The sequence below is a fragment of the Equus asinus genome, chromosome 14 (genome assembly GCF_041296235.1).
Source record: "Equus asinus isolate D_3611 breed Donkey chromosome 14, EquAss-T2T_v2, whole genome shotgun sequence".
NCBI classification, from domain to species: Eukaryota; Metazoa; Chordata; class Mammalia; order Perissodactyla; family Equidae; genus Equus; species Equus asinus.
The window spans coordinates 17192211-17328131 of NC_091803.1; the positions used below are offsets into that span (position 1 = coordinate 17192211).

Genomic DNA, 135921 nt, shown 5'->3' on the forward strand with positions numbered 1-135921 from the left:
CAGGCTATCCATTCTGCAGATGAGGAAACAGAGGCCAGGAGGGCAGGTGTGCCCGGCAGTGCAGCCCTCTTCTTTGTGCCTGGATGGCATTTCTGGCCACCTCAATGTGCCACGGTGGGGTCTGTGCCTGGTCTTTCAGTGAGTCCCGGGAGAACAGATGCCCCTCAGGGCATCAGGCCCCTGGACTGACATGGAAAGAGGGTCCCAGGGAGGCATATCTCTCAGCCAGAGTCACATAGCTGGTGGAGCTGTGTGGGACAAGAGCTGGTATGACTCCCAGGGCTGCCCAGCATTGGGGAGGCCTGGGACTCCGGGCAGGGCAAAGCTGACTGTCACCCGCCCACCTACATACTGGCCAGCCTGCCCCATATCTCAGGGCCAGACAGGGGGCTGCAACATCTATTTGTCATCGCCAGGCCTTGCCCTGAAAATGTTCTGTTCCTTCCTGTCCTGCTGGGGCCCCCCTATGCAAGGTCCACTAAGCCCACCTCAAAGAGGAAAGGCAAAGGTGACCTGCCCGGCGCCTGAGGCTCAGGAGCAGGAAAGGCAGGAGGGGAGTGCATGAGGTGGGCAAGGGGCATGCAGGCCATATGGACACCCAGGAGCTGACCTGGGGAGTCAATGGGCAGCCAGCGCAGCCCCCTCTTGTGTGCTGCTCCTCGAAGGCAGAGCACATACTTGTCCACAGCTGCCACCCGACAGTCCAGGCAAGCCTGCTTGGCCCCAGGTTACTGATGACCAGGGTGAGGCCTGGAAGAGGACGGTCATCCAGGGGTGAGGCAGAGGCAGCAGCAGGAGCAGAAACCAGAGCTTTGGAACCAGGCTGCCTGGGTTTGAATCCCAGCCCTGCCACTTCCGGCTGTGTGACCTTGAGCCAGTGCATGGACTTTTTGGGGCCTCTGTTTTCTCATCTGTAAGGTTGAAAGAATATCTTTTCCATCTCAGGTTATCAGGAAGAAGGAAATAATGACAGAAAAGCTACACATTGTGCCTGGCACACAGTAGGTGTGCAGTAAATCTCAGTTCTTCCTTTCCCCTGCCCAGCTACCCCGAAGCTGAGGGAGCCCTCTCTGTCTTCCCCCGCCCCACCCCCGATCTGAGCCAAACTCCCTTCCTCGGCCCTGACCAGGGAGTGGGAATTGGGCTACAGAGGGCCTCTCCCAGCCCAATAGCTCCACACAGGTCTAAACCTGCCTTTGCCCACCATGGGGCCAGCAGCAGGGGCCAGGGAGCTAAGGAGGGCCCTAGAGACGGTGGCCGCCTGAAGGCAGTGTGAGCATCTGGGCAGGTGTGGTCCGCGGATCCTCAAAGCATGGCTCCTGGGGCTTCTGTTCCACCCAGCAGTTTGTCAAAGCTCATTATGCCGGCCACCTCAGTTTGCAAATATCACCTCCACTGTGCAGCCCACGTATAGCCAGGTGATTTCATTCACAGCACTCCAAGACCCCAGCTCTCAGCGGCCTCTTGTCCGGGCCCAGGTTGAGCCCTGGCCTGGGATAGATTGTGTCTTTAGGGGGTCTGAGGGGTGTGCAGTCAGAAGATCATCCCTCAAGAGAGGGAACATGCTGGGTGCCCCAGCTCAGAGCTCCTCGGCTGGAATCTCCCTCCTCCTCCAGAAGCTGCTCCTGCCTGGGGCTGAGGAGCTGAGCCGCCCTGGGCTGGGCCGGAGTCGCCCATCTGGATCGCAGACCTGAGATTCCCAGGCCCCTATATGAGCCTTCCCCTGGATCCGGGGGCCTGGGCAGGAGATGCGGCAGGCCAGATACTGAGACTAAGGGGGGAACCTGGGCAAGATGGAGGCCTGGGCTAGATCCCTGCCACACCTGCCACCTGATTCAGCTGACCCTGTCACATCATCCCCTTGTGAAGGACCAGAGGGACTTTGCTGGGAGTGGGCTGCCCTGTCCTCCGAAGCATCTCAGTGTCCCACTTTATTGTGTCCTTGTCTCCATGCCAGTGGCCCAGGAACAAGCCTCCCCACGTCATGGAGGGAGCCAGGCCCAGAGAAAGGAGGTAATGTGCCCAAGGTCACACAGCCAGACACAGACAAGAACCCCAAATTCCTAAACCCAGCCAAGGCCCGACCACGGCCTTCTCTCCCAGCACGGTGGCCTCAGGTGACACAGGGCTGGGGGCAGAGTGGCCAGGAGCAGAAGGAAACCCTGGTCTTCCTGGCCAGACCAGTGGGAGTCCTTCGCCACTTCTCTAGCCCCTACCTGTTGGCCAGAAGCCTGGTGACCGTGAATCCACATGGCTTCCCTGCCCTACGGAGACATCTGGCTTCTCCCTGCCCAGTCAGGGGGAGCTCTGGTCCTTGCCCCTGATCCCAGGGCCCACCTGGAAGCAGCTTCTCTGCTGGCACCCACACCTGCCCTGGGCAGGGGGCAGTGACAGGGAGGGAGGCCCTCCTCCTGCCTCCCCAGGCCCACACTCAGCTCCACGGAGGGTCCTCCAGATTGTAACACAATCTCAGCCCAGACAGTGGGACCCAGGACGCAGCAGGAACCTGTGCACCTCACCCTTTACTCCTGGAAGGCAGGGAGGATGAACTCTTGGTTTCTCGATCCTGAGCCCTCTCTGGGGTATGAGCTTGCCCCTCTCCCCCTGGCGGCTGAGCCTGAGTGAGGGGGGCAGGGACACAAGTATTCCCCAGCAGCCCAGCAGAGCCGCAGAAGTGCACGTCTCATTTGACAGGTGGGGAGGCTGAGGTCCAGGATACGGAGAGGAGACTACCACTCCCCTGGGGCCGATGCCCTCCACGCCCCTCACCTGGATTCTGCGTGGTCCGCGGGTGTGGCGGGTCCCAGACGGCGTCCGGGGCCGGGCCGCGAGGTGCTCGCGGGATGCTCGGCCGCGGAGGCTCCCACGTCTTTTCTGCACCGGCGGCAGAGTGCTCCGTGCTCTGCGCTGCGCCCGCGGACAGCTTTTAGCAGCGGGTGTGGACGCGGGCACTACCCGGCCCCCGCCCGCCCGCCGCTCGCTAGGGGTGTCCTTTGCCCCTTGATCCGGTGCCTCCGTCTCTCCTTAGCACGTGGGTGGCAGCCGCTCACCCGGCTGGCAACCTGTGGGGCAGCCATGGCCCGGGCTATGGGCCCAGGCGCCTGCCAATCCCCGTCTGGGGCGAGCTCCTGCCCGTTCACCTTTAACCCCCTCTCCCCGGGGGTTTGGTGTCTGGCTCCCAAACCTCCGGCTTGGTTCGAGAAGGGAGGAGCCACAGGTGTGGGGCCAGGCTCAGGTGGGCAGAGACAGAGCCTGGGGCAGCGTCGGCTACCTCCCTGAGCCCAGCTCCTCTTCAGCCTCATTCTAGTCCCGGGTTCCCTCTGTCTCTTGACCTCCCATCCTGCTCACTGAATCCCATTCGTTCCATGGGCGCTAGCTCCATCCGGTGTCTGCTCCTGAGCCATCTCCGGCTCTAGGCCCCCTTCCTCTCTGACTCCCCATTGCCCTCACTGAACCCCACTCCCACTCCCTAAGCAGCCCTGGCCTTCCCTTACCGAGCCCTCCCCCGCCCCCTCCACAGCCTCTACCTTCCCTGAGTTCCCATTACCTGCGGCAACCCCTCTTTCTGACCTCCTTTCTCTCCCCTGAGTCCCTGCCTCCTCCTAAGCTTGCCCCGCTCCCTAACTTCCCCCATCTGCCCTGCACTCCCAGCCTTGAGTCTGTCCCCCTCTCTGAACCCAACCACTTTCCTGAACCCCACCACTTTCCTGAACCCCCCTCCCTCCCTCCTGCCTGCTGGAGCCCACTGTTCTCCCCTCACGGGTCCTCACGTTCCTCCTGACTCCTACATTCATTCCACAAACACAGGGTAACAGCCCAGAGAGCATGGGCCAGGCCAACGGTGGCCAAGCCTCTGATTCTCAGAGTCCACAATGACACATGCAACTCCTGGGAGGCCCTGCTGAGTGGGCTCCACCTGGGAAGGGAGGACTCAGGGCCCTAGCTCACCTGCCAGCTCCAAGGGGCCGTGTGGGGTTGAGGTAGCATGGCCCTGGGGCAGAGCTCGGCCAGGAGCAGGCAGTCCAGGGTGAACAGAAGAAAGAATGGGTTGATGGTGGATGTCCCAGGTGATGAACAGTTCCTACTGGTCCCATGAGCTTCCTTCCTTCTTTCTCTTGCTGGAGGTGGGCAGCAGAGTTTGAGGGAGCCCTGCCAAAGGCAACACCCAGAGTTCCCTGCTGACAGCAGGAAGTGGAGCACAGGGGTCTGTGACAAGGGGGATTCGAGGATTGTACTGGGCACAGAAGAGGCCCTGAATTGTTCAGGATCCTGCTCACCCTCCAGCCTGAATTTACGCTGCCTAGGGTGGGCATCTTGAGAAGGCGAGCAGATGAGGACGTCCCCTACTCGGTCCAAACCCCTCATACTTGGGAGTCTTCCTGGTGGGTTAGTCTGGCCCTTCTCTGCCCACTCTTCCCTCTCCTCCATGAGCTTCATTTCACATGGTCTCTTACTGTGGGCCTCAGTCCTGCCACCTTGGACATGCACTCGTTCACAGGCAGAGCCAGGACCCAGAGAATGAGATCAAAGGCAGTGTGCATGCGCACGCACACGCACGCATGTGTGTGTGTGTGTGTGTTTGTAAGGGGAGTGGGGCATGAGCCAGGCCAGGGGCAGCCTCAGAGTATAGCCCTGGTTCTGCCACTGACTGGCTCTGCAACCAGACAAGGTACTTACTCCATCTCCCAGGGCCTCAGTTTCGTTATACATACGGTTGCCAGATTTAGCAAATAAAAATCCAAGGTGCCCAGTTAAATTTGAATTTCAGATAAACAATGAATATTTTGTAAGTATAAGTATGTCTCATGCAATGTTTGGGGCATACTTATACTAAAAGATTATGCCTAATGTTTATCTCAAATTCAAATTTAACTGGGCGTCCTAGATTTACCCTGCAGAGGCAGGGAAGTTTGGACAAGATCTTCCCTCTCCAGGGCCCCTCTGAGCTCCAGCTACACCCTGTGAAAAACCTCAGGTTGACCTGAAAGTGGTCAGGAGGTGTTTGCATCCCTTGAAGAATAAGAGGAGAGCCAGGTAAGATGGGAAGCAGGATGGAGGGGATGGCTGTGGTCATAGGACCCTCAAATAAGACAGAAGAGGCAGAGGGAAGGAGAAGTTCCTTGAAGCAAGACAATCCTGGAAGGCTTTCTGAAGGAGGAAGATTTTCATGGTTACTTTGATGCTGGGAAAGAAGGGAGGTGGGTTAGATGGTCTCTGGTGATTGCTCCCCCTCCATTAATGGAAGCTGGGGAGGACTGGGGGGGGGGGTCTCCTCATTTAAGGAAGTCTCCTGAAGATCAGTAGAAAGTATCTCCTCGTCCACATGTAGAGTCTCTAGAGTGAGAGGGCAGGGTCTCATTTCAACTTAGCAAGTCACTACCACTTCTAGCTACTGTTGGCCAAGCATTTACTACTGGCCAGGGTCCCGCCTACATCTCGTAAGCCCTCTATGGGTGAATCCCTTCAACGACCAGATGGCGTGGGCGTTTTCTCCCCATTTCACAGATGTGGAAACAGAGATGTTGAGTAATTTGTCTAAAGTTCATACAGGCGGTAGGTGGCAGAGCTGGAATTTGAGGCCAGTGTCCCGGCCCTGTACCTGCTGTATAATAGATCCTGTGTGGAGGGCTGGGACTGGAAAGATGAGACAAATGCTGTCCCTGCTCTCGGGGGACCTCTAGTCACGCAGGGGGGATGGCTGAGTCTTTAATGGCTCCGGTACTGGTCAGGCTGGGATCGGGGCTGTGACAGAGAGTACGGGAAGGAAGGACCAGAGGGGGAGGTGTGCGCTAGGCCAAAGAGTTCTTCAACAGCTTTAGGACAAGGCACTGGGGGAAGGGTGTTCCAGGCGGAGGGACATCCTGCGCAGAAGCAGAGGGCTCTGGAAATGCAGCAGCAGACTGGGGAACAGTCAGGAGTCCGGCTTGACCGGAAGGGGGTCTAGAGGTCGAGTATGAGATTGGGGAAAAGGAAAAAGAGAGAGAATCATGTAGGAACACAGACATCAGACAAAGAAACGTCGACTCCATCTGGGAGAGGCAGGGAGCCATGGAAGAATGTCAAGCAAGGGCAGGGCTGGCTGGATTGCCTGGTTCTGCAGCAAGAGGGAGACACTGCAGGGGACAGCCCAGACCCCATGAGGTGGGGGCCTCAGCCCAGGAGTGGGAGTAGGGAGGTGGATGGGGACTTGCCAGCTGGGGGGTCTGACTGTCGGTGTGATTTCTGTATGTGCTTCTCCAAAGGGCTTGAGTCTCTATCAACTCTGGATCCAGCCCCAGAACAGGACCTGGAACAGGGTAGCATGCTTGTAAATGTCAGCAGAATTGTGTGAAGAGGATTTGGGGACAGATGGGAGGTTTAGGGTCAGAAAGGGATGAGAAAGACTTTCCTGACTTGAGCCTAAGTGCCTGACAGGATGCTGACGCCCTAAATCAAATACAGGGGTACGGGGGGAGACTGGCTGTGGGCAAAGGTGGGAAATACTGCACTGAAGGTTTGCCACGGGTGATGTCAGCAGGCTGTTGTCCTTGGGATGGCAGGTAATGTCCGAGCCTCTGAGGAGGCAGATGGCGGAGCTCTGAGGCAGCTGGGGGTGTCGGGCTGCTTATCTCTTCAGCCTGGATCAACGCCTCCTGTGTGCCTCTCCCTGTGCTGTGGGAACATGATTATAATGTGGTAGGAGGGTGTCCCCTTCAGCAGAGACAAGATAGCTGAAGTCAAAGCCTTCACTTTTTACAAGGTTCAAAACAGCTACAAATAGTAGATTGTTTAGACACGTGTCTATATAATAAAACTATTTTTAACAAAACAAAGGGCCCACACATCCGTTAGAATGGCTAAAATGAACAGACTGACCATATAAAGTGTTGGTAAGGATATGGAGTAACTGGAACTCATACTTTGCTGGTGGGGATGTGAAAACTGTTTGGAAAACAGTTTGGTAGTTTCTTAAAATGTTAAGCATACAGTCACCGTCTGACCCAGCCATTTTACTCCTAGATATTTAGTCAAAAGAAATGAAAGGATACGTCCTCACAAAGACTTACATGCAAACGTTCACAGCAGATTTATTTGTAAAAGCCTCAAACTGGAAACAATCCAAACGACCACCAACAGGTGAACGGATAAACAAATTGTGGTATATCCATACAGTGAAAGACGGTACTGTGATAAAAAGGAACAAACTGCTAATAAATGCAACGGTATGGATGAATATCAAAATAACTATTCTGAGTGAAAGAAGCCAAACAAAAAAATAGCATGCACTGATGATTCCATTTATATAAAGTTCTAGAAAATGCAGTGACAGAAAGCAGACCAAGGGTTAGCTGGGGATGGGGTTGAGGGGTGTAGGAGAGACTGGAGGGAGGGATTACAAAAGACCATAAAGGAACTTGTGGGGGTGATGGACATATTATTGCCTTGATTTTGGTGGTGGTTTCACAGGTATGTACCTATGCCAAAACTCATCAAACTGTACATTTTAAATATGTGCAGTTTATTGTGCACCAAGTGTACCTCAATAAAATTATTTTTCAAAATGCAAGGGGGTGATAAACCCAAAATTCAGGAGTGTGGTTACCTTGGGTGTGGGCAGACAGGGGCACAGGCTTGGGTGGGAGCACCCGGATGCAAGATATTGGTGAGGTTCCTGTTCTGGGGTTGGGTGGTGGATTCACTGATGTTCATTATAAATTAATAAATCCACAAATAAATGAAATAAAAGCAGGCCAGCTATGGACCAGAGATGAGAGTGTATTAAAAAAATCAGGATTAATCAATTTCTGTGTACCTGAGGTCCAGATTTTATTATTTAATTAATTAATTAATTAACTAATTAATTTTTTCTGCTTTATCTCCCCAAACCTCCCCTGTACACAGTTGTATATCTTAGTTGCCGGTCCTTCTAGTTGTGGGATGTGGGACACCGCCTCAATGTGGCCTGACGAGTGGTGCCATGTCTGCGCTCAGGATCCGAACCCTGGGCCGCCACAGCGGAGCGTGTGAACTTAACCACTCGGCCACAGAGCCGGCCCCTGAGGTCCAGATTTTAAAAGGGGGGAGTATGTGTATGCTGGGATAACTGGATATCCACATGCAAAAGCGTGAAGTTGGATCCCTACCTCACACCACATACAAAAATTAAGTCAAAGAGGATCAATGACCTAAATGGAAGAGCTAAAACTATAAAACTCTTAGAAGAAAACACAAAGGTAAATCTTTGTGATCTTAAGTTAGGAATTGGTTTCTTAGAGATGATGCCAAAGCACAAGCAACAGAAGAAAAAATTGATAAATTGGACTTCATCAAAATAAAAACATTTGTGCTTCAAAGGTCACCATCAAGAAATTGAAACAACAATCTAAAGAATGAGAGAAAATTACAAACCATATGTCTGATAAAGACTAGTTTCCAGAAAATATGAAGAACTCTTACAACTCACCAATAAAAAGACATATACCGAATTGAAAAATGAGCAAAGGATCTGAATAGACATTTCTCCAAAGGAGACAGAAAGATGACCAACAGCACATGCAAAGATGCCTAACCTCATTAGTCATGACAGAAATGCAAATCGAAATCACAAGATACCACTTCACACCCACTGGGATAGTTATAATAAAAAAATTAAACAATAACAAGCGTTGGTGAAGAAATTGGAAAACCCTCATACGTTGCTAGTGCGAGTATAAGATGGTGCAGCTGCTTTGGAAAACAGTCTGGCTTTTCCTCAAAAAGGTTAAACAGAGTTATCATATGCCCTCTCATTGCTATATAACCAAGAGAAAAAAACACGTCACATAAAAACTTGTATTCGAATGTTCATAGCAGCATTATTCATAATAGCCAAAAAGTGGAAAAACCCCATGTTCATCAACTGATGAGTGGATAAACAAATTGTGGTCCATACATACAATGGAATATTATTCAGCCTTATAAAGAAAGAAATTCTGACACCTGCTACAACATGGATGAACCTTGAAGACATTAAGCTGAGTGAAATAAACCAGTCACAAAAGGACAAATACTGTATGACTCCACTTATACGAGGCCCCTAGAGTAGTCAAATTCATAGAGACAGAAATAGAACGGTGGGTGTCAGGGGCTGGGGGGAGGGGATGGGGAGTTTGTATTTAAGGGGTACAGAGTTTTAGTTTGGGAAGACGAAAAAGCTCTGGAGATGGCTGGCGTGATGGTTGCAGAACAATATGAAAGTACTTAATGTCACAGAACTGGATACTTAGAAATGATTAAAATGGTAAATTTATGTTATGTATATTTTACCACACACAAAAAAATCAAAAGGATCCATGTACCAATAAATGCTACATGAATGAGTCTTGAAAACATTACATTAAATGAAAGAATCCAGTCACAGAAGACCACATATAGGATTTCTTTCATATGGAATGTCCAGAATAGGCGAATCTATAGAGACAGAAAGCAGAATAGTGATTGCCTGGGGTTGGTGGTGGGGGTAGGGGTGGGAGTCGGGAAATGGGGAGTGACTGCTAATGGGCAGAGTTTCTTTGGGGGCCATGTAAATATTCTAAAATTGCGCCAATGGTTGCCTAACTGCGTGAATATAGCAAAACCCACTGAATTGTACAATTTAAATTGTTGAATTGTACGGCATGTGAATTATATCTCAGTAAAGCTGCGGTATTGTTTTTTAAAAGGGGGTGGCAATTGGATCCTTGGAGAAAAATGAATTTAAAGCTGAAGCAGGGAGCAGAGCCCTGAAGATGAAGTGTCCCCTTTGCACGGTCAACTTCTGGAAGTCGCTGGCAGATAGGTGCTCCATAAATTAAAACCAAGGAAGTGTTTCCAGAAGGAGAAACCCATTGCAGCTGCTGCTTTGGGGTACCGACTAGATGCCAGGCTAGACACTTCTATCATGACGTCTAATCTTTCAACTGCCCGTTTCACAGATGATGTAACTGAGGCGCAGGCAAGTACGGAATTTGCTCCTGGTCACACAGGAAGTGGCAGAGCTCAGAACGGGACCCAGGTCTGTCTGACTCCAAGGCTAAGGTTTAAAAACAAACCTTAAAAATTGTTAATTTCGGGGGCTGGCCCCGTGGCCGAGTGGTTAAGCTCGTGCGCTCCGCTGCAGGCGGCCCAGTGTTTCGTTAGTTCGAATCCTGGGCGCGGACATGGCACTGCTCATCAGACCATGCTGAGGCAGCGTCCCACATGCCACAACTAGAAGAACCCACAACGAAGAACAACGAAGAATACACAACTATGTACCGGGGGGGGCTTTGGGGAGAAAAAGGAAAAAATAAAATCTTTAAAAAAAAAAATTGTTAATTTCGTATGCAAGCTTTCAGACTTACCAAAAAGTATAGAGAATAACACAGTGCACACCTGTGTACCCCCACACAGCTGAAGAAACGGAACTATCAGTGCCGTCGGAGTCCCTGTGTCTCCTGCCTGACTGCGCCCCTCCCCTGCCAGACAGCCGTGCTCCTAACTGGTATTGAACTGGTATTTGTTGCGCGCATACTTTGACTTTGAACATATCTCTAAGCAATACGAAGTATAGTTTTGCATGATTCTAAATATATAAACAGTATTATACTGAATGTACTCTTCCGAGGCCGTCTTCTTTCACTAGTGTTGTTTGTGAGATTCATCTAAATTGACGTGTGCAGCTGTAATTTGCCCATTTCTGTTGCTATGTGGTACGCCATATTCCACTCTGAAGGTTCACCAGTTCCTCTCCATTCTCCTGGGGTTGGACATTTGGGTTGATTCCAGTTTTTTTTTCTTAATTACAAGTAGAGCTGCTGTGAACATTCCTGTTCTTGTCCAAGAGAGCGAAAATTCCTTGGAGCCCGTATTAGTTTCCTATTGCTGCTGTAACAAGTTACCAAATTAGTGCCTTAACACAACACAGATTGATTATCTTACAGTTCTGGATATCAGAAGTCCAAAACGGGTGTCACTGGGCTGAAATCAAAGTATTGGCAGGGTCACACTCCCTCCAGAGTCTCCAGTGGAGAATCCACTTCCTGGCCTTTTCCAGCTTCTAGACGCTGCCTGCGTTCTTTGGCTCGTGGCTTTTTCCTCCATCTTCAAAGCCACAACATAGCGTCTTCAAGTTTCTCTCTGACTCTCACTCTCTGCTTCCACTGTCACATCTCCTCTGACTCTGACCCTCCTGCCTCTCTCCAGGATAGTCTCCCCATTTCAAGATGCTTAACTTAATCACATCTCAAAGTCCCCTTGGACATGGAAGGTGACATACTCACAGGTTCCAAGGATTAGGCTGGGGACATCCTTGGAGGCCATTATTCTGTCCACCACAAAGGGGAACAGCTCGGGGGTGTGAGATGAGTGTCTTTGAATCACGAGTTTGTCAAACTGCTCTCCAAAGCGGATTGATTCTCTCTCTCCCACTAGCAGTACATAAGCATTCCTGTGCTTCCCATCTTTGCCAACACTTGATGTTATCTGACTTTTTAATTTTTGCCAACCTGACAGCTATGAAATATCTGGGCTCTGACTGCTGTGTGGTCAATGGTGTTGAATGAGAAAAAGAGGGGCTCTGGCAGGAAGAAGCGGGTCGCTGGCCTTGGCCAGAGCAGTGCCCTTGAAATGGTGAGGGGGTGAAGTCAGACTGAGTGCAGGAATAAGGAGGGGAGGAAATGGACACAGGGAGTGCAGAGTGTCGAGGGGATGTCTTAGTCAGCTCGGCAGCTGTAACAAAACACCACAGACCAGGTGCCTTGAAACAGCAGGTCTTGATTTCGCACAGTTCTGGGGGCTGGGAATCCCAGGGGCAAGGCGCCAGCAGATCTGGTACAGCAGGGACTGTGGGAGCCCAGAGGAGAGGGGCACACAACCCCACCTGGGGAGGTGGAGAGGGCTTCCTGGAGGTGGTGATGTTCCAGCTGAGCCTTGAAGGGGAAAACCAAATTTCAGTTATCATAAAAATGTAGAAAGCATTGCCTTCACAGTCTGTCGACAAGCCTGTCCTGCCCCACTCCATCAGTTTTGTCTCTCTTTCTCAGACATCTCCACCATGCCCAGTGTGCTCTGGCTGGATTGGCAGAGTCCTTGTTGGGCTCTTTAGCCCCCATGCCTTGGCTTATAGACTTCTGTTTGGTTTCATTATTTTCTCCTTCAATTTCAGAACTCCTACTCATCCCTCAAAACCCAGCTCAAATGTCGACCTTTCTGGGGAGACTTTCTGGTTGCCCTGGTCCCAACTCTGTCCTATCTTAGTAGTGTGATGACATAGAACAAGCTCACTCCTCACTGTTTGATTTTAAACTAGCGCTTTAATCTCTGAGTGTCTGTTTCCTGACAATGGCACTGGCCAAACCTAGTTATGAAGATAAAGCACATGGCATCTTCTTGGCCTCACATGGGAATCAAAGAGGGAGACATCGTGTGGTGACACCTGCCATTTTGTCTCATACTAAAGTAAGCTGAGTGAGAATGTGACTCTGCCTTAATCCAGGAGCTCTCTGAGGGCAGAGACAATGCCCCACAGGGCCTAGCCCCGTGCCCAGCACAGAGAGGCATCCTGTGCTCTGTGGACACCGCACAGACAGGAAGAACTGAGACTGTCATTTACCTGTAATGTCACTTTGGGGAGGTGACATCATCTCTGTGAATCTCTAAAATAACAATAACTCATGTGAGGTGTTCACTTACTACAGGTAAGGCCCTTAACATGCACACGCTCTGATCCTCAGTGTGTGTCATCACCCCATTTTATGGAAGAGGAAACTGAGGCTTGCGGAGACGAATGACTTGTCCAAGTTAGCAGAGGAGGAGCTCCTGGCGCCCAGCCAGACTCAGAAAATTGTTGGGTGAATCCGAGGGGGAAATGTGAAACAGCCCTGCAAACTGTAAAGTCCTGCCCAGGGGGCGTGGTGAATGACGGCCGGGAGAAGGGGTGCGGAGAGACGCAGCCTCGGATACCCGGCGGGCGGCGGCAGGATGAGTTTGCGGGGCAACGCGCGGGCGCGGGAGGCGCGGCGCCGGGCGGCTCGGCCGGGGTGGGCAGGGGTGCGGCCCGCCCCTCCGCGCCCCACCCGCAGCCCCGCGCCGCGGCCCCTTTAAGAGCGGGCGGGGCGCCCTCTGGCGGCGGAGCGGCGCGCGGCCGGAGCCGGAGCCGGATCCCGGAGCCGGAGCGGAGCGGAGCGGAGCCGGGGCGGAGCGGGCCGAGCGGGCCGAGCCAGCAGCCGAGCTGGGGGCGCGGGCGGGCGGCATGTACCGGGCCCGGGCGGCGCGGGCGGGGCCGGAGCCCGGCAGCCCGGGGCGCTTTGGGATCCTCAGCACCGGGCAGCTCCGGGACCTGCTTCAGGATGAGCCCAAGCTGGACCGGATCGTGCGGCTCAGCAGGAAGGTAGCGCGGGGGGCGCGGGCGGGGGGCGCGGGGGACGGGCCGCGGCCTGCCGGACCTGCCGACCGACCCAAGGGCCGCGCGGCCCGGGCCGCGAGGCCGCCGGTGGGCGCGGGAGCCTGGCACGTATGAGTGGGCCCCGCGGAGCCGCCCCCGGGGGAGGGGGCGCCCGGAGCAGACCTGGGGCGGGTGGGGCGCGGGAGACCCAAGGAGGCGCCCGCGCACCCCCGGGATGGCCGCGAGGCGTGTCCTACGGCGGATGCTCCGGGGAGGTGTGTTCCGGGGGACACGGGGTGGCTGTGTTGTGTGGGGCCCTGGCTCGCACACCCACGTCCTGTAGGGCCAGAAAGGGGAGGTGCCTTCCATAGGGAGAAGTAGGGGCCTGTTTGACACCTGGGGGGACCATTGGGGTGGGCCTCCGCATTCTGGGGGTGCAGGAGGGGGCTTTGTGTCCTCCGTTGGGGAGGGGTACTGAAAGCTGAGGTGTGTATTCCATAGGCCACCATAGGAGAAAGTTGTATATTTCACAGCAGATAGGCCCAGGCGGGTTGTCTGGGGGGGCAGAAAGGGAAAGTGTCTGTTGGAGGGCGGCAGACAGGAGGGGCATGTGCATCCTACAGGGGACAGATGGAGGGTAGTGCGTTCTCCAGGGGCAGGGAGGGGAGGCTTGACCCTCCTAGAAACACAAGGAGAAAGCGTTCTCCAGAGCAAGAAAGGAAGGGGGTCTGCTTTCTGCAAGAGAAGGCAAGCTGGGAGCAGGTGCTAGGGGATCAGGGAGGAAAAGGGGGCGTGTATTTCTTGGGGTGTGGGGATTCCGCTGGAGGGCAGAAGGAGGGGGCGTGAAGGGAAGAGAGGGCGGCTTGAGGGGTTACTATGTGGGGACAGGGTGGAGACATCACTCTGGAGAGTAAGAGCAGGGGTGGGAGTGTTTTCAGCACAAACACCTGAGGAGGAAGCAGACAAAGGCCTGGAATGAGAGGGAAGCTGCCCATGCATGGGAAATAGGACAGGAGGGAGGGGGACTCCTCAGGGACCTGAGCAGACGGAGTAATTGAAAAATTAAAAATTAACTAACATTTGTAGAGGCCTTCATAGTTTTCCTCACTCCAGTCTCACAATAACCCTATAAGGTAGGTATTTTCAGCTCACTTTGTAGAAGAGGAAACTGAGGCCCAGAGAGGGAGCTCAAGGCAAAGCCTGGTCTGGGCCTCGTGCAGTCTCTCCACCTGTTGGCTCGCCATCCTGAAGGGTGGGGTGCCTTTGGCTTGGCCCCTGGCACTGTTGCTCAGGGTGGCAGTAGGTAGACGTGGGCAGACTCCCTGAGTGGGCCTCTTGGCTCTTCTCTGCCGGCAGTTCCAGGGCCTGCAGCTGGAGCGCGAGGCATGCCTGGCCTCCAACTACGCGCTAGCCAAGGAGAACCTGGCGCTGCGGCCCCGCCTGGAGATGGGCCGGGCTGCCCTGGCCATCAAGTACCAGGAGCTTCGAGAGGTGGCCGAGAGCTGCGCAGACAAGCTGCAGCGACTGGGTGAGGGGACAGCTGGGAGAACCGCCTGGGGTGGGGGTCAGTTGGCCATATGACTGGTTGGCCTTGGGAAGTGCTAGGCTCTGAAGCGTGGGACTTGGGCAGACCTATTCCCTGGGCAAGTTTGATGGGTGCTACTCCTGGAAAACTCAGTTGGGGAAGTGAGCGGTCGGTGAGCAGAGCTGGGTTGGAGAGGCCAGAGGGGGCGCCTTGGGCAGTGGGAGAAAAGGGGGCCCGATACCCAAGGGCCTCGGGTGCTCTAGGAGACAAAGCCCCTGCTTCCTCTTTTGCACCAGCACTGGGGACAGAACCTTGGCGGGAGGTGCACAAACTGATCCCGTGGGCATTGTACAGAGGAGGAAACTGAGGCTCCAGAGGGGAAGGGAAGCACAGAACACAGGCAGGTTGAGTCAGGATTGGGCCCTGGGGCTCTGTCCTGGGCGACAGGCCCTGAGGGCAGGGGCTATTCATTGTGTCCCTCCGTGGCCCTCAGAGGACAGCATGCATCGCTGGAGCCCCCACTGCGCACTGGGCTGGCTGCAGGCTGAGCTGGAAGAAGCTGAGCAGGAGGCTGAGGTGAGGGGAGCAGTGGCTGGGCCTGGGGACAGGGAGGGAGACCCATCCTATCGTCATCCCCCTGCCTTTATTCTTACAACGCAGGCTTGAGAATGCCTCCCCCAGGAAGCCTGCCTGAGGGCCTGGCCCCAGGAGGGCCCCCTGCATTGCTGTCCAGCTGTCTGCACTGGACTGCAGGACTCACTCTCCCCACCTGTGACACCGCCCCCACCCCGGGCTCCCCTGTTAATGTCTCAGGGCAGTGAAGGATGGGTCTACAGAGGAGCTGGGACAGACTTCTCAGGGCTGGGGTGGGAGCACAGTGCTCAGTGAAGGAGGTGGGGGAGGGAGGCCCTGGCCATGGCCTTGATGAGAGACATGCAAGTCTATTTCAGGTGTGTCCCCTTCTCTGATCCTCTCATCACTGACCCAGAAGGTCTGGCAATGGTAAGGAAGTCAAAGGCTTGAGAGTAGAGGACATTTGTCCACAGTCACTCAGCAAGTCAGAGGCAGCCCTGGCTGGAACTCAGGTGCCCTGTCCCCCAGTGTGGGGTGCTCGCCATTGGAAGGGATTCAGGGTGGGAGGGAGAGAGGTCTTGGCCATGCTCCTCCCAAACTGTCCCTTCCTCCTGTCCCAGGAGCAGATGGAGCAGCTGCTGCTGGGGGAGCAGAGCTTGGAGGCCTTCCTGCCTGCCTTCCAGCGAGGCCGTGCCCTGGCCCACCTGAGGCGGACCCAGGCCGAGAAGCTGCAGGAGTTGCTGCGGCGCCGGGAGCGGTCTGCTCAGCCGGTCCCCACTGCTGCTGCGGATCCCCCCAAACCCTTCCCCGCTGCAGCCGTCCTGCCCACCGGGGCCTCCCGGGGGCCACCAGCAGTGCCCCGGAGCCTGCCCCCCTTGGACTCCCGCCCAGTGCCCCCACTGAAGGGCTCCCCCGGGTGCCCCCTTGGCCCAGCCCCTCTGCTGAGCCCACGGCCATCGCAGCCAGAGCCCCCCCACCGGTAGGATCCAGGGTAAGGCCCCCCAGTGGGGGGCCCAGACAAACTTGATGCGTGGCTCCTCCTCCTCCCCCATTGCCTGGGTGGGGGGAGGGGCAGGCCCCTCCCCTGGCCTCAGGCAGGCCCTGGCCCTGGAGGCTGAACTGGGGAGGAGGGTCACCTGGAAGATGCCCAGTGAGGGGGCCGGGGTGGGATGGGCAGGGTGTCATGCCTCTGGCACTGAAGAAACTCTGCCTTTTTTTCTCCCCGGCTGGGGCCTCTTGGTGATGGGCCAGCCCCAATGAAAGAACTTTACTCTTGGGGGCCTGGGAAGGTGCCCGCTTCCCCCAAGGGCCCTGCCTAGGGGGCCTATTGCACCCACCATTCCACTGGGCTCGCACAATGCCAAGGCCGACAGGAGTGTTTTCCATCGTGTCCTGAGCCTATCTTTCCCCCAGTTCTGGGGCCGCCGCCTAGGAGCCAGGTGGTCAGGCTCCAGCTGTGGGGCCAGGGTCACCATGGCCCTGGGGCTACTACATGCCCCACTCATGCTCCAGACCCTGGGGCAAGGTAGGCCAGGGGCTTCTGACCTGCACAGGTGAGAGTGGGCCATCCCCAGGAAAGACCATTCTGTATTTTTCTGTCCCTGTCTCCTTAGAATGGAAGCTTTTTGAGGGCAGGTCCTTGTCTTTGTATGTTCTGTCCCCAGCCCCGCCTCCCAGGGGCCGTCAATAAATGTGATGATGAGGATGATGCTGCTGCCCGCCTCCTCTCTGCTCCCTCCACCAGCCACTCTGCTGTTGCAGCCTCCACATCTCAGCTCCTGTACTTCCTCCTCCTGAGATGACCTCCCTTCCTCTCTGCCCATCCAAAGCCCAGCTGTCCTTCGGGTCCAGCACTGCTCCTGCCTCTTCCATGAAGCTTCTCTGATTACCAACCCATGGGAGTCTTTCCTAACTCTTAACTTCCCAGCACCTCTGTCCAGAAGCACATCTCCATCACTGTTCTCCAGCTGTGTCAGCTGTATGCACCTTCTTTTCCTGGGTTGCCTGTAAGCCCAATCAGGATGGTACCTGCTCCTTCTCTGGCCTGCCAAATGACCACCCCACTGAGCGACAGAGGGGGTGCTACAGGGCTGAAGGGATCTGTCTTCAGCTAGGGTAAATACTAGGTGGCCAACTTGGCCAGTGAGCGTGGGACAAGAAGTTGGGAGAGCGGGAACAAGCCCTGGATCAGCTTAGGTCAAGTCTAATGAGATGAAGTTTGGCAAGGAGGCATGGAAGATCCTGCAAATAAGAGGGGAAAGTCAGAGTGCTGTTGAAGCTCGCGTGATCTTGGTCCTTGTTAACAGGGATACAACCATCTAGAAAGAAGGAAGTACTGGGTTGGCTCTATTTTTCACTGAAGTTTTACAATGTAAGAGGGACCCCTCCAAAACAGCACCGTTGGAGTAAACGATAAGAAAGAGGATCGGGACTAATTCCCCTGAGGAAGAGTCGAGGGATCTGTTTGAGATGTGTGTAATGTTAGTCTTTGACTCTCTAAAGGCTAGAGAGGTAGAGGCAGAGGTCCTGTAGAGCTTGACTCACATCAGAGCCGAGACCAAAGGGTGGGAACCACAGGGAGCCAGATTTCAGCTCAGTGGGTGGCCGTTAAGTCAGGGCTGCCACTGGAGGTCAATGGTCCCCATTCCTAAAGACGTGCAAGCAGTGCCTGAGTGCCTGCTTGATGGGATCTTTAGAGATTTAGGCAATGGTTGGAGGGACTGGCCCGTTTGAGTCCAGACAGTCGGATTTACCCAGTAGGGTGCAGTCAGAGCACGGATAGCGCCCACTTGAGAATCTCCACCCCACACTGGCCTTGGCTCCCCTACTCCCTTCACTGCTAGCACGTGAGCTGCTGGGGGCTGAGGGACACTGGAACCACAGGGTGTCTGCCTGAGACGGTAGAAGACTGGCCCTGGAAGACCTGTCTTCTCAGTGCAGCCTGGGATAGGCTGGGCCCTTCTTGCCTTGACCTCTCATTCCTGGTCCATGCTTCTAGGGAGATTTTCGTTTGTCACCAAAAGGAGGAAAGGGGCTCAGGCTGGGCGTGTCTGAGCCTTCCTCCACTATCGTGAATTGGAGCCTAGTTCAGCCTCCCCTCCCCAGGGCAGGTAAGAAGAGAAAGGAAGGACTCAAGCAAGGGAAGGCCTGGGAGGGGAGAAGATGGGGTCCTTCAAAGGGCATTCCACACCCCTCACTTTCCTCACTGAGCTCTGACTCAGTGTTAGAGGGCGTAGGCAGTGAGGCCTCAGTGCTCAGCTCCAGCATGAAAATCACCTGAGGCAGGTGGGTACAGATACCACCGGAGTGGAGTGGGCCCAGTTATGGGCATGGGAAGGCCTTAGTGTTGGATAGTTAATTTAACCCACCTGCTTGAAGGTACATGGAATATTCTGGAGGGTTCCAGGCAGTCCGGGCTCTCTCTTGCCTGACAACTTCTAGAATTCTCTGTTTCAAGGTTCTGGGGCCCCAGGGAAAGTTCCTGGCTGTAATCCTCTCTGAGAGAGAACAAACTTGAGGGACTACATCAAGGGACCCATGAGAAAGGTCCCACCTATTACAGACCACAGGTGTTTTTACACACCAAAACCCAAAAATTGCCCAAATAACAAAACTCTCACCCCTTTTTGATAAAAACAAAGAGTTCCTGCCCCTCAACAAAGTCTGTTCTGTACACCTCCTTGTTTGGGAATCACTAGCTTCTTAGCATTTTCCTAAGCTTCCCTCCTTGTTTTCCAAATATGAAACATAACATTAAACATTAAATGTACCTTTTTGCCAATCGAGGCTTACCGAGCTAAGCAGGCCTGAACCAGTGTGGGCTCAAATCTTTACCACTGAATCGTGTGGTCACTGCAAAGCTGTGACTAAGAACTTGCCCCTGACCTCCAAAGCTAGAGAGATTCCAATGGTTTCCAAGAGACCAAGTTGGACTAGCTGAGGGTTTATCCCAATTTATACAAGGATTTTACACAAAAGATTGAGTGCAGGAATTGGTGTTACTGTACCAAGGGACCTTTGGCTTTGTCTAGGACCTTGCCACTGCCGGGGACTTCTCAAAGACTCTTCCTGTCTCACAAAGAAAGTAAGATTGACATTCTTCCTCCTTGCATAAAGTGTGAGCTCCGGTAACAACCAATGATGTAGCCTAGGCATCTGCAGACTCAAATGCCTGCGGGGGCCAGGAAGGTCACAGAGGCGTAAGGCAGTCCCTTTCCACAGAGATACACTCTCCCCCATTTTCCCGGAAATGCATGGTCCTTTTTTTGGTTTTTCCTCTTGATAGACATGGGGTACAGAGATACTTCTCTACTGTGAGCAAAATGGTGCAAGCGTGTGGAGCAAGGCCTTTTACACTCGCCCCTCAGTGGCAGTGCAGTGAACTGGGAAGCAATGTCCTATCTAAAAGGCAGATGCTGCAGCTTCTTCCAGCTGGTAATGCAGGTATGAGCGAGCTCAGTGGCGACACATTTTCTCATTTTTTGAGAGAAGTCAGAAATCTAGATTTTTATGCAAAGTCTCCCACGTTTTGAATGTTGGCTAAAGTTATTTTAAGGCACCATGCCAACCACAGCCAAACACTGTGTGTGGGCTGGTTGTGGCCTGTGAACCACGAATCTCAGTCTGTTCTTGGCCCTCCTGAAAGGCCTTCTTCTGTCAAGCAGCAGTCCCTTCCCAGGACTGAGCATGTGAACGCCAAAAGGGCAGATGCAGAATGGCAGGGCCAACTGAGCCCAGGACCCCAGGTTCCGACAGCTCTAAGAGACAGTGGTGAGACAGGTAGATCTGGAGTGACACCATGACCTCCTGACAAATGGTAAAGATGACCTCTGCACTGGCTTCTTGGGGATGAGTGTGCTGAGTGTTCTCGGTACACGCAAGTTCACGAGGTGCAGACCCAGGTCTCACTATCATCCTAACACACTAACAGAGGAACCTCAGCTGCCTTGCACAAACCCTATGGCCACCAGAGCTACAAGCCAGGGCTGAGAGCCAAGTGGCTGAGGGCAGGTAAGGCGGGCCTTCTAGGATCCTGCTCATAGGCAGGTGGCAGCCTGTGACCTCATTACAAGGCTGGGGACCTGAGAAGAGGCAAAGGCCAGGACAGAGCCCACTTTTCTTGAGCACTGAATTCAAGAGTGGACTGAAGTAACACCACCACTTACCAGCTGTCCCTCTCAGAATTGCTTCATGAGATCTGGTGACCTTCTAGGAAGCCCAAAGCTCTGAGAAATAAGCACCTCCTGCTCCCCCCATCCCCCACCATTTCCCCAAAAGGGAGTGTGGTGGCCACTCACTTGGGCTCCACTCATGGTGCCTCAGCCTCAGCTGTGGCTATGAGGACAACATATATATACATAAGGAGGCAATAATGACCAAATGGACAATCCACTGGCCTAAGAGAGACTATCCTTATTCATTGTGGCTCATGCTGGGACCATTACAGAAGACAGGGTGCACCCAGTGAATGAAATGCCAGAGTCTCGGATGGAAGCAAGAAATCCTACTCCCTCAGAACTGGAATCTGTATTTCACTCAGTAACAAAGAAAGGGCAACAGCGGGAAAAGCAGTTTGGCTCAAGAGGAATAAAAGAAAGTCCTGACCAAGTCCAAAGACAATACCACAATTCCCAAGACACGTACACCTCTGAGTCCGGTCTTGTCTGTGTCTCCCCATTTACGACCTGTGTATGCTGCTCACTCGCCTCATACTGTACTTGCCCCCATTTCCAGCCCAATGAGCACAGCCTGGGGCAGGCTGGGCCCCTCCTGTCCATCTCCATCGTAGGTCCAACCTTCTAGGGAGTTTTGTTTTAGTTTGTGACCAAAAGGAGAAAAGGGACTAAAGTTGAGCATGTCTGAGCCTTCCCGCATTCTCAGGAATTGGGGATCAGCCCCTCGAAGGCCGGGGCTAATGTCCACGGCCTGATTCAGCCTCTCTCCCCAGGGCAGGTAAGAAGCTGAGAGAGGAACGACCCAGGACAATTGTGGGTGGTGGGCGGGCAGGATGACACTACGGGAACCAGTCAGGGAGTCCTTCAAAAAGCCTCCCACACATGGGGCCACCTGGTGCCATAGCAATTAAGTTCACGTGCTCTGCTTCAGCAGCCCAGGGTTCACTGGTTTGGATCCCAGGTGCAGACCTACACACACATCATGCCATGCTGTGGTGGTGTCCCACATACAAAATACAGGAAGATGGGCAAAGATGTTAGTTCAGGAACAATCTTCCTCAGCAAAAAGAGGAAGACTGTCCCAATAAAGTTCAAACATTGTAAAAATAAATAAGTAAACAAATAAATATTAGTATAAAAGGGATTGGTAACAATACTTGTGAATGACAGCACTTTATTAAAGTGCATTTGCCTTATCTGTTTCACTGAAGAAAAAAGAAGAGGATTGGCAGTGGATATTAGCTCAGGGCTAATCTTCCTCCAAAAAAAAAAAAAGAAAGAAAGAAATGAAGTCTCTCACACATCTCCCCCTTCCATCAAGAGCCCAGACTCAGTTTAAGAAGGGTAGGAAGGAAATGGGGTCTCTCAGAATTCAGCTCTGGCCTAAAAAACCTGAGGCAGGCAGGATGGCACTGCAAGAGTAGAGTGGGCCTAATTCTAGGCCTAAAGAGAGACTTACAGTTGGATGGTTAATAAACTTTATTGACTACCCTGCTTCGAGTTGCATGGAATGTTCTGAAACGTTCCAGAAGTTTCACACAGTCTGGATGCCGACCCCCCCCACCCCCACCCCACCCCCGCCCCAGCTTCTGGAACTTTTTATCTACCTCCATGTATGTTCTGGTGCCCCAGGGAATGTTCGTGGCTGCAATCTTCACTGAGAGAAAACAAACTTGAGAGGTCTATGTCAAGCAGCCCATGAGAAAGGTCCCCAGCTATTACAGACCACTAGTACTTTTACAGACAAAATCCAAAAGAACTCCAACCCCTTTTGATAGAAACTTTCACGGAATCTTGCCCCAAGGACACTGCTATGCTCCAACTCCTTGGTTGAGAATCACTAGTTTCTGTACGTTTTACTAATCTTCACTTACTGTAGTTTGCATTTAAAAAAGAACAGACCTTTCGCCTTGTTTTCCAAATATGAAACATAATAACATTAAATGTTCTTTCTAAAAGTACATTTGCCCCTCCCCCAAGCCCAGGCTTGCTGAGCCAGCAGGTCTGAACCATCACTCCTGAACTGTATGATCACTGCAAAGACAATGACTAAGAGCTTGCCTGCAGTCTCTAAGGCCAGAGAATCGAATGGATTCCAAGCGACCAAGTTCAAATCGCTGTGGGTTTATCCCAATTTATACAAGGATTTCACACAAAAGACTAAGTGCAGGAATTGGTATTAATATACCAAAGCACCTCTGATTTTGTTTAGAACCTCGACTTTGGTCCACACCCTTGTGGTAGATCTCTTGCACAGGTTTCCTATCCCACAGCTTTACACTCAGTGCATAAACGTTTGAGCACCTACAATCTCACAGCCAACCCACACCCGAAGAACAGGGTTAAGGGAGCCTGACTACTACAGTTCCAGCCAAGCGACGACCAACTGCTTAGCACAAACGAGACAAAAAAAAAAAAAGCTTCAGCCAGCTCTCCATAAGAAACTGAGTTTCCACCACGTGCCTCCTGTCCCTCTAGCAGTCTTCTCTACTCCAAACTCCCCAAATTACCCACAGCCGCAGCAGCCGTGTTGCAAGGACTTGGCTTATGGGGCGCATGATAAGCACTGCAAGCTAAACAGGAGGCTGGGCCACATTCAGGCGACTCAAACTCTCAGTTAGTTGTTCTATTTCTGGGAGGGGATGAGTTGCACACTTAGCGATGGGGTTGGCTGGTAAAGGGATGACCAAGTGACAGGTACACTGTCCCAAGGATAAATCTGACTCTACCAGCATCATATTTTAACCACTGAGCCCATCAGAACTATGGATAATAAAGTGTGACAGACCTCAAGAGAGCAAATGATTTGCTCCTCTGCAGTCACGTGCACAGAGTAACTGCTCCAAGGTCATCCATTAGATAAGTATGGGCACAGGAAAGTCCATTGCGTACTCGATGACCTTGCTCTCCCAATCCCACATGCCACCCACAGAACGGGGAGCGGGGTCTGGGGCTGACCACAGAAGAATGGCAAGGTTCCCACATATCACATTCTTACCCTACATCAGGTCTCACCTGTAGCTTGGGGAACTCACAGAAAGACAAGGTTCGTACAACCCCAGAAATTTTCTTTTGGTAGCCAACAATTGGTCACATTGCACGTTTCAAGGTTACAGAGGAGCCCCACGGTACAAGCGTGGGGCAGGAGCAGCCAATGCTTGCTCGGGACTTTACAACAAAGCCAGAGCAAGTGTTCCAGAAGTTGTCAACCTCTGGAAGCAGGCACCCAAGGGACTCTAGAAAACCCTTCACTCTTGGGCTTTCGGGACTCTTCATCTTGGGGCCTTTTTCTTGGGCATCGAAAAGCCTCCCTTTCTGGACCGGAGTGGGAGGGATGTGCAGGTCCGCGGCTAAGCTGGGTGGGTGGGGAAGGACAGGGAGAGCAGTTCCTTCGGACCCCAGCAGAGGTAGACTATAAATGGCAAAGGGTTCGAGAAGACGGGAAAGGTCATCTTCGTGGGGCTGACCGGCTGCTCCCTGCCCTCCTCTCTCCGGTTAAAACCGAAAGCCCACGAGGATGAAGATGGCAAGGAGGAGGAAGACGAAAGCCGTGTCCCGGGTGTCGTCCCAGCGGAAGCCCTTCTTGGCCCGCTCCTCCTGCTGCCTGCGCAGGGCCTCTCGCCGGGCCCTCTGGCGCCGCTCGCGCTCCAGCTGCTCTCCGTAGTGCGCCTGGTAGAAGGCGTCAAAGTCGAACATGGTGCGGCTGGCGTCCGGCGCGGCCTGACCACGGCCGTGGGCCCGCGAGGCGGGCGGTGGGGCGCGGGGCGGGCCGGCGTCGGCGGCGGGCGTCCTGGAGGGCCGGACGCCGGGTCCGCGCAGGTCCTCGTCGCTGAGCAGGCCGCGGTCATACTTGCGGCGCAGGGTGGCGCTGCCCAGCACCACGTAGGCCTGGGAGATGCGCGTGAAGCGCTCGGCAGCCTCGGCGCTCCCCGAGTTGCGGTCCGGATGGTAGAGGAGGCACTGCCGGTAGTAGGCCGCCTTGATTTGCGCCTGTGTGGCTGTGGAGGGGACGCCGAGCAGCTCATAGAGCGCCGTGCGAGAGTAGGGGCCGTCGCCCGGGGAATAAGACCTCACTTCCAGGCGCAAGCCGAATCCCAGGTTTTGTGGCGCTCCACCGGCCTGCCACAACCTCCACATTAACAGCCGCGGGCACCTCACACCGCGCTTGGCTGCCATCTTGGATGGATAGGGCGGGCGGTGCAAGATGAACTGGCCAATGGGAAGCGCGGTGTTCGCGGCGCGTAGGCCCTGTGGCCCAATCGAGTGAAAAAGGAGGCGGGGACAGGGATGGAGCATGCGTATTACGAGGCGGTCGCGGGGCTGATGACATAAAAGCCGGGCTCCGGGAAACGCCGGTACCAATCGTGCTGCCGAGGCTCAGGAATGGCGTGTCGCGGGCGGAGACCGGAGCACGGCGGGCCCCCGGAGCTGGTGAGGCCTCTGGCCCGCGGGCACTCCTCTCTCCTTTAGGGCCTCTGCGTTCTGATTCCTCCCGCTATTCCCTTTTTCTCTTTTCCCCGCAGTTTTACGACAAGAATGAAGCCCGGAAATACGTGCGCAAGTAAGGGGAGCCTGGATGTTGCGCGGCCTCGGGGGTCGGGAACCGGCAAGTTGCCCGGATTGCGGACGTTGCTTGTAAAACACGCAGAATTTGGGGGCTGAGGGAAGGAAGGGACCCAGCTTGGTCCCGTTTTTCCCACTGGCAAAGTTAACTTTAAGTAAACCTCCGAACCCTCTGGGCCTCGGTAATCTCAGTATTTAAATGGGAGTGATTATATCTACTCTCTCTAGGTCGTTTTCAAAGTTTAATGTGACAGCGTGTTTTAAGCGTGTGGTAAAATAGGAGGCAGTGGATATGTGTAAGGGGTCAGTGCTGTTGGGGGGCAGGAAATGACATTCTTAGAATGCTTACTCTAGAATTCCTTTAGAATGTGTGCGCCTGTTTACAGTTACCTAGTTAACTCCTCATGACAGCTGTTGGTGTAGTATCTGAATTTCTGGGAGGGCACTTATTTGTATAACTACGAAGTCATTTAGCGGGTGAAGGCTAGAGCAGGGACTCCCAAGCCTACCCTTTCTGATACATTACTCTGTAGAAAATTCTGCAGATACCTCTTCTCTCCTTTCTGTTTAGAGTCCAAGACCAGGAAGAAGGTCAGCAAAAATCTCTGGCCCAATCGTCATTATGTAGCAAATGCAAAGTTTTTTCCAGCTGCAGAGCCCTGTGTTTCGCATTCTGAAAACTATTATGTGTGATTCTGTGATTCTTTCCCTTGATCCTGGGAAAGTCAGATATGCTATAGATCTGTTTGTTCAATATGGTAACCGGTAGCCATCAGCCAACCATTGAAATGTGTTTGGTTTAAATTAGTATGAAGAAAATGTAAATATTTTGTTGATCATTTCATATGTTGATGTGTTGAAATGATATTTTGAGCATATTGGGTTAAGTAAAATGTATTATTAGATATTTTGGGTTGGAGAAACGACTATTACAGTTAATTTTACGTATTTAATTTCATTCTAACTGTGGCTACTAGAGAGTCATATGTAGGGGCCGGCCGGTGGCGCAGCGGGTAAGTGCGCACGATCTGCTTCGGTGGCCCAGGGTTCACCGGTTTGGATCCCTGGTGCGGACATGGCACCGCTTGGCAAGCCATGCTATGGTAGGCGTCCCACATATAAAGTAGAGGAAGATGGGCACGGATGTTAGCTCAGGGCCAGTCTTCCTCAGCAAAAAAAGGAGGATTAGCGGCAGATGTTAGCTCAAGGCTAATCTTCCTCAGGAAAAAAAAAAGTCTCATGTGGTTTGCGTTATATTTCTCATGGACATCACTGCCTTAGATTTTCGTTCTGCGTTGTTGATCCCTATATAGCAGAGTAAATTCTTCCAGAAAACTCTTTCTTAAGTAGTACAACATCAAATCCTGATTGAGTTGAAAATACCCTATGGTTAGTCATTAGTTAATCCCTTCACATTAGCTTTGCAGCTGGTGTAGTTAGAATTTGTGTCACAAAATAACTTGTTGCTGTATTACATGGACTTCTGGGTCATTTTCAAATAGTTGTGGTTGAGTTTGGTGACTGAGTTGGGTGACCGGGAGAGTACCTCTGGGTGATTGTGCCTTTTTTCCTTTCTCTGGCTGTTTCTGCTCCGGGTGAGGTTTTAGCCTAGAACTCCTTTATCGCTCGCTTGTGTTTCTGCCTTCCCAGCTCACGGATGATTGATGTCCAGACCAAGATGGCTAGGCGAGCACTGGAGCTCCTTTATCTGCCCGAGGATCGGCCCTGTTACCTGTTGGATATTGGGTGAGAACCTGGGGCCCAGTTCTAACTGTCCAGGTAGTGGAGTGTCTTTGCTGCTCACACTGTCGAGTTCCTTTTTTATTGTCTTCCAGCTGTGGTTCTGGGCTGAGTGGAGATTATCTCTCGTATGAAGGGCACTACTGGGTGGGCATTGACATCAGCCCTGCCATGCTGGGTGAGTACGTCCTATTTAGCACTGGGGTAGACTGCCCTCATGAGTATGCAGCAGCTGTGCATCTGGTCTCTTTCCCTGAATTACTCTTCTTTGATGTAGATGCGGCTTTGGACCGAGAGATAGAGGGAGACCTGCTTCTGGGGGACATGGGCCAGGGCCTCCCCTTCAAACCAGGCTCCTTTGATGGTTGTATCAGGTAAGAGTCTTCACGTCCTGCCTTTAGTCCTTCAGGCCAGTGCTTCCCAAACCTGGCTATACAGCAGAGTCCCACAGGATACTTAAGAATATACATTCCCCAGGATTTTCAGATTTATAAGGTTAGAGCAGGGCCCCCAGATCTGTATTTTTCTGTATTTGGAAACTATCTCCTCTGATTCTCTTGCACTGCTGGCTTCAGGGTTCAGGGTTCAGGCAGCTCTGGGAGAGGTGCTTTGTCTGCTTCATGCCGGGACGGGGGAGGGGTGGAGGTCCCAGCCTCTGGGAGCCATTTTGTCGCCCCGGCAGCCATCTTGTTCCCGTCTCTCCACTCTCTGTGGTGGAGAGTGCCCCCACTGCTCCAGTCACTTCGGTGGCTTAGGAGTCCTTTCTGTGTCAATTTTGAGTTTGTACATAGAACTTTGATAACGGAGCTTAGAACACTGAAATTTCTGTCTGGAGCGTGAAGTTGTCCTTTCTCTTTGGTGAGTTGTGTTGAGTGTGGTGTGGTGTGTGGTCCATGGGGTGGAGAGAGGGCCTGGGGAGGAAGTCATAGTTAGCCCTCCCTGGAGGGACGCCTCCTCCTCTGGTCCTGGGTCAACAGTAGGTACCTGGGTAAGTAATGAAAATCTGGGTTTGCAGATTTTCCTCCAGGGTAAGGGATCAGCTTACCTCTGCAAGCGAGATTGTGGGAAACATTTCAAGGATAGCAATTGCGTTTTCGTGATGATTGGGTGAGATGTCCTAAGCTGTGGAAAACCAAAGACCAGTGATATGGTCTGTGTGTTTTAGGAGTAAATAGTCATTTTTTTTGTTTGTCTTAAAGGAGAGATGGTATGGCAAGCTTTTTTTTTTTTAACATTTGTTCTGTGTAAGACATTGCACAAGGTGCTGTGGAGTTTGGAACTAAAACAGTCCCTGTTTTTCAGACTCTCCGTGGTTGGTTGGGTGCTGTAAGATGTGGGCGAGACAGCTGAACACGAGGCCGGGTGTGGGGTGTGACTTGGGAGTTGTGGGACCCACCAGCATTGTGAGGAGAAGCAAGAGAGCACAGGAAACCCCTGAGGAGGGAGGAGGGGCTGAGGCTGGGCCTTGAAGATGGGGAGGGATCTGGAGAGTTGAGGGGGAGGGTTTCTGAGTGAAGGAAAGTGTGAGCAAAGGCACAGAAGTGGGTGGAGAAAGGAGTCTGATAGATCATAGGGATGAATGAGCAATTTCATGGAAGGTGAGATTGCATGGGGTTGGTTCCTAGAAGGCTTTTAACTCCATCCTTCGAAGTTGGGGCTTTATTCTGTGGTTGATGGGGAGTGGCAAGATCAGATCTGTGTTTTAGGAATATCATGTAAGAGGAGAAGAGAGCTAAGTTCGGTGGTTGAAGCAATCGAGACGGTAATGCGTGCTGACCCAGGAGAGTAGTGGAGGGAAGTAAAAACTGGGAGAGGCAGGCAGACAAAGCTGCGGGGTTTAGGGTTCTGTGGATGTGTGTGCGCAGCACTGAGGAGGGGCATTCCCGAAAGGAGGACATGGTAAGTAGCTGCTCGAGGTTTTCAATCCGGGGCTTATGGAGACGCTTGGCAGGTATCCTTGAAGGAGGTGAGTGAGGAGGAGAGTGAGTGAATGGCTTTGTGTAGGTACTGTAAGGCATGTTCTCTTTGATTGGAGGAAGGGAATGAAGAGGTAGGTGGCAGAGGCAGCCTTGACATGCTGAGTAATTTTAAACTTAAGATGCATGTAGAAACAAGGACTGGCTGCAAGGAAGTGAATGCTCCCCCTCTCTATACCCTGTTTGGTTCAGTGCTGTAGAATAGTGACCTGCAGTGGACCTACACAGGCCAAGAAAGAGTGGTGAGCAGGAGGGTTTCACCTGGAGATCAAGGATGTGTATGGTGTTAGAGTCTTGAAGAGGCAGGGGGAGCAGTGGGTATTGGTGCCCTTCCTGACCAGATTCCTTTCCTTTTTTAGCATTTCTGCTGTGCAGTGGCTCTGTAATGCTAACAAGACATCTGACATCCCTGCCAAGCGCCTGTACTGCTTTTTTTCTTCTCTTTATTCTGTGCTGGTGAGTATGAGATCACCTCCCCATGTGGGCTGACTGCCTGTCCCTCCCTTGCCCTGCAGGTAGAGTGATGAAGTAGAGGCATCCTATGGGAAGGCCATTCAGATGGGACCACATGGGATGGCAGGACCTTATTGTGGTTACTTTGTCCAGGTCCTCAGGCTAAACAGAAAGTTCAGTGGGCTGAGACTCCCTGATGAAATGCAGAAGACACTGATGTCAAAATCTGAGACTGATTGCAATTCCTCTGTCCACTATGCCGAATTTTTTTTGGTGAGGAAGATTGGTCCTGACCTAACAGCTGTGCCAGTCTTCCCCTGTTTTTTCTATGTGTGATGCCAACAGAATGTGGCTTGATAAGAGGTGGGTAGGTCCACGCTCTGTGAACCCTGGGCCACTGAAGCAGAGCATACGAACTTAACCTCTACGCCACTGGGCTGGCCCCCACTGTGTTGAATTTTAATCAGAAGTTGGTTTGGGGCATGGACTTTACACAGTGAGGGCAGGGGCATCATGTCCAGGCCACACAGGATGCCTTCCAGAGTGCTCACAACCCCCCCCCAACCCCCTCCCGTACTGCCCATGCTCAGATGGGGAGCAGGGTGGTTAATTACCATCAAGAGAACCTTTGTTAGCTTTACTTTTGTGTTTATAACTGCTTTCAGGTCTCTGCTCCGGTGTCCCTCCGAGAGGCCTTCCTTGAACCGAAAGTAAACTCAGCAGTCTGCGTTACTCATCATCCCTTTGTCCTAGTTTGTTTTCTCTTTGGCACTTCATCACTACTGTAAATTAGCTGCCTCCCTCGCTAAAATGGGAACTCCAAAAGCTCAGGGGCTGTCTCTCTCGTTCATGGCTGTGTCCCTGGCCCTAAGGACAGTGTTGTGCACATAATAGGAACTCAGTAACTATTAGTAAATAAGAGGTGTCTGTGTCCTGACCCGTGGGATGTTTGTAACACAGCAGTGTCTCTCTCTGCAGGTTCGTGGATCCCGAGCAGTCCTGCAGCTGTACCCTGAGAACTCAGAACAGGTGAGCCCCTTGGCTGCTGGAGGCGCAGGGAAGGGGAGGGACCTGCAGCAGGTAAACTGTCCTGCTCCTCACTCACCTCTCCTCCTGCTGCTGGAGAGTGACAGAACAAGGATCCTTATGCTGATAGGTGGGAAAAGGAGGGAGTGAGCACCCAAGAGTGGTCCCTGTGGCCCCCGAGGGCACGTTTTATGACCTAATGTCCTAAGGAAGAAGAGTGGTACCTGTAGGAGTGGGGTAGGACGTTTGTCCTCTCTTGACGGATAAGATGGTATAACAGGTGATTTCCATAACCAAATGAGTAGACAGGGCAGTGGGTGAGAGAACATTAACAGTTGTCTGTTCTCTGGAGTGTAATGTAGTAGGAATGAGGAGTGAGGGGGTGGGGTAGGAAGTACAGACTGTGAAAGACAGTGGTGAGCTGTCCCTGACCAATAACATGAATGAGTCTGCCTCTGCATAGGTGGCCATTCATTTCCTGAGATTTGAGTGGGGAAGATGGGTGCCTGGGCTAGAAAGTGAGAATTAAGGGCTTGCCTGTTCTGTAATCCCCCCAAGGGAGGTGTATGCCATGGCTGGTTCTAACCTGCAGTTTCATCTATGTGGCTTTTGGGGACTTAGAATTGGGAACAGTCAGATACAGAAAACCTTCAGTTCTCCCAAGCAAGGTCCGTCCTGGGACCAGACTGGCTTAAGGGGAATGGAGGGGAAGCTGCTGCTTCTCCAGCCTGCCTGCCTAACTCACCACCGTTCTCTCATCAGTTGGAGCTGATCACCACCCAGGCCACCAGGGCTGGCTTTACTGGAGGTGTGGTGGTGGACTACCCCAACAGTACCAAAGCAAAGAAGTGAGTACTGGGGGCCAGCATGCCGCCGTGCTGCAGGAGAGAGGATGGTGGTATGGCCTCGTAGGCCACTGATGACTCTAGGCCAGAGTGGTGCTGGTGGGTCACAGGGCCCCGACGGGCAGGAGGCTCTCCCTTTCTGGACCTGTAGATGGGAGGGAGGGGGAGGACTTGTCTCGCCCTGCAAGACTTTATTAGCCCAGCCCTCTGCACTTTCTTGTTTCAGGTTCTACCTCTGTTTGTTTTCGGGACCTTCGACCTTTGTGCCAAAGGTGAGGGACCTTGAGTTTGCAGGCCTGTGTCTTTTTGGTTCCCTTGTGGGGCTGGGCCGAGTACCTGTTGGAAGGGCTCAGGCCTTATGAGGTGGGGCAGAGGGCTTGAGAGATCTCCAGGGTGATCTAAGAGTACTTTGGTTCCTTCAGGGCCTGAACGGAAATGTGGAGGAAGAGGAGGCCGGGGAGTCCAGGTTCACGAGTGGGAGGTAACGCCTGAGGTGCAGGGAGTTGCTGCCACCAGGTTTGTCAGACATGGCAAAGCAAGTGGCGACAAGACGACTCCTCTGCTCTCTGCTTTCACGAAACCTCTCCGGTTCAGAGTTGGCAGTGACACAAGGGTGGTAACAGGACTAGGGAACCTTTTGCGACTGTACCTGCACCTGCCTTGGGCTGAGTGGTGGGGCCCTTGTGGATGTCTGGGCAGCCACACAGCCTTATCCCCTTCCTCTCTGTCGTCCGCCTTGCCATTCCTGGCGGGCTGTCCTCTGTCCGAGGCTGCCACTTCCACCAACATCCTGCACCCCCTCCCCTCTTGGCTCCCGTGGTTCTCCCTTCCCTCTCCCACATCCTTGTCTTTACTCTCCTGGGTCGTTCCCATCCAGCATCCAGATGTACTGCAAGGTTTCTGCTGTTTTTGGACAGGTCCTCCCTTAACCTCATAACAGCTCCTAGCTACCACCCTGTTTGTTGGCTTCTGTTTATAACAGAACTTCTCGTACTTGCCTGTCCTTGCTGCCTCCCCTACCATTCTCTCAGACCTCTTTGGCTCATCAGTTTGCTCTTGTCGAGGCCACCATCAACCTATCTTGCCAAATCTGTTGTTGCTTCTCATCTTTTTTCCTTCTCTGTCTTCACTGTAACTTGCCTGCTCAGTAGGAGCTGACACAGCCGATTACTCCCTAACACTTTCCTCACTTGGCCTCCTGCCCCCCTCCTGGTTTTCTCTCAGCCTTGCTGGCTGTTCCTTCTCGGTCTTACTCTGCTGGCCCGCCCTCCTCTGGGGCACTCTGGGGCCCAGCCTGGACGCTTGCTGTTTCTGCGCTGCCTTAAACACCAACTCGAGGTTCGTAACTCCAGCTTTTACATCCTTACTCTCAACCCCGCCTCTCATTTCTGAACTGCCTCCTAAGTGTCCATACCTGAACTTCCCACTGGTGTCTCCAACAAGACAGAGCTCTTGGTTTTCACCCCCAAACTTCCCATCCTTCTTACCATTCTTACCATCCTCAGTCATTCCTGTCCTCCTCACATCTACCATCCGGTCAATCCATCGGCCAGTCCTGCCACCCCCAGCCTCAATGTACATCCCGGTTCCAGCCGTTTCCCCTCTTCCGCCTGGCTGAATCCCCGCCACCCCTGCCTGGATTATTGAAAGCTGCCTCACTAGTCTCCCTGCTTCAGTCTTTGCCTCTTTCCATTTATTTCCTGTGCAGCAGCAAGACTGATCTTTTCCTTTTTATTTTTAAAAAATATAAGTCATATGTTGCCATTTCTCTGTTCAGTATCTTCAGTTGAGTTCTCCTTACCTTTTAAAATTTTCCTTAATACCTTTAACTGCTCTAAATCATATATTTGCTTAGTTGGTTGTTATTTGTATCCCCAACTAGAATGAAAATTTGGTAGGGACTGGTATTATATCCCTGACATCAGAAGAGTATCTTGTTGCTAAAACATATTCATATTTGTTGAATGAATAACTGATTACAAGGTAGTGAAGAGGGAGGTTATTCCTTAGTTCTGGCTGATAGGACTGAAAAGTCTTGAAAAATGGGCAGAGAAAGAATGAGTTTGGAAGGCCCACGGGTGGTGGAAATCATGAGTGTGTTCCTCGTGTCCACTACATATTTGTGCCATCTGACCCCTTGGCCCTCCGTGGTCATCCTCTTAGTTTCCTCAGGCCATTCCTGATGGGGATTTGGAGGCTCTTCTAGGTGTTGTCTGCTCTAAGGTGCCCACCACTTGCTCCCAGCGAGTGCTCTCCTCTCCTTCACAGAGGAAAGAGTTGTTTAACTCCCTCCATCCATCTTAGGATCCCTCTTGTCCTCAGACCGGTGTCTACAGACGACACGTCCTAACTGTAAACTGGGGTAAGTTGTGTGACCTGAGCATCCATTTCGCATCTGTCTACAAAGGGGGATCCTGCCACCCACTTGGGCAGTGTGTTGAGGAGTAGAGAGTGTGTTCGTGCAGGACTCAGCACGGTGCCGGGCACAGACCTCGTCTCCCCAGGGCTGCAGGCTCCCGCTCTTCAAGTCCTCAGGTGTGGGGAGGGCAGGGGAGGAGGCTGTTGTCTATTGGAGGGATATTCAGGGGCTTCTCATGTTACTGTCACTTCTGTCTAATCACATTCAGGTCACTTACGATATATAAATAGGTGAAGAAAAAGTGTTTAAAATCTTTACCTAATTTATCTCTGATTTTTTCCCATCCACTTTGTTTCCCCTGTGTGTTCCTGGATCCTCCCCACCCGGCCTCCACCCTGCCCTTCCTAAACTGCTCTCCTGAACGCCTCAGCCCGCCTCTCGCATTTGCTGCTGCTCAACCACCACTTCCCTCTTGGCGCCTGTGGTGTGGGGCGCTCACCATCTTCACCTGCTGCCTCTCTCTCCGCCAATGCTCTTTCCCCTTGTCCTTCTGCGGCTCACATCTTGCCCCTATTCACTGCCCCAGCTTGTGCTTCCTCAGAGACTCCTGGGGTTTAGTCCTGCATCTGCGCCCCCCAGTCGCAGCTGCCTTCTTTCTGCTTTGCACCTGTCCCGTCAGACTTCCCGCCCCTTAGCTGTAGGCCCTCTTAAGGTTCTTCCATGACCCGCTGCCTTTCTGTACCCTACAGTCTGGGTCTGTGTGTTGTTCCCTGGTTCCCCACTGCTTATTGAAGGGAGAACACATTCCTTGCTGGCGTTCTCCCCTCCGTGAACTGGCCCAGCCTGCCCTTCCCTTTCTTGGACCGCTGGCTCCAGGCACAGGGGACTGTCTTCTCTTCCCTCACCTTCCTCTTCAGTCCTTTGACACTCCCTCATTTTTGCATATTGCCTGTTGTCTAGAATGCTGCCCCCATCTTCTGCCTGTAGAAATACCAGCCAGCTTGTCTCTGTGGCCCACTTGCTTTTCCCAGACCATGTGCTGCTTCCCCGTCACTCCCTTAGCAGCTCCTGGGCCTCCCTGCCCTCGCTGTGCTTAGTGTGGGTGGTCTCTGCCACAGCCCCATCTCAGGCTAGTGAAGGGCCAGGCTGGCCTATATCCGGTGTAGAGCATCTGTGGGCCGTGCATGCAGGTGCTCAGGAAGTGGTCATTACTCCAATGGCAAGTGGCCCTGCAAGGTGTGAGTTATGCTGGAAACGGTTTGATCCCAGCTGCAGATGTGGTTTGGGGCCCAGGCACCCCCTGTTCTCAGGGCCTCCCTCCTGTGGGGCTGTGGGGGCTCCCTGTTCTCCTCAGCCAGGATTGGAGGCCCAGATCAGGCTTTGAGGATCATCGTTGGGGCTGCCGTGAGCTGGGCAGCCTTGTTTTCCTACCTCAGACATTTATGGTGGTTGGGAGCCCCTGCTTGGTCTGTACCAGGCTAGGGCCTGCAGTAGCAGCAGTGGGCATGGGGCTCTGGCTTTCCTTGCATAGTGCCAGGCTCTCATGAGCCAATCCTGGCCTGTGTTGCCCCAAAAGTAGCTTGGCCTCCTGCCTGCTCCACAGGCAGACTGTACCCATACCCAGTAAGTGGTCACGTACCACAGAGATGCCTGCGAGTGAGTGGGGCCTCCCATCTCCTGCCTTCCTGATAGCAGCTGCTGTGGCCCCAGCAGATGTTCCCAGGAAGAGGGCGGTCCAGGAGTGGGGACTTCTGTTGTAGAAGGGGCGTCAGAGGCCACCTAACTTGGAGGGAAGCTCACTGCTTTCCCTGCCTGGGTTCACGTGGGAGACAGCCAGGCTGCTCCATCCCTCGGCTCATAGCCGTGTCTCCTGCCCAGGATCCCATACCGGATTGCGCGGCGGGGAGTGGTGAGGAAGAGCCGAGAGTGGGTGCTGGAGAAGAAGGAGCGCCGCAGGCGTCAGGGCAAGTAAGTACCAGAGGGCCAGGCTGGTGGGGGCGGGGGTCTGCCACTGAGGGCTCGCCTGCATCCAGAGGGGTCCCCGGGGTTCGTTCTTTCTTCTGAGACTCTCTGTTCTGCCCGCCCCATCCTTTCTTCACCACAGGGAGGTAAGACCTGACACCCAGTACACCGGCCGCAAGCGCAAGCCCCGCTTCTGAGCAGCTGCTTGGTCCGCACACCCGCGAGCTGTGCCGTCAGCCCAGGCACTCGCCTCCACCAAGTTTTCTACATTGAACTGCCTACTTCAGCTGACAACATAGTGTTTTAGAAAAGTTCTAAAGTTCTAAAAGTTATTTTTTTCACTAAAAAATGTTCTGAGAGCATCTTATTTTGTTCTAAAAGCAATAAACCACTTTCTGTGGCACTCTGGCGTTTTCCAGCTCTGTGGTCCTAGAGAGACATACTACTTGATTCTCCAGGTACAAGTGAGGTTTAAAGAATATAATGTACAAAAGCACTCTTTGAACCTACAGGGGGCACAGGTAGATTCCTTTAATTTAGGGCTGCCTTATATATGTTATATATATAATTATATGTTTAATACATATTTTATAATAACTAAGAATATCTATTACGATACTAGGCAAAGTTGGGGAGGATGGGCAGGATGCAATGTATCTGTGATACCCATTGGCCCGAGGCTTCTGGGTTTCCCTTTGGTCTGAAGCTATTAATCCAGCCCAGTGGCCCAGGCTGACCTTTGGCCCTGAGCCATCATTAGCTGCTGGCCTCACCAGCCCAGCGCCTGGTTGCCTCAGGAGCTTGTGTCCTGTCTGATCATTAGTGGTCAGAAGGGCAGGTCCTGCACTGGATTGTGTGGGGGACTGTCTAGCAGGCTGATAAGAGAGGGGATGCAGTAAGTGGGAAGAGGGGGGTGGGTGTGGGCTGGCGGTACACAACAGGCATCAGGTGTTAAGCGGGAGCTGAGACTCAGGCTGGGGTGGAGGGGCCAGAGGGACTGGACACTGAAAGCCGAGGAGGAGAGGTTGGGATGCTGAGCCCATTTTCCCTTAGCCACACATACATTCATTCACCCCCAAGTTCTAAGGCCATGACACTGTGACAGTAAGAAACCTTGGGCAGAGGCATGGTACAGATACAAATGTTTATTCTACATAAAAACTTCACAAAATGGGCAGCTGGTTGTACCAAGACCTTTGGTGGAGGGGTGAAGGAAGGGGTAAGTCGCTGTTAAAGAAGGCAAGACGGACAGTGGTCACAGTCACTGGGCAGGAGCAAAGCTGAGGGAAGGTGGGGCACAGACGTGGCCCGTCCCCTATGGCATGCACTTGCATGCACACTCCCTGCCTGCCAACGAGGAAGAGGGGTCTTGGGGTGGGGGCACATCTCCAACTTGCAAAGCCCCAAGATGGGGAGACTGGAGGTACCCCTCCTGGCTGGCTGCTGAATACTGCATCCGAGACACCTGACACCCATGTGGCACATCAACGGGGGACAGCAAGCGCAGGACGTGATTGCAGGCCTGAAGTGACACTGACTTTCCAGAGCACAAGAGAGCAGGGATCACTGTCCCAAACATGCAACACAATGGCTTGAGGACCTGACTAAGGCCTGCTGGGGAGTGGCTGGCCCAGGCTGTGGGCTTCAGCCAGGGCAGAGGCCTGACTGGGGCACCAGCCAGCCTCTCCCAGAATGTTACCTGGAGTCAGGCGTAGCCCAGAGGGGTTGCTCCTGGTGCTGTGGGAATGTCAGGCTGAGGCATCCACAGACCTGTCGGACTCTGCCCCTAGGCAGGGGGTAGGAGCCCCAGGTGAAGGCGGGGGGCGGGGATCCTGGTCTTGACACTGCCAGAAGCCACCTGGCCACGGCACCCTGAGCCTCCCTGGCAGTGATTGGCTGTTAGAGGCTTAGAGCTGGGCTGTCTCTCAGGGCCACCCCTCCCCTAACCTGAAAAGCAGCACCATGTGGCCAGCTGGTCCCCACCCCTCAGGGGGCATGGCTTAGGGGGACAGCTGGAGAGGACAGGATGGGGCAGATGGGTTGGTCAGGAGGAGGTAAGGTTGGGGTCCAGAGAGGGCCTTGATCCCAGGAGAGGGGGGACCCCAGGCCAGAGTGGGATGATTGGGATTGTGGCAGGGGAAGGGGCCCATGGCTACCCTGGGCAGCCCTGCCTGGTAAGCGTGAGACAGCCTGGGCCAGGGCCTGAGTCTGTCCCTTGCTGACCCATCGCCACCCCGCTGGCTGTTTCCAGCCTGGCTCCCCTCTGCCTCTTCTGTACAGACGCGCACTGTTACAAAGATCATGCACATGACGGCTCAGGGCAGGGTGGGTACGGAGGGCCCTGTGGCAGAAAAAGGAGCAGGATGGAGTAGGAAGGACGGAGCTCCAAGCCACAAGGCGGCAGCAGCCAGGGGGCCTCCTCCAGGTGGACCATCCAGAGTGGAGTGGCAGGTGGGGTGCTCTCTATCCGAAAATGCCTCCAAAGGTGGAAGCAATGACAATGCCCAGGACCACACAGCAGATGATGATCATGATCTTCTTCTGTACCAGGGAGGCAGGAAGAACAGCTTCAGACAGTGCCTGGGAGGGTCTGGGGCTCAGGAAGGCTGAGCGCTCTGGGCAGAGCTTTGGGGCGTGTGGCACAAAAGGTGAGTGAAGGGGCTTGGGGCCACTGGGGAGGGGGCTATGATGAGGGGTGAAGGCTGGAGAGTCTGGGGGATTGAACTGGGGGGAAGGTGATGGCCAGAACGTGTCTGGGCAGGTGTTACAATGGGGTGCCAAAGGCCTGAGAGTCGGGTGAAGGATTTGTGATGGTCTGGGGGCTCTAATGGGTGCATGCGGGACGGAGGCTGAGGCAGAGTTGGGACCACTGACCCGGCGTGCCTTGCTCTGGTACTTGACGGCCTTCTTGGTGTCAGACACAGCCCTCTCCACGTAGTCCACCGAATGCTCCACGTTGTACTCGATCCTGTCAATCATCTCCCCCTGCAGGGCGGGGGGTACTGGAGCTCCAGAGGGCCCCCCTCAGGGTCGGGAGGGGGCTCAGGGCAGGACATCGGGAAAGCACCCTGAGGTTAGGAGAGAAAAGTGGGGTGGTGAAGAGGATAGGGTCCAGTGTCTCCCTGTGCCCCTCTGGCCAGGCACCCTGGGGAGCTCCCGCCTCTCCCCGCAGAGCAGCCATCATGGGGAGGGAACTGGCCATGCAGTCTCAGCCAAGGGCGTGGGGACCATGCAGAGAACTCAGCTGGAGCCCTGACCCCAGTGCCTGGAGCCTGACAAAGGACAGCATCAGGCAGAGGAAGGCAGGGGCAGGTGAGCTGGTGTCTGGCTATAGCTCACAAGGTGACCACAGTGAGCCCCACCACACTGTTGGGCCCAGCAGTCTGGTCCCATGCTGCCCCCAAAGGCCACTCCAACCTTGATGCTGCCCCACAGGACTCTCAGCAGTGGCGTGCCCACTCTCTCTCCAAGTCCCAAGTCCCCCGCCCTACTGGTGTCCACATCACCAAGCGCTCTCACCCGGTGGCGGCAGGAGCCTCCTTGGGGCCTCCCTGCTTCCTAACTTGGGTGACACCACTTCCACACTTAAGACCCTGTGGTCTAGAAGAGAAGCCAGACACCCAGCACCGCCCACAAGGCCCTGCCTACCTCATCTCCAACTACGCCTGTGTTCCAGCTGCATGGACCCCCTTTCTGCTCCTCAAATATGTCAGGCTCTTGCCAGTTTCAGGACCGTGGGGTTGCTGGTCCCTCTGCCCAGGCCAGCTCTTCACTCTTCCCCCGAGAAGTCTTCAGAGCCCAAAGGCCACCTCCTCAGAGAGGACTTCCCTGACCACCCTGTCCAAAACGGCCGCCGCAGGGACTCTATCATAGTGTCACTCCCAATGTGGCCCTTGGACTAGTAGCATGGGCATCCCCCTTGAGCTTGTTAGAAATGTCAATGCAAGGGCCCCCACCCTGAACTACTGACCTCCGGGAACTGGGGCCAGGAAGCTCACAAGCCCTCCAAGTGATTCTCAGGCACTTTCGAGTTTGAGAACCACTGCTCTATCACATAGCCTCCTAACATTCCTGAGCACCTGGCACAACTGGAGAATATTCCATTTATTTACTTATGCTACCCTTTCGCCCAACAGACGACAGCTCCAGGAAGTGGGCCCTCAGCTGTCCTGGTCACTGCTCTGCCTGACAGGGCCCACATGACAAACAGCTAGTGAAGAAGACAGGACAAGGCTGGGTGTAGGTGGCCAGCGCCATGCAGAGCCATGCAGCGCCTGGGGCCTGGTGGCCGAGCCATGCAGAGAGGGTCCTTCAGGTGGCAGGGCTCTGGAGGCAGTTTCAACAGCGGGGGCTTAGTTACCTGAAGACTTGGTCCCTCCCGGGCAGGGCAGCATGTCAGGCAGAAAGGGTGGGGTCATTGCAGCCCTGGGTGCTGCTGGGGGCTGGGGCGGAGGGCAGTGGACCCAGGCCTCACCTGGCTCTCCACGAGCATGGCCATGTCCCTGAACATGTCGTGCAGCTCACGGATGCTGTTCTCCAGCTTGATGATCTCACTGTGCCGGGTCTCAATCTCGCTCAGGGCCTGCTTCGAGATGCTGGAGTCCATGATGATCTAGGAGGTAGGAGCAGGGGGCTGGGACCCAGGGGCCTGCTTAAGGGGGACCAGGATAGCAGGATGCCAAGGGTGAAGGCACCTGGGATGGGCAGGGCTTGAGCAAAGTGTTCTGGAAGCAGGACTGAGGCTTCCCCCAACTTCCTGCTTGGCCCTTACTTGCCATTACCTAATTTCTCTGAGACCTGATTTGCTGTCTGCACTATGGGGTTAACAACACTCCCCCTGTGCTTGCACGGAGTCCCTGCTGAGTGTGAGTGCTCACCACCAGCCTTGTACAGACCCGGAGTGGACTGCCCCAAGGACCCAGGCTTGAACCACGTTCCTCCCACTGATTGTAACTGCCCTCCCCTCTCTCTTCCTGGGACCCACATCCCCTAGCTGCCTCCCACCCTGTGTGCCACCTCCTTCACAAGGCCCCCCTGCTCAAGCGTCACCTGAATGTAGAGATGGCTAAGGGCACCGAGTCCTCTGGGACGAGTAAAAGGCCCTGAGAATGGGGGAAGGGGTAGCAAGGAAGTGGGAGGAGCCAGGAGACGGGTCTTAATTCCACCTTTGCCACTAACACTTAGGTGACCTCAGCCTGGTCCCTTCCCCTCTCTGGGACTCACCCTTCTTTAAAACCTGTCTCACCAGGTGGCTGTGTCAAAATACTGCCCAGACCCAGCACTTTGCACACACACCAGGGGTCCTGGTGGGCGGGGTCCCAGTGGGAGGGTTGGGGTCCACACTCACCCCAGAAGCAAAGATGGCCGGGTTCCCACTCTCCAACATGTCCTCCAACTCCTCACTGGTTGTAGTCCGGCCAGCTGCGAGCAGGGGTCACACTGAGTCCCACCTCCCCAGGAGCAGAGCAACGGCCGGCCCCTCAGCCCGGCCCCACCCGCTCAGCTTACTGATCTCCAGCTGCCTCTGGATGCGGCCCTTGCAGCGCTCACGGTAGTCAGACTGCGTTGCGTTGTACTCGGACATGACCTCCACAAACTTCCGGGACAGTGTGGAGTGCTGGGGGTCCGGGAGGGGGGGGGGCATGGGTCAGGCCCCGCTCCAGAGCCTCAGGCCCCTGCCCACCCCAGAGTCTGGCCTGCACCTGTGTCTTCCGGATCCTCAGGTCCGCCGAGGAGCGATTCAGGCCTTCCTCCTGCTCGATGCTCTGCTCGATGCCTGGGGGACAGATGGCTGCTAAGCCACAATCTGCCCCCATTCACCACTGCCCCCGACCCACACCCCCCAGATCTGGCTCAGGACTGCCCCTGGGGGTCTTGTGTGGTCTGTCAGTGGGGCCACATCGGAAGCAGAGGAAGAGAGGGCACCAGGCACTGATGGAGAAGGCTCTTCCCAGTGTGAGGCATGTGCAAGTGTGTGCATAAATGCACACCCACTTGTGAGGCCTCGGGTACGTACAACGCTGTGTGTGTGAGCGCTTCTGTGCTGGGCCTGGTGGCTCAGGCCCACCCTGTCTCTCTCCTGCTCAGGGAGGCTCTGCACCCAACCAGGGGCCATGCCCAGAGTGGGGAGGGCCAGGTGTCCCCAGCCTGCAGGGCACGGGCCCCTAGGCCCGTGCGTTGGCAGGGCCTGTATGTCTGTGCTCACACAAGCACACGGGGGCTTCTGAGTGGGCCAGGCAGTGCTGGCCACTCCTTTAACCCTATTTAGCTGAATGGGGGCACAGCCCAGAGTGGAGCATGCTCTCGATGAAGCTTCAGGCATCTGTCCGAGGCCCAGCCCAGAGCCTGGCACAAATGGGCCTTGCCAGGTAGCTGTTGAGTGGATGGCACCCTCATGAAGGAAAGCAAGGCCCAGAGTACCCCCTCAGAGTTAGTGAAAGCCCAGGGCTGTGTAGGGGAGGCAGGCCTGGGGTGCCGCCCACCCCCAGACAAGGCCCAGAGCCCAGACTCACCCTTGAGCTTGGAGCGCACTTTGTTCGCTGTCTTCTTTATGTCGGACATGAGCTCCTCCAGCTCCTCCTTCGTCTCTGGGAAGGGAGAAGGAGTGAGGGGAGGCACCCTGGGTTCCTCACACCTGATGTTCAGGCTCAGGCTGATGGGGACTCTGGGCAGACCCTGAGTCCTGGGTCTCCCCTCTTTCCCTGGTTGAGGCTCTGCCTGCCCCTACAACCCAGGGCCAGGGCCACAACAGCTGCAGCCTCACCCCCTCTCTCATGCTGCCTTCCAAGGAGCCTCCCTTCCTCCTTCACTGGCTCCCCCGCCCCCTGCAGATAACAGATGGGTCTAAATTTAAGGCAGAAATAATTGTGGAGCAGCTGGTGATGCTGGAGTTGGCTCTGGGGAACAGTTACTTGATACTTGGTTGAGGCAAGGTGGGGGGTGTGGGCTCACCTAGCATTACCTGGTGGCTCAGGGGGGTAAGCATCCAGCCAACAGGCTGCAGGGGCCAGAGGCGTGGAAGCCAGCCCCTCTGTCAAGCACCCTGGGTGGGGCAACCATTGCTCTCCTCACAAAGCCCCCTCCATAGGTGCTGACGAGTAGAGGCCAACTGTTGAGTGCCCAGTGGGGACAGGAGGCACCTGGCCTGGGTGGGAGCTGATGGAGAAGAGCTTCAAATAGGCAGGCCCCCTGGGGCATAGTCGGCTCTGGACGTAGCAGGGAGCTGGGTGTATGAGGGTGAAGTTGGGGGAGGGCAGTGGCATGGTGTTGCTGGCCTTTGTGCCAACTGGAACCATCTCCCTGAAGCTGGCAGAGGCCATGGGGGTGCCCAGCTTGCCCTACTCCTTGTGAGGGGTTGACTGGCAAAGTGGTGCAAGATGGCTGCTTCCTTCTGGGGTGCTGGGGGGAGTAATGGGCCCCAGCAGCGCTCCAGCCTCAGGGCAGCCCCCGGATTGAGCTCCTGGCTGCAACCTTTCTCATCCTCCTTCTGCTTGCCTCTGGGCTGGGGCTTCTCCTCTAGGGGATTGGGGAGAGACACTGACAGTGGCCGATCAGGTGGGTGCCACGTCCCAAGTGGAATGTGAGAGGAGCGAGGGGCTTCAAGGTGCGGAGGAGGGCTCCTGATTTGTATGAACAAAGGAAAACTTGGTTACCAGCTGCTCTGACGTCTCAGCCTCTTTTGCTCAGACCCAAAATAGCCCAGCCCGGATGGCAGCCCCCAGAGGAGCAGAGCAAGTCTCGGCCCAGGAAGGCCCCCCACTCCCTGCCATCTCTTCTTGTGACTCCTTGTTACCTCTGCTCTGCCTCTGTGCTAGAACCCTTCAAGGGGAGCCTCTCCCCTTGGGAAGTGCCCTTAGCCCACATCACCGACAGCTGGGTCCTGACTGCTCAGCTCATGGGTGGTGATTCTGAACTGGTGCCGACTGACATTGTATGACACAGGGAGAAGTGAGTGTTGAAGGTGGCACAAGGGAGCTGAGGTGGGGAGCTGAGCAGCTCCATTGCCGCACGGCCACCTGTCTGCCAGCAGGTGAGAGGCCAACTCGGCAGCTCTTTACAGTACTCTGTTCACACAGGCAGCGCCCCCTGACCAGGAGCCACCCACCCACTGCCCCCAGACAGATCTCTGGGGAGAGGGGAGCATGATGGCTGCCCTAGACGTGTGCGCTGCTTTGGGTTGTCCCTCTTCCCTTCCCACCCCTTCCTGGGACAGTCTCCTGGCTCCCAGCGCACTCATTTTGCCTTCCAAAGGCCTGGCACTTGGTTTGGTTGGTTTGGCACTGGCCTCGGGTTCAAGTGCACCTTGGGGCTGTGGAAAGATTTCCTCTGGGTGCTTGAGGATGCCACTGTGCCTGGGGTGAGGGCCATGGATAGGGAGGAAGTGCTGGAAATGAGCCTGACGTCAAGCCCTGGGCACCTCCCCTTGACCACAAGAGCAGCCAGGGCAGGAACTCGCCCCGGGCTTTCCCACCAGGTGCAGGCTGCACCCTCCATGAAAGCTGGAGAAGTGAGAGAGGAGGCAAGCAGGCCCATCACTGCCCCTGGGGCTGAGGGGGCACCCCCTTGAGAGGAGGGGATGTGGGGCCTGCGTGCTGCCAGCCCAGCACATAATCGTGTAGTAATCAGCACCTCACCAGGAACTCTGACAGCCGGGTTGGGGACCCGTCTGGGAACAGAGTGGAATGCGGACACATGCGGGCTCCCTGTGTGCGGGGAGAGAGGTGACCTCCTGGAGCCCTGAGAATGCCCAGCTCCGGGGTACCGGTGGCCAGGTGCCAGGGCTGCCAGCTCTTTCTGGAAGCTCTGCCTGTTTGGCTGGCCTGCCCTCCCACAGCACTGACGCCTCAGAGCTGCCATCTGCTCCCCAGGGAGGCAGGGAAAGGGAGGGGCTGGGCTGAGAGGTCTCCTATTGATCCGAGGCAGCTCCCTCCCTCCTTCCCTCCCTCCCAACATCCTAGGGCTGCAGCCAGCAGCTGCCTTAGAAAAAGGCCAGCTTACCTGGGGGGCCGGGCTGGCTGCCTGACCCCACCCCTCCCACCATGCAAGTCTTTGCGTGAGGCCCTGGGTCCAGCAGGGATACTGGGCACTGACCCCCAAGCCCAGGCCTGGGACAGCTATTTCCTGAGGTTTCCTAGGGAGCCCTCCCCAACCTGGCCAGGCCCAGGTGCACCTCCCCAGCAGCAGACCTTCCTGGAGGCCTGTGGGGCCTGAAACCCGGCCCCACACCTACACACTCACTCTCATCAGGGTTGGGGGAGGCCAGGATGGCGCTGTGCTTCCGCTTCACCTCCTCCACATTCTCAGAGATCTTGTCAATGAAGCCGCGGATCTCCTCCACCTGTGGACCAAGGCCAGGTGGCCAGGAGGAGAAAATCCAGGGAGGGGTTTCTTGGGCTCAGGGCTCGCTCAGAACGGGGTTGGAGGTCAGGGCTCAGGGAGAGACTGGGCTAGGCTTCAGGTTGGGGGGGCAGGGGGCGTGAGGTGAGGCTGGCTGCTTCTAGTATCCTGGACCAGGGTGGGGAGAAGCAGGCAGTTCTAATCCCAAACTTGACTCCCCTCTGAGCTTCAGTCTATTTACCCTCAAAACGGGTGCCTCTGGGCTGCTGAGCCTGGCACAGGTGTGTAACAGCCCTACCAGTGTCCAGGGAGAGGCGGGGTGTGCTGGCTCCCACCTGTTCAAAGAACTCATCCATGAAGCGGTCTCGGTCCACAGTGACAGTGACATCGTCATCATCATCGCTGTCCTTGGCCTGCACAGGGGTGTGCACACATGAGCAGGACCTGTGGTGGGACCACTGGGTCCTGCTGGACTGGGATCCCAAACTGTCCAGCATCCATATATAGGAGGCTCGCAGGCTGCAGCTCCAGGGCCCCAGCCACCCGTCCGACCTCTTGGTGGGACAAGGCCTGGCTGTGCCCTCAGCGCAATCACAGAGAGGCCTTGCCTATCAAGTGGGTGACAGGACCAGGTCTCCATCTCCAGGCCAGGCCTCCTTCCCCTGCTCAGCTCCTGCCCCTTCCCACAGGACACGTGTCCTCCCAGCACACCCCACACCCTCGGTCAAGCAAACCTCAGGGCTTGGTGCCTCCGCCAGTGGCCCCAACTCACAAACTTGGCCTGAGACAGGCTTCCTGGCAGCCAGCGTTCTCTACTCTCCTGGCCCGATGGTTTTAATTAAGATGGGGCCTTGAGTTCCCAAACTCCCTTCCAGGGAGGGCCCTGGAGGGGGAGGCTGGGGGCTGTCCAGCCTGGGTACCACCATCTCCCTCCCAAAAGGTTGGATGGCTCAGACACGGGCCGTGAGAGACACCGCCCTAGGGGCTCTGTGAGGTGCTGGCCTTGCCACTCAGCCCTCTTGGGGATCCGCTCTCCTTGTCAGTCCTGACACTGGACTTTGATCCTCTTTCCTTCCGGGCCCAGAGAGGCCAGTCATGTTGTCACCTGGCTGGCGGCCTGCCTTGGGCCTCAGGTGCAGGTGCAGGCCCCACCCCGCTGACCCAGGCACTGGCCCAGGAGCAGCTGTACAAAAGCCAGCCCATCGTGGGGTGGCATAATTACACCTCTGCCTTCCCTGCATGCTGGCCATGCTCATTACTGTCTGCCTAATACACCTGGAGTCGCCAGGGTCAGCCCACTCTGCTGGCAAGACCAAGGGTCCTCTCCACAGTCATGGCAAGGACATCCAGGGCAAGACCATCACCCCTTGGACTGGGGTTCTCGGGCTTGGTCACACCTCATATCTCAGTGCCCCACAAGAGGTGGTGCCAGCTGGCTCGGCACTGGCCCTCACCTCGCTACTCTCTCACATCAGAGCCAAGGATAGGAGCAGGCCAAGGTCAAGGGGGTGGGGAAGCTGAGGGACCCGGCAGGCTGGGTCCCACGAGTGTGCTGGGGAAGGGCCGGTTCTGGGCCAGCAGATACTGACTGGCCGAGGGACTTCCCCCTGGGTCTGTTTTCTCCTCTGTGAAATGGGGACAGTGATGCCTGGCTGCAGAGGGGGAGGCTGGAAAAAGGTAGACACACAGCATGTTCCGAAGGCGGTGCCCCTGGGCTCTGGGGTCCTACTACCCCACCAAAGTGGGGACCAACCAAGAGAGGGGGTTGCTTGGAGTTTTATGTAGGTGGCTTGGGGGGGGCCTCTCATCAAGAGCTCACACCTCCTCCCCCAGCAGCTAAAATAACTCCTCGCTCCCACAAGTGCCTGTGGCTGCTACCAGGTGGCCTCCCTCCCCCCACCAAGCCCACCCATAGAAGCAGAGCATCTAGGAGCCATTTCCACCCTTTTAAGCCACTTTTAGGCCAGGCCCAGGAGCTGAGCCAGAGTGCAGCCTGGAGGAGCCCGGTTCCCCCTCCTGGGCAGCCTGCCAGGTTGGGAGGTGGCCCCAGGAGCTCCTGCCGTTCAGCGCCCTGCCCTCTCTGGCCTTCTGTGCCCAGAGAAGGGCAGGGGTGGATGAGAAGGGGTGGAAGGAGAATTTTCCTGCTCCCTTCCCAGAAAGAGTAATGACAGCTAGGGCCAAAGACAAGCCACCTGAGTTCTCAGAGACGAGAGTCACTGCCACAGACCTGTGGGAGGCCTCTGTGGCCTCAGCCTGCCCATCTGTGAAATGGGGACCTATCTTGTCCAGGCATCCAGCTCTGACCTGCTACCTCCACAACCTCCTCAGAGGACTGAAGGCTGGACTTGAGGGGTGGCAGGAGAGATGCCCACACCCTCCTCCCGGCTCTCCACCTAAGAGGGTAGAGCTGAGAAAGGGAGACCTGAGGCCTGGGTTGGACTGGGGCGCGCAGCTGGGCGCTCACCCTGGAAGTGGCATTCAGACTGGCCCCAAAGCCAGCTGGAGGGTCCAGGGCCTACCCTCACAGCTGTGGTCAAACCAGCCGTGGCTCCAAGCAAGCCCTTGAGGGGATGCTGCAGGGGACCCTTTCCTCCCCAGTCCTACGGCTTCTTCTGCCCCAGGACTTCTCACCCAGCCCTCCTCTTCACCTCACTGCCCCACCCCACCTACAACGATCTCCCGTCCCCTACAATCCACTGGCTGTCCTGCTTTCCCCACACAGTTCCCTCTGATTGGAATGTGATTCCACGAGGCTGACATTCCCCACATCTGTAGATGCCACCTCCTCCCAGAAGCCTTCCTCAGGTCCCCTGGGTCAGTATCTTGCTCCTCTGGCTCCCCTCACTCTATTCACATCCCTGCTGGAGCCAAAGTCACAGACTCTCGGGCTCTAAGGGACCTGAAAAGTCACCCTGGCCGCAGCTTCCAGCCTTAACTTGCATGCTTCCTGTGATGAAGAGCTCACTAGCTTTCCCAGGTGGCTCTGCCTATCTGAGCCAGCCGCAATTGTCAGAAAGTCCTTCCCTTTCCTGTGGCTTGTCCCCAGACCATAAAGAACCTGTTGGTGCCCTCTCCCTGGGCTGGCCCTGCCAGAGGTCTGAAGCAGCATCCACACCCTCCCTAGGTTTTTCTTCTTAAGTTGACCATTCCCTCCCTTTCAGATCCTTCCCAGGGGCTCCAAATTATAGCCTCTGCCCCAGACTTGTTCCACTCGGCCTCTGTCTTCTCCTGCAGTACAGGGATACAAACTGAATCTGCCTGCTGATTGTGGTCTGAGCAGTGCCAAAGAGCTGACCCATCCCCTCCCACTTTCCACATGGTCTACCTCTGTTAATGCAGCCAGAGATCACCTAAGTGAACATACAGCACTTCCTAACAAGGAAAGCCCCAAGCTCTTCCCCACCACTGTCTACTCAGTTGGATTTGGGGCTCAACTGAAGGTCCTTTTTCCTGTTTCATTTCTTCATTTGTTCTGATCCTTGTTCCAGTTTGTGAGAATCTGATGGCTTGTGACTCTGTTGCCCACGGCAACTTCATCCACATCTAAGCCAGAGCCCTGTGGCACCTTTCTAGAGGTGTCCTCCAGATTAACTCAGACCCCACTGGACACTCAGTTCTCACTGGACACTGAATAAATGACAAGGATGTAGGATGTCAGCTCCCACCTCTCCTGCCCCCAACCCAGACACACTTCTGACCAAAAAAAGAACTAGGACCAGGCTGGCATGCCGTCTTCCTAGTGTCCTGCGCTAGCCAGGGTGGTCATCATGCACAAGGTGGGCACCCAGATTTTTGCTGAATGATCAGGGCCCCAGCGCCCTTGGGAGTCTGCCAACCCTCTCCGAGTGGCAGTCACAGCTCCGGAGACAGGGCTGGGCTGGAGGTGGGGACTTGGGCAGCACCGGCAGGGAGGTAGCAGCTGGAGCTGTGGGGCAGGCACAAGCTCGAAGGTTCACACATCTTCCGGACGAAGCCACCGAGACATCATATGGGCACCTTGCCTGCCACCCGGCCAAAGTGGCTCCACCTCTTTCTCCTGAGGCCCCCCCCCTGAACCCCCCTTCCCAAGGGCCCCACAAGGCAGAAACTGGGGGATATATGCAATCAGGAATGAAGGGGGGGGAGTGCTGCCCCCACCAGGTGACCTTCAGGAAGAGAACACCACCAGGCAGAGAGCCTCTGGTGGAGGCCCAGCAGCCCTGGTGGTCTCTCCTGGCAGAGGCTCCAGGATTCCAGGATACCCTGGGGGGCGGGGGCAGGGGCCGGTGGGGAGCAGGCAGCCTCCAGGCCGGTCCCAGGGGAGGGGCCGGCTGGCAGCTGCCGGCAGGGTTGATTCACTTCTGCTAAGCAGGAGTTGCTGTTGTCTGCTTTCAGGCCTACTTTTCCCCTTCATCTTTTTAATGACTAATCAGAGTCACATCACTAGAGCAGAGCTGAGTCAGGGGTGTGTGAGAGGCCAAGCTGGGTCTCCAGGGACGAGGGCTCTCCATCCCGCTCCCTTCACCCTCCCCCCATCCTGTGTACTCCCTCCTCCACTAGGTCCTTGCTTACAGCAGGGTCTGCCCCTTAGCAGGGCCCCAGAGGAGGTTGGGAGGCAGCTTTAGGCCATGGAAAGGGACTGGGCTCTGTTCCCAGGGGCTGTGTGACCTTGGATAACTCCCTAGCCCTTTCTCGACCTTAGTTTCCCAATTTGTAAGATAGGAGGTTGGACCAGATAGTTCCTGCAGGCCCTTCCAGCTGCACCCCAGATGAAAATACGCCCAAATCCATGGTTTCTTCTGGGGAACGCCAAGGATGTGGTGGGAGGGAAGGAGGCAGCCCCACCCTGGGCCTATTCTTCACCCGTTTGCTCTACTCTACAAGGCAGATCCTGCTGGCTCCATTGTACAGACGAAATGAGCAGAGGGAGGTTAAGGCACCAACCAGCCGGGTGTTGCCCCAGGACCCTGGTCTCTGCCCAGCAATGAGAGCTAAAGGGGAACTGGTGGGTGAAGCGGGACCTTGGGTTTCCCCATCCAGGCCTGCCTGGCCACTCCTGTGAGCGGGGCCCTGCTCTAGAGCGGGTGTCGGGACCACCCACCATTCTCTCTTGGTTGGGCATTCCCACTTCTCTGCTTTACTGGTCCTTTCTTTTGGACCCCCTTCCCACCCTCCTCCCATTCAAATCCAACTCCTCCTTCTGGGCCACCCCAAGTTCTCTTCTTCCAGGAAGGCCTCTTGCAGGGTCTGGCTGCCCCAACTCCCCCTCCTCTGTCTGTCCTCTGGCTCCTGCAGCAGGTTCCATGTGCCCCACATGGTCTAGCACGTAGATCAACACTGTTCTGGGCCAAGGGAGGGGTGTGCCAGCTCCAAGAAGTCCTCAGAAAGAAAACCAGGGAGGCCTCTGAACTCGGGAAAAGTGGCAGCTGCATCCAGGGTACCTGGGATGGAACGGCGTTGCCTGGGGACACCTTGCCCCAAAGTCTCCCAGCTATGTGAGTCTGGACCAGTCTGTGCCCCTTAGGCCTCCAGGGTGCCCTTCTGATCTCTGAGGGCTGCCTACAGCATTGAGGCCCCCACAGTGGCCCCCGATGATCCCTTTATGCTCTGTCTGCACAACGGGAGGATGAGCCCCATGAGAGGTGGGGGCTGGAGAAGGCTGGAGGGCTGGAGAGCACGGAGGAAACGCGCCAGCTCCTTCCCCAAGTGTGACTTTTATAAATAAGCTCCCTTCCCTCCCTTCCAAATGTGGTGGCGTCGGGAGGGAAAGGAGGAGGAGGGGACGAGGGAGCGAGTGTTGGGGGTGGTACAAGTCACTGTCCCAAGCACCACCCCTGTCCAGCCCAGCCAGTACTGGCCTCTTAGTTCTGGGGATTCTGGTCTGAAAATTCTGACTCCTGGGGCGCCAGGTCTCCCCCAAATATGGAGTCAGAGACAGGAGACCTGTGAGCACTCCTCTTGCCCTGAGAAGCTGGGTTCTAGGTTTTCCTGCCTCCACTTCATAGATGGGAACCCAAGACCCAGAGGGCAGGAGCCTTGTGGGAATGGCAGCCCCCCAGACTAACCGTTCCACCCCAGCCGGGGTGGGCTCCTGCCAGCTCTTCCTTGAGGCGGCTAGAAACACCAGTGGGCAGGGCCACCCAGCAGTGAGTACAGCAGCCTGCAGGGGCTCCAAACGCCTGGTGTGGCGTCTGGAGAGGAAGCCTCAGTAGACTCAGAGAAGCAAGGCCTCACCGTCTAAGGGACCACCCTGGACCACCCTGTGTGTGTGTGTGTGTGTGTGTGTGTGTGTGCGCGCGCGTGTGTGTGTGTGTAGGGGGAAGGGGTCAGAGAGAGACACACCAGAGCACGAGACCTAGGGTTAGCTCCCTACAACCCAAGTTCTGAGGATCCCCCAGTCGCAGGCAAGCCTAAGTCTGACCATCTTCATGACCAGGCAAAGCCTCTTTCTACCACCCCACTTGATCTACCAGACAAGTCAATTCTCTCTTGTGCCTCAGTTTCCCCTTCAGCAGAGGGGATGAAGGCTGATGAGCCAAAGGCCCTGTTAGATGTAAAGGACGGTGCTCGCCCAACCACATGGTGCCCACATGTACTCTCATCTGACCACCAGGCGCCCAAACATCAGCAGATGCACCACACAGCCATTCATCGCAACCTTCTTTCTGACTCACCCAAGGACAGGAAACTGAGGGCAGCCGCAAGGGCTGGCTGGTGAAGTGTTTAGACACCACATAAGACAAGAGGGACCAGCTTCTTCTCTCCAGGGGCTGGGCACTCAGCCAGGAATCACACAGGTCTGACAGGAGGGTGGGGGCTGGCAGCAGGGCAGGGGAAGATGGAGGCAGGAGAGCACAGTTCCCAGCTCCACGACGCCCAGCAGACAAGGCTGGATAATGGGGGAGACCCAGGCATGAACGCAGGGAGCCCCCGAGCAGAGTGGACAGCCAAGTGATCGAAAGGCCAAAGGACACTTGAAACTTTCCCTATGAGGGAACCAGGTCTCTGGCTCTAAGCTGGGCAGCAGGGGGAGGACTGGGGAGCCCAGAGTCTCCCCAGAGATTGGCAGGCAGGGTCTGCCAGCAGCGTGCTCTATCAGAAGGTCTGATGAGACTCAACCCCGTCTAGACCTCTGATGCCTCCTCCCTACAGCCAGGCTTCATCTCCTTCACTGCCCCCAACAGGCCCCCGGATAGCCATCCCTAAGGGCAGAGGTGTGAACATCCTGGTAAATGGCAGAGGCCAGGGGAAGGGGGCCCTGCTGATGAGGAGCAGGCTGCAAGGGTCTCTGTCAGGGCTGGGAGAAGGTGGGCTCTGACTCACAACCTTTGCGCATCCTCCTACCCCCCCAAAACCCCGCTCCTACAGCCACACCCCAGGGGCCTACCAAGGCACAGGTGGAAAAATAGGTTCAGGTAGGAATCAGACCAGGGAACCTCGGAAGGGTCTAGAAAGCCAGCCTGGACTGCCCAGAAGCCGGGAAGGTGGGCTGAGGGCAGGTCTGGACCTTTCAGGGACCCCGGCGAGCAGCAGATCCTGATCGCAGGCGGATGGGAAGCCACAGGTGATGCGAGCTACAGGTGACGGGAGGGGATGGGGGCGGCGGGGAGCCCCGGGAGACCACGCCCGTCGGAGGAGCGCGCCCCACCCGACCGCCCGCCGGGTTTCCGCAGCGCGCCCGCAGCGGGCTCTGGGCAGGGGACCGCCCCGGCCCCTTCCCACCGCGGTCCTGCCGGCTGTCGAGACCACAAGGGGGTACAGGAGGCTCAGTGATGAGGCACAGTGGGGGGACATAGACGGGACCTGCTCCGCGGGGCGAGGGAGAGGTCAGGCTCCTGTCCCGTCACCGATATCCGATGATACCCCTCCGACCCCCCAAAACACGGGGGCGCCGAAAAGTTTATCCAGGACCCCAGGCTCCAGCCTCCAGCCCGCGGGCCAACGGGCCCGAGCTCACGCGAGCCCGTGGTCCCGAGAGGGTCCGAGGGGCGGGACCCGGAGGGGGTCGGGGTCTCCGGCCCCGCACCGCTCCCTCCGGCGCGGCCGGGGCGCAGGGGCTGTAGCCCGCGGGGCCGCCGGAGCCCGGCGGGGAGAGCGGCGCGCGGGGCGCCGGCGGCGCGCGGTGACGCGCGGGCCCGGACTCACCGTGCGGAGCTCCTGGGTTCGGTCCTTCATGCTCCCGGGAGTGGCCGCGGCGCCGGCTGCAGCCTTATGAGCCCCGCATGCGCGGCGGCCGCCCCGCGGCTGCGCAGCGCCAGCCCGGCCCCGCCCCGGCCCCCGGGACCCCGGCCCAGCCCCCAGCCCGGCCCCGCCCAGCGTCGGCCGGTCCGGCTGGGCCCCAGCCTGGCACCTGGGGCTGGGAATCCGGCTCCCGGCCCCCATCCCCCACAGGGTCCCCTGCTGGGGTCGAAGCCTGGGACCTCGTCCCCCTGTGTTCTCGACGCGGGTTCTCTGCCTGCGATCGGGCCCCAGAGCACCTGCTCCCTGCCCTGCTTCAAGCTGCCCTCGACTCAGCCGCTCAGCATCCCTCGTTCTGGATCCTGGATCTTCACCCCCAGAGCCCCTCACATCCCTGGGTACTTGCTGGAGGTTGGACCCCGCCCCGCCTTGATTTTATTGCCTTGGAACTTCCAGCACCCCCCTCCAAAAACCTCCTCCCCAGTTCCAGCCTCGGAGCCCCTACCCTTACCACTTTCCCCCTCATCTCACCCCGACTCAGGCTCTGGGCCCTCTTCCCCAGGATTTCTCCGTTCACAGGTCTGCTGCTGGGTGACCACGCTTTTCGTTTAGTTTCCACTCCCAGAAGGATGTAGGAAACCTTCTGTCTTTGGGGAAGGGCGATCTGACTTATAGCCCTCACGTCCCTCTTTCCCTCATCTCAGCCCTAGGTCCCAGCCTCAGGCCTGAGATCCTACTTCCTATCTACAAGCTGGGGGCATCCCAATCAGAGGCCCAGCTCCCTCTGGCACTAATGGGAAAATCTTAGCAGTACCCTAGAGGGGTGGTGGGTGGGGGCTAGTCAGTAGCAGATGCTCCTTTTCTGGTCCCTGCCAGACTCTTGTTCAGATGGCAGCCACACACACCCAGCTGTTCCTTCTGTGTCCTGGCCCAGACCCTCTTGACCTCGAGCCAAGCGCTCCCCCTCCTTTTCCCCAGGGCTGCCAAGGTGTTGCTCTGGAGCTGGGCCAGCCCCCTGCTGCCCAGTGTGTCCGAGCCTGGCATTTCTCCCAGACTGTGGGCACAGGTTAGCTGGCTGGCAGGCAGGCTGGAGACACTGTCCCAGCCATCCCTCCTTTCTTGGAAAATCTGGCCCCGAGACTAGCTCAGATGTGGCCTGGCAGGAGAGACAGCCACACCCCTTCCAATTGTCCAGACCTCAACCTGAAGTGTCCCACAGAGCAAGTATTGGTGGTAGTCTGACAGATGCGAAACCGGGACTCACCTGCTAGGACTTGCCCGGGGTTACAGGGAACAGGTGGCAGGGAAGGTGCTGCCTAACTGTGTGCAGGCTGATTCAGTGGGGTGGGTCATGGGTACACCCCCAGAGCCCAGTGTCTGACCCTGTGGGGAGAGGGCAGGAAGGGGAAACACAGCTTCTGGTCTTAGAGAACCCCAATGTCATGCCAACCATCACTTACTGAGACGCATATTAAAGGGTAGCAGAAAAAATGAATAAAGAATGAGTGTGCGCCCTTCACCTTAAACTCTGCCTTTCTGATAATAGGTCTTACCCTCATTCAATCATTCGTCAAACATTTCCTGGGAAACCACGCTGTGGGGCCACTGTTTTGCATTCAAGATGCTCCTAGCATAGTGGGAGAGACAGACATGGTTTCAATATGTGAGGGATCCTGGAGGGCTTCCCAGAGGTGGCGTTCGAGGAGTGAGGTTGCATCAAGGAGTGGTACAGGCATTCTGGACAGGAGTGTTCCCAAAGACACTGGGGTGGGGGCGGGGGTGGGGGAGCATTTGGAGAAGGTCAGCAGCCTGCTGTGGCGCTCACGTGTGAGGGTAAGCATGGGTGAGAGATGAGGCCAGAGAGGGAGGCCTTGAATGTTAAACTTGATTACACAGACCAGGGGAGGCAATTGAGGGTCAGATTTTCATTCCTTTAATTAAAGAGTATTAATTGAGCATCTACTATGTGCTGACTGTTCTAGATGCTGGGGACGTGACGTGAAAACAAGACAGACAAAAGTCCTTGCCCTTATGGAGTACGCATTCTAGCAGAGGAAAGAGATGGTAAACAAATGAATAACATCTATAATGGTGAGAATATGCTATGGGGAAAATAAAGTAGGAAAAAATGGGTGGGGTTGCTGGGTTTAAGGGGGGATCCCAGCTTTAAATTCGAAGGTCAAGGAGGGCCTTGCTGAGAAGGTGGCATTGGAGTAAATATCTGAAGGAGGTGAGGGAGTGAGCCATGTAGGTCTCTAGCGGGAGAGCATTCTGGGCAGAGAGAACTTCAACTGCAATGACCATGAGCAGGGAGCATGCCCAGCATGTTGGAGAAACAACAAGGAGGCGAGGATGCCTGGTGCATGGCGGGTGGGGCAGAGCTCAGAGGAGGTGAAGTCAGAGAAGTCGCAGAGGGGCCTTCTAAGTGACTGTGGGTCCTTGGGCTTTTCCACTGAGTGGGATGGGAGCCCTGGGAGGGTTCGAGCAGAGGAAGGACCTGATTCATCTTGGGCTTTCACAGGACTGCTCTGACTGTGGGAAGCGATTGCAATAATGCAGGTGGCTGGGACAAAGGTGGTGGCGGCGGTGGTGGTGAGAAGTGGCCATATTCTGGATACATTTTAAAGGTGGAGCCAGCTGAGAGAAAGACAGGGCTCAAGGATGAGTGGAGTCTGGGTTTTGACTTGGACACCCGGAAGGACAGGGCTGCCGTTTGCAAAGGTGGGGGCTGACTGGAGGAGGAGCAGCTTGGGGGCGGGGTAAATCAGCATTTCAGGTTTGGGCCTATTAAATTTGAGTTGCTCGTCAGACATCCCAGTGGGAGGGCAAGTAGGCCATTGCCTCTATGAGTCTGGAATTCTTGGGAGAGGTCCAGCCAGAAGCAGCCAGCATAGGCGGTTCTTAAAGCTGCCTCTGTCACAGCATGGAGGACAGCTGGACGCTGGACGGCCACTGTGGTGTCCCGAGAAACTGTGACTGAACAGAAGCAGGACCCGTCCGGCTGGAAAGAAGGGTCAGAGGCATTCAAGAGACTTATTTAATAATACTATACTTTATTTCAATTATGAAAAGAATATGTTTGTTGTAAAACCATGACAGATATTACAAACTAGAAGCAACAGGCCCTGGTGACTGACCATGTGCAGATAAGAGCGTAAGTGTCACCTGGAGGAGGAGCAGATCCCAAATGTGGGGGTGGGCAGGGGAGGAGTTCAGACCTGGACGGGTAGCATTTAAGGGGCCTGCCCCCACATCCAGGGGAGACGTGCAGATGGTCAACGAGCAGTTAACGTGGCTGCCTGGCTGGAAGGAGTAGTCTGGCTTGGGCTGGAGATGAAAGTTGTGGGCCACGGTGCAGGGAGTGAGTGCATGTGTGTCTGTGTGTGTGTTTCTATGGAAGAAGAAACAAGGGCTGAAGATAGAACTGGAATGTTCCCTGACAGGTGAGGGACAGGCAGAGATGGAGGAGGCAGAAACATGGTGGGGGCTAAAATAGAAACTGCTGCACAGGGGCCGGCTCCGTGGCTGAGTGGTTAAGTTCGCGTGCTCCACTGTGGCGGCCCAGGGTTCGGATCCTGGGCACGGACATGGCACCGCTCGTCAGGCCACGTTGAGGTGGCGTCCCACATCCCACAACTAGAAGGACACGCAACTAAGATATACAACTGTGTACAGGGGGGGTTTGGGGAGATAAAGCAGAAAAAAAAAAAAAAGGTTGGCAACAGTTGTTAGCCCAGGTGCCAATCCTTAAAAAAAAAAAGAGAAACTGCTGCACAAGATACCATGGGTCCCCAGGGCAGCCTACTCCCTGGGATCAGGACCACTCGCAGAGGCAGGGCATTTGAATTGGGGCTTAAAGGATGAGTAGGAGGTGGCCAGGTGGAGAGTTGGGGAAAGGCATTCTGGACCAGGGGTGTGAACAGGGACAGGGATAGAGAGAGAGCAGGGCTTCCTCCCCGGGGGAACCAGGCAGTCCCCATAACAGAAGTCACTCCCACCACATTCTTTACTGTGGATTATTGATGGACATTCAGTCCAGACCAATGCTCTGTAAAGCCCTGTCCCCACTCTAGTCACAGGGGCATCTCTAAGCCCCAATATTGGCATTCTGCACCCCTGCACACTTGTTCAGGGCCGTGAGATTTCCCTATTGCCCTGGGGGCAATCCTGATACCCTAATATGGCTTTCCATGTCCTCTGTGGTCTGGCCCTGCCTCACCTCTTGGAGGCCGCAACCCTCCCAATAACGCCCACTCCACACCCTCCTCTTCTCCCCCAGTTCCCTCTTCCTCCTGTGCACCTGGACATCGTGTCCCTGACTACCTAGTTTTGGGCTCCTTCTGTGTGGCCCCACAAAGACTTGTATTTATCCCAATTGTAGCACTTATTGTCCTGTGTGGACACAGTCTGTGTGAGGCATCTTTCCCCCAATTGGATGGGCACATCTCAAGGGAAGGAACAGGGTCATGTTCTTGCTGATTTCCCAAGGCTGGCACAGAAAGTGTGTTTGTGGAGTGAGCGATAAACACGTGCAGGCATGACTGAGCAGTGTCCTATACAGGGGACTGAGGGAAAGGCTGGGCATCTGGGGCTCCCACAGCCCCTGGGTGCGGTCTGGGGTTTCCATCCCACAGGCGGGCGGGTCGGGGTGGGGGGGGGGGCGCCTCTTGCCCAGAGGCCTGGTATTGGGAACTGCTGCCACCTGCTGGGCAAGGCCGGTGTTGCCTCCAGGACGTCGTCACTGCTGAGCACCTGAGTGCCTAGGTTGGGAGGACAGTCACCACGTGTCCTCCAGCAGCCTCAGGCTGGTGGGGGAGACACCTTGACAGTGACAAGAGAATGATGGGGAAGTGGAGGGGCTGTAGAGCTCTGGAGGAGGAAGAGGAGGCAGCTGTGTGAGATTCAGGAACAGAGCTGTCCTGGGGGCAGAGTTGTGGGGGTGCAGAGCAGGAAGGGCAGCTGACCCAGGCTCCGTGGCTGGGGGGGAGAGTGTGTGTGTGTGTGTGTGCGAAGTTCTGTTGTTGTTTCTTGGGTCTGGCAGGCTTATTCTTTCTCCACTCCTGGGAGGTCTGACCCGGCCCACTATTGTACAAAGTGAGGGGCCTCGCCTCGTTTCACCCTATCAAGGAGGCCCTGCATTAGTTCCACTTCATAGATGGGGACGATGAGGCTTAGGGAGATAAACACACACCAGGTCAGGAGGGTTGGGTGACACGGTTTGTAAGCCCCCAGCCCTGCAGATCCCAGCTGTTTTGCCCACAAAGCCCAGCCCGCCATCCTGCTGGCAGCTCCTTCCCTCTCTTGGCGCCCCCCCACCCCAACCTGTAACTATCTTCCAGCTCCGCCCTGAGGTGAGGGCTCGGCCAGCCCAGGCAGTGGGGAGGAGGGAGATGTGGGCAGCTGAGGAATGAGTCTGACTGCTCGGCGTGCGATGTCTGAGGCACAGCCTTGTGATGGAATTCGCTATATGCCTGAATATAAGCTTATTTCCTCCCTTCCCCAGTGAGAAGATTAAAAGAAAATAAATTTGGCCCCAAATTCTAATTTAAACTTTTAGGGCTACACGTGAGGTTATCAACTCCCTACCTAGAACATTTAGTTAAAACACGTAGCATTTAAATATTTAAAATCACATTTTTGGAATAACTATTTCAAAACAATTCTTTTCCACTCTCACGGCGTGTGAAAGTGTATTCCAACCCTTCACTTGCATTTCTGCCTCTCATTGTCACGTGTCATCCCTAGCACCTCCTGTGAGCCCCCTAATGCAGTTTTCTCGAATACGTCATCTTCACTTGTGCTTAGAAATACAAAACTTTTTGAATCCACGAATGACGCTGTTGCTGGAAATATTATTCCAAGTCATGAGAACGGTTATTTTTCATCTAAGTGGTAGGTTAGTATGTGATCTCCTTAGGGTAGCAGAGAATTATATAAAATAGCAATGCCCTGGTCCTTCCTCCTTCTCCTTCCCCGCTTTCTCTTCTTCCACAGCACCTCCTACCATCTGGCCTCCCTCCCTTCCCTGGAGGGTGAGCTCCGTGAGGTCAGAGCATTTCGTCCGTCTTCCTGTTAATGTCCCTCACCTGGAAACATGCCTGGAACACAGCAGGTGCCCAGTAAGTATCTGTGGAACGAATGAATGAATGTGACGCTCTTAGGAATGTTCGACAGCCCAGCGGCAGGCAGGGCCATGCACGAGGATGGCGCTGGAGTTGGGTGGGAGGGCAGCCCTGCAGGAGCCAAGCCCACACAATGGGGGCATCTATGTCAGGGAGAGCCCAGAGGTTTTGGGGGGACTAGCTACATACAGGGAGACTGAACAAATTATGAAATATATTGACGACATTGGGGAGGGGGGTAAAATATGGAATGGAGGAAGGCTAGGATGAACCCTGTGCCATTGGACTGGAATTCAGGATTAAATATAAACTTTTTTCAATATGTATAAGTTCTATTAGAACCAGAACCAACAGGATAAACATTGAGAAAAACATGTATTATGAGGCATTGACTCATGTGATTATGGAGGCTGAGAAGTCCCACAGTCTGCTGTCTGCAAGCTGGAGATTTAGAAAGCCACGGTGTAGTCCAGTCTGAGTCCGAAGGCATGAGAACCAGGAGCACCGATGGTGCAAGTCCCAGGTGGAGGGCAGAAGACCGATATCCCAGCTCAAGCTGTCTGGAAGAGAATTCAACCTTCCTCTGCCTTTTTGTTCTATTTGGGCCCTTAACAGATTGGAGGATGCCCACCCACATCAGGGAGGGCCATCTGCTTTACTCAGGTCACCAAGTCAAATGCTACTCTCTTCCAGAAACACCCTCACAGACACACTCAGAAATGTTTAACCACCTATCTTGGCACCCTGTGACCCAGTCAAGTTGACAAGTAAAATTAACCACCACACAGAAAAAGAAATAAACATAGATGTAAATGTGTTTACGTATGTGTAAAAATGTGTGTCTGCTGAGCGGGCCTGGGCATACAGATTACTCTAATTGCAATGAGCACAGCTGACACCCAGATCTTTGTTTCTAAATACCATTCTCCACCAAAAAGAACCAGATATTCTTGCAGAAATGGCTAATTCCAGGGCTGGGGCAGGGAAAAACAAGACGACCCTGGAATATCTTGTGGAGCTAGAAGGAAAGGAAGTGTTGAAAGAGTGATGGCACATATCAACACAAGAGGTCAGCAAGGGGCACCCAGTGACCAAACCTGGGACAGTGGGAGCATCGAAATAAATGATAGGAATGGGTTATGATCCATTGAATGAAACAGGAAACCACAAGTCCATCTGATATAAATAAATGGAGATGAAGAGAAAGTTCTTTACAATAGAATGCCATATAATAAATGTAAAAGGAATGCTGAAATTAGAAAATCGCCATTTGTCTGGGGACAGCCCCGAGGTACGGTGGTTAAGTTCGCAGGCTCTGCTTTGGTGTCCAGGGTTTCACCGGTTTGGATCCTGGGCACAGACATGGCACTGCTCGTCAGGCCATGCTGAGGCGGTGTCCCACATGCCACAACTAGGACCCACAACTAAAAAAAACCCTGCAACTGTGTACTGGGGGTATTTGGGGAGAAAAAGCAAAAAAAGAAAAAAAAGAAAAAAGAAAACAAAATCACCATTTGTGAACCATTGTAGTAATAATTAATTTGGGCAAGAAAACATCAACAGATGATGAAACCTAGGGGTGAAAGTCGGATGAAGGAAAGGATGTTTCATAGCTTCAAAGTACCTCCCTTCCCCAATACTTATTAATCATGATCAAGTGATCAACATTAATACCACTGGTCATGGTTCCAAATGATACTGGATACAAGAACACAGCCCCATTTCTGTGATATTTCTGCCCAAAATGTCTAATAGAGGTCTAATCATGAGGAAAGATTAGACAAACCCCAACTGAAGGACAGTCTACAAAATAACTTCCCTGTAGTCTTCAAAAATGTCAAGGTCATGAATTCAAAGTAAGGCTGCAAATTGTTCCAGATTGAGGGAGACCAGAGAGATGTGACAACTGGGTACAATGCTTGGTAGCATATTAGATTTTTTTTCTTTTACCCTAAAAGGACACTGAAGAGCAATTTGAAGTTGTTTCCAAATGAAAAGTTAAAATAAACGAAATGCCTCGCTGCTTCCGGCTGACTCCCACCAGCCTGCAGGACGCATTCTGGACAAGCTCCTGCGGAACTCCTGGGACTGTCTGGGCACGGGGGGCCTCCTTTGTGCCCCCACTGCCCCAGGCCTCTGACTCTCTTTTCTGACTGTATCTGTGCTTTATCTCTTCTTGCCCTGGAGGTCCCTTAGACCAGGGGTCCTGCCTGGATCGCGCAGAGCAATCTCTGGAAACACAGTGAATCTCCTCCACAACAGCAGTGTCTTTGGGGGCACAGCTCAACCCCACCTCTTCACCTAGGGTTCAACCAAACAAACGGTGGAGTCTGGCTGTTGTAGGCACACCTGGCTGGGTGGGACCCACAACAACCAGGAGTCAGGTCTGCAGGGGGTTTCCTGGGGGGTCTTGGAGAAAGTATTTACTGTTTAGGGCTGACCTGAGGACCTGATCCTCGAGAAGTAACCTTGCTAAAGAGGCCTCTCAATGGAGGAAATTCCCTCTTACATCTTAGATGTCAGTGGTGTGCTCAACAGTCACCATAAGGGAGGTGTGGGATACCCAGACCCATGCCCCCACCCCCAGAGCACAGTGGACCCATCCATGCTCAAGGATCAGAACGTTGGGAATGTTGGAGGAATAATGAGCCATATTGCTAGGGAGGATGGACATTCAAGATGTCAGGAAGAATTTGCCAGGAATGATGAAACTTTTTTCCTTTAGTTTTCTGCTGAACTAAGGTTGTAGTTATATGTGTGGGTGATGCCATTCAGGGTTCCAAGATGCCAGCTCTTCAGGATGGGGGTCTGGGACACCTGTGTCCCAGCATGGGAACAGTCCTGGCTCTTTTCGTCCTTTCTCATCTCCTGATGTGGGTAGAGCGCCCCCTTGGGGTGAGGGATGTATGTGACTGGACAGGAAGGGGCTGAGGAGCTCCGGGTCTGGCCAGAGCTCCAGGATCCAGAAGAGAAGGCAGGGGCCTGGCTGGCCTGCTGGGGGCGGGGCCTGACCGGGAGTGCCTTACCCGGAAGGGAGGGCAAAGGGCCCTGTCCTCTGTCTGCCACACCCCGCTGACAAGAGTCCCAGTCACCAGGCCAACCTGTCTGGGGCCGTCGAGAGGTAAGTGTCCTTCTGAACCCACCTTGTCTCTTTCCTGGGGATCAGGTGAGAACTCCTTTCCCCGCTGGGGGGGTCCAAACACCTCCCCCTCGGCATGGCAGTCCAGTCTGGAAGTCTGCTCTACTTCCGAGGTCCACGAGACTGGGGCACTGGGGGGAGGGTGCAGAACGTCCCAGACCCCCCCCCACTCCTGACATCAGCATCAGGACCAAGGCCAGGGTGGAAGGTCCCAGGGTGGGGCCTCATCCCAGATCACGGCTCCCTCCTCTGTCACCCAACCAGACCCCAGAATCCCAGGCGGCTGGAGCACTGGGGGACACCCAGACAGAGCCCTCGCTGGACCAAGTCCTCCAGGAGCGGGATGAAGCCATTGCCAAGTGAGAGGCAGCTGCCTGCAGGGGTGGGAGAGCAGTGGGCGGCTCACCCTCAGGGCTCAGTCCTGCGAGAGGAGGGGAGGGGGGACGTCAGGTATTCCAGGAGAAAAGCCACATCAACACCTACCCTGTCACAAGGTAAAGGCTGTGGCCATACTTGCTCAGCCCCAGGGCCCAGAACCAGATCGGCAGGGCCTGAGCCTCAGGCTGCTCTCCCTGTCGTCTGCAGGAAGCGGGCAGTGGAGGCTGAGCTGGACACATGCAGAGCTAAGTTGCAAGCTGTGGAGGCCCAGCTGCTGGAGGTCCTGGAGGAGAAACTGAGACTGAGGCAGGAGGTGGAGGCCTGGGAGGTAGGGTGGGAAGGCTGGCCGGGCCTGGGAGGCAGGGGGAGAAGGGCACCGAGTGGGCCCTGAATCAGCTCTCCTGCCCTCAGGAGGACATGCAGCAGCTGGTGAGGCAGCGGGTCGAGAGTCAGCTGCAGAGAGAGTCCAGGGGCACTCTGGGAGACCCCGTGGACCCCGGAACTGCCAGGGCCCCGCGGGTCCGATTCCCCCTGGGTCGGTGGGGACGATGGCGGTGAGCGAGCTCAGCCCAGGACCTTGGGAACAGTGTCTTTATTCATTAAAGCTTGAGGTCTGACCCTCTGTACCCTCATGCCCTCAGTGCCCGCCTGAGTTCTTCCGTGCAGAAATGTGGAGCACACGACAGGGCCTTGAAGCCTGGGGTTCTGTGTCCCCTTTGGCCAGCAACTCTTAGGCCAGGAAGCCTCGAATGGCAGCCAGGAAGTCCTGCGGGCGGTCGGCGTGGATCCAGTGGCCAGCATTAGGCACGGTCTGCATCTGGGCCCGAGGGAAGAGCCGCCTAATCTCAGGGTGGTGGCTGGGACTGTCCACCGAAGAAAACGTCGCCCAGAAGGGGTGAAAAAGGGAAGATGGGGAGAGAAAGAGAGGAGGCAGAGCAGGGAGAGATGGAGAGTCACATGACCCCACCTGCCCAGTGCTGCTTCTGGCTCTCAGGCGCCCCCTGCCCACGCCCAAGTCCTCCTGGAGGCAGGCTCCCCAGGCGGAGGGGCTGGGGACTGAGAAGTAAGGCATGGCCCTCCCGCCACCCAGTCTGGCTTACGGCACATATTGAGAGTTTCCACCGAGGAGGAAGAGGGTTGGCCCAGGGTAGGATTCTTGTCGTGGTGGGAAGGCCATGATCTTGTCCACATGCTGGGCCAAGGCATCCAAGTTCACCCTCCACACGAAGCGCCCGTCTACCTCCACCAGGTTGGTGAGCAGGAATTGCCGCACAGCCATGTCCTGTGGAGGGTCTGGCAGTTGGGAGGTGCTCCTTGTGAGGCCTGGGGCTGCCACTCTTCCCTTAACGGGTCCCGGCTCACAACACTATCCAAGGGTTTGGGTGCATCACCTGGACGACAGGGCTGAGCTGCTCATCGGCCAGTTTGCGGGCACAGGAGCGGGACACCTTGTCGGGGATACTGATGGCCCTCATGGCTGCCATGTAGGTTGGGAAGTCTGAGCTAGATGTGGTCTCCACGGGGCTGATGTCCACAGCAATCAGGCGTTCCACTAGCTCTGGCTGCGGGAGAGAACTGGACTGGGGACCAGCCTTAGGGCAGGTACAACGGGTCTCAGGCATAGTTCCCGGATCCTGAACTTGGCCATTCAAGGCTTGGGTCCCAGGTTGACTGCTGGGCACTCAGGCTCTACAGTGGATGGGAGGATGCCCCAGAGAGGGACAGCTCACCCTCTGTAGTGCCAGCAGCATAGCTGTCTTGCCTCCCATGCTGTGGCCAATGAGGACACAGGGCACTAGGTCCAGCTGGGGCAGGAGGTCCTGCAGGTCCTGGCTCATGGCCTCGTAGGTCACGTCTGGGCTGTGGGGGCTGTCACCATGGTTACGAGCATCCACTGTCAGCACCTGGGAAGTGGGGTGAGAAGGAGGCAGCGCTGGCATCCATATTTGGGGCACAGACAGTCAAAGGCCTGGGAGACTTGCAGGTTGAAGGGTGGAGAACCTGGGGAGAGATCCTGAAGTGGAAGAAGGGCCCAGAGGGTGAGAGGGCCTTGTTCCCAGGCCTAGGAAGCCCAGATGAAGAACCTGGAGCCACTCTGCCAAAGAGGAGAAGAACCAAAGAGTGTGACATCTTTTCTGAAGGTCTGGCCTGGCTGGGTGGCAACCCCACAAAGAAGAGACGCCAAGAATTACAAGGGTTGGAGCACAGAAGGATGGGCTGCTGTAAGAGGTATACACCCCCTGCCGTCCCTGGTGAACAAGTAGCTGCGAGCCCCTTAGCAGGGAGGGTGTTGTTGCTTAGGCATTGGACAGCTGAGCCTAGCCCAGAGTGGACCCCACAGATGGAAATCTACAACACGAACGAAGGACTGGATGAATGCAAGCACGAGGGAATGAATGGGGTCCATCTAGGGCCTGGGTCTGCCCTGCAGCCCATATCCTCAGATGGCCAACCTGTCCTTTCATGTCTGCCCAGAGAGACACGCCACTCCTCAGCTGGAGCTCAGCAGCGAGGGCAGAGAAACTGGCCCCGCCCGCCCAGTCCCCGCCTCCCGCGGGACCCCACCTCTCCCGGAAGCTCACCCTCCGGCCTGTCTGCTGGGCCAGGGCCTTAGCGATAGAGTTGAAGTTGGTTTTGCAGCCGAAGAGTCCGTGCAGAAAGACGAGGGCCGGGCGGGCCACCTCCCCATCCAAAAGCTTGTAGGAAAGAGGCACCGACCTGTCGGGAGGAGCAAGGATGGGGGAAGGGTCTGAGCAGGCTGGGGAAGGGGTTTGGGGGAGGGGCCGGGGGGCGGGCCTAAGGGAGGGGGTGGGGCCGTCGGGGCCGGACTGGAGGGGGAGGAGCGAAGGACCGTCTCCCACCGGGTGCCCTTGACTGACCTCGGCTCGGCGCCGCCTCGGCCGCTGCTGCTGGGTGCGACGGGCCCCGTGGAGAAGCTGGGACTGCAGGGACGGAGGCCCCTACGGGGGAGCCCCCAGGCGCGGGCCCAGCGGAGCATGCTCCAGAACCGCCGGCCGAAGCGCACCTGGGCCGGCGCGCTCGTTCCTCCTCCCGCCTTCGCTCAGAGCCCCGCCCACTTCCGACTGGAGCTTTGTTCTCTCCGCCTCCTATCGCGGGATTCCCCTCCTTCGCTCACGTTTCCTTACGTAATCCCAGAGAAGAGTCTGTTTCCGTACCCCAGCTCCGCCCCTTACGTAATCCCCGCAGCCAACGCGCCGGCAGGCGGGAGCACCGCCCCTGGACACGCCCCTGGCGGTGCCACCCAATCACCTGTCCCCGCCCCCGCGGAGCTCCGCCCAGCCCTTCCCCGCGCAGCCTCCTCGCAGCTTGTCCGGGCCCTGCGGTCTGGGAATCCGGTCCCCGCCGCTCTGGATGTCCTGGGTTTGGGGCGTGAGGTCTGGGCTGCCGCGAGGCAGGTCCATGGCAAGCCGAGAAGGCCCTGCCTTGGCCCATGCCCGGCCGCGCTCCTGTCCTGCTCCTCTGCCCTCACGCACCACCCTGGGTGCGTGCCATACTTTCCGTGCCGCGGGCGGGCGCTGGCGAGAGGCGTCAGGAGTGGCTCTCGTCGTCAGGGCGCCAGCTTGGAGGCGCCGTGCTCCACAGCCCGGGGCCCAGGCAGGCCGGTGGGAGTACCTCTTACCCATCTTGAAGTCGTCGACTCTAGAAAGAGCTAGGAGGGGCTCTAGAGGTCGTCTGCAACTACTCTCCACTCGCGTCCTGTATAGAGGGGGAAACTGAAGCCAATGACTTGTACAGGAGGCAGAAGCAGAACCTCTGTCTGGTTTGTCATTCCTGATGTGGTCAAGGGGGGAGGCCAGGTATTTGTCCTAGAGAGGGCGTTGATTGCGCTGAGCTGAAATACCTCAGATATGCTCCCGTCACCCACCCCCACCCCCACCCCCATTTACCAGCAGAGAAATAAACAATCCTCCCACCCATAGAACTCAGCACAGTCTGCAGGGAAATCGCCTCCCTCAGGAGCCCTGACCTGTTGCCATCTTTATCTTTTCTCCCCAGTCTAGAGTAGTGGTGGCCGCAGTGGCATTAGCTCAGGTCTCAGCTGGCTTCCACTGCAGTACATCCTTCAGCAGCTGCAAGAGTACCTGCTCTTGCTGCAGCATACTTCTGCTCAGAGACCTTCAGGGACTCCCCATCTGTAAAGTTGAGAGTTGAAACTTCACAGCATCCCAAGCTTCTCCCAGTCTGATCCTACCTGCCTTCCTACCTATGCTCCACATTCTTTTACTCCCCAACCGGGCACCCCAAGGATGACACTGTGCACCTCCCTTTAGATCTTTACCCCACAACTCCCCCTGCTGGGACGTTGTGTCTGCCCCTCAGATAGCCAGCTGTCCAAGTCCTATACATCTTTTAAGGTCCCGGACAACTGCCACCTCCTCAAGCCTTCCCAGATTTCCCTAGTTGAAACGAATCTCATCCACCCCATGTCCTCAAAGCATTTGTCAGAGTCTACTGTACAGTGTTATGGAACCGGCCTTCTCTGTGTCCACCATGGGCTGGGGGCTCCTGCAGGACTGGAGTCGTTTGGTTTATCTGTTGCAAAGTGCAATAGTAATTTTATTGAATGGTCCGGGAGAGATTCAGGGCATGAGCTGAGGCTCAGGTGAAGGTTCAGCTGGTGGCTGGGTCAGTGCCCCCTCCAGGAGATGACCCCTGGGCTAGCCAGGGTTACCCCGGCCTCTCCCCAACCTCTTTAGGGCAGGCCTGATGGAGTAAGGACCAGTAGGATGCATCCTAACTCTAGCTGGTAAATGCCTTACCTAATAAATGGCCCCCGTCTTGAGTCAGCCTGGGGACTGGCAGGTGTTTTCTTCTAATGAGAGGAGGGCTTTGAGGTCACTGGGGACTCTAAACACACCAGGTGCTGTGATCATTTCTTGCCAGCATAGTCATTAGGGGAATGATGAGGGCATCTGAGCCCCAGATGGGGAGTGGTCCCAGGCCTGGGAGGGGTCCTTGGAGGAGATGATGAAGCAGGGTGTTTTTCTAGAGTTTGAGACTGAAAGGGAAGGGAAGTGACATAATGTTGGTGATTCAGAAGGGTGGTATTTCAAAGGTGGTTTCCAACTGTCCTCCACCCCCATCCCAGCCTAGTCTGGCCCAGGACCCTTGACCATCTGCTGGGAGCCAGAGCCCTGGGTCTAGGGGCAGAAAGGGCCTTGAGACATCCCTGAGTCCTGGGCCCCAGCCCTGTCACATGGCTGGTTAGGGCCTCGCTGGCAAGCAGAAAAACCAGTCGGCTTGAGGTTTCCACTTGAACACTCCAAAGAAAGCAAAGGGGCCAGGAGACGGGTTGTTGCTGCCTGGGAAGGACTCGGGAAATGGTGTGTTGGGGAGGGGTCAACCTGGGGCTGCCCACCCCTCCCCAACATGTTAGGACCCGGCCAGTGGACTTGCTGTCACTCATGGGGGATGTGAAGCTGCTGGAGGAGTGGTCTCCTGGAGCCCCTGGTAGGCTGAGGTGATGGGGGAGAAACGGGGTGCAAACGGAGTACGCGCTACGTCCTTGAGGAGGTCACATCTACACTTGCACGTCCGTGTTCCCAGCAGTCCCGACCTCCCTGTGAGTGGGAGGGTGTCATCCTCATTTTACTGGGGAGAAAATGGGGACGCGGGAGGCAAAGTAGGTCAGCCCCAAATCACTCAGCCCGTGCACAGCCCAGTCCGACTCCTTCCTGGCCACTGTGACTCCTAGAGCAGTGCTCCGTGTGTTTCGTCCCACCCAAGGGGAGCGGCCCGAGGCGGCAGGGACACTGCGGCCAGCCCGGGTGGCTGTGGCATGGAATGGGTTAAGGCTGGGAGGCGGCGGGTGTCCCATAACTGCACCTGGCCCAGTATCGGTCACGTGGCCAGGGTTTCACCTGCCCCGCTGAGCAGGGACAATCAGGCTGCTTGTTCCGCTGTTGGTCGCCATGGTGACAGGAGGGCGCCTGGGGAGGTCATGGGGCAAATTCCTGCCGGCTGGCCGGGTGGGGCAGGGGTGTCAATAGTGCTGAGGCGGATCCAGCTCCCGGAAGACCCTTGGAGGTTTAGGGGAGCCCCTGTGTGACTCCCACCAGCCTCTTCCCCTCCCATCTCCCTAACGCCCAGCCCCGCTTCTCTTCTCAGATTTTGAACCTGAGTTTATTAAGCTGCCAGGACTTTCATATACATTATCTTGTTTAATCCCACAGCAGCCTGTCCCACGTGGGAATGGTAATCCCATTGCCTCCCCAGACTCCCTGAGTACTTTGAGAACATTCGATTTTTCCTTCAATGATCAACAGATACTTTTGGGAGCCTCTACTGTGTGCCTTTCTAGACATAGCCATGAACAAAACAATAAACTTGTGAACCATACAACAGTGGATTATATTTATTTTTTTCAGAGCAGCTGGGGAGGCCTCTGGGGACCATTGATAGAAGGCGGGTCTGCATGCTGATCCCCTAGCTCTGGTGTAAAGAACACCTCTGGGGGCCCCACCCGCACCTCCTGCCTCCGAGCTTCCCCACAGGCCCACGGGTTCTCCATCTCCTGCTTTCGTCTCCCACTCCTCTGCTCCAGAAACCCCCACAGGCCCTGCTAACAGCAACTCTGTTCAGCTTTTCTCCTTTCAGACTCCTGTGCCCAGCCACTGTACCCCCAGCAACAGTCTCATCACACACGCACAGATTCTTAAAGTAGGCGGAGTGAGGGCACCTCTTTTGGAGCAGAGGTGGTGCGGGGAGTCTATGTATTTTGCACCCCAGCAACTTCCATTCCCCTTGAGAAACACCAGCGTTCGGAATACACTCTAGCCTCCTCTGCCTGCATTTTGGAGCCTTCATTCATTGAGGACCTACTATGTGCCAGGCACTAGGATGCAAGGGTGAGCCCAGATCAACTCAAGACCTGACAGTCTAGTGGGGAAGATGCTAACGGATGTGTACTCACACGCCCAGTAAATATGCAAAGGAGAGTGAGAGCATAAAACCCAGGAATCTGACGGGCCCTGGGGTCAGGTAAGGTGGCTCTGCAGGAGTGACGTTGAATGGAGATCTGAAGGATGAGTAGGAGTGGGCCAGGTGGAGGGGTTACAGCGGAGGAGGGTGTTCCAGAAGTGGGAACAGCGGGTGCCATGGCGAAGCCTTCTCTATCCCAAGGCAGACTCTTTGGAGTTGTTCCGACACCTCCTTCTGCCTTCCTCCCCCACCCCCATCCACTCCCTCACCTGGTTCTGATGATTATCTCCCAAATAGCTCTCACATCCATCCACTTTCCATCTCCGCTGCCCCATCTCTCCCTTGCGTTCCACCGCCTCCCTGGACTCGCCCAGTTTGGCCCCTTCGGTCATTTCCCTGCATGGTATTCAGCATGATCTTTTCCAAACGTATAATGTATTTCCATGCTAATCTAGTCTGTTCCTTCCTGCAGTTTCCTATTTTTCCGTGCTCTGGGTTCTGCCCCCGGGGAAGCGTGTGGCAGACCTAAGAGTAGAAAAGCTGGTTTCTGTGTTTCAAAAGCCGAAGCCCCCAGGGGAAGGAATACCTCAGCTGAGACAACCATCTTGGCCAAGAATGGGAGGGGGGTCTCCCACCTGTTTCTTGGCAGGGTCCCCAGAGAGGAATGGCTCATGGGTCTACCAGGCAGGTAGGGCCACAGGCAAGCTGCAAAATATTTCCCAGTCCCACACTTGAAGCAGACACAGTGCAAGCCCCAGGACCAAACGGCCACTGAGACAGGATGCTGATGTCTCAACAGTGACCATTCTGGCCTGAGTGCTGCATGCTCTCCAACTTCTCCTCCCCTCAGCCTCCTACCTTCCCCCCCAGCACATCTGGCCCTGCTGAATATCCTAGAATTGTGGCCCAACCTCAGGAGGATTGAAGTTCAACTCGTTTCCAACTGCCTCAGCAGAATGGAGCATCAAGGAAATAATGTCATGGCACGTCTGTCTGTAGACTGACTTAAATCCCCTGGCTCTTCTACTCTGCAGTGGGGGAGGCAGGCCATGAACAAATAAACAAAGAAATAAATATGTAGGGGCTGGCCCGGTGGCGCAGCAGTTAAGTTTGCATGTTCCGCTTCGGGGGCCCGGGGTTCGCTGGTTCGGATCCCAGGTACAGACATGGCACTGCTTGGCAAGCCATGCTGTGGTTGGCGTCCCACATATAAAGTAGAGGAAGATGGGCACGGATGTTAGCTCAGGGCCAGTCTACCTCAGCAAAAAAAAGAGGAGGATTGGCAGCAGATGTTAGCTCAGGGCTAATCTTCCTCAAAAGAAAGAAAGAAAGAAAGAAATATGTAAGTACAAACTGTGATAAGTTCAGTGAGTGGGGTGCTGTGTTTACTAATAATTGGGGTGGGAGATATTAAGTAGGGCGGTAAGGAAAAGGCTCAGGTCTGGTGAAATCTGAAGGATAAGAAGGAAGTAGTCATATGAACGCCAGGAGGAAAAGTGTTCTAAGGCAGCGTGAATAGCATGTGCAAAGGCCCTGAGGTGCACAAGAACATCTCTTGTTAGAGGAACAGAGAGGAAGGCAGAGGAAGCTGGAACAGACAAAGCAAGAGGAGAAGGCATATATGAGATGGGCTGGGGTTGGTCCAAGCAGGGGCCCGTAGGGGATTTAGTCTTTATTCTAAGAGAAATGTGAGCCAGTGAAGGGTTTAAGCAGGGAGAGACAGGATTTACATTTTTGTAGGACTGTTCAGCTGCAGGGAGAAGGGAGAAGGTGGGGGCACAGATTAGAGGGGAAGTGAAGGCAAGGAAAGAGGCTATTCTAGTTGTCCAGTTGAGACATGATGGCAACTTTTGACTGGGAGGTGGCTGCAGAGGTAGACAGAGGTAATGAGTTTCAGATATATTTTGAGTTAGAATTAATAGGATTTGATGAAGAATTGGATGGGTGGAGAGGAAGATGATGAGAGAAAGGAAGGAATTGGGACAATCCCTAGGTTTCCGGACTGAACATAAGGGTGGGTAGTTGCAGCAATTACTGAGATGGGGAAGGCTGGAGCAGAACTTTTTTCCCTCCACTATTGGTGGAGGTTCTATCGGCGGGGTTCTATTGGAGTTCCACTTGAGGCATGTTAAGTTTGAGATGCCCATGAGCTACCATAAGTTACCATTTACTGAGAGCTTAACATGTGCCAAGCTCTGTTCTAAGTGCTTTGTATCCATTAATTCATTTAATCCTCATAATGACTATGAGAAGGTCCATGTATTATTTATGGTCCTTCCTTTATAGCTGAGAGAACTGAGCTACAGAGAGGTTAATTAATTGCCCACGATCACACAGCTTGGAAGCTGCAGGGCCAGGATCCAATCCCAAGTAGCTGGGCTCCAGGGGCCATGCTGTTAACCGCTGCCCTCCACCACCTCCACGGCGTCCAACGAGGCAGCTAGGTGCATGAGTGGGGAGCGCGGAGGAGAGGTCCAGGAGCTAGAGGATGTTAAAGGGGACAATAGTGCATTGAAGGAAGAGAAAAGAGCCCAGGACAGAGGATGCTTGGGGTCAAGTAGAGGAGGACTCTGGAAGGGAGACAGGGGAGTGTGGGTAGGGGAGGAGGAAGGCCAGGTGAGGGTGGTGTCACAAGGAGAAGCGTGCTGAGAGTTCTGAGGAGGAGGGAATAATCAACCCACCTATGTCAAAAGTGCTGAGAGCGGGAGTAAGCCCCAGATAGAATAGCGACCATTGGCCATGGCAACCTGGAGGCCACTGGGGACCTTGCCAGGAGCAGGTTGGAGTGGGGCAGGAGCAGACAGGAGTGGCTGATGGGCATGTGGGCGGGGAGGGAGGAAAATCAGGGGAGAGATAACTCTTGAGAAGGTGAGCAGAGAAAGGGGCTGGCATCTGTTTGGAGATGTGAAGTCCAGGAAACTTTTTTTTTTTTAAAGATAGGCAATACACAAACGTGTTTACATGTTGGTGTGAAGAGTACACTAGAGAGGGTGTGGCATTTCACAATGTAAGTGAAAGAAGATATTTCTGAGGGAGATTTTTATATGTCAATACAGATCCACCGTTTTTAAATAAACTTTTTATTTTTTTAAATTTAATTTAATTTAATTAATTTTTTTTTTAGGAAGATTAGCCCTGAGCTAATATCTGCTGCCAATCCTCCTCTTTGTGCTGAGGAAGACTGGCCCTGAGCTAACATCCGTGCCCATCTTCCTCTACTTTATATGTGGGATGCCGCCACAGCATGGCATGCCAAGCGGTGCCATGTCTGCACCCGGGATCCGAACCGGCGAACCCTGGGCCATCGAAGCGGAACATGTGAACTCAACCGCTGCACCACCAGGCTGGCCCACAACTTTTTATTGCAAAAAATTTTAAACACGTATGAAGGAAGATCGAATCATTATCACCATCGCCCAGCTTCAACAATTATCAACTCTAGGCCAATCCTGTTTCATTTACACCCCGCGTATCTTCTCTCCCACCTGCACATTATTTTGAAGTGAATCTCAGACATCATACCATTTCGTCTGTAAATATTTCAGTATGTTTTTCTCAAAGTTAAAGATTTTTTTAGTTTTTTAAATATTAACCACTGCATCATTTACACACTTTAACAAGTAGTACTTAATTCCTCAATGTTATCAATTATCCACTCACTGTTCAATTTTCTAGTTGTCTCACAAATTCCGTAAACTTGAAGTTTGAATCAGGAGGCAGTGAAGGTCCAGAACTCTGATTGGTGGCTGTGTCTTTTAAGTTTCTACTGCTCTAAGGTTTCTCTACATCTCTTTTTCTTTCCCTTGGAATTTTTTGGTTGGAGAACCTATTTATTTGCCCTGTGGAGTTCTCCACATCTGCACTTTGCTGACTGGATTCTGGGTTAATGTCTTCCTCTCTCCTTTGCATGTCCTGTAAGTTGATTTTGAATCTAGAAAATTGGTCAGATTCAGATTTGATTATTTTTTAACATTTTTCTCCAAGACTACTTACAGGAGACATTGTACTTGGTTGCTTTTTTACGGCAGCCAAGTTGTCCTGGTTAGGACATCTTCGGCTGGAAACCCCAAGTCAAATCGGCTTGAGCAATAAGAAGGGCCGCATCTCCCACAGCCAGAGAGCTGGAGGAAAGGAGGGCCCCGGGGAGGAGACGGTTACTAGAGAGAAAGTGTTTCCAGGGTTCCAGGTGCCTCCTCTCCAGACTGATGTCCTTCTCCTGGGGCTCATTCTCTTTGAGGTTCAAGTTGGTAATAGAATTCCAGATGTCACCACCTGGCAGGACAACATCCAGGGGAAGACGCGGTGCTGTCTTTCTTAGGAAAGTGGAAGCCTAGCCCTGCTGCCCCCGACAGACCTTCCCTCTTGTCTCCTGAGCTGGAACTGTCACATGCCCACTCTAAACCAATCGCCATGGAGGGAAGGGAGCCAACCACCATGACGGGCTTAGTCTAATCAGGACTTACCCGTGCAGCAGGGATGGGGTCTGTGCCAGTCATCTACGGCTGCATAAAACGAATACCCCACATCCTTGCACACTGTGTGTTTCTGAGCAAAGTTACCTAGAAGTGGAATTGCTGGGTTTCAGACTTTTTTTTTAAGATTGGCACCTGAGCTAACAACTGTTGCCAATCATCTTCTTTTTTTTTTTTCCTTTGTTTCCTCCACAAAGTCCCCCAGTACATAGTTGTATACTCCAGTTGTAGGTCCCTCTGGTTGTGCTGTGTGGGACGCCGCCTCAGCATGGCCTGACAAGTGGTGCCATGTCCGCGCCCGGAATCTGAACTGGCGAAACCCTGGGCTGCCGAAGCGGAGCATGTGAACTTAACCACTTGGCCACGGGGCAGGCCCCTCAGACTGTTTTTATAAGGGACTTTATTTATTTATTTTTTGGTGAGGAAGATTGGCCCTGAGCTAACATCTGTGCCAATCTCCCTCTATTTTGTACGTGAGACTCTGCCACAGCATAGCTTGATGTGTGGTGCATAGGTCTGTGCCCGGGATCCAAACCTGTGAACCCCAGGCTGCCGAAGTGGAGCATGCAAACTTAACCACTATGCCACCAGCCTGGCCCAAGTACTTTATTTTTTAATAGAAGTGGTCAAATTGCCCTCAAAAATCAGTTATTGTATCAATATATACTTCACCAACAGGAAAGAGGAAAACAAAAGAGACAGGGGAGAGCAGTGGTTCAAAACCTGGGCTCTAGCAAGCCAGGCTGGCTGGGTCAGCTCCCCTGTGGAATATCTGCGTGAAATTTGGACAAATAGTATAACACCTCTTGCCTTAGTTTTCCTATCCGTAAAATGGGAATGATGATGATAATACCACTCTTCCCTCAACACTTGCACTTAAAAATTGTTAGCTGCTGTTCTTTTCTGAAATATTGGATATCATCAAGGTGCTGGTTACTCTCCACAAATCCATTCTGTTCCCTTCTCTGCCTCTGGGAGTGACCTTTGCAGACTGTATCATCCTTGCCTTCTGGCTTCTGAGGGTGAGAAAAGAGAGATGCTGAGGTATTTTGTTTCTCCTACTGCTCCCTGGTTTGCTGTGGTTCCAGCAGAGGGTTTTTCCTTCCACTGGCTGTGGTCCAGGAACCCTTTTCCCACAGCTCCATCTTTCAACCTGGCTCCTGTAACTCGGCTTTCTCTGTTGCTGCTTTAGGCTTGGGGGTGGTAACAACTCCCCAGTGTTAGTCTCTCGATACCTCAGTATCCTTTGCTGAATCCCCTAACTCTACCCAGACCTCTCTGTACGTAAGACCTTCCAATAACATCTCTTCAAAACCTAGCATGCTGTGTGCTTCCTGCTGGGCCCTCCATGATACAACCAGTCTTTAAAGTTCCCAGTCTGAATGGGGAAGAAAATTTTGTTTCATTTAGAGAATTTAGAGAAATACCAATTCATGGGGAAGTGATGCATCTTTTCATATGTTTACTAGCCTTGATAGTTTTTTTTAATAATTGCGTCTTCTCCTTTACCAGTTATTTTATTGGATCGTTATACTTTCTCCTGTTGATTTGCAGGAACTCTTTTTATATTAGGTATATTAACCATTTTTCTGTTACATGTGTTGCAAATATTCTCTCCATGTTTCTTACCTATCTTCGAATTTTTTTCCTCTATATAAATTTTTTTTACTGTAAAAAACACATAATGTAAAATTTACTATCTTAACCGTGGAGTACAGTTCAGTAATTTTAAGTGTATTCACATTGTTGTGAAACATATCCAGAACTTTTTTTTTTAGGAAGATTAGCCCTGAGCTAACATCTACCACCAATCCTCCTCTTTTTTTTTTGCTGAGGAAGACTGGCCCTGAGCTAACATCCGTGCCCATCTTCCTCTACTTTATATGTGGGACGCCTGCCACAGCATGGGTTTTGCCAAGCGGTGCCATGTCCGCACCTGGGATCCGAACCGGCAAACCCCGGGCCGCCGAAGCGGAATGGGCAAACTTAACTGCTGTGCCACTGGGCCGGCCCCTATCCAGAACTTTTTCATCTTGCAAATTTGAAACTGTATCTATTAAACAACAACTCCCTTTTCCCTCCCTCTCAGCCCCCAGTAACCATCATTCTACTTTCTGTTTCTATGAATTTGACTGCTCTATGTACTTCACACAAGTGGACTCATCCAATATTTGTGGGTTTTCGTTTGTGACTGGCTTGTTTCAATTAGCATAACATGCTCAAGGCTGATCTATATTGTAGCATATGTCAGAATTTTCTTCCTTTTTAAGACTGAATGATATTTCATTGTGTTTCATTCTCTATACCACACTTTGCTTGTCCATTCATCGGTAGGTGGCCATTTGCCCTGCATCCATCTCTTGGCTGTTGTGAAGAGTGCTGTTAACATGGTGCATAAATGTCTCTTTGAGACGCTGCTTTTGACTCTTTGGGGTGTACACCCAGAAGTGGAATTGTCGGATTATATGGTAGCTCTATTTTTAATTTTTTTACCCCTATACTGTTTTCCACAGCAGCTGACCATTTTACATTCCCACCAACGGTGCACAAGGGTTCCAATTTCTCCATATCCCTGTCAACAGTTGTTATTTTCTGTTTTTTTTTTTTAATAGGAGCCATCCTAATGGGTATGAAGTGGCGTCTCATTGTGGTTTTGACTTGCATCTCCCTAATGATCAGTGATATTGAGCATCTTTTCATTTGCTTGTTGCCCATTCATATATCTTCTTTAGAGAACCATCTATTCAAGTCATTTGCTCATTTTTGAATCAGTTGTTTGTTTTTTTGTGCTGAGTTTTAGGAATTCTTCATGTATTCTGGATATTAATCATTTATCAGATGCATGATTTGCAAATATATTCCAAAACCATTCTGTGGGTTGCCTTTTCATTCCGGCCACAGTGTCCTCTGATGCACAAAATTTAAAATTTTTGTCCAGTCCAATTTGTCTATGTTTTCTTTTGTTGCCTGTGCCCTTGCTGTCATATCCAGGACATTGTTGCCAAATCCAATGTTGTGAAGCTTTTGCCCTGTTTTCTTCTAAGAGTTTTATTTCTTATGTTTAGGTCTTTGATCCATTTTGTAGTTAATTTTTGTTTATGGTGTTAGGCAAGGATCTAACTTGATCCTTTTGCAGGTGGATTTCTAGTTTTCTTAATGCGATTTGTTGAAAGGACTGTCCTTTCCTCATTGAGTGTTCTTGGCATCCTTGTTGAAAATCATTTGACCATATATGCAAGAGTTTATTTCTGGGCTCTCTATTCTATTCCATTGATCTATTTGTCTGTCTTTATGCTAGTACCACACTGTTTTCATCACTGTAGCTTTGTGGTATGTTTTGAAATCCAGAGTGTGGGTCTTCCAACTTTGTTCTTCTTTTTGGCTATTCAGGTCCCTTGAGATTCCCTATGAATTTCAGAATGACTTTTTCTATTATTGCAAAAAATGCCGTTAGGGCTTTCATAGGCATTGCATCAAATCTGCAAATAACTTTGAGCAGTACGGACATCTTAGAAACTGCAAGTCTTCCAGTCCATGATCATGGGATGTCTTTCCATTTATTTTGTGTTTTCTTTAATTTCTTTCAGTAATGTTTTGTAGTTTTCAGTGTACAAATCTTTCACCTCCTTGGTTAAGTTTATTCCCAAGTATTTTATTCATTTTTATGCTATTGTAAATGGAATTGTTTTCTTAATTTTCTTTTCAGAGTGTTCATTTATTACATATATATATATTTTTAGCTTTTTTTTTGAGGAAGATTAGCCCTGAGCTAACTACTGCCAGTCCTCCTCTTTTTTGCTGAGGAAGCCTGGCCCTGAGCTAACATCATGCCCTCTTCCTCTACTTTATACGTGGGACGCCTACCACAGCACGGTGTGCCAAGCAGTGCCACGTCCGCACCCGGGATCCGAACCAGCGAACCCCGGGCCGCCAAGAAGCAGAACGTGTGAGTTTAACTGCTGCACCACCGGGCCGGCCCCTATTTTATATTTTTTTATGCACTCAAATCTGATCATCTTTTCTTTGATTCTTTCTGGGGTTTGTGACTTGTTTAGGGAGGTTTTCCTTATTTCAATCTTATAAAAATATTTTTCTGCATTGTCTTTTAGTTCTTTCATGGTTTCTGTTGTTGCTGTCGTTAGACCTTTACTCCTTCTGGATTTCCAATGAATTGCCAATTCCCTAGTGATGATGAGGACTTGGACATAAGGGAGGGTGGAAGGATAGGGATAGGAAAAGGTGTGGAGGCTGGAACAGCAGAGTGTGCTTAGCAGACAGCTTCCGGTGGCTCCGGTGTCGGGTCTGGGAAGGAGACAGTAAAGTGCCTGGAATGCCAGGCAGAGGAATTTGGGCTGAACTGTAACTCCATGTCCCTACTCAGTTTTTTCAAACTTTTCTCTTACTGTCCTGTATATGAATTTTCTATTTCAGCCAGGTTGGCCCTCTGGTCACACCCATGTGTGTGATTTTTGTGCCTGCCCCCTTGCCTTTGCCTAGTCAGCAACTCTTGTCTGGGAAGGCTTCTCCATTTAGCTCTGTCCATCGGAAACCTGCTTATTCCAGACCTCCTTCAGGGACCCCCTCCCCAAAGCCTTCCCACTTTTACGGCTCTTTGTGACCTCTGAACTCTTTTAGAAACAACATATTGCTCCTTGATTGCACATAAGACACAGCCATTTCTCGTCTCCAAATTGCGCCATGGCCGTGAACTTTGTGTCTTTTTCTAGTGAGCATCAGCTCCGTGCTGGGCCTTCTGCTAGGCTCGGGGCATACAAGGGGGAACAGGATGCTTAGGGCCCCTCCCCAACAGAGCTGATGGTCTAGGGGCAGGAGGAAGACAAGTTAGGAGGTGATTCTGGCACAGGGTGACAAACGCCATGATGCAGTCCTGGATGCACAGGACTCTGTGGGAACAGGCTGGGTGTCAGGGACACTTCCCTCAGCTGAGACATGAAGTGACCTCCAAGCTCGCCAGAGGGGTGAGGTGAAGGTGGGGCAATTGTACCAAGAAGAGAGAACAACATGTCCTGAGGCCCAGGGTCCAGAGAGCACAGGGTTTCTGAGGAACTGAAGGACGTCTAGTGGGGTTGAGGCTTGCTGGTCGGGGTGGGGAGGAGGTGGAGCAACACAGAGGGCACGAGAGGAAACTGAGAGGCACGCACGCCTCTGCTGCTGCAGGGGCTCACGACGTGCCATGGAGTCTGGGTGGGATCCTAAGAGCCATTTGGGGCAGGGGGCTGTAAATTCTAAATAAGGGAGTGACATGGTCAGATTCAGGACTGTGTCACGCGAGTAGTCCCTTGGCTATTCTGAGGTGAAGGGCTTGGAAAGGGGCACAGGTGGGTTAGGGGTACGGAGAGGAAGCCTGGAGGTGGGAGTGCCTCCCGAGGCTGTTACAGAAAGATGGTGGTGGCCTGGTTGGGTCACAGCAAGGCAAGTGGGGAAGAAGATTAGAGCGAGAGGTGGCCAGTGACTTGCCCAAGGTCCCTCGGCGAGCACCAGAGCCCACACTCTCTTTTTCTCTCTACCCGCCCTGCAGGGCATACTGGTCTTGGCACAGCTGACCTTTAATGGAACTCTGGGACGGGAGGGGGAAGGAAGGTACTGTCTGTTCTTCCAGGCCTGCCACAGACCTTGAGGGAGCCACAATAAATGCTGTGTTTGTTTGATAAAGCTTGGCTTTTGGTCTCGGCAGGAGGAAGAGCTAGAACAGGTGTGGCAAGACCTGGGCAGCCTGCAGCACAACAGAGGGAGGTGGGGTGAGACAGAGCCCCAGGGCCTGGCAGGGGGCTCTGGGACTGTGGATTTGGAAGAAATCTGGGGACTTTCTCACAACCCAGCCATCTCCCTCATAGTCCCAGGCTCCCACCTGGCTGAATACACCAAAATATTTATGATTCCAACTCACTTGAGGTCCTACTGTGTGCCTAGCAGTGTGCCAAGCTCTTTTCATGCCCGCAGGCACGCCTTCATTCCATGCAGGTGCTGGCCTGCATTGAGTGCTACAGACAGAGAGAAGCCCAGGACAGTGCCCCTGACCTTGGGAGATGACCTTCTGGTGGGGAAGTCTGACAAGAAACAAAACCACAGCACAGAGCGGTATGTGCTGTAATAGGGTGAGAATAGGCTGAGTGGGAACCGGGAGGATGGCTCAGTCATCTCAACACCGCCCAGTGGTATTATCATACCCATTTTGTAGATGCAGAAACTGAGGTTCAGAGGAGTGAACTGGCCTGCTGACCTGATCACTTTGGTTCTGACTACTGTTCTTCTGCAAGAGGTGATAAAGATAAAAATGGGGATGAAAAAGACAAGTTCGAGGTGCCCATGGATCTGGGCTAACCCCTTTATTGAAAGATGGGGAAACTGAGACCCAGAAGGGGAAAGGAGTTGCTCTTGTCACACGAGAAAAGGAGTGGACGTAGAAACCAGCTGACTCCCAGTCCAGGTGTTCCTCTGCACCAAATGCCTTTCTCAGGTCTGAAGTTTCCTAGGACTCCTGATGGGGCTCTCCTCAGCTCGCGGTCTGTTTGCTGCAAACCCCACCGCCTCTGTTTAGACCCTAAACTCCAGAAAAGATAAGAAGAGGTTGAGTTAGGACAGACCCTGAAGCCAGGCAAGGATGAGTGTGTGTGCGTTGGGGGTTAGGATGGAGTGGGGTACCTCACTACCCCCCAGGAGGCCCCAGGGGAGCCCGGGCTTGGGAAGAGACCAGGGAGCGGGGGAGAGCCGAGGTCCTGGAGCCCTTCCCACCCCACCCGAGGATGGGGGTCTGTCTTCCTTCTCTGCCACATCCCTCTGGTTTGGGCGTGCTGAGGGTGGGCTACAGCGGGCAGGTGGCTCTGGGCCTCGGGCTGGAGCCCTGCCAGAATGTGGCTGGGGGGCCTTGTGTCCAGGCTGCCCTCTTGAAGCTGGTGGTAAATGAACCACCTTGCTCCTGCCTGCGGGGCTCTCTGGGACGAAGAAGCCACCTGGTGCCCCTCAGCTCTGGCTTGGCCTAACCTGGCTCCCTGCCTCACCTGGCCAGAGATTGTGGGGGTGGGGGGTGAAGGCAGATGCAACTCCTTGGCCCTCTGGCCGCCTCCCAAATCCCATCCCAGACAGGTCGAGAGAACATTCCCCGTCTCAGTTCCCTGCCCCTCACCTCCTACTGCTGGGCCCCCTTCCTCTCGGACCCCCCCTCCCTGACTCCCACACTGAGCCCCACTTCCTCTCTCCAGCTATCCCTGGAGCCATCGCCATCCATCGCCTCCCTCACCTTCATATTCAGTGGCACTCTCCCTCGTTCCTTGCCCCCAGGCTGGAAGAGCAGTTCCCAAAGGGGAACCAGTTGGAGAGTGAGCTCCCTCAGTCCTTTCCTGGAACTTACAGAGAATGACCTGAAGCTGGGGTACTCTTACTCTTCATAGTAACCTACTTTCTGTTCCTTGGGTCATAAAGGGTGACAGCATGTTGGTGTTCCCTAACTAGAGGAGGATTTTGTGGGAGCTAAGTGGAGTTTGGCCCTGAAAAATCTGGCTGCCACTGGGACCCTTTGCTTTAGCTTTCCTGCAGGCAAAGAAGTTGGAGATACAATAACTCCGAGATAATTTGAGGTCTCTCCAATCCCAAACACCTGTCTGGTGGCCCTCGCTCCCCTTAAGTTGCTCACTTGGCCTGGATTCCCTTTAGAGGCAAACCTCTTGGACGCACGGTCTAGGTGATCTGTTTTTGCTTCTCACTTCCCACTCACTTTCCTGTTCACGGTGTCTGCCCCACGCCTCTTGCTAAGGCCACCAGTGACCGCCTTGCAGCTTTTAATCCCATGCTACTCCTCAGGCCTCAGCTTGTCTGACCACTTTCACAGCCTTGGACGCTGTCGCCAGCACCGGCCTTCTTGAAACCTTTCCTTTCGCTTTGGTTTCTAGAGTGACCTCACCCACTCCCCTGGTTTCAGTTGCCAGCTATATGCTAACAATAGCCAAGTATGCCAACCCCTGAGTTCCGGATCTCTGTATAGGCCTGGCCACTTCCGGATATCTCTGCCTGGAGGTCCCACAGGTTTGCCAAACGCTGAACACTCAAAACCGAACCCATCATCCTCCCCCAGCAACCTGCTCTCCTCTTTTGGTAAATGGCATTGCCATCCAATCAGTGACCTAGGGTGGGAAATTGGGGTTATCCTGGTTCTTCTGTTTCCCTCACCCCACACATCCAAATGGTTCTCAAGCCCTGCTCGTCTTGCTTCCTTAACAGCCCCCAGGCCCCCGTCCCTGCCTTATCTCTGGCCTGCATCATCTCACACGGGACAACTGCACAACCTCTAAGATGGCCTCCCCACCTCCACCTCCCTCCTTGCATCCCACTTCCGCAGGGGCAGCTGGAGAGGTTATTTTAGAGCATAAATGTGACCAGGTATGTCTCTGCCATGATCCCATAACACCAGAGTGGGGTCTAAAGTCTAATTGGGCACGCGAGACTCTCCCTGACTCGGCTTCCTCTGGGCCCCTGGGCCCCATCCCACTGCCTCTCTCAGCCCCTATCCACCCAGCCCTGCAGAATCTCTCTCCTCTCCCACTGCCTGAACCTCCTGCGCCTTCCCCAAGACCCAAGCGCTTCCCAACCTTGTTTTCTTCAAGCATCATGGTGTCTCCAGAGGATTCTGAATCACCCCTCTTTCCCTTCCTCCATGGTCCCAGGAAGAAAATGAGGCCCCTCTCTCATCACTCCTCCCGGGGAGAAGATTCTGCCCAGCTTTACTTTTGATGGTGTGTTTTACTGAAACAATAGGTCTTTTTGTTCTCCTTTCCCAAATATGAAATCATAGCATTGAATGTGCTCTTTCACACCGCGCAGGGGAGAGTTGGGTGTGCAGCCGCACTGTGAGGACCCACCTCCAAGCACCGCCCCAAACGGCACAGCCTTGAGCAGAGGGTCCCTGACACCCTCTGCCCACTTCCCCCTCTCTCTGCCGCAGATGCTGGAAGAGCTCACCCCCCGCCTCTCTAGATTGGGCCTTCATCCTCTGAATCTCCAGTGAATGAGGCCAGTTGACCACCCAGCAAGCACCCAGCTCAGTTTACAACCCCCTTTCTCCATTAGTCACCCGAACCTCTGTCCCTTTCTAAGCTTCACCACCGCAGCGGGAGAGCAGAATCCAGCCAAGGCCAACCCTTGCGGGGGGCAGTGGTGGCGGGGACGGGGGGGGGGGGGGGGGGGCGCTCTGCAGGGTAGAGGCCTGTCGGTGCTCAGGACAAGGAGGCGCCTGGCAACTGCAAAACCAAAGGCTTTTATTGAAAAATATCAAGTGGCCCCTTTGAAGGCTGCTGGTCCCAGCCCAACGCGAGCTTTGGGGCCGCGGCCCGACAAGGCAGGCAAGTAGTGGCGGCCACCCCAGGCCCCCGCTCCAGAGGGGCGAAGTTTTACTGTCCATGCGGTCTGGTCCCTGGGGTTCACAGTCCCGCTCCCCGGCCCGAGGAGGGATGGCAGCTGGCGAAGGGGGCGCCGGGCTGGCCCCTCTCAGTCCACCGAGAGCGCTGCCTGGCATCTGGGCTGGGCTGGGCTGGTCTCCGATGCAAGGCCGCACGCCGGACTGGCGCGCGCTCCAGCTTGTGGAGGTGGTGGGTCTCCCCGCGTCTGTCCTCTCAGACATAGTCCTTGCGGTCGTAGGCGGTGCCCGTGCCGCCGCCGGTGGAGCGCGGCGCCGAGTAGAGGATCTTGGCGGGCGCATATTTCTTCTCGCGCGGCGGGCACGAGCAGCAGAGCAGCGCGCCCCCCAGCAGCTGCAGCGCCGCGGCCGCCCAGCCCACGTACAGGCCGGCGCCCATCTCGCGCTTCTGCGCCTCGGGCACCAGGGGGTTGTAGAAGTCCCGGATGATGGTGTTGGCCGACCAGGACACCGGCACGAGGGTGAGCACGGCGGCCAGCAGGTAAAGCACGCCCGCCACGATGGTGATCTTGGCCTTGGTCGTGTCGTCCTGCACGCAGTTGGTGCACTGGGCGCCCACGAGCGCCACGAAGAGCCCGAAGGCGGCCACCAGGATGGCGACGACGATCAGGGCGCGGGCGGCCTGCAGGTCCTGCGGCAGCGCCAGCAGCGAGTCGTACACCTTGCACTGCATCTGGCCCGTGCTCTGTACCACGCAGTTCATCCACAGGCCCTCCCAGGTGATCTGCGCCGTGATGATGCTGCTGCCGATGAAGGCCGATACGCGCCACATGGGCAGCGCGCAGCACACGATGGTGCCCACCCAGCCCAGCACGCCCAGCGAGGTGCCCGTGATCTCCAGGCCCATGGACATGGCTGCCGCGCCAAAGCCGGCTCTGCCGGGCAGCTCCGAGTGCGGGAAGACTAGGGGCCGGGGCCGCTAGGCCTGGACGGGAGCTGCGGCGCGCCGACGGACGGACGCACGGAAGGCGCGCGCGCGCTAACGGCTCGGCTCTGCCCGCTCGCGCCGCAGCTGCGCCTGCACCTGCTTGTGGCTTTGTAGGAGGGCGGCGGCGACTGGGCTGGCCCTGGGCTGGGGCCGGTTAGTCTTAGATCCCTGCCCCAGCTCTCTGGCAGGGGTGGGAGGGGCGAAGCCGCGCTCTCCGGGGCCTTTGGACAGTGACGTGGCCCCTCTTCCCACCTTCACCGTGCGCCCTGGGAGGAAGGACTTGGCCAGGAGTGGCGCGCAGCGCTGGGGTGGGGGTGCCAAGAGAGGGCGGGTCCCGGGCCTGCGCCTCCGCCCCTCGTTCCTTGTCCGTTGCTGCTTGGAAACTAATTCCCCGGGCCGGCCGGGGAAGGGGTGCAAATCACAACCTGCCGGACGTTCCCCTATCCACCCTTGTTTCCAGCGCCGTTGGCACGGGCGGTCTGGGGAGCGGGCGCTGCCAGCGGCCAGGGATCCGCGGGGACGGGAAGGGCCCAGTGTGGGCGTGGCTGCGGCTGTTTTCCGGAGTGGGCGGCTGCTCCGGCGGGTGCACACCTGCTCCTCCCTCCCTCCGGCTTCTGAGGCAGCGCTCGCCGCGCACGATCCCAGCCTGATCCGGGCCCATGGGGTTGCCAGCTCTGGAGGTCTGGGCTCAGAAGCAAAGGCGCCCAGAAGATTCCCCTGAGTCCGTGCTGAACTCAAGTCTCCTCCAGCCCCCCGCAGCTCCCGCAGCTCTTAGCCCTCGCAGTGATCCCGATCCCTTTAGCTGAGCTGTTCTCCCCTCCCCGAAGCCCCCCTCCTCCTTATTGCGTCCCCTATCCTCCCTCCCTCTGGGCCCCGAGTCCGGGCCGGGATCCACCTTAATGAAATGGTGATGAAAGAGGTTTGAACCAGGCAGAAGACGGAGGTCAGAGACGTTGCCTGCGATGCCCTCGCCCCCACGCGGGCTCTGCCTCTCCCTGTTGAGCCCTTCAGAGTTGGCCTGGGAGGTTTTGCTTGGTCTTCCCCCGACTTGCTCTCTTCCTCTCACTCCAGCTCTTGGATCTTCGGGCTGTTCCCCAGTAATGCCACATGCTTCCACTTCGGGCCCCCTGGGCTTGCGATGTCCTCTGCATGGGACACTTGCAGATAGCCACATGGCACACTCCTTTCACTTTTCAGGTTTTGCTCCCAGCGAGGCTTCCCTGAGCACATTATTTAAAATCACAGCTACTTGCCCCACAATGTCCTGTCCTTTTTCATACTTTATATTCTCCTTAGCATTTAACACCACCTGTCATACTCTGTATTTTTCTTCTCTCTCTCTCTCTGCTCCAGTGCGTCAGCTCCACTGGGACATCCAGAATGTCTCCAGATGGGCAAGGGTTTCTGCTGATTTTATTCACTACTGTATCTCCAGTGCCTGGAACGGTGCTAGATACTCAAGAGAAAGTTGCTTTAGTGACGTGAATGAAGGAAGGGCATCGCCTCCTTGTGTTCCTGCCACCTTACGGCCTCGGTCCTTCTCCCAGCATGAGCGCTGATAATGGGATACTGCCGCGTCCCCAAACCAGGAAGCTGTGTCATCTAGTTGGAACCAAGAGCACGTCCAAGTGAGATGAGTGACCTCGCTGAGCGGGCCTAGGGGCTTTTCTGGTTTGCCCCACATCTCTCAAAGCACAGGCATGAAGCCTGTGTCCTCTTCTGTCCCAAGCCCCGGCGTGGTAGAAGAGTGAGGTAAACAGGACCAGAGGCCATGGAAACCAGGGCGCTACGTCTTTCAGGGGTAAAGTTCTTGGGCAAGGCCTTTTGGGGCTGGGCAGGGCTGGGAGTGACCGGCCAGAGGGCCCAGCTGGTACTGGGTGAGGGCTGCCTTGGGAGAAGTTCCTGTAGCCCAGGTCCAGCTTCAGTGGACGGCTAACTGCCAGTTTCCTGGTTAGTGGGGGTGGCTTTGGGCCAGGAGAGAGGCAGAACGCCCAGGCGGTGTGGCTAGATCTAGTGTGGGGGGCTGAGGTCAGATGCTTTTGGCCAGAGAGCGGGCCCGCCGCTATTGTGCTTGGGTGGGGCGCTGTGAGCTCTGTCTCTTGCTCCCTGTGAGGCTGAGGAAAGTCACATCATCTCTCTCTCTTTTTTTAATTGAAGTGTAATTAACACACATTATTCTATTAGTTTCAGGTGTATATCATAGTGATTCGATATTTATATACATTACAAAGTGATCGCCACAAATCTAGTTACCATACAAAGTTATTCCAGTATTATACATCCCATGACTTATTAATTTTAAATCATATCACTTCTCTTAACCTCAGTTCTGTCCTCTGTAAAATGAGGAAACTGATGTGTACACACCCCACCTCAGAGGGCTGTGATGAGGGTGGAGGCGATATCGTGTACTGTAAACCAGGAAACAGCCAGGACAGAGCATTCAGATGGCGGAGGGACTGTGTGGAGAAGGTGCGGGGTCTAGCTGGAGAGACCTGAATTTGAGCCGGGTTCCACTCTCAGTAGTCGTGTGACCTTGAGCAAGTCCTTTTCCACCTTGAGCCTCAGTTTCCTCATGTGTGAGGAAGGGTTCTGAGGTGCTTGGGTTAGGGGGGCGGGCAGGAAGAGGTGCCTTGTTCCTGAGGCTGCGTGAGCCGGACCCACTGGGCAGGGCTGTGAGGAGACGAGGCCAGCAGGACAGAAGGCATCGTGCACAGGGGCCCGACTCCAGGCACTCTGTAGATGAGACTTTGGCTCTGGGCAAACAGCTCCACTCAGCTTTTTGCTTAATATCAAACATGGTTCTTATAACTCAATAATAAAAAGACAAAGAACCTGGTTTAAAAATGGCCAAAGGATCAAAATAGACAAAGAAGATATACAAATGGCCAAGAAGCCCATGAAAAGATGTTTGACACTGTTAGTCATTAGGGAAATGCAAATCAAAACCATAAAGAGATCCCACTTCATACCCACGAGGATGGCTAGAATCAAAAAGATGAACAGTAACAAGTATGGTGGAAGATGTGGAGAAGTTGGAAGCCTCATCCGTTGCTGATGGGGATGTAGAATGTTGCAGTTCCTTTTGAAAATAGTCTGGCAGTTTCTCAAAAGGTAGAGTTCTCATATGACTCAGCAATTCCACTAACAGGTATATACTCAAGAGAAGGGAAAATGTATGTTCACACAAAAAACTTGTACACAAATGTCCATAGCAGCATTATTCATAATAGCCAAAAAGTGGAAACATCCTAAGTGTCAGTTGATTATATAGACAAAATTTGGTATATCTATACAACAGAATATTATTCAGCCATAAAAAGGAATAAAGCTCTGATACACACTACAACATGGATGAACTTCGAAAATATTATGGTAATTGAAAGATGGCTGTCACGAAGGATGACATATTGCATGATTCCATTTATATAAAATATCCAGAGTAGGAAAATCTGTAGAGACAGAAAGTAGATCAACACACTCAGTCCATCCTCTCCCGTCCCCACTAGGCAGTCTCTACTAGGGCAGGAATCCCGCAACCTACAGGGTCGGAAGAAGTGACAGTTGTGTGCAGAGGTGATGGGGGAGAGCCCAAGGCCTGGCTGGGGACAAACCATGTGGAGCCCAGGGGTGAGGGTGCACAGGGAGCCCATCCATGCATACTGTGATTGCTGAGTCCTTGGGGAAGTGTCACCCTTTAATCCTCTGAAGCATCTGGCTGTCACTGGAGTGCCGTGTGTGTGTCTGTGTGTGTGATGCATCGGAGTGTATGAGGATGAGAAATAGACAGTAATGACTATGTAGATCACTAAATGGATGTTTTAAACTTTCCTGTCAATTTCATCTGATCACAGCGCTAAACTCTGCTCTGAGTGCTAGGCCAAGGGTCGCAAACTACAGCCCAGGGGCAGAGTTCAGCCTGCAGAGTTTTGTTTGACCAGCACAGTTTTTCTGAAAACTGAATTAGAATGCTTCTGGGTGGGGCATGCATACTCCAGTTGCTACTGGTACTCCATACCTACCATCCTTTATTTGTTTTAATTAAACTTTTCATTTTGAGATCATTGTCAGTTCACATACAATTGTGAAATACAATACAGTACACCTGAAATTACACAATGATATAAACCATTATGACCTCGATAAAATAAGTGGGAAAAAAATACTGGGTAAGAAAAAAAATAGTGAAAAAAAAGAAAAAAGTAAAAAAAAAAAAAAAACCCCAAAATGGGCTGGCCCCGTGGCCGAGTGGTTAAGTTCGCGCGCTCCGCTGCAGGCGGCCCAGTGTTTCGTTGGTTCGAATCCTGGGCGCGGACATGGCGCTGCTCATCAGACCACGCTGAGGCAGCATCCCACATGCCACAACTAGAAGAACCCACAGCGAAGAATACACAACTATGTACTGGGGGGCTTTGGGGAGAAAAAGGAAAAAATAAAATCTTTAAAAAAAAAAACAAAAAACCCCAAAACAGTACAGAAAGATCCTGTACCCTTTACCCAGTTTTCTCCATTGGTAACATCTTGCAAAATTTACAGTAGAACATCACAACCGGGATATTGACATCGCCAGGATACAGAACATGTCCATCACCAAGAGGATGCCCCGTGTTGCTCTTTGATAACCACACCCACTCCTCTCCTGACCCCAACCCCTCCTTGCTCCTGGCAACCACAGTCTGTTGTCTATTTCTATACTTTTTGCATTTCAAGAGTTTTACATAAGTGGAACCATACAGTATGTGGCCTTTTCGTGTTGGTTTTGTTCACTCAGCGTGCTTCTCTGGAGATTCATCCCCAGATTCATCCAGGTTGCTGTGTGTATCAACAGCTTGTTCCTTTTTATGGCTGAGTGATGGATATTCTGTGGTATGTTATCTTAAGTTTTTTTTTTGTCTTTTGGGTTTTTTTTTTTTGAGGAAGATTAGCCCTGAGCTAACATCTGCTGCCAATCCTCCCCTTTTTGCTGAGGAAGATGGGCCCTGAGCTAACATCCATGCCCATCTTCCTCTCCTTCATATGTGGGACCACAGCACGGCTTGCCAAGCGGTGCCAAGTCCGCACCCGGGATCTGAACCCGCAAACCCCAGGCCACTGAAGCGGAACGTGCGCACTTAACCGCTGCGCCACCGGGCCGGCCCCTATTCTGTGGTATGGATGTAAACGTCTTGTTTCACCATTCGCTGGTTGAAAGACATCTGGATTGTTTCCGGTTTGGGGCTATTACAAATAAAGCTGCTGTAAACATTCATGTACATTCAGGTTTTTGTGCAGACGTCTTCTTTTTGTCAACTTAAAAGCAAATTCGCCTGTTATTTTACCCTCAAAGTGAGTTTATTCAGGAATAGTCAAAAGAATTACAATTTCAACACGCACACTATGGTGAACCATAGGGAAATCCAGAAAACAAGAGGAGCTGCTTTTATTTTTTAATTTTTTTTGAGGAAGATTAGCCCTGAGCTAACATCTGCTGTCAATCCTCCTCTTTTTGCTGAGGAAGACTGGCCCTGAGCTAACATCCATGCCCATCTCCTCTACTTTATAAGTGGGATGCCTACCACAGCATGGCTTTTGCCAAGCAGTGCCATGTCTGTACCCAGGATCCGGGCCAGTGAACCCCGGGCCGCTAAAGTGGAACGTGCAAACTTAACTGTTGCACCACTGGGCCGGCCCGTTTCCTCTTTTCTAATGTATGCATTTAGTGCTATAAATTTTCCTCTCAGCACTGCTTTATCTGTGTCCCATGATTTTAATCTGTTGTATTTTCATTTTCACTTAGTTCAATGCATTTTTTGATTTCCCTTGACCTATGGCTTTCTTTTGAGCTATGGATTATTTAGAAGTGTGTTGTTTGGTTCCCAAGTATTTGAAGATTTTCCTGTTGTCATTCTGTTGATTTCTAGTTTGGTTCCATCGTGGTCAGAGAGCACACTGTATGTTTCAATTCCTTTAAATTTGTTGAGGTTTGGTTTTGGCCAGGACACAGCCTGTCTTGGTATATGTTCCATGGGCTCTTGAAAATAATGTGCGGGGCTGGCCCCGTGGCCGAGTGGTTAAGTTCGCGCGCTCTGCTGCAGGCGGCCCAGTGTTTCGTTGGTTCGAATCCTGGGTGCGGACATGGCACTGCTCATCAAACCACGCTGAGGCAGCGTCCCACATGCCACAACTAGAAGGACCCACAACGAAGAATATACAACTATGTACTGGGGGGCTTTGGGAAGAAAAAGGAAAAAAACAAAATCTTAAAAAAAAAAAGAGTGTGCATTGTGCTGTTGTTGCGTGGGGGATTTTAGCAGTGTTGATTAGCTCTTGCTGGTCGATGGTGTTGTGGAGTTTTTCTATACCTTTGCTATGTTCTATCTAGTTGTTCTATCAGTTGTTGAAAGAGGGACGTTGAAGTTTCCAATATAATTGTGGTTTTGTCTGTTTGTCCTTTCAGTTATGTTGTTTTTATTTTTTAAAGGGAGTGATCATTATCCAAGGAAATAATGTTTGTTTTTCCCTTCCCCCTTCCTCTTTTCTTTGTTTTGTTTTTGGGAAAAGATTCCCCCTTAGCTAACACCTGATGCCAATCATCCTTTTTTTTCCTCTTCAAAGCCCCAGTGTATATCCTAGTTGTAAATCATTTTAGTTCTTCTATATGAGCCACTGCCACAGCATGGCAACTGACAGATGGGTAGTGTGGTTCCACGACTGGGAAACAAACCCAGGCCACTGACATGGTGAGCACCGAGCTTTAACCACTAGGCTTCAGGGCTGGCTCAGTTATGTCAGCTTTTGCTTCACATATTTGCAGCTCTGTTGTTTGATGCATAAACATTTAGGATTGCTATGTCTTCTTGGTAGATTGACCCTTTTATCATTCTATAATGTAGCTCTCTGTCTCTGGTAACTTTTTTTTGCTCTGAAGTGTTCTTGTAGACAGTATATAATTTGGTCATGTTTTTAAATTCACTCTGCCAATTTCTTTTAATTGATATATTTAGACTACTTACATTTAATGTAATTATTGATATATTAAGGCTTAGTCTGCTATTTTATTTTTTATTTTCTGTTTGTTCCCTGTTTTGTGTTTTTCTGTTTTCTTTTTTTCTGCCTTCCTGTGGGTTACTTGAACAGTTTTTAGAGTTCCATTTTGATTTATCTGTAGTGTTTTTGAGTGTATCACTTTTTTTTTTTGAGGAAGATTAGCCCTGAGCGAACTACTGCCAGTCCTCCTCTTTTTTGCTGAGGAAGCCTGGCTCTAAGCTAACATTGTGCCCATCTTCCTCTACTTTATACATGGGACGCCTACCACAGCATGGTGTGCCAATTGGTGCCATGTCTGTACCTGGGATCTGAACCGGCGAACCCTGGGCCGCTGAGAAGCAGAACGTGCGAACTTAACCGCTGCGCCACCGGGCCGGCCCCGAGTGTATAGCATGTTTAGTGGTTGTTCCAGATATTACATGATATGTATATAACTTATCACAATCTAGAGGTATCATCATTTTACCAGTTCAAGCGAAGTATAGAAACCTTGCCTCCCTTTATGTCCCTTTACCCTCTCCTATTTATAATTGTCTTAAATATTTCCTCTCTATATATTTTGAACCACATTAGACAGTGTTATAATTTTTGCTTCAAGTGTCAAACATCATTTAGAAAACTCAAGAGAGGAAGGAAAACTCATCGATATATTATATATGTATATTTTTTAATTGGTTGAGTTTGGCTATTATTTATTTAAGTATAAAAGTAATGCCTGTTTATACAGGAAAATCAAAATGGAAAAGAACATTAGAAAAATTACAGTCCCACTCCCTTAAAGGTACTATTATTGACATCCGGTTATATTAATCCCAAGACCCTTTTCTAGTCATTTCTGTTCAAAAGTGGGATCCACTAGAATGCAAACTTGATGGTCAGAAAGCCCTTGTCTGTATGCTCCACCACTTTATTTGTAGTACTATAGTAGTGGCTAGCAGCAAGCACGCTCTCAGCAAATACTTGTTGAATGAATAAATGAATGAGTCCTATTGTACTACTGTTTTATAACACACTGTAATTAAAGTTTTTCTTTAAAAATTAAAACAGTTTTCATTTTTTCATCATGCTAAAATACACGTAACATAAAATTTACCATCTTAACCATTTTTTTTTTGAGGAAGATTAGCCCTGAGCTAACATCTACTGCCAATCTTCCTCTTTTTGCTGAGGAAGACTGGCCCTGAGCTAACATCCATGCCCCTCTTCCTCTACTTTATATGTGGGACTCCTGCCACTGCATGGCTTGCCAAGCGGTGCCATGTCCGCACCCAGGATCTGAACCGGCGAACCCTGGGCCGCCAAAGTGGAACGTGTGAACTTTTAACCACTGTGCCACCGAACTGGCTCCCCATCTTAACCATTTTTAAGTGTACTGTTCAATGATATTAAGTACATTCATCTTGTTGTGCAACCATCACCAACATCCATCTCCAGAACCCTTTTCATCTTGTAATACTGAGACTCTGTATGTATCCACTAAACAATAGCTTCCCATTCCCCTCTTCCCCCAGCGCTTGGTAACCACCATTCTACTGTCTGTCTCTATGATATTGATGACTCTATGTACTTCATATAAGTGGAATCATACAGTATTTGTGCTTTGTAACTGGCTTACTTCAATTGGCATAATGTTCTCAAGTTACATCCATGCTGTAGCATATGTTATAATTTTCATTTTTAAGGCTGAATAATATCCCCTTGTATGTATATACCACATTTTGCTCATCTTTTCATCTGTTGATGGACACTTGACTTGCTTCCACATTTTAGTTACTATGCATAATATGAAGATGAGTTAACAAATATCTCTTCAAGACCCTGCTTTCAATTCTTTTGGGTATATACCCAGAAGTGGAATTGTTGGGTCATATGGTAAATCTATTTTTAATTATTTAGGAAACACCATACTGATTTCCACGGCAGCTGTTACCATTCTACATTCCCTCCAACAGTGCATAAGGGTTCCAATTTTTCCACATCCTTGCCAACATTTGTTTTTCGTTTTTTTGATCGTAGCCATACTAATGGGTGTGCAGTGGTATCTCATTGTAGTTTTCTTTTTTTTGAGGAAGATTAGCCATGAGCTAACATCCACTGCCAATCCTCCTCTTTTTGCTGAAGAAGATTGGCCCTGAGCTAACATCCGTACCCATCTTCCTCTACTTTATATGTGGGACGCCTGCCACGGCATGGCTTGACAAGTGGTGCGTAGGTCCACACCTAGGATCCAAACCAGTGAACCCCGTGGCACCGAAATGGACCACGGGAACTTAACCGCTGTAACACTGGGCCGGCCCCTATCTCATTGTAGTTTTGACTTGCGTTTCCCTGATGATTAGTCATGTGGAGCATCTTTTCACGTGCTTATTGGCCATCCATATATCTTATATGTCTTCTTTGGAGAAACATCTATTCAAGTCTTTTGCCCATTTTTGAATCAGGTTATTTTTATTGTTGTTGAGTTTTAGGAGTTCTCTATATATTCTGGATATTAATCCCTTATCGGATATACGATTTGAAAATATTTTCTTCCATTCCATGGGTTGCCTTTTCACTCTGTCCGTAGTGTGCTTTGATGCATGAAGTTTTGAATTTTCATCAAGTCTAATTTGTGTATTTTTGCCTCCATTGCGTGTGCCTTTGGTGTCATATCCAAGAAATTGTTGCCGAATCCAATGTCATGAAGTTTTGCCCCGTTTTCTCCTGGGAGTTTTATAGTTCTAGTCCTTACGTTTAGGTCTTTGATCTATTTTTAGTTCATTTTTTTATATGGCGCTAGCTAGGGGTCCAACTTTGTTCTTTGGCCTGTGGATATCCAGTTTTCTCAACACCATTTGTTGAAAAGACTGCCCTTTCTGCGTTGAGTGTTCCTGGCACGCTTGTTGGAAATCATTTTAACACGTATAAGAGTTTATTTCTGGGCTCAGTTCTGTTCCATTGGTCTATGTGTCTGTCGTTATGCCAGTACCACATTGTTTGATAACTGTAGGTTTGTAGTAAGTTTTGAAATCAGAAAATACGAGTCCTCCAACTTTGTTCTTTTTTAAAGATTGTGTTACCTGTTTGTATATAACCCATATATTTGCTTGTCATGTTTTTTCTCTTCTGCTGTTCTACGGTTCCTTCTTTTATCATTTCCCTTTCTGTTTAGAGAGCTTCTCCTAGTCATTCTTTTGGGGTAGGTCTGCTTGTGACAAATTCTTTTAATCTTCCTTCATCTGAGAATGTCTTGCTTTTTCCTTCGTTCCTGAAGGATAATTTCACTGACTATGGGATTCTAGGTTCTTTCCTTTCAGCACTTGAAGTATATTGTGCCGCTTCCTTCTGGCCTCCATGGTTTCTGGTGAGAAATTTGCTGTTGTTCTAATTATTTTCCCTTACAGGTGAGGTGTTGTTTTTCTCTGGCTGCTTTTAAGATTTTTTGCTCTCAGTCTTTTGTTTTCTGAAGTTTAATTATGATGTTTCTTGGTGTGCATTTCTTTGGATTTATCCTATTTAAGATTTGCATAACTTCTTGAATCTGAGGGTTTATGTCTCTTGCCACATTTGGGGAGCTCTCAGCCATTATTTCTTCAAGAACTTTTCCAGCTCTGCCCTCATTCTCTTCTCCTTCTGGAACTCTGATGACACAAACGTTAGGTCTTTTGTTATAGTCCCACAGATATCTGAGGCTTTTCCCCCAGTCTGTTTTCTCTCTGTTGTTCAGATTAGATAATTTCTTCTTTTCTATCTTCCAGCTCACGGATTCTTTCCTCTGTCTCTTTCCTTCTGTTCTTGAGCCCATCCTCTGAGCTTTTTATTTCAGTTACCATATTTTTCAGTTCTAAACTTTCCATTTGGTTCTTCTTTATATCTTCTATTTCCTTGCTGACCTTTTCTATTTTTCATTTGTTTCATGTACATTTGTAATTGCTCATGTAGTCATTTTTATCATGGCTGGTTTAAAATGATCTTTGTGAGGGAATTCTAACATCTCTATCATCTCGGTGTTGGCATCTATTGCTTACTTTTTTTCCTTTGGTTTGAGATCTTTCTGGTTCCTACTATGATGAGTAACTTTCAGTTGAATCTTGGGCATTTTTGTATAATGTTCTGAGAGTCTGGATCTTATTTAAACCTTCTGTTTTAGCTGTTTTATTTTGACACTGCAGGAGAAGGGCAAGGAGCTTCCTCATTGCTGCCAGGTAGAAGCAGAAGTCCAGGCTCCCAATTTGGTCTTGATTACACCTGGGGCAGGAGAGGACGGTAGCTCCTCAGAACTGCTGGGCAGGGTTGGGAGTTCTGGCTCCCCAGGTGGTTTCCACTGATAGCACGGTGGGAGCGGCCTCCCCTGACACAAACCAGTGGGCAGCGGGTGTGGTGTCTTTTTACTACCTGTTGGGCATAGAAGGCCAGACTCCCCATGTGGTCTCCACTGACACTGCAGTGGGTGGGGGATGTGATGCCCCCTTGGTGGGGGTGTTGGGGTGCTTCTTTACAGCCTTTTGAGGATGGAAGTCTAGGCTCCCTACCTGGCCTTTGTGGTGTGGATATGGGAGGGGCCACAGTTTCTCTCTGGTATTTGTCTGATGTAGAGTGGTTATTGTCTAAAAGTTTTCTTTCTCTGCTGCCCCTTTCCTGGTCCTTTGACTAGAGAAAGCAGGCTTTCCTTGGGGATTTCTTTGTCTGTGCCCATTGTTGTCTCCCAGTTGCTGCTCCTTCACTTCCACACCTGGGATACATGAGGAATAAAGAAAACCCAGGGCACTCATATGTGCCATGAGGAGCCTGAAGCTGGTCAGCAGGATGGCAATGACGATGAGGGTGTCACACGTCCTTGGGTCCAGAGGTCCCTAACTGGTTGGTCTGCCTTCTCTCCACCTTTCAATCTTCTCAGGTTTTTTTATCTATCAAGTCTTTGTTTTGCTTGGCAGAAGGCATAGGGAAACATCCATCTACTCCATCTTCTCAGAGGTGGAAGTTCCCCACCTATTGTCTTCCACCTGGCTCCGTGTACGAATTTTCGTTACCTGTTTGGTCCCTGTAACCACTTGAGTTTGAGACCTCTGGCTTAGCCTCTGAGATCAAGGTTTTGGCCCTGGGTTCCTTCTGGCAACCAAAATGGGAAACAGGAAAACGAAAAGAAAGAAACCCTAGGGAGTCTCGGTTGGGATTGGCTGGGGATAGGGGACTGCAGGAGAGACCCCGGTCCCCAGCCCCTGCAGGCTCACCTCACTAAGGCTTCTTCCCAGGGAATCTAGGGTAATAGGCTCTGTTACCTTCTAAGTTTATTTAAACCTTAGGGACCTTATCATATCTTCATCCAAACAGCGCAAAGTTAAACAAAGCAGCTTTTGTGGCCCAAGGAGAGAAGTTGATTTAAGATAGGGCTCTATCAGAGGTGAATGAACCCTTAATGCCTCCTGCCTTATCGCTGACACAGGCCACGTTCCCCTGTCTGGAGAGTCCCCTGGTACTGTGTGCCCTACTCTGAGCTCCAACCCAAAGGAAACTCTTGCTGCTGGAGGGGTTCAAATACTTTGTGGGCTGATGAGCAGCCCCGTGGGTGCCAGGCAGCCTTCCTCCTGAGCCAGCCCAGTGCCTGCTCAATGGCTTGTGACCACAGCAGCCACTGTGGCAGAGAGGGAGGCCATGCAGGGCTTTCTTTCACCAAGGCTGACCCCAGTGCTCACTGGCAGCAAAATAGCACCAATCCTGACTCCAATACGGCACCCTCCTTCCTTGGGTACAGCTAGCCTAATGTGGCCCCATCACTCCAGACTCCTTCTGCTGTGAGGACATCAGCCATTTGTCCACACCCCAGTAGATGCTTATGTGGGATTTGCTTGGCTTCACTCACGTAGCAGGCTTGTGCCAGCACCACCATTCGTGAACTTCCTCAGGTCTCAAACACTGTTCTGGTAAATCCTGCAATATTGCTTCTGATCCAGAAGTCGGCTTAGAGCAAAAGAAGTGTGAGGTGATGTCCTGGGAGTCCTCCTCTTATCACGAACCCCGACACCTAGAAGCATCTGGCCTTGCAGGATGATGAAATGGCCTTTTGAAGACAGCCATGGCTCCACCTGGGAGACAACAGAGTGAGAGGTTGGGGTGCTGTCTTGCAGATGCTCTGACACCTCAGGATGTTTCTCCTGTGGACGAGACACATGTGCATTTGCAGACTTCCTTCTCCCCTGGTCTGCAAAAGAGGATTCAATAATTTCACTGGACACCCCCATCGCCCCATCTCACCAATCAGAAGGAGGAGGAATTGCTTGCTGGGAGAAAGGCTATGTGGATATACGTAATAAAGTGTTGAGATGGGCAGAGGAGGAGCAGAGCTCTTTAGCCTGGGGGTGGAAGAGAAGTTTTGGGGGCAGCTTCTAGAAGATCTGCTTAGGACTGGTTGTGGGGTGTGAAATCAGAAGAAAGGGAAGGAAAGACGTTCTCATCTAGATTGCAGTAGACCACATATTTCAATTCCTTCAACATCTTTCCAAAGGCAAAGGTGGGGCGAGGGTTCCTAACTACTTCTAGATCACACTTTGTGAATGTGGCACCAAGCGTCGGCTGCATTTGTTTCCGGAATCTCAGTGTTATTTGTGGATCCAAGAACTGAAGGGCAAAAATAGGGGTGGCATATCCAGAGGGACACCCAGTGACCCACTCTCAAGTTTTGTTTCCTGAACTCTGCCAAAGGAGGGATGTTCTCCTGGGAGACTGTGTGATAAGAGGCCCATTACACTGGAAGGGAAGGAGCCTCCTGGCCATTTGGGGCTCCTTGTGCCCCTAAGAACAGGCAAAAGGGGATCACTATTACGGCTGAGGTGATTGACTGTGACATGGAGGGTAAATCAAGTCACAGTTCCGGAGGGGAGCCTGGGCAGTATGTGTGTGGCTCAGGGACCCTCTTGGGTGTCTGCATTCTGCCGTCACCAATGGTGATGGCCCCCAGCAGGACCACCAAGGGCTGGGAGGCCCAGGGATGCAGGTAAAGTCGTCTCTGTGGGAGAAGAGCGCTGGCCCAGCTGAGCGGCAGCCAAAGCTGAATTGTGGCGTGAGGGAGGGAAGGCACAACCTGGGATCAGCTGCAGAAACCAAGATGGCAGCCGCCATCTTGCTGCTAGACTGTAAAATTGCCCTCTTCCCTTTGAACGTATTAAAAAAATTATGAGATGTCTCAAACCACAGGAAAGAATACAAAGGTTACAAAGAATAGTATAGGAAACACCCACTACTCAGATTTAGCAAGTCTTAACAGCCTCCTGAAGGCCCTTTCCACCGCTTCCCGTTCTCTTCTCTTCCTCCAGGTAACATTCTCCTCAAGCTGATGCGTCATCTTCCTGTTCAGGTTTTTATAGCTTTGCTACTCAGGTATACTGTCCATCCATTCACAATACATAGGACTATTTTGTGCATTTAAAAATCTATATAAATGGTCTTCTATTGTACGTATCATTCTGCAATTTGCTTTTTTCATTGACCTATGTTTTCAAAATGTATCCATGTTTAAACCAGAAGCTCCAGTTCATTCATTGTAACTGCCGTGGGGTAATTCTCCTGTGTGAGTATGCCACACTTGATAGCCACTCTCCTCTGGATGAGCATTGGGACGATTTCCAGCTGTTTTTGTTGTTGCAAATAAAATGTGATGCACATCCTTGTAAATGCCTCCAGGTGCATAATTGCGTGAGAGTTTCTCTAGAAGCACAATGGCTGGATCACAGGGTATATGCAGTTTCCACCTTACCAGATCCTGCCAAACGATTCTCTGAAAGTGTGGCACGAATCCACACTCCCTCCAGCATGTTGGAAGGTTCCTATTTCTACACATCTCTGCCAACACTTGGTAGTGTCAGGCTTTTTATTGTTTTTGTCATTCTGTGGGTGTCAAAGGGCATATCATTATTGTTTTAATTTGCATTCCTCTGATTATTAGTGATGATGAGCATCTTTCCATTTATTTATTATTTCAATGTTCCTTTCTATAAGCTACTTTTTGATGGTGTTTGCCCAGTTTTGTGATATTTGTCCTTTTCTTGTTGATTTATAGAATTTCTTTATATGTTCTGAGTATCAATCGTTTGTTGATTATATGGGTTTGCAAATATCTTGTCCCAGACTATGGCTTATCTTTTACCATTTTTATATTGCCTTTTGCCATGCAGTTTCTCTTTTTGAGGCAGAAAATATATTCAGTGAGATGCTTAAAATGCACAAATCTTAAAGGTACAGCTTGATGACATTTTTACATTTGTACCTGCCATGTAACCACCACCCAAAGCAAGATATAGAGCATTTCCATAAGCCCAGAAGGTTTCCTCCGTCCCTTCCCCATCCCTCTCCCCAGAGGTGGCCACTTTCTAACTCCTGTGGCCATTGATTACTTTTCTTTGTTTTTGACATTTATGTAAATGGAATCACAGTGTATACTCATCTGAGTCTGGCTGCTTTAACTCAATATAATGTGAGTGAGGTCCATTCATATTGTTGCATGTGTCAGTAGTTTATCCTTTTTTGTTGCTGTATAGTATTCCATTGTGTAACTATGTCACAATTCACATCCATTCTTCTCTTGAGGAGCATTTGGATTGTATCCAGTTGCTTTGCTGTCACAAATAAGATGTGACGCATGTCCTTGTCCTCCAGGTACACATGCCTGAGAATGTCTGGAGAAGTGGAAATGCTGGGTCACGGGGTATATTACAACATGCACCTTACCAGATGTTGCTAAATAATTCTCTACAATTGTTGTACCAACGGACACTCCCTCCAGCATGCTGGAGAGTTTCTGTTGCTACACACCTCGGTCAATAACTGGCAGCATCAGACTTTTTACTTTTGTTCTTCTGCGGATGTGAAATGGTAACTCCTTGTTGTAATTTGCATTTCTCTGATTGCTGGTGAGGTTGAACCCCTTTCATATATTCATTGGTCGTTCCAGTTTCTTTTTCTATAGGACGCCAATTCATAGCCTTTGTCTGTCTAGCTACTAGGTTGTTTTTTTCTTATAGATTTGTAGAAGTTCTTTATATATTCTGATTACTAACTATTTGTTGGCTTTATGGGTTGCATATAGCTTATTTTTAAACTTTTTTTTATTGTCTTTTATCATGCCAGTTTTTAAATGTACCCAAGTTTATCAATTTTTTTTTCTCTTTTTCATATATCTTTTGTATCTTATTTAAGAAATGCTTCCCTCGGGGCCAGCCCCGTGGCTGAGTGGTTAAAGTTCCACGTGCTCCGCTTTGGTGGCCTGGGTTCATGGGTTTGGGTCCCGGTGCAGACCTAGTGCCGCTCGTCAGCCACGCTGTGGTGGCATCCTGCGTCCAAAGCAGAGGAAGATGGCACAGGTGTTAGCTCAGGGCGAATCTTCCTCATACACACACAAAAGAAAGAAAAATTTAAAAAATAAATAAAAGAAATAAAAAGAAATGCTTCCCTGGCTCCAAGAATAGAGATATTCTCTATTTTCTTCTAAAAGATTTACAGTTTTCATTTATGTTTAGTTTATTTCTAGTGTATATATTAGAATTTATATATTTCATATGTGTATCTTAAACATGCGATGCTGGTCCCCAAGTTGCTCAGTCTGTGCCTTTTCTGGAATCTGCTGACTCTTCTTTTGCTCTGGTGAGAAACGTGTAACTGTTCTCTCCCATTCCCGTAGGCTTTTTCTTTTGACTTAAGTTAAACATTGTCAGTTTTTGTGGCTTTCGATAAAAATCATCCTATCTAGCACACCTGCTGTCTTCAACGCGGAGGCCCTGGTCCGACTGGGGAGATGTGGCCTGGCTTTTGGGGAGAGTTCTCTGAGGGGAGCCAGGCCCTGCCCTTGGAAGCCTTGGTCTGAGGCAGGAAAGCATGAGGGAGTCAGATACCAGCAGCTGCCCGCCCAGTGGGCACCGCATCCTGGGAGTCCGCCCTGAGTGCTGGTGCTGGCCCCTGATGGAGACGGCCACTGTGGCCAGGGGCTGTGGGGTCCAAGGATTTCCTGGGGAGGAGATTTCGCAGCTGACTTTTGTTACATGGACACCGGTGCTGGGACACCAAGATTTATGTGTGTTCTCTGAGCCCGGGACTATGGAGGGAAACTGTGGGGGGCAGGAGGCAGTGAAGGCAGGGTGGGGGCACCTCCGGTTCTTGTGGTGATAAAGTGCCCAGCCCTGGGTCGGTTAAAACTCTCTTTGTGCTTTTCCTCCTCAGCGGTGAGGCTGCTGGGGTTCGCCCCCACCCCACCTCAGCTGCCCCATGTCCTTCCCTCTCTTTCCCCAAGGAGCCTCTTAAACTGGCCCCTGGAGAAGCAAAACTGGATCTGGAACCAGCCGCGGCGTGGGTGTGGGTGGGCCTACACCTGGTCTGGTGTGCCTGTGAGCAGGTCTCGCGTTCACAGTGGCGAAGGGCTGTGTGTGTGCCTTCGAGTGTCTGTGGGTGGCAGTGTTGATTTCTGGGTCAGGGCGCTTGTGTTAGGGTTTAGTGCGTGGGCGTGTGTCCATGCTTGTGTGAGAAGGTGTGTGTTTCTCATCATCCAGGGTGTCCACACTTCTGGGCGTAGTCTGTCTCTGTCTGTGGGTGATGGTGGGAGGTGTGAGGTGAGAGTGGCCAGGCGGGGTAGGGCTGTTTTCTCTCGGCCTGGCCTGGTTGGCTGCTTTGGGGTAATTCCCAGGCTCTGTGGTGTCACAGAGTCTGGGAGGAAGGAATGAGTCACTCCTCCCTCCCCACCAAGCCTCAGAGAAACTTCTTCCCTGTCCCCAGGGCCAGGTTTCGCCAGGAGCCATAAAGAGGCCCTGCCCAGGCTTCTTCTGTTTTCAGCCAGGCTTGCTGAAACCGAGCCTGGGGGCTGCCTCGAAACTGTGCCAAGGGCGCTGCCCAGATGGGACCCAGCCCCCTTTAGGGCTAGATGGCCTGAACCCACCCTTCAGGGCTTTCCCTGATCTAGTCTGGTCTGGGTCCTGAGCCCCCTCTGCCCACCCTCATCACCTCCCCCTTGGGGACCACCTCTCCTCCCGACTCCCCTTCCTCCTTAAGACCCCCTCTTCTCCTTGAGCCCCCCTTTCCTCATTGAGCCCCGTCCCTTCGCTAAGCCTCTTTCTTTGAGTCCTTTCTACTCTCAGTGCCTTGTATCTTGACTAAGCTCTCTTTTTCCCTGGGGGGCCACGGGAGGGCGTGGGTGGGGATCAGAAGCAGGGGCTTGGTGAGGGGGCTGGTGCCGAGAGAAGGGAAGGGGCTCAGGGCCGGGGGCTGGGAGATGGCGCATGCCTTTGGCCTGGCTGCCTCTCCATTCTATTACCGACATTGGGCCAGGGTTTTACCATCTTCCAGGGCCCAGGTGGGCCTGGCTGTGACTGAGGGGATGACGCGGAGGGGGGGGGGAAGGTAGGGGGGTCTTCGACTCAGGAATTGCCATCACCCCGGGGGCTCCAGGATAGCTCCCGCCTCTCCTTCTCCCCTCTTTCTCTCTCCTCACACAAGAACAGACTTGTCCACCTACCCTCCTTCCCGCCCCGCTCCGTGGGGGGCCAAGGAGAAGTCCCCTCCCTTTTCCCCAGGCTCTCAGTTCTCAGCCCTTGGTGTAGGCGCCCCTACCCGTCCCCTTCCTGCAGACCCAGGCCCGGGGCTTTCTTCCGGGCGACTCAGCCAAAGGCTGCAGTGACGCTGGCCTCCACTGGGGGGCCCTCCCCTGCTCCTGGTGCGCGCCCCCCGCCCCCGCCCCAGTCCTTCCACGGACCTCACCGTCCTGCCCTGGATAGCCACCTCCTCGGCCTCTGCATCAGGGCCTCGCCCACACTTGCTGGGGCCTCCGCAGACACCCAAGGGCGCCCACCTTAGGTCTGCAGAGCCGGACCCTCGCTGCAGAGGATGGACCTCTGCCCCTCACATGGCACTGGCCAGCTTGATTTTTCATCGTAATGAAAACTCTGTAAACCCACCTGTGGTTCACACTGAACCCCTTCCATTCACTGAACCCCATCTAGGGGTCCTTGGGCAGCGCCATGGCATTTCTGCCTGTCACAGCTCTCCCTTCTCACTCCTCCACCCCGCCTTTAGCAGGGGCGATTTTCAAAATTTCCATCAACGGGAGGGGCGCGTCGTTGAGGCTGCAGTTCCCACGAGCGAACACGCGGGGGCGCCTCCCGGGAGAGCCACCGCGGGCCGGGGCGGCACAGCCTCGGCGGGGAGCCCGCCACCCAGCCTTTGTCTGCAGGGGTGCAGGGCCACTGCCAGGGCCTCCTTGCTGGGCATCCCAGTTCGTTCTGGACAGGGGGTTGTGGTTGGGGTGAGGGTGGGGGTGTTGCCTAGGATAGGCACCCTGAACTTCCATTACCCTGCGCTGTCCCCGCACCCTTCCCCCCAGCCCCCACGATCCCAGCCAAGTCCGACCCTCTCCTGCCGGTCGACCGTCGGACCAGCAGCCCTGGCAGACAGGACCTGTGCGGTTCTGAGTTTCTCCCCAGCTCCTGCGAGCTCGGGGCTCAGTAACGTCTGGGAAGCAAACTTGAGTAGACCTGATGCTTATTACGGTGGTTACACACACTGGCTTTTGTTTCGGACAGTTCCGGGGTCAAATCCTGCCTCCACAAGCTGTGGGACCCTGGGGATGTCACTCAAATGCTCCAAGCTTCGGTTTCTTCATTGGTAGAATATGTTCATATCCATTTTCTTTAATATTTATTTTTTTTCCGAGAAAAAGAGCAATAGCCATTGGAAACCTACTTATTTAACTCCAATTTTGTTTTCTTAAATTTAGAAGTGACTTACTGATTTACTATTTTAAACAAACCCCCTCTTTCCCATTTAAATGTTTACTATCTACGTGGCTGAAGCCTTAAGGAGATTGCTCCAGCGTGCATCTCCAGGTCCTTGCTTTGCTCTTTTCGCCAAAAAAATTCTAAACACAATTCCATCATGCATCTTAAGGGCTTCACTTGTCAAAAATAGGAAAAAAACAACTTTAGAATAGCCAATTAAATTGAATTTTTAAAAAAATCCACAGATTGTGGTTTGGTTGAGGCAGAAATCCGCTCCTATTAGCCATCACAGGGTCCTGAGGGTCAACAGAAGCTGTGTGGGGCCTGCCTGGCACCTGACAGACATTGAAGTGCTTTTTATTATTATTTTTGAAGACATTTTATTGAAATATAATTCTCATACCATGCAATTCACCCTTTTAAAGTGTATAAATCTATGGTTTTTAGTGTATTCACAAAGTTAGGCAGTCACCACCACAATCGATTTTAGCACATTTTCATCACCACCAAGAGAAACCTGGTAGCCTTCCTTGCCTACCCTACACCTCCACCAGCCTCAAGCCGCTAATCCGCTTTCTGTCTCTAAAGATTTGCCTATTCTGGACATTTCACTTAAATAGAATCGCACAATATGCGGCCTTTTGTGTCAGGCTTCTTGCACTTAGCGTAATGTTTTCAAGGTTCATATATGTTGTCACGTGTATCAGGACTTCATTCCTTTTCACAGCTGAAAAATAATTCCAGGGTATGGACATAGCACACTTTGTCGATCTGTTCATCCGCTGCCGGCTGCTTGGGGTGCTTCCGCCTTTTGACTATTGGAATCGTGCTGCTGTGAATATTCAGGTAGTTATTATTATCAGTATTACTGGCCTTGTCCTCCAAGATGTGGAGGCCTGAGCTCCCAGCCTGTTCAGAACCCAGAGAAGGGAAACAGCTGGGAGGGTCGTTTTGTACCAGACTCATCCATTTTTTGGAACTTTTCTGCACGGGACGTTTGTCTCTTCTCCATTTATTTCTTTGTTCAGCCATTTATTTATGTCATGTCTGCCTTCTTTTTCACTCTCGTTCAGTAATAATGCTAATTCAGTAGCTAGTCATTGATGTGTATTCTGACACGTGCAGCTGTTCATGAGGAAGTCAGAGAAAAATAAATTGTCATTCCTGCCCTGGAGGCACTCCTGGCCTGGTTTGGGGGCGGGGGACAGCCCTACCCTCACACAGTGTGGTGAGGGCTCTGATGGGGGTGGTCACAAGCATTTGGGGGGCAGTCCCAGAACAGCCTTGGAGCTGGGGTTCGAAGGATGGGACGGGGTTTGCCATGTGGCAGAATGATGAGCGGGCACCTCAGGCAGAAGCCTCAGTGTGTGCAAAGCCTAGGGGGCTTGGAGGGACACGGTGTGCTCGAAGCTTGGTGATAAGGGACAAGTAGCTGGCGGGCAAGATGGCCAGGCAGGACGTCAGGAGATGTGTGGGGGGAGGGGAAGGCTGGGCTGGACTATGACAGACTTGAGTGTCCACACCTGGGGTAGGACTTCATCTTACTCACTCGGGGGACACCTGGGAGGACTTCTGTGGGGAGGACAAGTGTATGTCACAAGGTCACTGTGGCCTTGGGGTGGAGGCTGAGGCCGCAGAGGCCAGCGAGGGGAGACCATGGCTGGCGTGTGAGGGGGTACTGCCATGCCAGTCTGTGCTTACTCTCTCCTCTCGCCCCATGCCCAGCAGGGACTGGAGTGCGGTGGAAAGAGAGGCAAGGCTGAGGCAGATGCTCTCCCTGAGCTTGACCCTGAGGTAAAGGCCAAGGTCAAGAAGAGCCTGGGTTTAGTGTTCCGCAGTGGGGACAGAGAGAAAGGATGGGGGAGAGGTTCCTCCATTGGGAGACATGACTGGGGGGCTGTGGGTCACTTGAGAGTGTGTGGTGTCAGGGAAAGCTCCTACTGGGCACCCGGCACTATGCACAGGAACAAAAGGTGACACCTCTTAGTTGACAGCTGTGTGGTTCTGGCCAATGATTTCTGATGCCTCCGTGTGGCTGGGAGGCCACTGAGCCCCAGGCCCTGAAGGGGCCCTGTAGACTGGAATCTGGAGGTTTCCATGGCGGCCAGGGCTTCGCAATGGCTGATGGGACAAGGAAGGACTCCCCATGTCCTGGGACCTTGAGTACCCCTGCTCAGAGAAGGAGCTGCACGAGGCACTGAAGTTGAGTTTCCTGCCAGCCTGCTGAGACGACAGAGAACTGGAATAAGGTGTCTGAAAGAAAATAAAGAACCACGGGACCCTTGCACATTCTTGCTGGGAGCTTTGTACTGCCGTAGGTGGGGAGGCCCTGCCTGGGTGGGCTAGGGGGGTAGAGAGCTGTGGAGTAATGCAGAGAGACAGTGACATCAAGCCAGTGGTGGCTGGCCAGCCCCCTGGGCATTTGCAGTTCCTCCAGCCCCCTACCCCTCAAGGAGAAGCAGAAGTGTGTGGAGGGAGAGAGGGCATGACCAGTGCTGTGGGTGAGGACTCAGGCACGCATGAGAAGTTCAAACCATGTGGGTTAAGCCCTGTTACACGAGAACATTGAAAAAGGAAAAAGTTCAAACCTAACCACAGCATGGCTGCTCCTAGCTCGGCCTGCCTCCCGCTGCCCAGCTGCTGGGGCAGGTCCAGGCGGGGTATGAGGCTGGATGGATCCAGAGCTGGGAGCCAGCAGGGAATGAGGGCTGCTGGCTGGGCTGGGTCAGTGGGTGCACCTGGCAGTAGGACAAAGATCTGGCAGCTGGACTAACTGGGTGCTGAGAAGGCAGGGGATCAGTATCCGTGGGTGGTATCCACCCCATCTGGACCTGGAGGCACGCAAGCGGGAAAAAGCCTGGAGGAGGCCCGGAAGGCCAGGCCTGGGGGCCTCTGCACTGGAGGGAGGGGTAATGTCATCTCTGAGTCACCTGGGGCTGGGGTGAGATGCCACTTATGGTGCCTAGACTTTTGTCCCTGGCCTGTCACTGCTGACTCACTGGCTGCCCTCCTGAGAGTCCCCTGGTCGGCCTGCTGGTCTCTCTCTGCCTCTCGGTGCGTCACCAAAGCAGAGACAGCTTCTCTGTGAGTTGTCATCACCAGGTGTGTGCCCTGCCCAGGCTGCTCACAGGGAAAGGGCTGGGCTCCAGGATCCTTGAGGCCCCCACCTACGGGGCAGAGAGGAAGCATGTTGCGATGGCCCCAGACCCTGGCTCTGCCCAATGGACACAAGGCCTGTCTTGGCCCGGGGCCAGTGGGCTGCTCTGGGGATGGGGCTGGCCCTGGGTCAAGACAGCCCCTCCCCCCGTGAATGAATGAAGGCCATCCTTCTCTGTCCTGAGTCCCCACTGTCCACCCGAAAGCAGGGCAGCCCTCCTGTCGCTCCTCCTCCAGCAAACCCGCCACACTGGCTCAGGTACCTCCCACAAGTCACCTCTGGCTGGGCCTGCCCTTGCTCAAAGCCTGACCATGGCTCCCCTCTGCCCCCGGGCTCCTGGGCTGGGCACTTGAGCCCTTTCCTAAGGTGTCCAACTTGCTTTCCAACCCAGCTCCATTGCCTGCCTGGCCCCAGACCCTGCAGACTCCCAGAAGCCCCCATCTCCACCACTTGCCACTCTCCTTTCTGAAGAACTCTCTCCTCTTCATAAACTTCCAAGGTTTTACTTGCTCCTCAGGTGTCCTCCTCACCTGCCACCTCCTCCAGGAAGCCTGCCTGGGCCCCAGGTGGAGCTGATGTTTCCTCTCCAGAGTTCACACAGAGCTAGCTTCCCTGGTGTAGGGAGTTGTCTGTTTAGATCGGGTTGGGGGCCTCGAGGGCAGGCACCAGCCCCATTCCCCACTGTGCTCCATGCCCGGGCCTGGGCCTGGCCCAGTGCAGGTACTCGGTACATCCTTCACGAAAGAATAAAAGAAGAAGCAAGTGAAGAGTACTAAGTGAGAGGCTGGGGGCAGAGGATCAGCCCCAGAATCAGGCAGGGCAAGGGGTGAATACTGGGCTTGTCAAGATTCTGGTGGCCCTGGAATGTCACATCCGTTCTTAGAATCTTTGTTTTCTCGTCTTTAAAATGGGGATGATGATGCCCCCGCATGGTTTTGTAGTAACATAAAATGACTTCTTGTAATACTAGCCCAGTGCCCGGGCCACAGCCGGTGCTCCAAAAATGTTCGCTGACCGACTGATGGAGAGGGGGTAGGGGGAGGGGTCTAGCCGGGGGGAGGCTTCCCTGGCTGGGGAGCAGCAGGCTGGGCAGGACTGACTCCTCCATCAGATGAGAGGGTCCTCAGGGACCCCCTGGCCTGGTCTTTTCCTTCTGCCGCCTTGGGAAAATTGAAGACACGACCAGCAGAGATGGGGGCTGCCCTCACGTGAGGCGGGAGGATCAGGAGGCAGGGGCCGGGGTGGGTAGGAGGAGGGCTCATGTCTGGGGCCTGGGATAGGCCTCTCTGAGAGGTAGGGGAGTGGCCTGTGAAGGTCTGGACAGCTGGGCGGGATGGTGAGGATGGCCACAGTCATGTCTCAATGCAGACAGAAGCTGGAATTGGACACTAATTTAACGGAAAGTAATTAAGAACTCACTCAGTCTCATCTCCTCTTTGTCTTCTCCCGTTTACAGAAAGCTCCCCCGATCTGAGCCCCTTTTTCTCCCCCAGCCCATTCTGTGAGTCCTCATCCCCTCACTCAGCCCATCCCTCTCTCTGAACCCGTCTGCCATCCTGTCCCCTCTGTGCCTGGGCTGTGGGACTGCAGCCAGCAGGAAGCACTGCCGCCTGGCTTCTCTTCCTTGGAGACGCCACCCCCACCTTCTCCCTCCGCCCGCGTGGGGCCCAGCCTGGGGGCAGCACCGGCTCAGCCAGTCTGGCCAGACAGGTGTCCTGTACCCCAGGCCTGTCATTACCCAGTCCAGGGCCAAGTGGAGAGAATGGCCACTGGTGCGGGCTGTCAGGCTGTGGGCCAGGGGCTGCCAGCTCAGCCTGGGGCCAGGCCTCCACTTCTGAGCCCAGGGCCTGCAGCTTTCTAGGGTCAGTGCTGGGCCCGCCGACTCCTGCCAGGAGCATCTCAGGGGGCCTAGTGGGCCTAGTGGGCCTGGCTCTTGGGGCCTAAACTCCATGTCTCCACCGAGCCTCCCAGTGCCTGGAAGGGTGGTGTTGTCGTCCTCCTTCCCCTGCTGGGGAAATTGACTGACAGTGTGGAATTCTGTTGCCTAGTGTCACAGAGCTGGTAGTGGCAGAGCTGGGACTCGAGCCAGGGAGGGCTGCGGTCATTTTTGATGAGAGCCACAAAGGGGCCACTGCATCCTCCCCCAGACTCTGAAAGTCCCAGCCTGGGACCCAGCCCTCCCAGCCGGTGCTGGGTGCACCCCGGAGAAGTCCCATCGCTGCCAGAGCCATGCGGGAGGTGGCCGGCCCACACCGGCCCGGTCTGGAAGTGACTGCCTGTTTGCTGTAAGCCTCCAGGAGATTCTCCTTCTGGAAGAATCTGGGGAGATAGCTCTGAAGTGACGTGGGGACACAGTCTTTACGCTTACAGAGGACTGTGACATCCCATTGCAGATACTTTCCTGAAATTTTAAAATTTTATGACTTAACGGCATTGTCTCCGGTTAAAAAGAACAAGATCTCAACTTGTGTCTGTGGGCTGAGAAGTCAGTGAACTTCAAAAATAAGTAGTTTTGGACCAACTTCCAGCTAGACTAATTTTTGAGCTCAGAGTGAAGCTGCTTCCTTTTCTTCTTTAAAAATGCTGCTGGATTTTATAAGGATCAAAACGTTATGTTTGATCGGAAGGAATAACTTGAAGGTGGCACTAGCGTTAGTTTTCCCGTTCCCAGACAATAAGGAGTGAAGGTCCTGGGACCCAGGTCTGCTCAGCCCGCTGAGCTTCTTCTGGCCGCCCTGGTAGGGGTCCGCGGGCTGGGCGCAGGCCCTGGGCTCGGGAGGCAGCAGGACGGCTCAGGGTTGGATGAGAGACTCTATCGGCTCTTTTCCTAGGATGCTCAGGGAGCTGAGCTCAGGGAGCTGAGCACAGGGCACTGGGTGTGTTTGTCGAGTTGTGTTGTACTGTGGTCAAGGACTGGGCTGAGCCCCTGCAGCTCTGGGGACAGGGGTCTGAGAAGTCCTAGCTGCCACCTGGTATGAGTGAGACCAGAGCTGAGGAGTGGCTGCACGCTTGGCTCCTTCCTCCTCACGGGCCTGACTTCTTCAGCTCTCAAGCATTTTCACATCCTCATCTCATTTCACACGTCTCAGACGGGAGACAGGCAGTCATGTCCTCATTTTACAAAGAGGGAAGTTGAGGCTCAGAGCTGGAACTGGCCTCTTAGGTCACAGGGCCTGTACGATGGTAGTGGGGTAGGGTGGGCAGGTATGGGTGAACTGGTCTGGTTGGGGAAAGGACTGTCCCTGATAAAGACCAGCACATCTGATACAGTCCTATTGGCATCAAATGATACAGTGTACGCTGGGAGAAAGGAAAAGAAAGAAGTGTGCTCTGCCCTCCTTGCCCTCAGAGCAAAGGTGACAAATGGCAGACACATTATAAAGTGTCACAGCAAAGACCATCTGAGCTGTTGTTGGGGGACCCGGGCTCGGGGAGCCACAGGGGTGCAGAAGTGTCTCGGCTCCGCTGGTGTTTCTCTGTGGCAGGTGGGTGGGACCTGGCCAGTGTCTCCTGGCAGAAGTCAAGCACCAACAAACACCTCTCCAGCTCCACTCCGGCGCATAGCTGCTCCAAGGCCTTTCAGGACCCCCTCCAGCTCCTCCTCCACACCTGGGCCCCTAGCCCACCTGAGCTCCCGCAGACCTCCCCTGCCCCGGGCCTGCCCTCTGCCTGGGGCTCCTCCTACGCCTGCCTCCCCCCAGCCCTCAGCCCCCCCCACCCTCTGATGTGCATGGCTGAGCTGGGCGGGGAAGGGCAGCTTCCTAGTTAACTCTGTTGGGCCCCAGGTGGAAAGTTCTAGGGCCTGCATGCTCCCCGTCCCTTGTTCCTGCTTCTCCAACTGCCAGTTGGCTGTGTCCCAGGATAACAAGGGCAGGAAGTTGGTGTGTGTGGGGGGGCTGGCCATCTGGCCAACTCACTTCTGTACTCAGATGGCTTGCTGATGGGCTGGGCCACCTGGAGTGTCCGCCCCATCTTGGGCAAGCCCCCAGCCTCCTCTGGGCCTCAGTTTACCTATCTGTGCAAAGATAATGAGAGTCCGTGCCCTGCTTATTGACAGGGAGGCTGTGATGAGGTCATAGCAGGAAAGCACTTATTGTCCATCTCAAAGGCTGCTTATCTCTGCTGTTCGGCCAGCCACAGGCCTGGGTGCGTGCTGTTCCTCAGAGCCTTGTAAGGAAACCCCCAGGGAGGTGTGGTCTAGGCAGAAACCATCTCTGTTTGTGTTGGTGACTGTGCCTGTGGGGGGGAGGGGTGGGGAAGAGTGGGGGAGGGTGTCTGGGGACCAGGAGAAGGCCTCCTGCATTCTTGAGCGCCTTGAGCGTTAACTGAGCACCTACAGAGTGTAACCCCTGTGCCGAGCTCTGAGGCTGAATAAGGAACCCGCAGCCTCGTAGCGGAGACAGACGTGTTTACAGCCGACCACGATACAAGACCTCCACTTCCCTATCTCTCTAGGTTGTCCCAGCCTGCCCTGCGGTTCACCAGGCAGTCAACACACCTGTCTCAAAAGCCTGCCGTGAGCTGAGGCTTTGACCCAAACCACACACGCTTGGTGGTTCTCCCACAGGAAGCTCAAGGACCACACACGAGGATTGGGCACGCAGCCGCCCCAGGGGGTCAGGGGCAGTGCTGGACAATGCTGGGGGCTCAAGGACGAGTTGGAGTCTGGCCCCTGAGGCGTGCCCCTCACATGGTGGGGGAGAGAGACACGCAGGGGTCATGTGGAGGGTGAGGGGTCCCCTTGATCTGGCTGGGATGAGCCCCCGCCACTGTCTGCCCCCTACAGTGACCCCTTCCTCTAGATTCCCTCAGCCCCCTGCCCCAAATGGGCCCTTCCTGATCCTCGACCCCCTGCCCTACTTCCACCTCCATCCTGTTCCCAGGGGCACCTTTCCAAGGTGTGTGGACACCTCAGCCTGGCACCCAGCGCCCAGCCCAGGGCTCGGTGGTGGTTGAAGCAGAGGTTTCCGGACTTTCCCTAGGCCCACCCCCCCACTCCCCGGTGTCTGGTCAGACTGGATTCCTCGAGGTTTCCAGAACCAGTGGCATTTCCCCAGCCGTGCCTTTGCTCTTGCTGCTCCCTCTCCCAGAAGGTCCTCCTTCACCCAGTCCTGCTGCCTTGCACAACTCCGGGGCCACCCATTCATGGTGATTTCTGTCGTCACTGCCCTCTGCAGCATGACCCAAGAATACGGCACCCCCTGGAGTTGTGCTGTGCAGTCCCCCTTCCCTGGCAAGTCCCCTCCCCAGCACCCCACCCCCACCCTGTCTGAGTTCTCCCTCTCTTCAAAGTCTCACGGGACTTTGCACCCATCCTGGCTTTATTGGACAACTGTTTTGTGTGTCTTCACAGAGTAAACACCCATTTGCTGGGCTGATGTCCCAGGGTCGGGCCCATGGCTGGCTCATGGTGACCTCCCCCACTCAGTTCCAGCCAAACAGGCTTAGAACTGGCAGAAACTTCCATGGTCGGGGGAGGGTAGGCTTCCTTCTCTCTGGCCTCAAGGGCATCACCTCCAAGGCCCCTTTCTCCGGCAGGGCTGGGAAGCTGGGTGGTGGTGGTGAGAGATGGGGAGGGTGGGTGATGGACCCAGGAATCCTGGCCGCTCAGCTTCTCGTTCCCCAAAACTGGACTTCCTCAGGCCAATGCCAAGACTGCTGGTGAGGCAAAGGTATGAATGATGAGAACCACAATAGTAGTGATGAGGCCCCTGCTGAAGGAGATAGGACATGACTACAGTAATCAAGGTGGGGCTGCTCTTCCACCTTCCCAGGACTTCATCCTCAGACCCTCTCCCTGAGGGTCCCCACCCCTGCCCACCCACTCAAGCCTGGAATGAGGGAGCCCTGGGGCGTGGCTGGGCCTGGCGGCCCTCCCCCCATTCCTCGCCCCCAGGTGCTGGTGGCTGTGACTCAGTGTCTTGTCTCCAGGTTGACCTCAGCATGGGCCTGGGGGCACCGGGAGAGGGCAGTTTCCTCTGAGACTGGCTCTCGGGGTGGTGACTCAGGGGCCCAGGGCTGGGGCCTTAAATTGTCTTTGTTGGCTCAGGCTCAGGAATCCAGAGAAACTGGTCAGGGGGAGGCCCCAGAGCCTGAAACCCCTCCCTCTGCCCCCGCCCCTCAGCAGAGCCTATAACTGCTCCAATCTTCAGTTTGAGAGCGCCAGTAGCTGTGGGCGGCGGAAGGAACTGGTCTGATCACGCTTGCTGGGCTTGTGCTTCTGCTTCTCAGGAAAGACACTTGGCGGCTTCTGACTCTTGGGACAGGCACTTGGGGGCTGCTCCGACTGGCTTTGCCTCTTGACTCGCCCTGAGAGGGCTCCCTGTGGACACTGAGTGTCCGTCCTCAGCACTTGGACTCTTACAGCCCCCAGAGCCGGATCCCCACAGCCTCCAGGTCCGAGGCCCCTGCAGACGCTGAGCGATGGCTTCTATGGGGCTGCAGGTGATGGGCATCGCCCTGGCCGTGCTGGGCTGGCTGGGCGCCATACTGAGCTGCGCGCTGCCCATGTGGCGCGTATCGGCCTTCATTGGCAGCAATATCGTCACGTCGCAGACCATCTGGGAGGGCCTGTGGATGAACTGCGTGGTGCAGAGCACAGGCCAGATGCAGTGCAAGGTGTACGACTCACTGCTGGCGCTGCCGCAGGACCTGCAGGCCGCCCGCGCCCTCATGGTCATCTGCATTATCCTGGCCGTGCTGGGCGTGTTGCTGGCCGTGGTGGGCGGCAAGTGCACCAACTGTGTGGAGGACGAGAGCTCCAAGGCCAAGATCATGATTGTGGCTGGCGTGGTGTTCCTGCTGGCTGGCCTGCTGTCCATAGTGCCCGTGTCCTGGACGGCCCACAATGTCATCCGTGACTTCTACAACCCACTGGTGGCCTCTGGCCAGAAGCGCGAGATGGGCGCCTCACTCTACGTCGGCTGGGCCGCCTCCGGCCTGCTGATTCTCGGCGGGGCCCTACTCTGCTGCAATTGCCCGCCCAGAACAGACAAGCCCTACTCGGCCAAGTACTCAGCCGCCCGCTCCGGCCCAGCCAGCAACTACGTGTAAGGCGCCCCGGCTCAACTCTCCCTGTCGGCTTTGTTTCTCCCCGGACTGAGCTCAGGGCAGCCTGTGACCCCAGGATGGCCCTGCCACGGGCTGCAGGCTGCCAGGGGCTGAGTGAGCGTGGACAGAGCCGTTGGTCGGCAGCTCTCAGCCCCTGCTGGCCCTCTCGGACACATACCCATGGCCTCCTCTACACCAGCAAGGATGGATGGAGAGAGACTCCAGTGCCACCCACCTCTGAATGGTCTGTGGATACAAGAGAGGGGACGGGAGCATCAGGGTGTGGTAGTGGAGGAGGGAGCTGGCTCCTGCTGGCCAGGACAGCTCAGCTGCCTTTGCTTGGGCTCTGTGTCTGAGTGGGTACCCTGCCCATGACCATGTTGGCCACTGTCCCCTTCTTTGATCTTCCCCACTCCCTCTGCCTGCATCCTCTGGGTGGGTCAGCAAGCGCTTGGGCTGTAAGGCCCCCTGGAAACCTGTGGTCGTGAGAATGGCTGCGGCTTGCTTACCCACCTGCTGGTGGGGCACAGAGTTGACACAGAGTTGACGGACAAGTTTAGAGGGGAGGGGTGCTACAAACTGGTTTGGGTAGTGGTGGGGGAGGGGACCACAGGCTGCCCGTACCCTCCCGCTCCTGCCCCGCAGCCTCTGCAGAACCCTCCACCCGCCCCATGCCCCTGGAGACTGGCCACCTGTGGATCTGCCGCCACTGGATTCGCCACCCCTGCCAATGTCATTGGCCGGCCTGGGGAGGGCAGGGGGAACGGTCTTTCTCTGGCCCTCACCCTAGGAAGTCCTGGGGGCTTTTCCCTCCCATCTATGTGGTTTCTGTTTTGTAATTTAAGATCTATTCATCACGGTAATTGCTATTATTTTCTACAATAAATGGGACCTGTGCACAGGAAGACTCTGTATCGTTTCTGATTTCAGCTGTGGAGTTAGGCGGAGCCGGGCTGGAGGCCTGGGCAGGGGGTCAGTGAGGGGAGGACCACTGGTTGTGGCCAGGATGGCAACACTTGAAAAACCGGTTTTGGGGAATTGAGAAAAATTAGAACCGGCTTGACCTTTGGAATCACCTTGTTCAAGGCCTTCACTTGCTGGAGGGCAAACCCTGTACACAGGAGACACGGTGTGCACCCAGGAGCCTGGGGAAGTGTTGGGGACCCCAGGAGGGAGAGCCAGCCCTGGGGAATGGGCCACCTGCCCTCTCTGTCGTTGTCCAGATTTGTCTGGGCAACCAGGCTGGTCTGCTCACCCTCCAGGTCCCACGGCCTGGCATTTGCTCAGGCTGTCCCTGCCCTCAGCCTGAAATGCCCTTTTTTCTTTCTCCACCCCTCTGAATCCTGCTTGTCCTGTAGTTCTAGCTCAGAGCTGCCTCCCCCAGGAAGCCTTCCCACGGCCCCTGTTCATGCTGACAGTCACCAAAGCCCTTCTACCTGCCCAGCTCACAGCAGTCTCCAAGCCTCACCCTGAGCTCGGGGTTCTGATCCCTTTGGGGACAAGGAGACCGGGTCCCGGACATGTGAAAGTGCTTGGCCGAGGCCCAGATACCTGGGTTCCTGGTCCGTGAGTCAGAGGTGAGAGGGCCCGGGACTCTCGGAGGAGTCATAAAGTCACATCTGTGGCCCTAGCATGCCTGGCTTAGGGACAGGCCAGGGTGGGGGCCCCCTCTGTCCTGTCTCTTCTCATTCTGTCCTTCTTGGAGACAGAGGTCACTCTTTCCTGGGGCAAGAGATCCACAGAGCCAGAGTCCTGCCTTCCCTCCTGGGACTCATTTAATAGGCTGCGCTCTCCTGAAGGCCGGGATTGGTGCCGTGGCCCACTTTACAGATGAAGCAGAGGAGGCCTGAGCATGGACCGGCTGAGGCCACACAGAGAGTCAGAGGCCAGCCGGGGACTGGGGACTGGGCCTCCCTCCCTCAACCTGGGCTGCCTTCTGCTTTTGGTACAGGTAGATGATGCCAGAGATGAAACCATCACTGTTGGAAGTGCCAGGCACCAGCTCGAGCTCGGAGGTAGCCAGTTCCCACTGGTCCACAGGCCAGGCCACCACGCGTTCCCAGGCCCCGGCCTGCTCCAGCCGGTCCAGGGTGGCCTCCAGTGCCTCCTTGTATCGCAGATTGGATGGGTTGGTCCTGGTGGTCAGACACACCAGCCCACCTGGGGAGGGGTGGGGAGGGACAGGTGAGTGGGGGAGGGGCAGGAGCCACAGTTCCAGGCACTCTGCCCTCCCTCCTCCCTAGGGTGTCTTCAAGGGTGTCAGTTCTCCCAGCTTGGTCCCATCTCCACGGCTTTGGTGCTTTTGGCCCTCCCCCAGGGACACCTTTCTGCTTCCTCAGCTTGACAGCCTCCTATACATGCTTCAAGGCCCAGGTGTCCTTTATGCTGGGAATTCTTGGCTTAATCCACTGGACAGAGGGGGCTCCCTCCTCAGCGCTCACCAGGCCCTCAGCTGGAGGATGTGGCTGTGTCTGGATGCCCAGGAAGGAAGCACATGGCAAATCCCTTCACCTCTCTGAGCCTCAGTTTCCCAGCCTGCAGAGCAGGGATGACCGCCCTGTCTCACAGGAAGGCCGGCAAAGCCTTAAGCGCTGGCTGAGTGAATGAATGACCCCGTCCCTTCAGGTATTCAGGCACCTATGGGATGCCCAGTGTGGGCTCAGATACACTCAGGAAAGACCGGTGCCTGGAAGGCTTCCTGGAGGAAGGGGTGAGGAGAAGAAGGGCCCTGATGGTGGGGGGCACTCCATGAGAGGAAAAGCTCCAAAGTAGGGGAGCCTGTGATGTGTGGGCAGGCAGACAGGGCTCCATCCAGCTGAGGGATCTGACAGGCACAGGCTGGGCTAGGAGGCCCGGTCCTTACTGGTTCCAGCGAAGGGAGATTTCTATCCCCCGGAGCCAATCACTGCCTCTCTCTCTGATCCCACCAATGTCCCTGTGTCTGTCAGCTCCTGTGACCCCCCCGAGGCTGAAGCCTGCCCAGACCTGCCCAGGCTGGGCCACAGCCCCTGCTGGGCCCAGGGCGGGTGAGGAAGGCAGGGAGAAGAGAAGATGTGATCTTGCTGCTTTGGGGCAAATTCAGGGCTTTCTGCTCCTGTCCTGCCTCAAGTCAGTGCCTCATGATCACCATGCTCTGCCACTCTCCTTTATGCCCATGACTTCGCTCCCCACCTGCCCTCACTCCCCATCCCAGCCCTTGGAAATGCCTCCCTTCTCTGACTTCTCAGAGCACTGAGCACTCACGGCCCTTGAGGGCCCACCCCGGCCCCCCCCTCCCCGGGGCCTCCCCTGCTGGGACGTGGTGGCTTGGGGATGGAGGCCCAGAGAGCAGGGTGTGTCCCTCCTCCGCAGGGCTGAGGCAAGCACAGGGCAGGGACACAGCAGGAGGAGAGTAACACAATCCTCACCTGCACATCAGCCCCAGGGTGGAGAGTTCACCAAACGTGCTCACCTGAGCAGCCCCATCTCACAGATGAGGAAACTGAGACCCCAAAAGAGAAACGGGTTCACCTGATGGCCATCCATGAGTTAGTGAGGAAGCTGGAGGATGAGGGAACTGAACTGAGCTCCTGCTGTCTACCAGGGCTGAAGCAAGGCCTCAGAGACGTCATTTTACCCAATTCTCACCATGAGCCTATGGGGAAAGGCCTAAGCCATTCTGCTTATAGGTAAGGAAACAAAGGCTGGATTGGAGGGTGAAGCCACCCAAAGGTGGCAAGCTGGCTACCTTTCTGCCCTGCCTATTTGCCTGGCTCTGTTGATGGTGGCAACTGAGGCCGGGCCCTGGGCTGGCAGCTGGTGGCTGGGATGCTAGCTTAGGCTGTATGACCCTGGGCAGGACCCTGCCCATAGCCTGGCCTGAGGGGCCCTGAGGCTTGTGTCTCTGGGTGCGGAGAGGGGAAGGGGTGCGTGTGTGGGGTTCGATGGGCTGCTTCTCACCTGGCTTGGTAACTCGCAGGAGCTCAGGTATCGCACTGCAGGGCACCTGGCCGTCACTGAGGGCACCCACCATCAGCACTGCGTCGAAGGTCCCTGTGTGGGGCGTGCGGATGTGGTGTGGTGGCGTGTCTCAGATTACTCTGGAGGATGGTACCCACAGAGGGGCCTGGGCAGGGACCAGCTCTGCCACTAGTGTCTACAGGACCCAGATCCCACGCGAGATACGGCAGGTAAGGCCCAGTCCTGGGCTGAGGTCAGATCCTGGGATAGAGGGCTCAGAGAGGGTCTCAGAGGCACTGGGGAGCTCAGACGGGGAACGGGGGCTCAGTGTGGGAGGGAGCTCGTGGAGGGCTCAGCAAGCAGGATGGAGGCTTGGCAAGGGAAAGGGGCTCTGTTAGATGGGCTTGGTCAGAGGGTGGGCCTTGGGGTGTCAGGGTGGGAAGGCAAGTACCTTCAGAGCTGGGCAGAGGCTCCTGACCCAGGGTGCAGAGGCTGAGGTGCTGGTAGAGGCCACGGGCCCGGGCCTGCTCCAGCATCGCTGGGCTCCCATCCACCCCATGCAACTGGAGGAAGCCCCGAGCCTGCAGCTGGGGTGGGAGCACTGTTACAGTTCACCCCCACAACCTCCCAGCTGGGTCCCTGCACCTGGCGGAGGGCAGTGGACCCCACAGGGGATGTAGCCCAAGTGTTTGGAACCAGTGAGTCTGAGGGGGGAGGCAGAGTTCTGGGGGCAAGGGTTGCAGGAAATGTGAGCAAGCGGGGGGCTGAAGAGAGGGCAGGGGATTCACGATGGCCTCACCTCTGCAGCCACCAGGCCAGTGCCACAGGCTACATCCAGGATCAGGGCAGCATGGGGCGGGCCCAGAAGGGCTTGCATGAGGCAGTCCACTGCGAGGCGGGGGGCACGGTACTGCAGGGCGGCCACATCCTGGGGACAGAGTGCTGAGCCAACTGCCACCAGGGGCCCATGTTTGGGGGACATTTGTGTGGGTGGTCTCAGAGTCAGCCAGACCAAGCTGTGTTTGTGTGCTTGGGGCCCAGGCTTTGCTGAGACTACGGGAGAGGAGACCCAGGCATGAGGTGCTTTCCTCTGCCAAGGTGCCAGGACTGGATAGTCAGCCCCCAGCTACTGCTGGGGCTTTCTCTGCTCCACAAGGCAACTAAGTTCAGAAAGAGCACTCAATGGCACCTCATCCAGGCAGCCCCTGTGCCTAGGCTGCAGTCCCAGGTGGGGAGGTCTTGGCTCCTGATCTCCAGCGGCTGCCAATCTGGAGAGATGGGGACGGCCAGAGAGTAGGGCCACTGTGGGTGGGCAGAAGAGGGGCCATTCCGCGGGGACAGGACTGCAGGGTGAGTCTCACTTCATTCTCACAAGCCACCCTGGGATGCAAGGCTGACTATTCCCGCTTCGTAGATAGGAGACGAGGCGGGATGAGGGGAGGGGGGTGCAGGTGAGGACCTGGCCCGGTTTACCTGGTCATAGTCCAGAGCCCAGCGGTCATAGAAGAGGAGCTTCTGGGCCAGGTCGGTGATGCCGTGCAAGGCCCCGACCCGCGCACGCGCCTCGCTGAGGCTTCCGCCCTCCTCCTGGGCCATCCTCCTGTGGGGACACGGCCTCCGTGTCCTGAGGCCCACCTCAATCCCCACCCGCCACCCATCATGCACAACAGAGGAGGCTGTCAGGACGTGGCCTCTCCCGGCCACCGGCGCAATCCCATTTCACAGGAGGGAACACTGAGCACAGGGAGGGTGAGACTGGACACGTGCGGTTCAGGGCTGGGGGTAGCGGTGTCCCCTGCGGGGGAGGCAGGACCTGCCCCCACCTACCCGCCCCCGGCCGCGGTGAGCGGGCTTCCAGGGCAGAAGGGTCTCTAACCGGGTAGGGGTCAGAACTCACCAGCTGGGTGGGCGCAGGAACTCTCAGCGGGGCCTGTGTGGCGAGCCTGGCCCCGCCCCCGCCGCCCTCCAGGATTGGCTTTCCGCGAGAGAAAGTACCCAATCAGAGGAAAGCACTGGCAGCCGCCCTCCACCACCAGCCAATGAGCTCAAAGTTCTAGGCCCTCCTCCTGCCCCAGAAGATCGCCCACTTTTCCGACATGGTTTCACTGTCTGCAGGTTTAGGAGCATGTCTGCCTCCTCCCGGCTTCCGGCGTCCTTCATGCTTCCTAAAAGCGAGGGCTCTGAGGCACTGCGAGCGTCAGAGTTCCTACGGGGCAAGAGAAGGACCTAGAATCAGCCTTCACTTTTAGAACACTCATCAAGACCTAGGCAACGCTGTCCAGTAGAACTTTCTGCCGTCCCGGCTGCTGAGCACTTGGAATGTGGCGAGTGCTACTGAGGAACTGCGTTTTAAATTTATTTTGTTTTAATCGCTTAACCATCCGTGGCTCGTGGCCTCCTGGCAGCACCTGCGTCCGCGTCGTTTGCTTGGGTTGCTCCAGGGGAAGCCCTTAGAGGAGCTTGTTAGAAATGCAAATTCTTGAGCCCCACCCCAGAGCTAGTGAATCAGAATTAGATTGCTGGGGGGTGCGGTGGGAGTGGGGCCCAGAAATCTGCACTTTAATTGACTCTCCAGGTGGTTTGTATGCAGCTCAAGTTTCAGAAGCACTAGCCTAGAGAAGCCTTGTAGGGAATCAGTTAGGGCAGGCAGAGCTTCAGAGGCTGTTGACGTCCAGGCAGGAGGTGACAGGCAGGAGGTGACGGTAGCTTGAACTTGGGTGGAGGTCATGGCTGCGCATGGGAGTGGATGAAGTTCTGAGAGGTTTAGGCAGTAGAAGCAGCGGGGCTCGATGACTGAGCCCGTGGCAGGGGGAAGCAAGATGTCAGGAGCCGTGCCAGGTTTCTGCTTGAGTCGTTGGGTTGATGGTGGTGCCATTCACAGCAGGGGAAGTCCAGGAGGAGGAGCAGGTTTGGGGCGAAGAGGATATCACAGTGGGGATGTTGAGTTTGAGATAGCTACGTGAGGATGTCCAGGAGTCTTGTGCTCAGGAGGGGGATCAGGCTGGAGACAGATTGGGGGTCATGAGTATAAGCGACAGTAATCGAGGCAGCCGGTAAAGTGAGATTGTGCAGGGAGAGAAGAGGAAGACAAGAAAGCTCAGGGTGGGAGAGGAGCGTCTAGGAGTGTTGGAGAAAACCCAGAGAAAGTTAGTAAGGATGCCAAAAACAGTGTTTCAAAAAGATGGGGGATGGCCGACATTGCCCAATGTTGCTGAGAGCTGGTGTAAAGTGAGGCTTAAGAAGTGAGCACTGGATATAGGGACGTGGAGGTCCTTGGTGGCCAAGGTAGACCCTGCCAGTGTACACCACTTGCCAAGTTGGCCTCTTCTTCTGAAGTTGGACTACAAGTCCCAGCCTCCCTTGCATGTGGGTGTGGCCACATGGCTGAATTCTGGCCAGTAGAATGTGGGTGGGGGTAAAGTGCTCCATTTCCAGATCTGGACCATAAACACTTCTTATATGATCCTCTATGGAGTGGGCTCCAAGCCCCCAGAGAGTGGAGCTACAAGACGAAGGAATCTGGGACCTGAAATGATTGTGTGGAGCAGTGCCTGCCCCACCAACCTGCATTGGACTTTAACAAGAACAGAAATAAACTTGCGTTGTGTTGAGCCACTGAGATTTCAGGGTTTGTTATAATAGCTATTATCATTTCCCTCGCTTAATACAGTGACCCTGGCAAGAGCAGTTTTTGGGGAGTGGAGATAGTAGAGGAAACCCAGATTTCAGCTGTTACCAGCCAAGATCCAAAACCAAATCTGTCTTAGTCCAAAGGTGTGTGGGGAACGTGTTTTAAACCTGTTGTGTTCAGGGGCAAATAACAGAACACCTGCATAGCAGTGGCTTCAGCAGAGGGAGATTTTGTTGTTAGTGCTGTCTAGTGGATTCCAACTCTTAGCGCCCCTGTGTCTGGCAGAGCGGAACCCTGCCCGGTCTTTTTGTGCTATCCTCTCACCTTCCAGCGCTGTGTCAGACAAGGCTCTGCTGCTATTCATAGGGTTTTCGCGGCCATTTTTTCGGAAGTGGTGGCCAGGTCCTTCTGCCTCGTCTGTCTTAGTCTGGAAGCTCAGCTGAAGCCTGTCCACCATGAATCACCCTGCTGGTGTTTGAAATCCTGGTGGCATAGCTTTCAGCACCACAGCAACACGCAGCTGCCACAGTGTGACACCCGACAGGCGGGGAGGAGATTTACAGGTCTAATAAGGGAAGCTGAGACTGCGCCGTGTGGGCTGGGGCTCAGTTATGCCACCAGGGACCCAGGCTCTTGTCATCTTCCCTCTTGGCCACCTTCTGCGTGGAGGCCTTTGTCCTCATGTCTGTCACATCCTCATGGCTGCTACACCTCCTGAGAGGATGAAGGGGAAATGGCAAAAAGCTAGGCCCGCTGAGTCTATTCCTTCACAAAACCTTTGTTGGAAGCCCCACTCCGTGACTTCTGCTTCATCCTATTGGCCAGACTGGGTCGCATGCTCACCCCTGAGTCATCAGTGGAAGGTGAGTGGGGTGGGGGAGGCTGGGCACGGAGGGAGACAGTGTTGGCCCCATCTCTTCAGCCTCATATTCTGTTCAGGCCAATAAATATTTATTGTGCACCTACTATTTACCTGGCCCTGGGCGGGGCACTGGAGTCACAGAGATGAGTCAGAAATAGCCGCCCCCCGACTGGTGGGGGCAGTGGGGGAGGGGTGTCTTTTGTTCACGCTCCAGTCACTGCCTCCTCAGTACCCTTGTACGGGGCTTTTCTAGCTACCCCCCGCCACCCCAGATCCCTTGTTTGTCTAGGGTGGGGGTAGTGGGTGGGCACTATGATGTTGTCAACTTGTGAAAACAGAAACCAGTTTAAGAGGCACAGTGTTGATTTGGGATCACAGAACTGCAGTTCCGGAGCCTAGACTCAGGTAGAAACCAAAACAGTGTCCACCAGGGAGTAAAAGTCAGGCTTTTAAAGGCCAAGGAGGGAGGTTGTTGTACAAAGAATGTCAGTTGGAGTTGGAGGCAGAGAGCGGGTCTTGGCTAAACGTTGATCGACTATCGATTCTGTCTTCAGACAGTCCGCAATCCTCAGCCTTTGTGATAGGGGAGTCCGTTCTCCCGCTGACTTCTCAAACAATTACTTGTAAAACAATTGCTGTTTTGGCCCCGTCCAAAGGTTTGGCCCAGTCCAAGGTTCAAGACAGCAGAGCAGTTTCTCTGGAAGGGCAGCTCCGACTCTGTTTTAAAATGGCCCCACTATATTTTGGCAATGTTGGGACATGTGATTATGGGGAGGGATCCTTCCACTAAGATGGATGGCCCCAGTAAAGGCAGTCCAGTTGGACCATCAGCAGGTGGCTTGGGGGGCTCCAGGAGAGGCCCTGGGGAGGTCCCGGGGGCCCTCACAGCCCCTCAGTGGTGAGTGACCAGGAGGTGCACAGTGTGTGGGCACCAACATGGCTCCATGGCGATGGCTCCTGGGCCTTGAAGGAGGACAAGACTTGCCATGCGGGACACCGTGGGGGCTGGTGGTCTCTGGAGGTTTCTCTGCTCCTCCCAGGCTCCAACCCAGGCCCCACTGACTTCTCTTCCCAGAGCCCACTCCATTCCCGCTGCTCGGAGCCCAGGAACCTGCTCTGGTCTTGTGGTGGGAGGCCTTTCTCTGACTCATTGTGTTTTTTTGTTTTTTCTAATCCTTCAGTTCTTTCAAATCCTAAGCTTTTGGAACCCAAAAGCCTTTTCTGTGTCTTTTGCTGAAAATGACCCTCCCCTGGGGCAGTGGACACCACCCAGTCCAGCTGCTGCCAAAGTAGGGGGACGGGTTGGGTAGCAGGAAATAGTTTGGGGGTGACGAGGGGCATTAAAGGCAGAAGTTCGTGTTTCAAAACGAATGTCCACTCTCGCAGATGTACAAGCCAAAGACCGAGGGCAGCAGGTGGCCGAGAAGGAGAGGCAAGAGTCATCCCGCGGCCAGAGAAAATGGCTGAGGGGAGGGCACGCCAGGCCAAGACTTGGTGATGCCAATGGGCATGAGTTCTGGGGGAAGGTGCGACTTTCAGGGGGCCAGGCGTGTGAGGGGGGTGTGCGCGTGTGTGAGGATGTGGGGGTTCTTGGGATGCTTCCAAAAGCAGGTGTCAGAAACCCAGCCTGGGGTGGTTTACAGAGTAGGGGTTTGCTCTTTCTTCTTCTTCTTTTTTCCTGCTTTTTCTCCCCAAATCCCCCCAGTACATAGTTGTATATTTTAGTTGCGGGTCCTTCTAGTTGTGGCATGTAGGACGTTGCCTCAGCATGGCTTGATGAGCAGTGCTAGGTCCACGCCCAGGATCCTAACTGGTGAAACCCTGGGCCACCGAAGCGGAGCGCATGAACTTAACCACTCGGCCACAGGGCCAGCCCCTGCTCTTTCTTCTTGCAAGAAGCCTACTGGCCCAGCAGCCCCCTGATTTTGCCAAGGACCCTGGCTCCATTCTCTAGTTTCCCACGCTGTGCGTTTGCTCTGTGAGCTCCTTGCGGTCACAAGATGGTGGCAGCACCTCAGGCGTTTGTGTGTCCGCACATACCAGGCCCCAAGGCAGGCTGGAGACGGGCCTTGTCTCCTGGCCTCTCTCTCTGCTTTGCGGACGGAGGATATTCTTCCAGAAGCCCTTTGGCCGGGAAAGCCTGGCACTTCCAGGCTGGGGTGTGGGCAGTCAGTGTGGCCTCTGGGAGGGCGGGGGAGGGGAATGGCTGCTGGTGCAAGCTATAGTGCCTGCTCCTCTGTGTGCACACCTGTGTGTCTGTGTCCAATGGGCACGAGCGTCCGCAGGCCTGGCGGCTGGTGTGGGCAGCACGCAGGCCACTGGGAGTGAGGTCACCAGGCTGTGAGCCTGGTTTCCAACCCTGAAGGAGCCGCGTGGAGCTCCAGCCTCAGATCTGCCTTTTGCAAAGATGGCTCCAGAAGGCAGCGTGGAGAGTGGATGGGCACCCGCGGGTTCTGAGGCTGTTGTAATTGTTCAGGCGAGAGCTGGAGCCCGAGCAGCTGGGGCTGCCACGAGGGGCTGCCTGGGGGTTGATGGGTTGTGAGGTTTGGGGGACAAGGGAGCAACTTCTCTTCCTTCTGGTTTCTTCCCAACCCAGCAGCTGCTCCTTCTGAGCTCCTCACTGCCTCCTCCTCCTCTCCTTCCCCTGTAAACGTGGGAGAGCCCTGGGCTCAGTCCTGGGCCCTCTGCTCTTCTCTATCCACACCCACTTCCTAGGTGATCTCATCCAGTCCTGCGGTTTTGAGTGCTGTTTGTATGCCGGGGTTCCTAAATGGATCACTCCTAGCCCTGTCTCTCCCCTGAACTCTGCACTCGCGCCCCTGACATCTCCCCTTGGAGGCCATAGGCCTCTCGCTGGCAGCATGCCCTAAGCCAGCTTTCATTCCCTACCTCCCATCTCAGCAGATGCCCGGGCCTGGGCACCCAAGGGCTCAGCCCAAGCCATTTGGTGAGTCCTGCGGCCTCCCCCCTCCACCCCTCCTACTCTGGTCCCATCCACCCTCTCCGCTTGCCCAGACCCCGGTGGCAGCCTTCTCACTGGTGTCCCTGCCTCCCCTGTTGCCCCCACCCACAGTCCATTTTCCTCACAGGAGCCAGAGGTAGTATTAATTATTACTTTAAAAGCTTTTATGGAAAATTTCAAACACACACAAAAGAAGAGACTAGTACAACTGCCATGTATTTGTTCATCACTCGATTTCCTAGTTAACAAAATATGTCCAACCAGAAAGACGTTTTTACAGTGTAAATTTGATAAGGTACTCCCCTGCTTAAACCTAAAATCCAAATTTCTTCCCAACCTCATCCCTAACCTCTCTGCTCCTCTCTCTGCCAGCCTGGCCCCTGCTGTGCCCAGAACATGCCACAGTGACCTCAGAGCCTTTGCACTGCTGTTTTGGGGCCTGGATCACTCTCCCTTCAGGTCTTTGCTTCACTGGCTTGCTCTTGACCTTCAGGTATGCACCACCCAGAATGAGCAAATGTTAGCATTTTGTTGTTGTTGCTTCAGAATATTTGAAAGTAGAAAAAGCAGAAAGCATTACAGATGAAGCTGACATTCCTTCTGACTTCTTCCCTCCTCCATCTGCGGCCCCAGGGAACCAGCTCCCACCATGAATGGGTGCAGACCTTCTAGGTCTCGTTTTTATATTTTTACTCCATGTGTGTCCAGTACAACAGATAATATTGCTTAATGATTTGAAAAAATTTATATAAACCTTATCATTTTATAGCTATTACTCTGTAACTTTCCTTTTTCATTTAACACTATGTTTTCGAAATCTTTCTACGTCAACATGTACAGATCTCATTCATTTTAGTCATCCCTCGGACAGATACACCCAGTTCATTTTTCTGTTTCCCTATGGATGGAAAAAATGCTGCCACAAATAGCCACAGTGATTTCCAGGCTGGGGTTTGCAACTCACTAGGGGGTAGTGAAAACAATTCAGTCAGTTGTGAAATAGGATGAATAAACAATAAAAAGAGTACATTGCACGTAGGAAGGGTAGTTATCATTTTGACTTCCCGTTTCTGTTTCACGTGTGTGTCACGGGAGGCTTTGTACAACCCATTTCTTACTGTGGGTGGCTCTCAGGATCCAAAGACCAACATGGGACTGCCGGCTCAGGGTGTGGGACCGTCTCAAGCTCTGGTTGCCTCGACGGGTGGTGCCTTGGCAGACCTTTTTGTTTTTGCACACGAGTATGAGATAGTATCTCACTGTGGTTTTAATTTGCATTTCCCTCGATTACTAATGAAGTTGAACATCTTTTCATAAGTTTGTTGCTCTTTGGGTTTCCCGCCTGTCCTGTGAATTGCCGTTGCCTATGTGTTCTGTTGAGTCTCTTGATCTTACCTTATTTATCTTTTATTTGTAGGCGTTCCTGAGATAATCTCTGTGTTCTGGATACTGATCCTCGGACAGTTGCATGGGTTGCAGACATCTCTCCCAGGCTGGGACTGCCTTTTGGCTTTCCCCATGGGCTCTCTCCAGCAGATCTGTCTATAAGGAGTTTGTCAGCGATTGGGGCCAGGGCAGCGCGGTGGGGAAGAGGAGGCAGAGGCTGCACGGCCGAGGCTGGTGGGGCTGATGAGGAGGCTCAGGACTTCTTTCAACAACATGGTTGAAATGGTCAGGTGAGGGGGCACTGAGAAACTTTTTCTTCTCTTATTAAATATTATATACATTTAAAGTGTACAAAACTTGATGTTTTGACACATGTACACACTGTGAAACGGCCACCACAATCCTGCTATGGAACACATGCATCACCTCTCCTTAGTTACCGTTTGTCTGTGTGTTGAGAAGATGTAATAAGATCTACTCTCCTGGCAAATTTCAAGTACACAATATGGTGTTCTTAGCTATCTTCACCATACTGATCTCTAGAACTTATTTATCTTGTCGAACTGAAACTTTGTACCCTTTGACCAACAGCACTGCATTTCCTCCAACCCTAGCCTCTGGTAACCGCCGTTCTACTGTTTCTATGAATTTGTCTTTTTTAGATTCCACATAAAAGTGAAATCATGCAGTATTTTTCTGTCTGTATCTTGCTTATTTCACTTAGCCTAACGTCCTGCAGCTCCATCCATGTTGTCAGGCTTTCTTCTTTTCAAAGTTTGAATAATAGCCCATTGTGTTTGTGTGTGTGTGTGTGTGTGTGTGTATCTATCTCTCTCTATCTCACTTGTAGGAATGTAAATAGGTGCAGCCACTTGAAAAACAGTATGGAGGTTCCTCAGAAAATTAAAAATAGAACTACCATATGATCCAGCCATCACACTGCTGAATATATATCCAGAGGAATTGAAATCAGGATCTTGAAGAGATATATGCACCCCCATGTTCACTGCAGCATTATTCACAAAGCCAAGATGCTGACACAGTGTCAATATCCTTCCGCGGACTGAGGAACATTTTCTTTAGGACTCAAGAGGCCGGGCAGAGAAAAGAGCAAGTACAGAGACAGGGACTGGTGGGATGGGTCTGTGGTGGGTGGGAGAACATTCCAGAGAAAGGTTTGGTGAGCTGGCAGAAAACAAGTGCACTAAACATGTTGGTTCTGAACAAATTGATCGATAAATGAGTTGATGAAAATGATATTTCCCTTTGCTGTTTTCTCATATGTGGATGATTTTTGTGTCTCACAGCTGTGACTTTGCAATCTGTTGCTGACATTTATATGTTTTTGTCCATTGATACGAACTTTTATTTTGGGAGTGAATAATGTTTTTGAACAAAGGGATGGTTTGACAAGTTTATATCCTTCTAAAGAACACTTTTAAAGCATTTTCATGTTAAAAAAAATGAATTAGTTTTAAGGCAGCAATGACCCTTATTTATATTTGGCAGTGTTCTTTTGGAATTTAAAAATCTAGTCTGGGACGCCACGTGAATTGCCTGAAAGTAGTTTGGTTGAAATGAATATTTCCACATATGGGTTTACGGATTCATACAATTTTGGTGCACCCTGAGGGTGATTTATTTTTACAAATTTGCATATATTTTTAAAGCAATTTTGTCCAACTTGTAGCTTATTTTGTTGTTAAAAGTTCTTGAGTTCTTTTTCTACCACCAGACGCTGACTTCACTTGCGCACCAGCCCCGACGCATTGGCTGGGGCCCTTCACAGATCCTATTTCGTTGACTGCCTGCAGCCTCACCTGGCAGGTTTGACAAGGTATATCCCAGTTTTACAGATAAGGAAGCTTGAGGCGGGAGCGTAGACTTGTAATTAAGCAGCAGAGGTCAGTTCACACCCAAGTCTGCTCGACTCCAGAGTCTTCTCCCTGAACCAGGATGGGTCCCTCAGGCTTTCCTCGGTTTTTAATCGTTATGTTTGCATCGAAGTGGCTTCGATAGTCATCTTTAGAAAGAAAAAAAATACAAGTTCCAATAAGTACGAAGGCATGTTTATCATTTTTGTGTCCTTCTGGGAGAAAAGTGAATGAAGATTTGGAATAAAGTCGTTTTAACATTGGAACATGGAAGAAAGAGGGAGAGTATGAGTCCTGATGATTTCTCGGTAGTTTCGCTTCCAGCAACCCAGGCATGACCGGACCTGCCCGGGGCGAGCTCCTGGGGATGACGCATATTGTTGTCACAGGGAAACTGGCCTTGCGGGCAGTGAAGGGACAAATAAGCCGCCGAAAACTTTCCACGGACTCGCGCAGGTGCGCCGGGCCCGCGCCCCTGGTCTCTGGCGCCCCCGCGCGGCCGCGTGCCGTCCTGCAGCCGCAGGGGAGCGCACCTGAGAGCCCTTGGGCGCCGGGGCTGGGGGAAGAGGGGGCTTCCCTCTCTCCTGGCGCCCTCCGTCCTGGGCAGGGGAGGGGAGTCTCCACGCAGCCGGGCAGGGACACGGGAATGGCGTCCTCTGGCGTGCGGCAAGGCAGCGGCCACCGGTAACTGGGTTATCTCACCTGGTTCTTCCTGTTCCCCTTGAGGTGTTGCCCAAGGCCATACAGAACAAGGGTGCTCCGATGGCCTTGAACCGAGGTGTTGAGTAGGAAAGAGAGGGGGGTTGGGACTCCCTGCTGGAGGATCCCACTTGGGGCTGCCTTCTGCAGCAGTCCCTGCTGCCCTCACGTCCAGCCTGGCAGGTAGGGACCTCCGAGGCTGTTACTTGTTTATTCACTGGTTTATGAATTCAACAACTACTTATGGAGCTCCTACTATGAACCCAACACTGTTTAGGCATGGGACACAGTAGTGGACAGGACTGATGGTCCTGGCCTTCAGAGGTGGCTTGGCATGAAGATGAGGAAGGAAGGTGACGGCAGTGACTCTGGGTTTTCTGGCTCGTGGGACTGCATGGCTGGGGCTGCTGTTCCCCCAGCTAGGTTAGGGGAGCTCCTGAGCTGGTTTCACACTCCAGGGGGGGCCTCCGACCTCTGTCACTAGATTTCCAGCCCTGTGGCCCTTCGGTGTCCCTCCCCTCCTGTGGTTTGGGCAGCTACAGAGCCACAGAGAGGCCTTGCTGAAATCTAGCTCGAGGACCAAGATGAAGGCTCTGGCAGGGGTGTGGGACAGCTGAGTGGAGCTGAACCTGACCTTTTAATGGGACTTGAGAGGCACCCTGGGGGCCACTCTGGGGGCAGTGGGGCAGAGTGAGGTCTCCGTGATTCCAGCTCCCGCCTGGGTGGGCAGCAGCACCACCATCTGCCCTTCATGCGGGCCTTCTGAGGGGCATCCCTGACCCCCGCCTTGCTTGACCTCTCTTGCTACTCAATTCTCTGTTCGGAGACAGTTCTCCATGGGTCTCTCGTGTTTCTGCACACGAATCGATTGCTCTGTGTTCTGGTTGATCTTTTCCAGGATGTCTGTGTATTGATGCACCTTGGAATATATAGTGTCTCCCTCTGGCTTGCTTACTGCCCATTATAAAAGATGTGGGTCCCCTGAGCTCAGAGTGTCTCTTCTGTAACACGCTTACTCCACGTGCAGGTGTCATCTGGCCCTTTTCACATCGCGCCGTGGGATTCGGGACTCAAGGAACCAATGCAAAATGCTTATACTTTAGTTCACTGCTAGTGCTGTGAGTAGTAAATTGTCCTTCATCTCTGACCCAGGAGTCTTGAGCCGTCTCCTGGCATCTGAGGAACTCTGCCAGGCTAACTGGTTAGCGTGCAAGCAGGGTACGGTCTTGGACCTTCCATTGTTCTTGACAGGGGAACCCTGTCTGTTCTACCTTCCGCATGTTCCTGGCATCCGTCTGCTTCTCTCCATTCCCAGCGCCACAGCGCTCGTCCCAGCTCCCGTCATCTCGTGCCTGGAGGGTTGCTGTTGCAGGTTCCTGCTTGGTCCCCCCCAGGCCCCTTCTCCTGCAAGTTTACCTCCTCATGCAGCTGGAGGGGCCGTCCTAAACCCCTAGCCGTCTCCACTTGCCTTGTAGCCTCAGCTCTTCAATGGCTTCTGTCCTTTAGAAGAATATTCTGTGGCCCAGGTGGCCCTTGCCAACCTCACCACCTCCCTTGTTCTCCTCCTACATTCTGCTTTATGCTCTAGTAATATGGAATTGTTCGAATCGTGCTGTTGCGTCTGCCTGGACCTTCCGGCACACTTTCTTCTCTGGAAAACTCCTACCCATCCTTCAAAACTTAGCTCAAGGAGGCCTTTCTGAAGTCCCTGTGACCTCTCAGTGCCACAGTGTTGGAGAAACAGAGGATGGGTAGGGGAGGGACAGGGCAGAGGACAGAGTGGAGGGACTTTGCACACTCCACCCTCCAGCTGTTGCCCCAAGGGAGGAAATGAATGGGTGAACAGGACTGCCCTGGGCAAAAGTCATCGTTGACATTCCAGGGACTCATTGTGACAGGCTGCCCTGTATGGTTGGGCAGGTTGTATCCTGCACAAGCCTGCCTGGCTGAGCTGCGAGTGAGGACTGAAATCACGCTGTGTGCATGTGAAAGGGCTGGGGCAGCACGCCCTGCTGTAATCTGCGCAGAGGTGCCCTCCGCTCACAGCACCCTGTCTGCCAGAGGGCAAATTTTTTACGATTTCTGAAAGACCCCAGGGCCTCGTCCTGCACCCCCTGGGGCCATCTGCCGGCACCCAGACAGGAAAGCAATGCTCAAGATTCCCCATTCTCCCAGAATTCTAATTCTTTGGCACTAACCCGAGGTTCCGGCCACCAATCCAAGATGCTCCGGGAAGCCTGTGGCCTCCTCTAGCCTCTTGTGGCCCCGAGGGGGCTTTCTCAGCAAATGGCCCCCCTTCCCTCAGCACATGCCTCTCTCCGCGACCCTCCGAGACCCTTATGTCGGCACATCTTCTCTCCCCTGCACGGTGCTAGCCTGGCCTCAGAACCCGCCGAGACGTCACTGAGACCTGAGAATAAAGGTCGCAATCTCATTTCTCTGCCTTGTGACTGGGGACCAACCTTAGCAAAATGCGGGAAGAATGAATGGGGGTGCTTACGTCTGGGCTTCTGTCTGCCTGTCAACATTTCGTCACCTGCGGCCCTGGGGGAGAGACTTCTATTTCCCAGGCCTTCCATCCGATCCGTTGGGGTTTGGAATGATGGGGAAGGTGCAGCGCCTGCCTGCCCTCGGCCTGTTTTGGTGCGCATTGCTGCTTCAGTGGTCTCCTGCAGGCCCCGAGGACTTTCTCCGGGGCGGGAGGCAGCTGAAGGGGGATCTCTTGTGGCAACTGGGTCCCCACGGTGACTTGGCCCCCACCCTGCGGTGTCTGTGAGGTCACCCTGCCTCTCCCAGCTGGAGGAGCGGGAGGAGGGCAGACATGGAGGTCGTCCCCCCGGTCAGATCCAGCCTCTGGGGGATTCTGCGGCTGCTGGCGAAGCTCTGTGTGCTGGTGAGTGGGGGTGAGGGCGGAGGGGTAGGGGCCACACGCCTGGCCCTTCACAGCTGCCTCAGACCTGCTGGACCCTGTTGACCGTGGAACTAGGTGACTGCCTGTCCCCTGGAGCGATCTGCTGGCTCCCCGAAGCCCCGCCCCCAAGCTACAGTGCCGGAATTTTCTCTATAGAGGGTCATTCCTGGGGGTTAAGCATGGCTCTTCCCAGCCGTCTTTGTCAAACAAGTACAGCTGACCAGGGCCACATCTCCAAATCACAACTCCTCAGAGGGCTGAGTCATCAGAAAAGGGTCCCCTGGGTCGGGACTGTGGCCTAGGAAGGGAGATCACATGGTGCAGTAGAAAGAGACAGACAATTGGATTTGAATGTTGGCTGTGCCACTGTTTAGGTGTGTGACTTTGGGCAAGTCACTCCACCTCTCTGAGCCTCTGTTTCCTCTCCTGGGATTGTGTGGGATATAGTAGGTCTCTCTCCTTGCTGGTCTCAACACTGTGAGCTGGAGGCCAGCTCCTGTTTCCTGCCTCCCACCTACTTCCTCTCCTAGCTGGACCCCTGGGGTCCCTTCCTTTCCCAGCATAGCCCTACCCCCTTGGCTCTGCTGATCCCGCCCATGGTGGGGCACATAGCCAACCCCAGATGGCTGCCTCTCACACCGTCCCTTAGGGCTCCAGGTGGTCCTGTGGACAGGGGCACGTGGGGTCCAGATGGGTGGGCGGGCGTTACTCAGGGGCTGGGGCATTAGGGCTGTGAGGAGGGGCCATTCAACTCCAGGACTCAGGTGAAGCTTTCTCGCTTACAGACACTTTCCCCACCCAGCGCCTCTCTTCCTCCTGGTGGTTGGGAGACGTCATACCCACACTGTCACCCAGGACGGAAATCTGGCTATCTTCACCCCTCTCAGCGGGCCAGTTATTAACGCCGTCACCAGCCCCCATGCCTCACATCTCGCTGCCCCTAATGGCACTGCCCTTCGCCCCCAGGTGCCCTCATGACACCGAGAGGCAACCGATGTGCAGGGAGGCCCAAGCGTTCACGAGAAGAAACTGATCTGGGTTTAAGTCTCGCAGGATTAGAGCATTGAGGGGGATGGTCATTCCTTATATAATAATAACAACAATGATAACAATAATAATAAATCTACCTCCTTCAGTCTGGAGCATTATAAGCAATCATTTAAATCAAAGGAAAGAAAACCAAATATAACATGAAACACTTTCTAAAGTTCCCTTCTGATAATGGAGTACTTAGAAGTGGACAGATAGGGTCGGCCCGGTGGTTAAGTTCGTGCACTCTGCTTCGGCAGTGTGGGGTTTGTGGGTTTGGATCCCAGGCGCAGACCTAGCTCCGCTCATCAAGCCATGCTGTGGCTGCACCCCACATACAAAATAGAGGGAGACTGGCACAGATGTCAGCTCAGGGACAATCTTCCTCACCAAAAAAAGAAAAAAAAAGAGAAGTGGACAGATAAAGATCATTCTTGTGTGTGGAGAAACAGAGGCCTTGAGAGGGGGAGGCCCTGGCCCAAGGTGGGCTGGCAGTCTCCCACCTCTAATAAAACTTGGAGCAGATGGGGTTCCAGCCCCCAGTGAGTGACCATGGGTGGTGACTGCTTCTCCTTCTCCTGCAGCTGGTGCAGAACCGGGCCCACCTCTATAATTTCTTGCTCCTCAAGATCGTCCTCTTCAACCACTGGCTGTCGGGGCTGGCCCAGGAGGCCCAGGGGTCCTGTGGCCAGCAGGCCTACCCACCCACCCCGGTGCTCACAGCCTGCCCCATGGCCCGGGTTCTCCGGGCTGGGCTGGCACTGATGGAGGTTCCTGTGCAGCTGGTGCTGCGGGCACCCAGGCTGGTGTGGGCAGGCATGCTTGGCTGTGCCCGGGCCTTTAGCCTGGCCCCGAAGCGGCTAGGCGCCTGGGAGTGGCTGGGCCTGTCTGTGGCCACCTGGATGGACCTGCTTCTGTCATGTCTACACAGCCTGATGCTGGTGGTCTTGTTGCTGCTGCTGCTGACCTGGAAGTTGTGCTGGAAGGCCCACCGCTGTAGCCTGGGCTGGCTGCCCAGCAAGGTGGGTGGGTGGGGTGTGGGCTGGGCTGCTGAGGGCCAGCTTGGGGCACTGGGCATGGCCAGGGCTGGGCTGGGTCCGGCAGCCAGGCAGTGCAGCTGTGTGAGCTCCTGGTGACCACCTGCCAGTCTGCTTGCCCCTTCCAGGCGCTGCTGGAGAACTGCGTGGTGCTGGAGCTCCTGGCCCTGCTGAAGCGTCTGTACTGGTGGGTGGAGAGCACGACAGTGCTCACCTCCTGGCACCTGGCCTATCTTGTCACATGGACCACCTGCCTCGCCTCCCACCTGCTGCAGGCTGCCTTTGAGCACACAGCCCAGCTGGCCCAGGCCCAGGAGGCTGAGCCCCAGGAGGCCCTAGGTCCCTTGTCTGAGTCCCTTTTCCCTGAGCCCCTGGCCCCCCAGGCTGGGCCAGTCCTGCCAGAGCATGGAACCCCTGGAGAATAAATGTGTCCCCATCTGCCTCTCCTGGTCTGGTCTGGCCTAGGGTCTCACTCTCCATCCCTCTTCCCTAGTGGGCTGGAGGAGTGTGTATGCGTGTGTGCATGTTCATGTGTGTGCATGTGTGCCCTTGGGCTGCCCCGGGAAAGAAATCACATTCCGTGAGCACCTGACCTGTGCCAGATGACCATCTCAGACACTTTACACACATAATTTAGTTAAATCTCATAGCAGCACAGGCATCCGGTTGGATTAGCTCCATTTTCCAGATGAGAAAATTGAGCTGCAGAAGACCGAACATTCCCAACATGCCAGAGTAAGTTAGGGGAAGAGCCAGCACTGGGCCCCAGGTTTTTTGTTTGCCGGAACCCCTAACTTTCTCCAGGTCCGTGCCCGTGGTTCTCAGGACTGTTGGTGCCCAGGGCTTAAGGGGAGATGGGTAGTTAGAGACTCTATCCTCTGGGGGGTGCCAGGGCCTCACATTTCATTTCAAAGATTTAGAAAATTCCTTCGAGAGGTAGTTACTCCTGAGCTGGTCTGCAACTAGCCCATCCATTGATTTACATGCTTAGCCACTCACTGTCCCATCCATCCACCCAGCCAGCCAGCCAGCCAGCCAGCCACCCACCCATCCACCCACCCACGCACCCATCCATCCATCCATCCATCCACCCACTCATCCATCTATCCATCCAGCCACTCACCCACCCACTCATCCATCCATCAGCTTATTGACCCACCCAACTACCCATCC

The 135921-nt window shown here is 53.9% G+C and overlaps 9 protein-coding genes, 3 long non-coding RNA genes and 1 other non-coding gene across 18 annotated transcripts; 7 read left to right on the forward strand and 6 right to left on the reverse strand.

The window, feature by feature from the left end:
• The first annotated feature begins 13022 nt into the window (after positions 1-13022).
• On the forward strand, positions 13023-17163 carry VPS37D (VPS37D subunit of ESCRT-I). The gene is made up of 4 exons (XM_044747397.2): positions 13023-13366; positions 14717-14888; positions 15379-15461; positions 16079-17163. The coding sequence occupies exons 1-4, from the start codon at positions 13229-13231 to the stop codon at positions 16439-16441; spliced, it is 756 nt and encodes a 251-aa protein (XP_044603332.1). The 5' UTR covers positions 13023-13228; the 3' UTR covers positions 16442-17163.
• Positions 17164-22101: 4938 nt separating this feature from the next.
• DNAJC30 (DnaJ heat shock protein family (Hsp40) member C30) lies at positions 22102-24808 on the reverse strand. Its single transcript, XM_044746808.2, has one exon. The coding sequence runs from the start codon at positions 24806-24808 to the stop codon at positions 24128-24130; it is 681 nt and encodes a 226-aa protein (XP_044602743.2). The 3' UTR covers positions 22102-24127.
• Positions 24809-24935: 127 nt separating this feature from the next.
• BUD23 (BUD23 rRNA methyltransferase and ribosome maturation factor) lies at positions 24936-35959 on the forward strand. Of its 3 annotated transcripts, XR_006513312.2 has the most exons (13): positions 24936-25063; positions 25156-25193; positions 26846-26941; positions 27031-27113; positions 27213-27309; positions 29271-29367; positions 30343-30393; positions 31153-31238; positions 31462-31507; positions 31658-31716; positions 33504-33597; positions 35473-35562; positions 35699-35959. XR_006513312.2 is itself a non-coding variant. In XM_070484437.1 (12 exons), the coding sequence occupies exons 1-11, from the start codon at positions 25016-25018 to the stop codon at positions 33583-33585; spliced, it is 783 nt and encodes a 260-aa protein (XP_070340538.1). In that variant the 5' UTR covers positions 24936-25015; the 3' UTR covers positions 33586-33597; positions 34025-34830. The 3 variants fall into 3 exon arrangements, 2 of the variants coding, with proteins under 2 accessions (XP_070340538.1, XP_014705940.1); XM_070484437.1 differs by lacking the exons at positions 35473-35562; positions 35699-35959 and adding an exon at positions 34025-34830; XM_014850454.3 differs by lacking the exon at positions 33504-33597 and having other exon boundaries at positions 24967-25063.
• On the forward strand, positions 34905-35036 carry LOC123277058 (small Cajal body-specific RNA 20). The gene has a single exon (XR_006513733.1). It is a non-coding gene; the product is annotated as a small Cajal body-specific RNA 20 (non-coding RNA).
• A 722-nt stretch (positions 35960-36681) lies between the features above and the next one.
• On the reverse strand, positions 36682-53114 carry STX1A (syntaxin 1A). 2 transcript variants are annotated; one of them, XM_044747217.2, is made up of 10 exons: positions 53017-53114; positions 45228-45305; positions 44794-44893; positions 42069-42143; positions 41259-41332; positions 41065-41173; positions 40904-40977; positions 40031-40168; positions 38431-38541; positions 36682-38097 (listed from the first exon to the last, which is right to left on the reverse strand). In XM_044747217.2, the coding sequence occupies exons 1-10, from the start codon at positions 53044-53046 to the stop codon at positions 38020-38022; spliced, it is 867 nt and encodes a 288-aa protein (XP_044603152.1). In that variant the 5' UTR covers positions 53047-53114; the 3' UTR covers positions 36682-38019. The 2 variants fall into 2 exon arrangements, with proteins under 2 accessions (XP_044603152.1, XP_070340537.1); XM_070484436.1 differs by lacking the exon at positions 36682-38097 and having other exon boundaries at positions 38431-38624; positions 53017-53111.
• Positions 53115-55921: 2807 nt separating this feature from the next.
• On the forward strand, positions 55922-61268 carry LOC139040165 (uncharacterized). Of its 2 annotated transcripts, none has more exons than XR_011494155.1 (4): positions 55922-56062; positions 56149-56203; positions 59044-59168; positions 61130-61268. It is a non-coding gene; the product is annotated as an uncharacterized lncRNA (long non-coding RNA). The 2 variants fall into 2 exon arrangements; XR_011494154.1 differs by lacking the exon at positions 61130-61268 and adding an exon at positions 59502-59991.
• LOC123276860 (uncharacterized) lies at positions 61252-62971 on the reverse strand. The gene is made up of 3 exons (XR_006513445.2): positions 62824-62971; positions 62315-62731; positions 61252-61472 (listed from the first exon to the last, which is right to left on the reverse strand). It is a non-coding gene; the product is annotated as an uncharacterized lncRNA (long non-coding RNA).
• On the forward strand, positions 62158-63320 carry LOC123276859 (uncharacterized). Its single transcript, XR_006513443.2, has 4 exons — positions 62158-62292; positions 62575-62669; positions 62896-63016; positions 63100-63320. It is a non-coding gene; the product is annotated as an uncharacterized lncRNA (long non-coding RNA).
• Positions 63253-66491, reverse strand: ABHD11 (abhydrolase domain containing 11). 2 transcript variants are annotated; one of them, XM_044747168.2, is made up of 7 exons: positions 66329-66491; positions 65568-65829; positions 65271-65406; positions 64419-64592; positions 64080-64250; positions 63789-63970; positions 63253-63551 (listed from the first exon to the last, which is right to left on the reverse strand). In XM_044747168.2, exons 2-7 carry the CDS (start codon positions 65684-65686, stop codon positions 63419-63421), a joined length of 915 nt encoding a protein of 304 aa, XP_044603103.2. In that variant the 5' UTR covers positions 65687-65829; positions 66329-66491; the 3' UTR covers positions 63253-63418. The 2 variants fall into 2 exon arrangements, with proteins under 2 accessions (XP_044603103.2, XP_044603102.2); XM_044747167.2 differs by lacking the exon at positions 66329-66491 and having other exon boundaries at positions 63253-63505; positions 65568-65873.
• Positions 66492-83354: 16863 nt separating this feature from the next.
• Positions 83355-88510, reverse strand: CLDN3 (claudin 3). Its single transcript, XM_014850457.3, has one exon. It carries the CDS (start codon positions 84380-84382, stop codon positions 83726-83728), a length of 657 nt encoding a protein of 218 aa, XP_014705943.1. The 5' UTR covers positions 84383-88510; the 3' UTR covers positions 83355-83725.
• A 24138-nt stretch (positions 88511-112648) lies between these two features.
• On the reverse strand, positions 112649-120402 carry METTL27 (methyltransferase like 27). Its single transcript, XM_014850458.3, is given in 8 exon segments — positions 112649-113026; positions 115970-116456; positions 116458-116578; positions 118358-118450; positions 118809-118944; positions 119157-119285; positions 119831-119957; positions 120255-120402. Coding segments are annotated over 6 exon segments (816 nt in total). The 5' UTR covers positions 119954-119957; positions 120255-120402; the 3' UTR covers positions 112649-113026; positions 115970-116242.
• Positions 113512-115323, forward strand: CLDN4 (claudin 4). Its single transcript, XM_014850460.3, has one exon. The coding sequence runs from the start codon at positions 113792-113794 to the stop codon at positions 114419-114421; it is 630 nt and encodes a 209-aa protein (XP_014705946.1). The 5' UTR covers positions 113512-113791; the 3' UTR covers positions 114422-115323.
• A 1536-nt stretch (positions 120403-121938) lies between the features above and the next one.
• Positions 121939-135385, forward strand: TMEM270 (transmembrane protein 270). The gene is made up of 5 exons (XM_014850514.3): positions 121939-122851; positions 126185-126305; positions 127230-132664; positions 134296-134733; positions 134877-135385. The coding sequence occupies exons 3-5, from the start codon at positions 132593-132595 to the stop codon at positions 135171-135173; spliced, it is 807 nt and encodes a 268-aa protein (XP_014706000.2). The 5' UTR covers positions 121939-122851; positions 126185-126305; positions 127230-132592; the 3' UTR covers positions 135174-135385.
• The last annotated feature ends 536 nt before the right edge of the window (positions 135386-135921 follow it).

Excerpts from the sequence above, each read along its gene's own strand:
- CLDN3 (XM_014850457.3), bottom strand. The coding sequence starts at position 84,382 with ATGTCCATGGGCCTGGAGATCACGGGCACCTCGCTGGGCGTGCTGGGC.
- TMEM270 (XM_014850514.3), top strand. The coding sequence starts at position 132,593 with ATGGAGGTCGTCCCCCCGGTCAGATCCAGCCTCTGGGGGATTCTGCGG. Across the intron at positions 132,665-134,295 it reads TGGCGAAGCTCTGTGTGCTG|CTGGTGCAGAACCGGGCCCA; the intron begins GTGAGTGGGGGT and ends CTTCTCCTGCAG. Across the intron at positions 134,734-134,876 it reads TGGGCTGGCTGCCCAGCAAG|GCGCTGCTGGAGAACTGCGT; the intron begins GTGGGTGGGTGG and ends TGCCCCTTCCAG.
- VPS37D (XM_044747397.2), top strand. The coding sequence starts at position 13,229 with ATGTACCGGGCCCGGGCGGCGCGGGCGGGGCCGGAGCCCGGCAGCCCG. Across the intron at positions 13,367-14,716 it reads TCGTGCGGCTCAGCAGGAAG|TTCCAGGGCCTGCAGCTGGA; the intron begins GTAGCGCGGGGG and ends CTCTGCCGGCAG. Across the intron at positions 14,889-15,378 it reads AGACAAGCTGCAGCGACTGG|AGGACAGCATGCATCGCTGG; the intron begins GTGAGGGGACAG and ends CGTGGCCCTCAG.
- CLDN4 (XM_014850460.3), top strand. The coding sequence starts at position 113,792 with ATGGCTTCTATGGGGCTGCAGGTGATGGGCATCGCCCTGGCCGTGCTG.
- ABHD11 (XM_044747167.2), bottom strand. The coding sequence starts at position 65,686 with ATGCTCCGCTGGGCCCGCGCCTGGGGGCTCCCCCGTAGGGGCCTCCGT. Across the intron at positions 65,407-65,567 it reads CGAGGCGGCGCCGAGCCGAG|GTCGGTGCCTCTTTCCTACA; the intron begins GTCAGTCAAGGG and ends TCCTCCCGACAG. Across the intron at positions 64,593-65,270 it reads CCCAGCAGACAGGCCGGAGG|GTGCTGACAGTGGATGCTCG; the intron begins GTGAGCTTCCGG and ends CCCACTTCCCAG.
- DNAJC30 (XM_044746808.2), bottom strand. The coding sequence starts at position 24,808 with ATGGCAGCCAAGCGCGGTGTGAGGTGCCCGCGGCTGTTAATGTGGAGG.
- BUD23 (XM_014850454.3), top strand. The coding sequence starts at position 25,016 with ATGGCGTGTCGCGGGCGGAGACCGGAGCACGGCGGGCCCCCGGAGCTG. Across the intron at positions 31,717-35,472 it reads TCCAGGTTCACGAGTGGGAG|GATCCCATACCGGATTGCGC; the intron begins GTAACGCCTGAG and ends TCTCCTGCCCAG. Across the intron at positions 35,563-35,698 it reads CGCCGCAGGCGTCAGGGCAA|GGAGGTAAGACCTGACACCC; the intron begins GTAAGTACCAGA and ends TCTTCACCACAG.
- STX1A (XM_044747217.2), bottom strand. The coding sequence starts at position 53,046 with ATGAAGGACCGAACCCAGGAGCTCCGCACG. Across the intron at positions 44,894-45,227 it reads TGGATGAGTTCTTTGAACAG|GTGGAGGAGATCCGCGGCTT; the intron begins GTGGGAGCCAGC and ends CTTGGTCCACAG. Across the intron at positions 41,174-41,258 it reads TGAGGATCCGGAAGACACAG|CACTCCACACTGTCCCGGAA; the intron begins GTGCAGGCCAGA and ends CCGGACCCCCAG.